The 144,179-nt window shown below is 42.4% G+C and overlaps 1 protein-coding gene across 4 annotated transcripts; it reads left to right on the plus strand.

The window, feature by feature from the left end:
• The first annotated feature begins 749 nt into the window (after nt 1-749).
• lrp4 (low density lipoprotein receptor-related protein 4) lies at nt 750-120,428 on the plus strand. Of its 4 annotated transcripts, none has more exons than XM_083916736.1 (39): nt 750-1,076; nt 53,911-54,057; nt 75,285-75,401; nt 83,111-83,224; nt 83,362-83,478; nt 84,138-84,266; nt 88,737-88,856; nt 89,074-89,199; nt 90,058-90,183; nt 90,556-90,690; nt 91,112-91,237; nt 91,708-91,938; nt 92,559-92,715; nt 93,252-93,469; nt 100,671-100,847; nt 103,176-103,301; nt 103,836-104,044; nt 104,282-104,363; nt 104,504-104,609; nt 104,696-104,897; nt 105,038-105,227; nt 106,002-106,133; nt 106,466-106,606; nt 106,703-106,789; nt 106,874-107,045; nt 107,144-107,306; nt 107,665-107,890; nt 108,614-108,917; nt 109,476-109,694; nt 109,945-110,079; nt 110,264-110,372; nt 110,673-110,865; nt 111,752-111,865; nt 112,844-112,955; nt 113,554-113,615; nt 114,613-114,700; nt 114,832-114,973; nt 115,231-115,292; nt 117,236-117,333. In XM_083916736.1, exons 1-38 carry the CDS (start codon nt 1,016-1,018, stop codon nt 115,270-115,272), a joined length of 5,457 nt encoding a protein of 1,818 aa, XP_083772862.1. In that variant the 5' UTR covers nt 750-1,015; the 3' UTR covers nt 115,273-115,292; nt 117,236-117,333. The 4 variants fall into 4 exon arrangements, with proteins under 4 accessions (XP_083772862.1, XP_083772863.1, XP_083772860.1 ...); XM_083916737.1 differs by having other exon boundaries at nt 110,721-110,865; XM_083916734.1 differs by lacking the exon at nt 115,231-115,292 and having other exon boundaries at nt 117,236-120,428.
• Nucleotides 120,429-144,179: the final 23,751 nt, after the last annotated feature.

Raw genomic sequence — 144,179 nt, forward strand, 5'->3', positions numbered from 1 at the left:
ATTGACTTTTTTTGGACTTGATTGCATTTTCACATAAGCCATAATATCCCTCCTCCAGTAAGTTTTTTTGTAAATCTGTGGTACTGAATAATGGCTGTGTCATGACATCATCTCATGACCACTACACCCCACTGTGGAAACCACTGCTCTGTCATTTGCCTCTATTGATTTAAGTGACAACAAAGAAGCTGTCCCCCCTCTTCTTCTTCTTCTTCTTCTTCTTCTTCTCTCATTTAACTCACATTGTGTCAGGAAGAAAATCTGAATGACAGGGTCCAAATACATTTTTCCGCGCTGTGTGGAGAGAAAGCACAAACAATTTACGCACGCCTCCAGATGCTGCCCGAGTGTATCCTTTGATTTCTGAGCACCGGCCTCTTTTAAAAAAGACATTGTAATTTAAGAAATGACACAACGAGAGCAGAGATTCTGGACGAGACCATTTGTTTCGGGATAGGGAAGTAGGGAGAGCGAGTATTTCACTACAACGTCAAAAAACAACACCCTGGGGGGGTTAAAATGTTTGTTTTGTAATTTACGGAACTTATAATGATACAAATGTGTAACTCTCGCTCATTTACGCACGAGTTATGTTTAAATGTACCGCGGCGGACGCAGCCGTCTCCCCCCCTGCGCTGCGTTTGGTTCAGCCCACAGCTCCTTTTGGTGTCTACAGCGTCAGGAACTAGAGCACAACATGTTGGAGACCAAAGCCTGGCTGTTCCCCCCTCACAGTTAACTTTTTAATCCCGGTTTTGTCGCGTTATCACACACAGGAGGAGGAGGAGGCGGAGCGGGTCCGGGAGAGAAAAGAAAAGGGGCTCAAAAAGTCAGTCATGTTGTGAGGTTTGCGTGAAAGACGGAGTGTTTATTTGTGCAACAGAAGCCCGTTGATATTTTAACTGAGGAGGAGGAGAAGAAGAAGAAGAAACAGAAGAACAAGAAGAAGAAGAAGAAGAGGGAAAAGGGGGAAAGGACGCCCGGTGAAGAGAGAGAGAGAAAAGCGGGGTACAAGATGCAGCTGGCCGCGGTGCTTTGGGGCTCCGTGATAACTTTGCTGCTCAGCCGGAGTCCAGGTAAGAAAATGTCCGTTTAAAAAACGCAGCAAAGTGGAGTTGGGAGTCTGCGTGCGAGCGTGTAGTGGAAGAGGTGAACGGAGCCGTGTCCGCACCGCTGGTGTTTGTAAATAGCGCGATGCATTTATCCCGTCCGTCTTAGCTCCGTGAAGTGTTCTGACATGGAAACTCAGCAGCAAAGTGCACTTCAGCTTGTTAAAATAGAAACTGTTGTGGAAATTGTGTCCGAGTCTGAGCGTTCATTCTGTTTTGTTTAAATCTTGTTTGACAACATGCTTGTGCAAGTGTTGAAGCGATGGCCCGAGCTCCGGCATCTGCGGCAGTTCCTCCTATTTCTATTGATTTAACTTGAGAAAAATGATGCTCCTAATTGTTTTAATTCCACTTTTGATACTTTGTAGTCTTGTACTCTTTATTGTTGCTTATCCTTCGTGTCAGATTGACGTGCTGCTGGGACTATATGGGTATAGGATGCTGTAAAATATGATTTATGTGTCTTTGGAAGGTTTTGTAACACCTTTGTTTTGCCTTACATGCACGTTAAGTTGTAGGCACTGTAGGCTACATTATGAATGTGTATGCAGATGCCTTATGTCCTGTCAGACCTCCGCCTTAAGGCAGATTGCCATCAGCCTGGGCTGGAATAAAACCCCAACTATTTACCAGTGAGAATGTTGGTTTTGGTGCTGGTTAGTTATAGATGACTGGGAGCTGGACTGGGATATAAAATGTAATATGTAATGGATGTTGTGCTCTTGCATGGGTTAGAAAGGTCTGTACAGTTACTTAAAAATGCCCTTTTTACTTGTCTCTACTACTGACAGTTTTATTTTTTAAAAGTCAATAGATCATTCGTCCATTAACTTGAAGTAAAACCGTGTCCTTGGGACATAGAGATGTTGGTGCGTGCAGCCTCTGTTTTTCCATCCAGTTTAAAAAAAAAAGGGAAACCAAGCACATTGCTCTCGACTGTGATTGCAGGTGAACTGGGTTGTTTATCTATGATAACCTACATCCTGCCCCCCTCGCCCCCAGCGGTACTTGTAATAGGTCTGAGTGATTTCCACCACCCCCTTCCTATGTTTTCTCTAACACCTTGTATTTACAACATGTTAGAACAGCCGCTGGAATGCAGAGACCCTACGTAAGCTATTTCTAAACACACACAGACACACACACACACACACACACACACACACACACACACACACACACACACACACACACACACACACACACACAGCAGGCTAAGTGTCGTACGTGCTGTGCCCTCTGACATGACATGTAAAGATTTACCCGACAGGATAGCACAAATTATATCTGTAATTGGCAGGTTGGACCTCAAAAGGAGGTTGATGTAATTGTGACAACTCCTAAATGTCACCAGAAGACTGTCTCCAAAATGTCAGCCAGATAAGATTTAATATCCAATTCAAAACAAAAGCCCCCTGTGAACGATCCACGTCCTATTTATAGTTGGGTCTTTCATCCTTTCAGATATAGTTATCAACGTTCTCCCCTGCCTGCTCTCATTATCTGGGGCGGGGGGCCGCGCTTGTTTGATAATGGACTTATTCTAAAGCAATTAGGTCTGCCAGGCCTGTATCATGTCTTAAACGCATCGTCTGTTGTGCATGAGTGTGAGCTGCTGCTGCTGCTGCTGTGGCAATTTCCATTGTGGCACACAACATATAGCCTAACTCGTACTCGTTTTGTAAGGCAAGTAATTGATAAATGGTGATTCATTCCAAATTTGACCATTGTCATGCCAGGAATTCCAAATATAACATTTTCCTTTCAGAGAACTATTTTTGTCAAAGTGGAAAGTCCTCTGAAATAGCATTTAAAGCCTGATGTGACACCGACAGTCAGACTCACATTAATGACATTATTTTAGGGCTAGTGGCTCTTAATGACAGGATCCCATACCACAGTAATCCAGTGGTTAGGAAACTCCAGGATACGTTATATCAACCGCAGATATTGGCAACGTGATCCATTGCTCTAACCCTGACATATCAGCTGTTTATTTTCTTGACACTTGTATTATAAGATGTACGTTATGGATTCATGGAAAGATGAATTAAGTGGTAAAGGCTATAATTTCTAAGCGGTGTTCCATGAATGGCAATATAAAGACCAGTCGCCAGTCCCAGCTGACAGTAGATGACCCAGGGCTACGATTTATTACTGTGTGTGTGTGTGCGCATGCGTGCGTGTGTGTGTGTGTGTGGTCAAGATGCCTTCTCAGCTAAGTCCAGTGGCCTTGCAGTAATAGGCTGAGTTGTTTTAATGGCGTGTTGGGGAGTGTGTTATACGATTTAATGATGTCGTCTGGGACCGGATGACCCCTCACCCACTCCTGTGAACCCCATTGAACCCTCCTCATTTACTAATCAACTATTGATTGGACTCACAGGTTGAGTCAGAACCTCTGGAGTGGTTCGACTGAAGGCATAACTGCACATTACATCATATTTGTGGTACTTACAGTAAAGCATCATTGACAGTGAGATCCATAACCCATAGTTGGAATAGGGGGTCAACCTGCATGATGATGCTACTCCTGAAGAATGGAGCAGGACTTAACTGAGAGACAGTGCTGCTGTATGAATCTGACAGCTGGGAAACTGTCCAAAAAACTCCTTCCTTGAGTGGGGTCTGTTTGTTGAAGTGTCGGAACCCATCAAGAAGAAATGAGAGGGGAGGGTGACAGCAAAATACAAGGAAAACAGGTGGGATGCAATTATTAACATCATTTTAAAAACCTCCATTACGAGTACTAAAGGTTTATTTTGAAATAGCTTGTTTTGTCTGACTAAAATCCAAAAGCATTCAATATAAAATGATACCTAGACCTAAATTAATTTCCAGCACTGTAATGTAGCAGAGGCGGGTCACCTTACCGGAAATAAACAGCCACGGAGAGAAGCCAAATACCATTCATCAACACAGCCTGCCCACACTGCAATGACAGAGCTTTTAATCAGCAAAATATCTCTTTTAATTAAAGTAAGGTGTTGAAAAAGTATTGTTGTGCTATTGGTTTTGGTACCAGAACTCAGGGATCGTGTCCTCACTAGTATAGCAACCTTTCAAGAGACCCTAGACATGGGGTGTGTAACCATTTGTTGCATCTCCGCCTTGCCAACTCGGATTTCATGATTATTGAAGATGTTGTTGATAAATCGTCCTTTCATTGTTTAACCGAACAAGTGGAACGAAGAAAATCACAGAAGTATGTATGTGTTTAGTAGGAGTTAGGGTTCACTCACACTGTCCATTCGTACTGTCCCCAAGCACGACTCACGGCTAAAGTCTAGTTTGTTTGACCAGTGTGAGTCCGCGGCCCGGGTTAGAGAGGTGGGCTTTTGCAAAGCCCGGGTGCACATGTACGAACATGTGCATGAGCACAAGCACAAGCATTGGTGGTGGTCCTGATGTCTTTTTATATGCGACTGTTCCCCACGGTGGATATTTAAAAAGATGCAGCCGAACGGTTCGCGGTGGTTTGATGGGGAGGTGGAGTGTTTACTGCAGATTATGTCAGAGGAAATGTTCAAAAACAGTCAGACAAAACTAAATCTCTGAGGGGTGATGACATAAGCAAGAAGCAATCAAGAAGTTATGTGAGTGCAAGCGGGCCTGGGCCATGGGGAAAGAGGGATGGGGGACAAACACCCTAAAGCACGGGGCACGGTACGAATGGACAGTGTGAGTGCACCCTCAGAGGAAGGGAGAGAGGCGAGGAGAAGGCAGGTTGACAGGGGAGACGGGGAGATTGGCCTTGTGTTTGCTGTGCGGCCTTGCTCAGCTCACTTTGTGCCCTTCCCTGCCGCATGTACACCCTCATCGGATTGAAGTCCCCCTCCTCATCCTACACATTCACACACACTTTAACAAGTGGCCTTTCCTCAGAACCTGCAGGCCGGGCTTTGCATTCCCAGTAAGCATTAGAATATTAATTTATCTTTAACTTTGTTTTGCAAAATGACTCTAACACCACATTTGATTTAGTGACCTCAGACTAATTCTGTTGGTATTAATGGTGTTGCAATGTTGATATTACTGAATAACTCAGCCTACAGACAGATTTATTGCCTGCCACGAGTTGTTTTTGGTACAGATTCCACTCTGCAGGCGACGATACTTTTCTCCAACATGGAAAAGGTTGTTTTTGAGGATGTGGCCGTGGCTCAGGGTCTATGAAACGGGACTCCTTTGTCTGTACTCCTGGCAGGCTTTGATTGTTTTGGCGTAGGCTGTATGCACATTCACCTTCCACTCTGGTGGCTTACTTGTCGAGGCTGAAACTATTCAGGGGCTTCAGGGGGAGGACAAGGGTGAAAGTTTCATTAATGGATCTGAGACTTGAGCTCCTGTCTTGGATGAGTGTATGTGATTTTTTTATCCTCAATGAATGTGTGCCCTCCTCTGGTCTGGCTGGTTATGTTGGTGTCGGCCAGGCTTTTGCTTTCACCAGGGGAAGGCAGACTGGGCCATCTGATACCCCCACTGTGCTTTGTGTGTCTCTGCTGAGGGGATGGAATTGCACCTCCAAGGTAGCAGTGGAGGTAACCTATGATTACTCGATTCGAAGCGCCCACCCCCCCAACATTCCCATGTGAATAAATGCCCCCTCTCCCCCCAACTCCTCTCCTCATGTTCCTTCACCTTCCTATAAATCACCTTGCTCTTTCCCTGCGAGGCCAGCCTCCTCTGCGAGAGACCCCCGGGCAGGCTCTCGTCTTTGGGGTCGTTTCTGATTTCAGAACTTGATGCCACAGCCCCGGGGCCCATTTCAATTATGTTCACAGCACTAATATATGTCACAGATGTCCGCTTAGAGAGCACACGAGCAAGCAAACAAACAAAGTCAACCACTGGCAGCCCTCAGTGCGGAGCGACGGTTGGCAGTGTAACAACATAAATGTTCCATTGTCGGAAAAATCTCTTTAATTTTCTGCTGCTTTCACACACTACAAGGATGATTAGAGATTGCCACCTATGTGCGTTTGTTTATTTAAATCGCCTCACGTTTTTGGTCTTTGACCTATAGAAAGCCTGAAGAATTAAGATGTATTTTAACATCTGGCGCAGGGACAACAAATGAAAATGAGCCTTTCAAACTCTGGAACCACACGGAAAAAGCACAGGGTCTGCCGGCAACTGTGGCCTCATGTTGTAGAGTGGGTCATAATGAATCGTAGGCTTGGTGGTTACCTTGTCTTGTCCACATGGCGAAGTGTCCTTGAGCAAGACACTAAACTCCAAATTGCTCCCAATGGCAGAGCAATTGGCCATCAGTGTGTAAGTGTGAACGAGGGACGATGTGCTACATGGACGTACTCCCTTCTCGTCTGGAGCTGATAACAGCAACACCATTTTCCTCATAATGTCTTACAAAATAGTTGGTTCCACTTTAGTGAACATTTCTTGCCTGAGTGCTTTGAACATAAAAAGCTCCCAAAGACTTATTCCCTTCACCTTTTGTTAATATAGTTTCTCTCTGAAACCTCAGGTAACACAAGGGGTATGCCCACAGGGTACACATTTCTACATCAAGTGTTCTGTTATACGGTTACTATCCACTGCCTTTTAAAATACATTTCTTACATGAAATTCAGGCCACGTCACCATAGAGGTTTCGTATCAAAAGGGATGTTCATCGTTTTTTAGGCCATATAGTACGATTCTGTGTTCCTCAGGGGTTGCAGATTATTGGAGACTGTAATAAACTCTGGTTCTCTGTCTCAGCGGGGGTTTGCTGTGGAGGACAGAAAGATAAGCAGGGCTGGAGACTCGCAGTCTGAGCACAACCAGGGGAGGGGGCAGGGGACGCAAAGACATTTTCAAGGACACACGTGTACAGATCCATAGTAACTTAATTCCTCTGAAGCTTCACTTCTCTTGCAGTGACAAGCACCTGCAGGGACGCTGATGACATTTTGGCAAATTTGTTGTGTGAAAGAGTGTGAAATGATCGTGGCTTCGGCATAATTTTGGGATGAAAGGTCTCTTTCTGTTCCCAGATGCGGTTTCAGCCATGCATTAAAAATAAGCCACTTATTGTGTATTGTGTCCCAACCAAAACATCACAGGATCCTCTTTGCTGACAAAAAGAAGACATTTGTCTGATGCCAGTGTCTGTATGGGTTCAGTCCACTGAGTGACGCCTGGGAATTTGCGCAGGGGCCATATTTTCACCGTGTCTAATGGCTGAAACTGCACAGTGGGCCGCACACACACATATATGGTTTGGGGATGACTTATATCTGTGGACAAACATCTGAACAATTGTTCAGTGCAGGACAGTTGTCATTCTTTTGGGCAGGGGGTATCTAATCAATTTTGGTAATGAATGACCAGTTGAAAGTTTTATTTTTTTGAATAGAATCATTAATCATTTATATCCCTCTGTTGATTTAATGATTTGTCCAAGAAGACAAAACAAAAACACAAAGAAGCACAAGGCATTTAACCTAAAAACTAAAGCAAGCACAATCCTTAAAACCAACAACAAATCACCACAATTTAGGGGAAAAAAAGCTATTGCCCACAACGTAACACAAGGGCAGCTGAAATAACAATGTCCTTTGAAGAATTCACTAGGAAGTTGTAACCCTGGTCCACAAAAAGCTTGAAATGTAGTACAAGTTCCATAACATGGCACTAGGGTCGGGAATCTCACGATTCAATTGGATTATGATTCAGAGGGCTGGGATGTGATTATAAAATGATATGCATCTTGATGCATCTTTTTTTTTCTATACAGAATTTAATTTTCAACACTGTGACTACTTGGTCATTTTTTACGCACTGTTTTAGTAATGATTCATAATTAATTAAATTCCAATATATTTATCAATAGAAACAAATGGAAGTGATGTGACATTTCAACTGGTTGGATACATTTGCCAGCATATATCTGTGCATTGCGAAGAACTTGCAGAAAAAGTAAAGTCTGCCTGTAGCAGCATACTTGTAGTACAAATAAATAATAGAGAATCTAAAACAGTTCAGCCATATTAGCACCCATATGGCTCTCATTAGATACACATTCAGACGCTAGCTGCCACCCATCTTTGGTAAAATGCACAGTTACGGTGACATAAGATTGTGTATCAAAGGATGTCCACACATCATATGTTAAAGCCATCCTACCTGCTTTCTATAGTGATCCCATGACTTTGGTTTTGGTCTCGTTGTAGAGTGTGGGGATCGGCGTGTCAATAAAATACCTTTGAGGCCAGACATTGTAGCACTGACGCAAATCCTTGGCAATAAAAGTTGCGATAGAGTTGTAGATAGAGTACTTCCTCTTTTCCAAGTGGGGTGGAAGGGCTTCCACACGCTAGTTTTTAATGCAGAGGGTGCAGGTGTGTCGGATTAACTGGTGACAGGGAGACAGATGTGTAAACTAACTAGGAAATAAACACTTTGCCTCTCTCTCATTCACGTATCTGTGTCTTTTGAAATTTTGACATAGAAACTGTTTGCTGGGACTTACTGTGCTGCCAGCAGAAACACATGGAAATATAAGCTGTTTTTATTATGAAACTATCATCTGTTTGGTGAGTGTGTGTGTCTACCACAGTCTGTACCGATGCCTTTCGAAGTAACAGTAAGCCATGTCGAGCTACGACACAATGTTGAGCTGCTAGTTTCTCCGTCACCAGTTAATTAAAAAAAAACGCCACATCGGTCGGATTTTTGTGGTGTGTCTCTGTTATGTGCTACACCAAAGACAGTATGGGTGCCTCACTTCCGAATTTCTGAGTTCTAATTGATGACTCTAAATTGCCTGTAGGTGTGAATGGTTGTCTGTCTTTGTTCGTCTCTATGTGCCCTGCGATAAACTGGCGTCCTGTCCAGGGTGGACCCCACCTCACGCCCGATGTTAGCTGGGATCGGCTCCAGCCCCCCGCTACCCCGACAGGGACAAACGGTTGAAGATGAATAAATTAAAATTAATTTTGCGTTATACAATACTTTATCAATACTTTAACATTTAGATAATCGATTTTTGACATTTGAATCGATTCGGAATCTTCCACGTCCGCATCCCGATGCATCTAAGAACTGATACCCCCCCCCCACCACCACCACTTCACAGCACCAGTATAAAATATGATCAATTCTCATCACAAATGAGGAAATACCATTATCAAATCCAAAGTTGGAAATATGGTAATATCCAACTGTATATTTTTCTTATCGTCAACAAATCGCATGAAATTATCAAAACCAACATACTGATTCTTTGCCTCTGTGCCATAAAGCTAATTTTTGTAAAAAACAAACAAACAAACAAGCAAATAAAAGCACATATCAACAACTGCCGCCCTGCCCTGGATGCCATGCTCCTCCATTACCATGAACACGACCACTGTAGTTTTTCTTGACTCCATTTCATGCATACTGTCGTCACCAGATAGATCCACTGGAGAACTGAATGTAATGCAATCTGCTGCTGAAAATAGTCCCTTCCCTGTTTGAATATTGTTCGTTAAAAACTAAAGCACCCAGCTGCCTATAGGATATAAATAAGAACCAAGACAGACAGGCTTCTTCTTCTGAAGAACTGGACCAAGCCCCATCCACTATAGTGCGTGCGTGTGTGTGTGCGTGTGTGTGTGTGTTTATCTTTATTTATTTATATATATTATACTATTTATCTCACACACACTCACACACACACACACACACACTTGCTTTCTTTCTTTCCATTAGTATTTGGCATGTCTTTCTCAATGAAAATGTACATTTTGAGTATTAAACACTTACTGCCTGGCTTTAAAACATTTGCAAATTGCCCCTTCCTCCTTCAGCTTCCATTTAAACAGTTATAATCATGGCAAAAAAAAGCATCCTAAAAAAACCTGTCAGACCACTCCTGCATCATAGATAACCAACTCCTCCTATGTTTATCCAGAAGTTTTGAACAATTTGCAAAGAAAATTGCAAAATATGTCTCATGTTGGAGCTTTTGTGTCACGAGGAGGTGACAGCATGGCAAGTGACATTTGTTCTGGGTCACTACTGGAATCCATTGTAACTGCTGTAATTCCAAGCTGACTACAGAAGTATTTGATGCTCAGAGCTACATAACCCTTTCAGTCCTCCTTTTTTTTCTTAGATATTAGTTTTTGTTTTTTGCAACACAGCTGCCTATTGTTCTTTTCCTATTTACCTTATTATATCTTTGCTCCTGTCATACTCAGCCCCTTAAACTCTTTACAGGATGCGTATGGTCACCATCTTTAACGGTCCTGCTCAACCTCTCTGTTCACCAGTGGTGGTCCTGCTGATGGGGGGCCTGCAGCTGACTCATAGCTCACCTCCAAAGGGTGCCTGAATAAAGGCTCTTCACCTCCCTCAATGTGCCTGTATGCAAAAAACAGCCTGTTCAGCCATATGTTCAGGAACACACACACACACACACACACACACACACACACACACACACACACACACACACACACCCACAGCTTCCATCTCAAGCTTCAGATAAGATGAGTGATATGATTTGACTGAGACCCCCCACACACCTAAGTCGGCACACTGCCCAAACACACTTGTGAGTGGTAAATCATGTAACAACGTTAACAAGTCCTGTCTTTGCTTTTACAGTGTGGGCAACCTGTTGGACTGAAGGTAGAGCTTAAAGGCCTCTTATACGTATATGTAGTGAAAAATAAGTTAATCCTCTAGTTACTCTTTTTCTAAATCTCATGTTTAGCTGCTATTCATGTATCATCTGATGTCGGTGTGTGTTGCACAGCTCTGAGGAGAAACAGCTGAATGGACTTGGGTGACTTTCTGATCACACTGCGTACAGTATGAACACATGGTGTATCAGTGTCGCCTTCGCCTCCCTGAGACTCTACAACTGCGGGGGGAGCACCTGTTGCGTATCTGATGTCCCCAGTAGCTGCTGCAACCAGTAGGAGGCATGCTGCAGCACCTATGGAAATAACAACACGTCCAAAGAAATCTCGGACATACCCACTTAAACCCGATGTGACGCGAACATCCAAAGACTACAGTTTTTGACAATTTTTTTGGCAAAGATAAAAGTGTAAGAGCGTGCTGAGAGCTTTTGGTTTTGTTTTTTTCCTTCTTTCTTTATTGATGAATATATTGATAATATATTTATTGTTGTTTATTCTATACAATACTAGAAAATAGTCAAAGTGCCAAAGGTGACGCGATGTGATAGCTTGTTATGTCCGATCAACATTCCTAAGGCAAAGGTAATAAAAAGATAAAACGGAATACATTTGCAAGCACTGTCGCCTCACAACCAGAGGGTTCCTGGTTTGAATCCCGGCTGGGGCCCCTCTGTGTGGAGTTTGCATGTTCTCCCTGTGTCTGCGTGGCTTCCTACCACAGGCTTCTTCCCACAGTCCAAAGACATGCACGTGTTAGGTTAATTGGTGACTCTAAATTGCCCGTAGGTGTGAGTGTGAATGGTTGTCTGTCTCTTTGTGTCTCTACATGCCCTGCGATAGACTGGCGTCCTGTCCAGGGTGTACCCCGCCTTACCCCCAATGTCAGCTGGGATCGGCTACAGTTAGGTTTAAGTTCCCAAATTTAAATGAGCATGAAACTGAACACAATTAAGATCTTTATGAAACGGTATCAAGATCCTATGCATAAAATTAGCCTAATGCTTGCATAAAATAACTTATTTCCAAAATAGTCCCAAATTCCAGATAACAGAGACTGCTGTGCCACTGGTACAGTATACTTTAATGGAAATTAGGCGATACCGCACCATAGGTTGCTAACAGTTAGCAGAAAACTGAGGTGTACAATCTTCACACTTTTACTCTCACGGTCATTATCTCCAAGTGTAGCTCATGTACACACTCACACTCGCACACACACAAACACAGAGGCAGCTGAGATTTCCTGGGGGCTCGTATGATCTCAGAGTGCCTTTGCCCTTCTAGAGTGACATCTCTCACTTTTGTCCCCTCGATACTGACGCGCGGTGATGTCACCTGAAAGTGGGAGAGCTGAAACCTGACTCTTGACACTCACAAACACACACACTCACACACAATGCTCTAGTGTGAGTGTGCGCCTGCCTCACAGCTAGTCGTTGATGTAGTTGAAGTACCTGTGTAATTCACACTTCATCGAGAGGAAAATGTTTGTCCCACATCTTCCGTATGCCTTCATGCTTATGTTTCTTCTTAACATACCCCCCCCCCCCCAACTCTTTCTTCCTCACCATTTTCTTTCAATGGACCCTTACCCTACAAGCCTTAACTCAGCCTGTGATGATGGCAATGGAGGTGGTAGTTGTGAAGGTGGTGAGGGTCTTTATTATACAAACAGTAAAGGGCTTTGGAGGCCCCCTTTGAGGCGTGGAGCTGGAATGGGGACGCGAATGAAAGCGCTGCACTCCCTAATGAACTCGAGTGGCCCATAGAAGCGAGGCCTTTTCACAGAAGCCAAGGAGGACAAAGTGTCAAAACAAGCCCAGCCCCTCTTCGTTCACAGGGGCTAAACGCCGCCTTTTGACTCTGTGGAGTGTGGGCATCTGAAGGGGAGGCCATGAGGAGAAAAGAGGGGGAGGCAGAATGCACTTGTTAAAACAATGGCCTCTTAAATCAAGCACCCCTCCTTGCCTCTCTTCTTCTCCTTAGCTACTCTGTTCCCGCCTCCCTAACCCCCTCCTTGTGTCGCCTCAACTTCCAATTAGACCTACTCTTGCACAAGCAGTTGAAAGCCCCATATATCGCAGGGGCCTCAAAGGAGAGTCTTTGGAGTTGCGTCTCTGTAGCAGTGTTGCTCTATGAAAGGCCTTAGTATTCAGAGGAGAGCCCTGTTTGGGCTCCTAAAAGCACTCAATCTGCCACTGGGGACTTGTGTACCATCATGTCCCCTCCATTCGCCACCTCTACACTCCGTCCTTCCCTCTTTCTGAACCACTCCACCCCCTCCATTCCTTGTCTCTCCTTTTCCGTCCAACCCTCAGCAAAAAAAACAACTCTTTATTCTGTTTGTGACCCCTCCGTTGCTCCTCCATGCTTGGCTGCTTGAGGGGCCCGGGCAGGAGCCATGCGCGGCCCGGGATCCCGAGCGCTTGCTGCCTCCCTCTCCTTAGTTGTTTAGCCATGGATGAAAAGTAGAGACAAATATGTCTGTGGTTCGAAGTCCATCCGTGCAATTACAGTGACTGATTAAAGAGTTGGCCTACGCAGGCAGCTGGCAGCTATGTATAATACTACAACTCCCACTCAGTGTTTCATAACAGCACCTTCAGAATAGAACTGAGCTCAGCAGCGCCTGATAAGGGCCCATGGCTGGCTGACTTCACTGTTTACGGTGCAGTGATCGAGAGTTGGTGCCATAAAAGGGGCCACGATTGTTTTATGGCCAGAGTTTGTAATAAGTAGAGCACACAGTGTTGTTAATATATTCCTTTGCATTAAATGGAAGTAAAAACTGCAAGGGGGAAAGAACAATTGGGGGATCGATGACCAGACTAGGGCTGCAGTAGTCAATCAAACTAGCGATTGCTTGATTTTTTCCCATTTTATAACATTTTATGGTTGGATTGTAATTTTATATGCTTAAATGAATAATCGATTCTTGAAAAAAAAAGAATCAGTATATTAATCAATAGCAAGGTAATCACCATTTGTTACCTTAGACTGGCCAGAATGTTGTAAGCGTCTTTGTTTCATCATGCCTGTCTTTTCTCTGAAACGTACATCTCTCCTCTCTCACCAAACAGCCACATCGGTCTCGCAGCACTTGAGCTCTTTGTAAAAACAAAAGCGTCATTGTTTGATGTTGTTTATCTGCGAGGTTGTAGTCAGATGTTTGAGTTGCTTTGGACTTCCCCGTCATCAACACAAATGATCTTAAATGCAGGGCTGTGATTACAGCAAAGAGGCAATTTGAAATGTAAACGTAAGCAGTGTTTGCAAGATTGAGACTCTTTTGAACTTACGATCTTCTCAAATACCTGCTGGACTTACTTCAAAAAGTTTGACACAGGTCAGGCTGATGTGCGTTGGGAAGACATAGCCTGTTATCGCCAGACTCATTTGCAAGTGTGTATTAGTCTGGAACCTCTTATTTCATTTTCCATTTCAAAGGGGCATTTCCAATGGTGCAGACCAAAATAGCCTCTGGACTCAATTAGAAAGACCTACAACCGATTAAACCAACGAAACATGTGCTGCAACCAATCACTGCTATGAAACCATGTAGGGCTGAGCAATACATAAGGCTGCTCGGTCACAAATCTTCTCAAATTACAGCTCAACAGTACACTAAAATGTCTTTGTGAAAACAGTTTAGGCAGGAAATAGGCAATGTAGTAACGGGATCTTGATTCTTGTTTAATCAGCACTGCCTAGTTTGACCATTTGATTTGAGTTTTGTGAGCCTGATGAGTTGGGCTGGAGGCAGTATGCCAGTTTCGTTCGCTAACTACATCCAAGCATGACGCTCCTGTCAGTCATTGTATTTTAAACCCGCCCCAAATAAGATGAACGGTTGTGATTGGCCGGTCAGATCTCAAGTTGCTAGAAAGCAAGTTTTAATGGGAGCCGGGCCAGACTTATGTGCCAGAGCAAATTAAACATGAGCTCGGCATATTGGTCTAGGTCCCAAGCTAGGAAAGAGAACCCTTGGTTGCAGAATTGGTTTATTAGATTTTGTGTTCAGCTTATTTAAGTGAGAGCATTTTTAAATGGTTAAAAAAAATGATCAAGAAGCAGATTTCCTGGAAGGATTTAAAGAGGAGGAATAATGAGTGGTACGTTGTTCCAGTCACTTTGCCTGAGGATTGTAGTAGCCACTCCCTGGGGACATAATCAGTTTTTATGCCTTGAGGCAAAACCAGAGGATGATAATGATTATAATAATAACAACAACAACAAGATGACTCTCCACCAGAACCAGGGGAACCATCTGTCTGGACTGAAGTGAACTCAAGCGGGCCGCAACACAATACTCAGCAGAGAGTCGACACTAATTGGGTCAGCATGATTTTCCACTTTTGTTGCTAGGTGGTTGATCTATGGGGCTTCTATTCTGAGAAGCGCCTATTTAAGTTATTGTATCGGCCATCAAGAGACAAATCCATCTAAGTTGGACAAAGTCCATCGTCACACGCCGTCCTCATTTTTATATAGCCCACATTTATTTTAGAGAGCTTGCTCCAAATCACAGTCGTGGTCCAAAATGGGTTCCCTCAAAGGCTTGCTCCACTTCTTTTGTTTGATTTTGTATATAAATGGCATTTAACTGGGAGGCCTTGGCCTTGAGTGTCCGCTTCCTATCGTTCCATCACAGATGGCAGGGACACCACAAGCTCATAGGCAAGGGGCTCTGTGGTTTTCCTAAAGCGTATCCGTACAGTATGGCTACGTTTTTGTCTGTAAATAAAGGAGAGAAGATCGAGTTTACGAGTAAAGGTTTGACCTGAGTAGAGGTCATATGGAACATGTCAGATACTTCACTTTAGCGGCAACAAAAACATGCCTGTCTTGTAAAAGAACTTTTGATTTATGCTGTTTTTCCCCACTTGCTCAGAATGGACAGAAATCATGAGCATCAGGCAGCTCAAAAGCTCTCGCAGAGCTTTGCTTTGATGGCAGATGCTGAGTGTGTTAATTGCACCTAATGTATGAGGTGATTGGGGATAAAGCAGGCAGGGATGTTTTTGTCTAAACCTATATGACACAGGGCACAGTTAAATCAGAGCCAGGCCCGTACGCTGGAGCAGCATGCTGTGGTTGGACTGGGATATTGAAAAGTTCTGGTCAGTGTCCAAACTGGCCTGTTAATTTTCACAGTTTCATTATCCTTGGTAATTTGATGGCTTCCGTTTCATTCATATACAGTATTAGTGAGAGCCGAACTGTCAGCAGCAGTAGAAATGAACAGCTGATTCTCCAGCTGCAGCCCCTTTTGTAAAGTGTTTTAAACATTTGGTGTAAATCTAATCATCCAAATTGATATGCAGAAACCACACAAAGGACTACATAAATGATATACAATTTCATTTATGCATCCAACCAGGAAATGAGATTATCTTTGGACAGGAAAACAATCATGTGAGACCTCTATTTTCAAACGTGAGTTAGAGTTGCCAGGAAATTGATTGATGCAGAGCAAGCAAGGCATCTGTCAATGTTGATGGACGGTGATAATATTTGAGTGATGTGTGTGACAATGTATGTTTTGGTGAGAGAAACTCAGATGTCAGGGGGCATACTAAAAAAGTATTTGCTGCTGCTAATTAAACCAGACAATGTCAAATATAGGCCCAGTTTGTATATATAATGATATAATATATTGAGATGTTTATTAGGGCAAAGCCTAATGTGACATGTTGCCATCTCAGGATTTGACCTCCTCTCATCGGCCTGAATGTTAGAAAGGTAATTGCCTGTTAAGATGGCCAGTGGTGTGTAAGGTTGAACCTACAGTTCTAAGCACTTGCTTTACACAGCAACCCTCATGTATGTACTATACTGCACATAGACAGCAGTTAGGCCACACTTACAAATACCTCCTGACAACGTCAGTCGGAGGCCTCTTAGACTACCTGTCTTCCTGCAGGCTACTTTAGATGCTCGATTGATTGCTGTAACCTTGACAGCCACTAGGGAGTTAGAGACACACTTTAGAGCAGTGTTCATAAAACACAGTCGCTTCTGAAATTGCTCATTTGATAGGGATGCTGTGTGGGCTCTTGCTCACTTAAGAGAGCAGTGCATGAGGCTCTGAAATCATATTTCAGGGTTTTTTACGCTTCCCCTTGCCTTCCCACTCAGCGGCAGCGATTCATTTTATGTCCATGTTTAAGGTCATGGTTAGGCTCAGAAGTGGCTGGCTTTTTGGATTTTATACCAGCTCAATGAATGTGTTGTTGGAGAGAACTGGTCTGCTCGCTATTAATCTGGTTGAAGCGGTACTGTACATCAAGTGGAGAGATGAGTCTTGAGGTCACGATTTGTGGCCATGAAATATCGGAGGTGTCTCCTTCCTTTACACAGACATTCATGGTAAATCCTTGACAGGTGCTGCAGCTTAGTGTTAGCCTCTTCAATGCTTCATGCATTTGGCTATGTTGTGTATGTTTTCATGTTTTGGGTGTATATATGTATGCGTATGTATGTGAGACAGGTGTCTGGGTGCAGTCAAGTTACCCAGCAGTTGGAGCAGAGGGCTGAAATAAAAAGGTTCAGCTGGCGCCTGGCGCCCATAGTCCTCTGCTCAGATATGTGCCGCTGGCAGTAAGCCACCAAAACACACACCAGCCAGGAACTGTTCAACTTACCCTGTTGATTGTAACAAATACACACATGTAGTTCCAAACAATTACACATACACATCTTCCTCTGCTGAGTTTCTTCCTCTCTGCTGCCACCGCTGAAGCTGGCACCCCAGGCTCTGCTGTCACCCTCGGGGGTTCAGGTAGACACCATCATCAGGCTGAGTGGTGCCAGCCCGTTTTATAATTGGATTTAGTGTTGGCACTCCTCTTCTGTTCCCCCCTCAGCCGGATAGCATTGATTTATGAGGGAGGTCTGGGAGACTGTATGTGACCGACGCCAACAAGCATAGCGCTGCACTGAAGGCTTTGTTCCTGCTGTTAGCTTCCCGTCTAACATTGAGCCGAGTGGTGCTGTGAATCTGGAAATAAACTTTCAATTACTACTAATTTAGATTTGTGTGTGTGATATCACTTTATTACTTCTCCTTATCTGATAAGCTGATTAAAAGTCAATAGCATTTGGACTGCTGGTACCATTTTTTGGCTAGGAGAACTGGAGTGGGAATTGTTGGACGATTCTGTTTTCGTACCTTGCGTGTTGGTCTCATCAGTACAGCTAAGTGCAACTGATAGGATCTTAATTCTTTCAAGCCTGCTTATCAAATCAGATTTGAGATTTGATTTATGTATGGTAAGCTTTCAACAACTTTAAAGATACAAAAGTTTAACTGAAACTCAAAGACTGACATACAAATTCTCAATGCATTGTAATGAAATACACATTTTCTATTCAGCTAAATTGCTAACTGAATGTTCCTTGCTTAAAAAAAGAGAGAGAACCTTCAATAATTGACATAATAATAATAGACGTTAAGCTCAAAAATGCCAGGTATTTTAACCAACTTGGAAACAGGCCCGAAGTGGAATCATCTTTTTCCGAACTCTAACCCTTGTCACCATCCCAGTGTCTAGTTGAAGACTGGATGTCACAGATGCTCTAACTTGCCCTGCAGTTACTGTAAATTCCCCCACCCCCACTCTCCTCCGATTCTTTCTCAAGTGTAGGGTGTCAGCACCCTGATCCCTCCTCCTCTTTCTGCCTCGGGGGTTTTGGGTGACGGCTATTCTTGGTGGAGGAGTGCGCTCATTCACTACCGCACACCCTCACCCCTTCCCCCCCAAAACCCTTTCCCCACATCAAATGACCTATTGCCTTTCACAGAAGGGCGCAGAGGTAACGTGCCTCCAGGACTCACAAACACTGATCGTGTGGCCGCTTAAGCAACATAGAAGCAGCCCTGGAATGCATACAAATACTCCCATTACCCTTGAACTGCCTCTGACCTCGGTTTTGGGTTCAGGAAAGGAGTGACGGTCAGGATAATGGGTGGATGTCATACCTGTCATCCACCTTCTGGAGCAGTTTCTCTGTAGAGTGACTGGAGTGTGAAATGTTCTTCATCTGGTCCGGAGTGGAATGGAGTCAATTCTTTTATATCAGTTTGCTTCACAGCTGTTAGTCCAACACAAAAACATCTGAAAGTGTATCCAAATGGGACCTGCTGCAATTAGGGAGGACATTTAGGGAATTAAGAGGCAAGATGTGGCCTTTGGGTCACACTTGATAGGCATGTTAAATATCCTGGACTGGTGTCAGTCTATGTACTGATGTGTACATAGACTGTATTTTTTAATTCACATAATTAGCTTTCACATACTATATGGCATATTAAAATGTAAGTCTCTAAAAAGTCCCTAGATATATTCCTATTAGCAGGTCAAATGACAGTATACCCATAAAGTGTACTGTTTCCATTGGCATTTACACTGATGATCCCTCAAAGATGTCAGCCCTGAAAGGAATACTGAGCCGCTGCCAGTTGTGAGTCACATGATTGGTGGAAAGCTTTGAGATAACACCGAGACAATGTCCAGGGAACATCAAGTGCTGACCGCGTGTTCCTCATCAGTCAGAAGGCTCAGAGCTGGCTGTTCTGCAACAGAGCCACTATTCTCTGCAGCAACAGACTGGCCAACTCAGTCACTCCTAGACACCGAGCTGACACAGCTCAAAGACAAACACATGATGCACTTCCGGACAATCCTAATTAACTCAGAACCACTAACACCATCACACAAAGGGCATGAACTCAGTTCAAGTTTTGAATTGTATACTTGTTCATCTTGAAATGAATGAAGAGACAATGTTGACTGGCAGATTCAAGTCTCTGCAAGATGAGTTTTTCCTGCTCCAGGCACGTTTTAAAGTACATAAAGAATTATGTTCTATGATATGTTTTTTAACATGGTTTTCCCACATAGAAAGTAAAATATCTCAGAGTTTCTGAGAAATTCTGATTCCGGCCTCGTACCACCCACCACTGTCGCTTGTGCTGGGGTTGAGACTCTGCGGTGATTACATTCTAGCTTCTGCCTTAAGTTGACTTGTGAAAGAGCAGCCACATCAAGATTGCTAGACATATCTGAAAGATTCAGCCTACAGAGAGAATAGGATACAGCGTATAGGCCTACATGTTTAAGCCGGGTTTAGACAGGAGGCAGCGGAGCCCTTTGGGCAGACGGTCGTCTCCTGGAGCCTTAGAGGACAACGATTAGTGATGTGTACTTAATGAATTGAATCTGCCTAGAAAGTTGTAAAACACACAAAATACTATGAATATGAGATGTTGTTGTAAGTTACCCTGTTGGCTCTTGGGTAGAGTTAAAGGAAACGTATGCGGTGCAATGTATTTGCACCTTCTGAAACACTACTGCCATCATACAACTTTATGTTCAGCTGCTTATTCTTTGGCAAAGTGTTTTAGTGCTTCATCTACTAGTTAAGTTTATGGTTTTCTCAATTAGCTGGAAGCACTTTTGAAAACACCCACAGAAGAGGCCTGAACATGTTACATTCAGAAATGCTTTTCATGTCTTCTCAGAGAGAACAATGGTACTAGTTATACGATGGAAGCATGACCTAAACTTTATAAAAAACTCATAATCCCACCCCGTATTCAAAAAGCATGTCATGTTGTGTTGCTATCTGGTCTATTTAAAGTGGTTGAACAGTATAGAATGAGGCCAAATAGATGGACATGGAAACGTGTTCCAACTGTAGAGAAGCTGCACTTTTCAGCCCCATCACACATGCCAACACTTTTTTTATTATTCTCAAAACTTAAGTGTTTTGAGTGCCCTAGTCTGCCCTTTTATGCTATTTATTTTTAGAAAGATGGGCTGAAAACCACACTACAGGAAGGTGGCTTGCATCAGCAAGAATAACAAAGATCAGTGATGAGAGTAAAAATTGTTGCCTGTTACTAAGGTTTAGTTGGCTTATTTCCACATTAAGAATATTGCATCATTGAATATGCTTCACATTCTGTATTGCTTTGCTTTTTTGTCAAGACAAATATTTTGCCTATAATATACTGCGCCTGTTAAAAGCAGCAGCTCAGGATCTCTGTGCCAGCGCTGAGTCATGGACGACTTAATGGTGTTGTGCCCTGTTTACTGTGTTTACAATGTCCTTGCAGATATTTCCATTCCCTTGGGAGAGAGAAGCACTTCTTATCTGTAAAGCCATGGCACTAGGAAGGGAGAGAGAGAGAGAGAGAGATGCAGGCAGTGGTAGGAGAGGGGGAGAACATCAAAAGCCAGAGATGCTAAATATACTCATCCCATTTTTGGCTCCTCATGTGCATCTATATCTCACTGTGCGGGCTTCGCGAGGAAGCTAAACCTTCAATATTTCGATTCACTCTGCTGAGAGGTCCTCGACAGCGACGTTAGATGCCTTTGGCATAGGAATAGGAATGATTTATAATTCAGTGTAGGATTCAACCCACCGATAGCAACACTATGACACAAGCTTAATACAAAACTTTGGCAGTAAAATCAACAATTCAAACCATTCCCAGCCTTTACCATAAGGCTATTATTACTGAAAAAGATACAATAATACTGAAGCTTTCTTCAACTTTCTCTGTTGTCTCCACTATGACTGACACAGAAATTTCTGCTATTCGAGCTGTCTAGCTCACCAATCAAAGATCTTACAGTTTCCACATGGTTTCGGCCCGGCATGCAGCTTTTGAGGAGGGACACTTCTTCATTTCTACGAGTCCACAGAGAGCTTTGAATGCTAAGTGTAATCGGCTCCGTTGCTACACCATCATCCTCTAACTCACAGATACAACTTTACGGCTGCATCTCAGCGATAACCAGACTGCTGGCTGCTGTGGAGAGACAATGAACATCAAACCCCAACAGGGATAAGTAAAATAAAAGGTGAAAGAAGGGGAGGAGTAATCTTGCCTCACCCATGACTCTAAACACTTATTCACTCACTCTGTCTCTTTCTTTTCTTTCCCTGACTCCTGCTCAGCCACTTCATTACTTCCTTATCCATCACACACACTCATCTATGTATCACACTGTTTACTTTGCCAAAGGCTTATCTGAGCTATTGCCAAACACCAGTGCTTTGTGTATAACCCTTGCAGGGACATTGGGGCAGCGCCATTGATAGAGTAGTATGAATGTTATCTGCCATGCTGGACTTTGGATTAAATGCGGCTCCGATTTTAGGTGCAGTTTGAAGAAGACTGGAGGTTTGCCAGGCTCTTTCTTCCTCAGTCATGTCTAGCTGTCTGCTCCTTGATGCAACCTTGACTGCACCTGAGATCACTGCACAAACTCACGTCAAGTTCCAGATCTGCTCCAAGCCATGACCAGCACGCCAAACTGCCATGTCCAGACAAGAGCTTCTGTCTCCAGTCTGGCCTCACGTCATGGCCTCTGTGGCTGGATGCTGAGCCTTGGAGCTGGGAAGACTGATAGCAGAGGTCTAGGGGTTGGAAAACACTTTGCTAATGATAGCTGAGGATCAAGACCTTGATATGCATCCAACATGCATTGTTCAAATTTGGACATTTGATAAAACAAAATTATCATATACATGTTTCACAGCAGCGCCTCATCCAATTTGGCTCTTGTTTTTACTTGTTGGAAAACTAAAGAGTGCCCTTGGCAGTTTGTTCCTTTGTTGTTTGTGAGAGAGGCCAGCTGTTTATAGACTTTCTCTGCCTCTGCCTGTAGTCCTGTCAGGCCTTTTTCCCTCAGCTGTGAAGGCCCAGTGTGCTGCTTGCTGTGGGGCTCTCAGATCTTTAGAGCTTAACCTCTCCAAAATGCTGGGCTGGACTTGGACACAGTTGTGGTCATTGTGCTGGTAGTTAATGATTCTGCCCCTCCATTTTCACCCTCAGTCTCCTTCAGTTCCGCTGCCTCCTTTATAGAGTTAGGAAATGGCTGCCCCGAATGGACATAACTTCCAGGTCAGTAGACTTGGGGTGAAGGGTCATGGTTGGGTCGAGGCTGCCATAAATTGGATGACTGGGCACCTTTCTGTGTTGATTGATGAATTTTTGAAACCTTTTCATGGTCAGCTCACACAAAAACACATGTGCAGATGTGCATGGCACGTGCGTGAAAATATATAAATGTGGGGTTGTTAACACGCAGACATGAGAGAACATGTGCACCCAGCTCTCCACTTTTTTTTACTGATCTCTTTCATGGTTGTCTCTCCTCTACTATCATCTGCTCTCTTCCACCTACTTTAGCTTTCCTCTTGCTCACTTTTTTCTTCACTCGCTCTCCTCATCGCTAAGCAACAATGACAGCCATGACAGATCTGCACTTTGGCTCACACGGTGTCACGTTTGACTTTAGCCAACCCCCTCCCACATAAACACACACAAATGCTATACAACCAAACTGTTGGTTTGCAGTTTATGATACTGAACCCCACCCCCCTTAAAAATGGCTCCCTGGTCAGAACCCCCTTGCTGAGGTGACAAGAGGGAAGCGTCCAGCTGGACAGAGCTGTTGTGTTCCTCTCCTGAGGGCTTTGATCCCTTGCCCTTCATCCTCCAAATCAGATGCTGCCCTGCCAGCCTGGAGAGGGGGCTGAATCACTCCTTGATTTAGCACTGTTCCCCTGCCCATGGGACGGAGGCCCGAGTGCTTGCGATGCATACTTGTGCGAGGTTCTGCGACAGCTGGGATAAGGTGGAGGCACTTTTTCTAGATTGGCCGCCCCCTGCATCCCAGTCTTAACTTCCCCCTAGCTTGCACTCGCTCTTGGCTCCCCTTAGCTCCACAGCGCAGACTCATTGTCCCTAAGCTCCTGCTTGTCCCTGGGGAGCAGAGGGAGAAGGCTGAGGCTCCCTTACTCTCCCCTCCCTTGGTACCCCCTGATCCTGGCCCCATTTTTTAAGGCTTTAAGACTGACCTGTCAGCCGCTCTCTCTTCCCCAGAGTCAATGCGACCCAGCCCCCTCAAAGACCCATCCACATTGGCCTTCTGTTTGAACAGCCCCACCAAAAGACCCCTTGTGCTGCCCTTTGTGTGCTCATAAATAAGATCAGAGTTAAAGTCCCTGTGCTCTTGTGTCCAGAGACGGGCCCTGTGGGCCAGGAGGACTAATGCCGCTAGGCAGGCCTATCGATCATGAAGCTCCTCCCAGAACGTTGACCAGTTCTGCAAATGCCCTGATGCCTAGCTTGCTACATGGAGCTTACACATGCACACAATTGTAGCAGGTTGCTCCAACACATGTTCACTAAAGTCAGGTGTTATGACAGTATATACTGAGAGACGACAGAAATCTCTGTGTCTTTTTTCTACACCATTTATACAAAGGTAGCTCTGAATGGTAATATTAGATTTGGACATTGTGATGATTTTTTTTTTTTTTCTAATAAGTGCAATTTTTCTGGTTTTTAATTTAATGGACTAGAAATCTAGAAGTCAACGTTCTCATTAGATTTTTGATCTATAAACAATTTATTTTCTAAAAAAAAAAAAAGCCATAATCTACAGAAGATTTACCATATCAAGGATACATATTGAAATATGAAATTGCTTTTACGCACATAGAGGATTTTAACCAGATAACCCACTAACATTATATATATGTAAAACAGGTTGCACAGACTGCAACAGTGAGATACTCTGGCCAGACCATCAAACCCATCCAATCTCAGTGTATCCCTGCAGCCTCTGCCCCGTCCAGGAAGCTGTCCTGGCAGTCTAAATCAGCCCAGATTTATAGCAGGGCTTGGCTGGAGCAGAGCTCTGCTTAAACAATCGTCTGTCTTGTAACTTAAGAGGCAAATAAAAAAGAGGTAGTCTCCTTTGCCTGGCGTCTGGATGAGACATCCCAGAGTTGGGGGCCACCACATGTAGGATGAGAAAAAACACAGCCAGTGCTGTAAAACTCTTGACGACAGACTGAGGAACAAGGAAGGAATAAGTGAGCAAGAGCCAGAGAAGGAGAACTTGAAGAATGTATAGAATAACAAATAGTGTGAGGTTAAAGGTCCAATGGATGCAAGCCAACCGAAAGAGTGGAAAGGCCAGTGTGCCGCAAAGAGAGGAAGGAAGCAGGTTATCAAGGCAAGTCATTTTGAGTAGATTAGGTGAGGAGAAGCTGAGCTTTAGCAACAAACCGGATTACACAATATCACTGGCAGCTCAGTAAACTGTGCTTAAAATTGCCTGAGCTCTAGAGAGGGAGAGAAGCTTATAGTTAGTTGAAGAACATGATAAGTCTCTGGATATTTCCCCGGGGGCTTGATGATAAAGTCAAGAAAGATTTATGATACAGTCTCGTTCGATGTGTTCTAGCTGTTTATTTCCCACTCTGTCCTCAACGTATGGACTCCTTAAAGGTCACACATTCTTTAGGTTTGTAGTGAGGGATCACACACGTGAAGTCAGACTTGCACATGTTGTACACAGAGAGAGACAATTGTCCGGTATGATGTCAGGAAATATCGAATGTCCTAGGGTGAGAGGCTGTTTGCCCCGGGTCCAAATCCCTCTGTCATGACGATTACATGCGTGTCCATGCGTCTGGAGCCATGGCCCACCTGTTCTCATTCCTTCACCATCAAAAGCAGACAGGGAGCCTGGCCGGGGGTAAATGGGGAGGTCACCCCTGTTTCGGGGTTTTACAGTCTTGCAGCCTTATGAACTTACACAGAAGCAAATGTGGGGTTCAGCAACGGCCCCAACAGATGGAAGAATGTTAGAACTTGTTACAAAGTCAACAAAACCAAGGCCAGATGTAATTAAATGACAGGTAATAGATTTTAGACACATAACAAAGAAATATGAAGTTCCTTCGCATTGTAGTTACAATATCAGATCTTGGATAAAAGTCAATCAGAAAATGAAATACAAATTTTGTAGATTATAGATTATAGATTAGATTATAAAGAGGATTCAGATGTGTTTAAAGCTTTAGGCAGTACAATACCAGTTGAAATGAGATAAAGTACTAGAAGGTATCATATATATATAATGGCTTTAAGGCAGGGAATTCCACAGCCAAGGAGCCCTGACAGAAAAGTTTGGATACTCTTGGATCTGAGCTAGATGTAAGAAAAAAAACAGGCATCACACTAGACACAGCTATGTAAGGCTCTATTTGTGAGGAATGGTATCTTAAAATATTTTATGATTCTCAACAATCAATGTAGTGAGGCGAGGGAGGTTGAAGCGGGAGATTGTTCATGGTTAAAGCCAGTATACAGGGAGTTGCTTTAATCAAGTGGAGAGGGGACAAAGGTTTGGGGATGTTTTCAAAGTAAGCCCAGAAAAGACTGATTGTTTAATCATATCTAAAGGCAAAATCGTTTATACTTGTTCTTTATGGCCACACTTGAGGGTGTGTGAACACACTGGTTGTACAGCAGTTGTTCACATGAAAAATAACAGATGGAGTCGTGTGAAAAATGAAAGAAAAACCTGAGAGAGACGTTAAAATGAAACATACTTTCTTAATTCTGCTCATCTGGCTAATCACTGCATAAAGTATGCAGGCTTGGCAGAAAGTTGTAAGAATTGTTTGTTACAGCTCCCAGAAAAAAGTGTTCACCCTGTGTTTTTAGATGCTGTTTAACAATCCGACAAATACTTTTAAGATACTGATGCCTCAAGGGGCTCACGGGTCAACTCTATTTGATCTACTACAAGTATTTGTGTCAGATACTGAACCTGATATCAATATCAAAATAGTTTGCCTGCAAGTGGAAAGTGGCTCTGCTTTCACCCTCTGTCTTTTTGCGCAACTCAGAGAGATATTTGGGTCTCGTAATCTTTATAGAGGGAAACTGCTTTTACCCTGACAGAGAGCCTTTAAGAGTGGAGGAGTCAGTCTTTTTCTGTATGTGTGTGTGGGGAGGAAGTCTTTTGGAAAATGCTCTTTTAACAAGTGTGAATAGAGTCATCTCTAGCTGCTTCTGTGTTTCATGTGAGACTCCACCATTTTTCCTCTTTGCCTCTAATCAATCACAGAGACCCTCTCCATGCCTGCCCTCACTGTTTTTTCTTCCTTCTCTCTTTTTTGTGGGATAAGGGTCCCTTTTTTTCTCCCTCTTATGAAGTGAGAGGAGGAAGGTGGTGGTGTTGGTGTTGATGGGGGGTGTTTGAGTCAGAGAAAGAAAGAAAGAGAGAGAGCGAAATACAGAGAGAAAAGAGTGCATAAAAACGAGAAAGAGTTGCTCCAGTGTTTCGCTAACATGTTTAACTGTGGTCCAGGCTGCCCGGGGGCTTTTGTGTTGGACCCACAGATCCCTACTGGGCATTGTGGTAGCAGCTCAGTGCCGCAGGAGATTGTGGGAAAATGCAGTGAACCAGTCACAGGGATCAACAAATTAAATGCAATGAGGAACTAAGTTTGGGTGATATGTTAACATGTTCCAGCCCAGCAACAGGCGACTGCTGATATATTTGCTGATATAAGTGTGTGTGCGGCCACACCATCACCGTCACCACATTAACTAGCAACGGTTGACGTATTAAGTGTGAGGTGGTGCTCGCAGCATAGACGCATGGACTGTATAACAAAGATGGACGTAGCTTCCAGGTCTTAAAAGCGATGCCAATGGGGGCGACTCCACTGACTGCACAAAGAAGTTCATTTACAGAAATCAATGGGTAATAAGGCTGTTTCTCACTTGATTTATTACCGCAGTAAATATTTCCCCAATGAGTTTATGGTGTCAGTCGCTGGTTTAAAAGTCTTCTTCTATACAGCCTCATAATCATTTGATAAATTATTGTCACATTTAGAGTAAACTATACGATAAAGCAGGGGATGCTTTAGGGCGTGGCTACCTAGTGACTAGCAGGTCTCTGTGCTAACATCAAGGTAAAGGGTTAGCGATACATATACACAGCACTGTATACATTTAACAAGCCGTGAACTGTTTTGGGGGGTTTGTTAGCGTTAAATTCTGAGGACATGGCCCCGCTCACAGTGTTTTCACTTCGTTCAAGTTAATTGTAACATTGTGGTCACCATAAAATGTGTATAATCAGTGTTTGGTTGCACCTTGCTAACAGAGCTAACGTTGGCTACTGGTGTAATTTAAGGGAAACCGGTGATTTAACCAGTTGAAAAAAAAAAAAAATGCTCAGCACTCTTCCCCAGCTCTGCCCTCTCATCCAAATATGGTCATGTCTGGTTTAAAAAAAAAGAATTAAGATGGCGACAACCAAAATACCAGTCTCCGGGCTTCAGAACGGTAGTTCACAAACCAATAGGTGACGTAACGGTAGCTAGGTCCACCTCTTATATACAGTCCATGGTTGACAAGCTACAGTGGAGCATTAAGCATTAGCCATTTTCTTTTGTGTAAAACATTGTGTAGGCTCAGGCTATGAGTGGATAAAGCATTATATAGCTGAGTCCAGCACAGGCCAGTGAGGGATGACACTGCAGCAAACGATTCAACTCTTTTTTTGGGGCATCCTTGCTGGAGATTTTGTGTCGCGAGCTCTTCCGTGCAAATAGCGTTCTCATGAAATAAACAAAGAAGCAAAATCTTTTGGACTCAAATGTCAGTCTAAATGCAGCAGGAGGCATCAGTCTTAACACAGGTGTATATGCAGGTGATGTGTTGTTGGGATGAGATGGATGTTGTTGGTTTAGTCCTAGCTCACTGGTCCGTGCTGGCCTCCTGTGAGCTTGGAATGCCATGACAGGAGGAGGAGGAGGAGGAAGAGGAAGGGAGTATTATGGGGGATGGGGGTTTGGCTAGTGATCTCTTTCTTCTTTCTTTTCTGTCTATATATCTCTCTCTCACACACACATGCACTCACACACCCTAAGAGTGGCCGTGCGGTTAACTCTAGCTCAAGTTCATTGTGGCTGAGTTCCGGGAGGCGGTGGTGTTGGAGGGCACTGGGGGTGCGAGGAGGAGCAGTAATTAAAGAGCTTTGAGAAAGGGGCCCCATGCGCTCTGTTAGATGCATTTCACCCCCCTCCCCCTCACCATAATCCCCACAGGAATAAACAAATTGGGCTTTTCAGCCTGCAAGCTGGGCCTGGGGGCTCCTGTAATGGGATAGACGTGTGTGTGTGTGTGTGTGTATGTGTGTGTGTGTGTGTGTGTGTGTCTGTGTGTGTGTGTGTCTGTGTGTCTGTGTGTCTGTGTGTGTGTGTGTGTGTGTTATGAGAGAGAACATGTGTTTCTTGGTCAGGTGTGTGTGTGTGTCCAACCACAAGTGCAGTAAGTGTCTAATTGCTCCCAGCTCAGTGGTGAAGTGTGCAGACGGACAAAGAGACTTTGCTTCATTTACTTAATCCACGGGTTTTGTATCCAAACCAGATTATACTGGGATACCTCTTAAACACCTGAGCACTGTGTGAGTGCGTGTTTGTATGACACATGAAACACTAATCCCCGGCCAGATTCTGCTCTTTTAAGGGTCTTATTTGTGGAGTCCTACAGTTCAGCTACTTTCCTTTATTTTCCAAAAAAGTTTTCCAGAACCTTTGGTCGTTTTACAACCATGTTATCCTAATCCTTCGATCAATCATGTCTCTGCCCTCTTTAACATCATTGTAGAGATTCACGGATTTCAACAATTCAACAGTGCTGACCCCTGTTTTGTATATAAACTCACCTGTTACCTGGAACAATCTTTCATGCCCACAGTTTTGATGTATGTTTTCCAACCTGAATCCTCGGCTGCTACTAATCCCAAATCTCATTGCGGCGACACCGTGCACCTCCAAACGTCCTAATCGGATCAGAAGCACAGGAGCATGATGTCAAGAAGGCAAATGAAATGAGAGAGAGTAAATCTAAATCCTCATCTTAAAGCTTAAATGTGCCGCGCATCACAAGGCCGTCTGTCTTTGGCTTAATGAGAACAACCAACACAACAGTTTTGTTCAGATAATGAGCCGTGTGTGTGATCGACTCTTTGTAATGCCATCAGGTCTAAGATGGCCACAGCGGATCAGCTCTGAAGTGAGTGTGTTTTGGTGGCTAGGGGGAGGTTACATTAATTCAACCCTTCTCCTCTTAATGAGCCTCAAGCACATCTCATTTCACTGGCTGCAGCCCTTAAAAAAAGAAAAAACATACCCCACCTCCCTTCTTCTCTTTAGCTCCTCCACCTTTATTTCCAGTCTTTCAGGCAACTTCAGAGGGTTCTGCCATGCAAAGCAGCCAATGATTTACTAAAAGGTCCTTTAATCATTGCAGGTTTTATTCCCCCGGCCTGTCTGGAGGTCAGTAATCGTCTTTTTTTCTACACAATAGGAGCTCTGTTTGTCGTCCGGCTGTTGACAGCAGAGGGAGGAGGAGGGCTGAGATGTTTCAGCTTGTCGTCCTGCAGGTCTGATGAGGATCAGCAGGTTGTTCATTAAACATCACTTCAAGTCTCAGCTGCTTTGTTGTCCTACAGAATGTAGAGACACAGATGTTGCTCTGTGTCAGAGGAAAGGGGGGAAAAAGAAAGGGTAAGAGATGCCAAAAAGAAAAGCCTCAACAAAAACAGCGTTGGAGCTGGCATCCTGCAGAAGCCTTCCCTCTCTGCCTCCAAGCTGCCTTGACTAAAATATCTCTGAAAAACCTTGTCAGAGAGGAAACAACATCGGCTTTGAAAGAAAGAAAACAGGTTTATTCATGTCCCCGTCCTCCTCTCTTCCCCTTCATCACCGTCCTCGTCCTCTGTTCAGCTCCCCCAGATGCTGTTACAGTGAAGGCAAGATGCCCGCTTACACACCACACATCTGATCTCCCAGCTCGTCGAGTCATGAAAAGCTTCCTTTTGCATCCTATACAGGCCTGCTTCCCCCCCACAATCCTCCACTTCATTCACCTCTTTTATTTTACAAAAAAGTAAAGAAAACTAGGCTGTGGGATAGAGAAGCCGGGTGGCTGATGGAACAGAAAACCAGAACAAGATGAGGAAGACGTTGGTTGTGCTCTGATCCGTCTTTAATCAAAGTCTAGAATATTCCATCAGTGGCATCGTGTTTCCCTGTTGCTGCCAATCTTCCTCCTACACACTCCTCCCCTCCAAAGCACCATGGTTTGTGAGTCTTTCTGCACTTATCATCTTGTTTTTATCTCTTCCTATTTATCTCTAAAGGAGGTTGCATCTGTTCTGTGTAAAGGTAAAGATCTTTACACGCTGCAGAACGAGGCAGAAACTCTACAGAACGATCTGAGACAGCCAGTGCGGAGTATGGGGGAGGGCGGTGAAGGAAAGCGTAGTTTGAAATGGAGAAAACTGAGAATAGTAAATGATGGCGTGTGTTGTTCCTTTATGCTTTCCTTGTTGTATTTTCAATTGATCTACTTTGGCCTGTGCGATCAAACACAGATATCTTGTGTTGGCGACATCTATAATTTACTTCTTTAGAGATGCTGCAACGATTGTTCTATAAAAGTTTTGCTGTGAGGTCAAATGGATATTTCTCTCTTTTGGTGAAAACCTGTCAAAAGTCACACTCACCATCTCGTCAGTGCAGGAGTATGGTCTGGCTACACCACCTTATTATTCTGGTATATGGGGAAAACGCTCAGTTTTGTTTGTATTTCTTTCAACCAATCACAATTGTCTTGGATGGCGCTAAGCCCTGGATGCAGCAATGGCGTCCTTGCTAAATAGACAGCGGGGATATTGGAGAGGGGGGTACGTGCCGGATGTACCCCCCTTCTAATATCTGTCTCTGCTGTTGGGGCTTTATCCCAGCGATGCATAACCGGTGAGCCAGATAAGTTCAAACCAAACTGAACCTGATTTCCCTTCAAATCCTGTAAATAAATGAGGGGGAAATACAGATAAAATGCTGTGTGTCTGACCACAAAGTCCATTTAGCTGTTGTTTTGGATTCAATCATATCACATGTTCTCCGTCAGCAGATGGAGCTTGCACAGATGTTAATTATTCAGTTTTTCTGAGTATTATAAGGGTTGTCTGTGTGATGATCTGATGCAGATCATGTGGCATAATGACAAGCTTCAAAACAACTACCAAATGAAAGTTACAGTTTCATTGTATACTCAACTGCTGTTTTCTAGATTAAGAATGAGCTTTGAACCTCAGTAAATGTTGGCTGTTTTCCACTTGTTTTTAGTTGCACCGGATGCATTAACTGACTGTGGTAACCCTGATCACAGTTTATTGCAACATAATCTGTGCAATCATCATTTTTCCATAAACCTTGCAGCCATATGCACTGCGTCATTCAACGATAACAGTTGATCATCGCAGTTTTATTTATCCAATGAATGTTATGCCATGTTCACCTGACTGGCGGCAACAAGGAAGCAGTGTGTGGTTGTGTGTGAGCCTGTGTGTGTTCTTGGTTGTCGGCCAGCAGCCTGCAGGTATCTGAGCCAGCAGGCAGGCCCAAGCAGGTCCAACACTAAGATCAGACATTAGGCAGCACCTCTTCTGACTTCTTAGTCTGGGCCATATCACTCTGCCCGTATGGTGTGTGTCTGTCCAAGTGGCCCAGACAGCTCCATTCTTTTAATCAAGGCTGACTGAAAAACAGACAGGAGTGATCTTGACGTCACGCTAGCCGGGACAAGAGCTGTCAGTCAGCTTCAGGAGAGGGCAGCCAAGAAAGGATGATGTATAAAGAGGAAGGGAGGGAGGAATTTGAGGTATAAATAAAGAAAGCCAGAGATTTAGGACGGCAAGATGGAGGTGCCGAGGGGACAGAGCGGAACAGATAATTGAGGCGTGTGTGTCAAGAGAGCAATTTACTCCTTCCTAACAGTAAAATATCACTGTCATTCCATTTGTCCGAAGGCAGACGGTCTCGCAGGCACCATTTGTTATCGCTGAACCCGAAACAAATCCATCTAAATGAAAGATGTGATGACAGTCATGTCATGCTCACAGTGTTGATGCATTGTCAACAAAAATATGCTGAAGAACGACCTTCATGTTAGATGAAAATGGGACAGAATTGGATTTTACAGCATGGAAAACTTTAGACTTTAGACTAGATCTGTACAAGAGTATCTTGTTTTGTATGAACTTTGCAAAACTTAACGACTGAACTACTCCTAAATATTGATATTGGCTCTATAGCCCAACTACCCAACCAAAGCCTCATCTAACAAAGTTGTTTGTATTTGAAGAAAGTAAAAGTTCATTCTAACAATGTGGTCTGGGATCCCAACATGGTTTCTTATATCTTGGGTCTTGTTTTTGTAGTTGAGGCCATCATTTCTGTTGGTTATATTAACATTGCTATGATCGGGGTACTGTAAGAAAACATGAGCAGCCAGATGATTAGACAGGTTTTAAACGGTTTAACTTGGTTATCCGAATGAATTTGGAGGTACAACAGAAAGTGAATGTGCTTGAGATGGCAGTAATGATCCCTCATTTCACAGGAGAATTGAATGCACAGCTTCGGTAGCTCAAAGTTGGAAGTCAATCGGAAAAACTGTGATATTAACATCCGGCAGCTTGGGAAATAAAGTGACAGTTCGTCTTTCTCTTCCAAGTTTGTTTAAAATCTGTTTAAATGCCTGACTGCTCATGTTTCCTACCCCATTTAACCTATTTTTAGTGATAGCAATTCTCAGCAATTGCCTTCGTGAGTACAGTGTTATTAACAACAGAGATGATTACCAAATCTAGGAAAAGAAGACTGGAGTTGTAATAAGGTGGAATTACCCTTGAAATGTCTTTTCTATCGACCCCTCTGCTTTCTGCTCTCTCCTCTTTGTCCTTCATTACACCAGTGCCGTTTTGGGTGATGACTTGATCTGCTGATGCTGCTGTCAAGCCGACGGGGGGAAGGGAGATTGATGTCTTCATATTCTGAAATGCCTTGGGCCAAATTAACGTTTATTGAGTTACATCCTGATATTCCTTTTTATGAGATTCTAAAACAGGATATAACTGGCATCACCCCATGCAGATATTAAAGAATAAACAATACCTTGGGTCTGAAAAACACAAGCACAATCTTGATTGTTCTGGCTTTTATTGTCGATCAAGGTGGAGATCTTAACTCGATGAGTGGGATTATGCTGTGGGTTCGATGATTGCAGCGTCTGCAAATGAAACTTCTGAGGGTTGTGCCTCCTCCTCCTTATGGCTGTTGATGATCCATTAACAGTTGTCATAACACTGTAACCAGCCAGAGGGGAAACATAACTTCATCTTCGGTCCTTCGTGATCTGAAGGCTGCGGCACATTAAGCACCTCAGACTGACGGAACAAATATTTGTACCGTCTGTTTAAACAGGAGGTTTATTAGGGCAGCGGAGTGGGCTGCTGTCATTTCTGCCTGCAAACGTGTGAAAAGCTTTCTGTCATGTTTAACTTCTCCCCCGGAGTCGACCAGAGCTGCGGTGCTGTAGAACTCTCTGGCAGCAAGAGTTAGGACTGAAGCTCAAGTGACTGCCTTGTTTCCGCGCTACCCCAAACCTCAAAACCTGTGTACATTTTTTAGTCTGTTTGTTTTGTTTGCTTTTTTGAATTAACAGAATTTCTGGTCTATATACACAGCAAATGTACTCTCAGCCAGTTTTATATTTTGACATCCATGGCACACAGATAATATAATATGTGCACCATAGCAACAAAACCAGTTAGAGATGGCCTATAATTAGCCTAAGTGAAGCTGTACCTCTCCATCCTACACACACAGCGGAAAATTGAAAAAGTATGTTCAGTGGGAGTTTAGCTTTGCCTCTTAAAATAGGTTAGAGAGCTGCAAATTTACTGAACAGTTTAAACAGGAGGAAGATACAAGCCTCTCATTGAACAAGGTTCAGGGTCGCACCTTTTGTCACCTTATTGTTAAACACCACGGATAGGATGATACAAATCTGTAGCTACTTTTCTCAGTTTAAGTACAAGGGATGTATTGTCTATGCTTCATTGAGGAGCTGAAAAATTGACCTGAATAATAATTACATCTTATACAGCAACAATATAACAGTTTTTGCCCATGTTATGCCCAAGAAGGAATAAATAAAGAATTCACTACTTATTTTCATCCCAACTTTCGAAAATAGAACAAGTTGAACTACAAGCTGACACCTCTAGTCTGAGAAGCTATTTTCCTCTGAATTCAGAACGAAGACTTGAGTAAATGATGACCCGAGGAGATGCTCTTACTCTCTTTGTCAGACTTCCATGAAGCTTTGCGTGACCCCGACATCTTTCCAGTTTACTCAAATGATCAATCAGCCGGACAAGGTTCTGACTCTGCAGACAACTCTCATTTCCTACAACACAACGGACCTCCGGAACTGCCCCTTTCTTTCCCTTTTCTGTTGTCTCCTTCCTCAAACAGACAATTGGTTTGTATTGATTTCCTGAGCATCATTCCCAGATGACTCATCCTCTCGCTCCGGGAGTCTGGCTCTGCGAGGAAACACTTTCTTCAGGTTTCCTACTCTACTTGACGTGATGCTTGTCAAGGTGGAAGGTGCTGTCTGGGCCTTGAGGCTCAGAATAGTCACTCATGATAGTAGGTGGGAAAGTGTATATAAAAGTGTATTGTTTCTTTAAGAGGAATAACAACGTCTCTAGTGGGGCTGAGGCTGGCAAGAGGTGTGCTGTGGCGCCCCTGAGGAGCATTTGGCCTTCCTTGACTGTTTTGTAAGTCTTTGACAGGTGAAATAGTGTGGGAACTGCGGGGAGTGTTGCTTTAAAATGCTTTTTGTTGCGCTTGTCGGGGATGTGGAGGTGCCTGGTGAATGCTCAATAGCTCTGTAGGAGCCACTGGTGAATGGTTGAGTGCTGGGGGGAAAATGGCTTCCCGCAAGAGCTGTGCAGATTGTTGCTGAGGCTCCTTCTCTGGGGAAACAGTCCATTTCCTTCCTCCAACTGCTGACTCCCACAGAAGAGTGCAAAAACTGTGTTCTTTTGTTATCGATTGATCAGACTGACATGTACTTTGCCTGTTTCTAAGCCTGAACCAGTTGGAGTGTCGCCATCTTCACTGATGAACCACATGTTCCACTGAAGCAGAGCTTGCGCTCTAACATCCTCCGCATGTGGAAGGAGACATGCTATGGGCTTTATTGTAATGGTACAAAGCTGTTTTGCTGTCCACACTCATTTCATTGTTTTCACTATTGTGCTCCATGTGTTGTGAAATCTGACATGGGGTACGGTACATCAAAGTCAGTTGTAATTTTGTCCCTGACAAATATGCTTTTAATCAGACCAACAATCGCTTTGTTCACCCGCTCTCCAACTTGGATCCAAACCCCTTGAGGCAGTAAAGGTCCAGCAGGGCTTTTTCAATGATTGAAAGATGGTAGGGGTGAGACGTGGTGATGGAGGATGAGTCACCCATGTTTTGATGATTGGGGTAATGGGAGGGTCAAATAAGGTCCTGAGAACCAAGAAAAACCTGGGGCGCTTCATGCTCCCCTTCGCATTGATTCAGAGTGTTACCAGAAAGGAAGACGAGAAGAGTTGAGGCAAAGAGAAATGGATGTGAAACCAAGAGAAGATGTTGACGTAAGAGAGGAGGGAGAAGCAAAGAGGAACGAATAAGAGTAAACAGTTGAAATTGAAGAAAATGTCTGCTGACGGACGGTATTGGATGGATGAAGGAATGCAGGTTTTGCGGGAATAGCTTGTGGTTGCTTTAAGAGATGGAGAAAGTAAGGCAGAGAGAGGGATTGTTCAGAGCCAGCGCCTGGCGAGGGCCATTGTTCATCCTTCCCTTTTGAGCTGAAGGAGACAGGAGAGTTTCACACGCCACTCGCAGGCATCCTGCTGGGCAGCCCCGGAAAGGGGCTATTGCAGCCGGTAAAGAAGGCCTAGCCATAGGGATGAATTACCCTGAATGGAGGGGTCTGTGTTTGCTGTTTTCTCCTCTTTTTCTAAAAGGAGCCAGAGAGGGAAAGAATTCAACCCCAACCACAGGTTGTCCGCTTCGCTTCTGGAAAGGCTCTGCCTTCCAAGTCACCAATTTAACATCCTTCCACCCCCACCGCGCTCAGAACTCCTCACTCCCACCTCCTCTGGAATGCTTCAGGGTTTTGTTGTCCTGCGGGGACCATGGTGTGTGTGTGTGTGTTGTGTGTGTGTGTGTGTCTTATGAGGTTTCATAACTTCACGATGTGCATGTATTCTTATGGGGAAAGAGATGCATAATTGAATTACTTTCAAAGAAATGAATTCACAAACTTTCTTGCTTAACATCAATAAAATATATTGAAAGCACAACACAATCTTTTTTTAACGTCTCTTTTATGTTCCACTATTGATTTTACATATTGAATTTTTTCATATGTAAATAGACATTTCTAAGACAATCATCACAGTATCAAAGCTTTAAAGTAGTTGGTGTTCCATCTATTAAAGATGCTCTAAAAAGAAGATTGTGACAGTGACGTTAGCCAACTTGTTCAGAAGGAACTCTTTTTCTGATTCCTCCTGTGGGTGTCAGCTGATTGACACTGACAGAGATGCCATTCAGCACAAATATAGAAATACGCTGTAGTTGTTTTCACACTATACAAAACAGAAGTATTTTCTTTTATCTCAATGAGAATAAGAAGCCTTGATAAATTCAATTATGCTGAGATTAGACACTGTCACTTACTGCTGTTGTATCAACGTTTAAAAGTCTGTTATCATGACAACCTTAGTGTATATGATGTTATATTATTATACTGTTATATATGCAAAACAAAACTACACACTTTTATAGATTTTAATTTTCATGCACACCTTTTACTTGTTTTGTTTGTGTTTTCATCTCTAAAAATGTTTTAAGTGAGGTTTGCTGATAAAAATGTACTCTCCAAAAAAACCTGTCATCACTGGGAACAAAACACAGCTGCTGTCTTTGAGAATAGGTTTTTTTTTACATATGTTTACGTCAACCAAACATAAAAAAGATCATATATGTATATATATATATATATTTATGTATGTATGTACTGTATATTCATATATTGTTTCTTGACCAGCTTGGCTGATATTTAAAAGGCTCAAAACCTTTGACAGCGTGTGCACATTTGTACAGGCATGAGTGTGTTTTTACTTACGTGTGTGTGTGTGTGTGTGTGTGTGTGTGTGTGTGTGTGTGTGCACGTGGGTGTGCGCTTGCTTAAGCCTCCCTCGTAGTTAGCAGCTCATTTTAATGGCTGACTGTTGGACTGATGTAGAAAACAGAGAGGTCAATATACAGTAACTGGCAACCTCTCACTCGGAGATCTGAATTTTACAAGCCCAGTTTTTGCCCCAAAATCCCAAATGTTAACATCATAGAGCGTCTGGTGCCAACATGGAGGAGGTTAGAGCTGCAGAGCAGAGCCCTTCATGCTGTGTCAGTTTATAACTGCATATTACTGAGCTGGACCTCAGTGCCTGCTCTCCTCATCCAGTCAAAGCCCATAAAGTGAGTTACAGCTCGCCCGCATGGAATAATCTCCTCTTATTACACTTAGCCCTTCTCTGTGAGTTCACATTCACAGACACGTACCAAATGAAGCTGCTAATACTGATCTGACGTCCAGTGCTGCTCTGAGCATGTTCAGCAAGACTGTACTTTGGACAAGGTGAATTTTTTTCACCCCATAAGGTTGTCAGTTTGGACATAAATGTACAGTATAATCTATTCTGCTGACGACTTCAATCATTTATGTTAGATTCGTAGTTGTAAATGCAACAATATGCTGGCTCAGTACCGAATTTTTCGGATTAAAAGTCGCTCCGGAGTATAAGTCTCACCAGCCGAAAATGCAGAATAAAGAAGGAAAAAAACAGATGTAAGTCGCACTAGAGTATAAGTTGCATTTTTGGGCGAAATGTATTTGATAAAATCCAACACCAAGAGAAGACATCTCATCTTGAAAGGCAATTTAAAATAAAAATAGAAAAGAGAACACCAGGCTGAATAAGTGTACGTTAGATGACGCATAAACAACGAACTGAGAACGTGCCTGGTATGTTAACGTAATAGTAATTTAAATAACTATAACATATAGAACATGCTATACGTTTACCAAACAATCTGTCACTGCTAATCACTAAATCCACTGAACTCTTCTTCCTCGGTGTCACTTCTGAACAAGTCCGCCAACTCCAAGTAGCAGGTAGCATCTTTTTTTCACAGTGCACTTCTGCCATGACCCGCCCCCGCCAAATTTTGATTGGTTGACGTGTGTGTGTGACGATTGCTGATATATGCCTAGTCTCTTACGTGGCTGACATAAATAATAGCCCGGGCTATTATTTGATATTTTACGGTAATGTGTTAATAATGTCACACATAAGTCGCTCCAGAGTCTAAGTCGCACCCCCGGCCAAACTATAAAAAAAACTGCGACTTATAATCGGAAAAATACGGTATTGGTGCAGAGACTGCCCTTTTGAAACTAATTTGGGTGTTGATATCTCCTCTTTAGGATCATCATTCTTACCAGAATCATGCAGCGTGCATGGAAGTGTTGTAAAACCAGCTCCTCAGGACATTCAAGACTGTGTTCATGCTGTTACAGAGGAAGAGTTAATGGCTGTTTTTGTCAAAAGTTATTCAGCCATCTATCCTGGTTTGCTGTACTTTCTCTTGTAGGCTGTCACATTCTGACTTTGATTTGTGCGTCAGATGGATTTCAGTCTGTCAGCGTGCAGCCCCAGAGCAGGTGATCGATAAATCCCAGGGAGAGATAGTGATCTCCGGGGGTGGTTCTGTTACAGGGAGTGTCCAGGCTGGAGTTTTGGCCCAGACATGTGGCTCGTGTAGCACTTACAGACTGACTCCACTGCACCGAACCTGATCCAGACACAAGTTACACATAAAAAATTGTCCCACACACAGAGATTTCAGACTCCAGTAGAAAGCCCATTCACTTTCTGTTTCAGTTATTCTGCGATTTTATTCTACCTGGTCTCTGGGTCAAGCGCAGCCTTTTTTAAAAGTCTGCTATTTTAGTTTGAGCTGAGTGTGTTCCTCTGCTTTTATAAACCAGAAACATGGTTTTGATTTGCCTCCACAGAACAATAGATGTTTAGATGTTTACAGTGAAGACGGGTCACTTAGTTTGGGTTTTATTGGACATTTTTGAGGTTTGCATCCCATGGCGTGGCTGTGGATGTAGGGTTCTGTTATTTTTCCCCTTTTTGAACATCAGTAATGACCACTCATGCTGGCACTGATCTCCAGATTGTTTCAATTTGAATTCACCATGTCCCAATTTTATGTGGTTTCGTTCCCTTAAAGACAACTGCGTAATACATGTGCTTTTAGTTTTGTAGATGACTGGTTAAGTACTAGCATTGTTTACTTACTTACTTTTTTCATCGAGCAAATAGTTGAGGAGCTCGATGCAAGTCAAACTATTGTTTTTAATTTGTAAAAAGTGTGGGACTGACTTATAACAAGGACCTGTACATTGATCGATCAGTGTAAAACCACACATTTACTGAGAAAAGGTATGGATTGAAAGTAGAATTCTTGTCATTTTCAGAATTGATACAGCACAATCCAATTGAAAATTAGACCCCAGCTTGAAAATCAACTCTTCCCAGGATGGAGCACTGAGCTCTGGGATCAGCTGAAGCTCTGACCCGTATATCCCCGATAGAGGCCCCTGTTGGCGGATTTTGGGGGTTAAAGTGAGGATGGTAGTGTGTGGGTGTCTCTGTATGTGGGGGGGGGGTCAACTGGCCAAAGAGACAATCTGTGGATTAGAGCGAGCTTGGACACCAAGTGCTCACTCAGCACATTACCCAGCGAGGCTAGTGTTCACAGCCAGAGGCAGAGCTCAGAGCTCCTCTGTGTTTATACTGTCAGGCCCAAAACACACACACACACACACACACACACACACACACAGACACACACACACACACACACACGCACACACTCGGACAATTCTATTCATACTGAAGCCAATACATCTTTGCAGTGAAATGCTTAAAGTCTCACATTTTACTGTAAATGATGCAGAAGTAACAACGCTGAACCTTTCATTCATATTTTTTTTTATTTGAAATAGAAAATAAAGTTGTCAAATGTTAAATAGAACCATATCTACATAAAATACAGCCAAAAAATGTCAATGTCACTCTATGAATTTAACCAGGCGTTGTTGGCTCTCTGTACTCTATGGTTTTCGATAATCTGTGCTATGGAAACATTTCATTTAGTACTCAAAAAGCAATGAGGTTTGCTACCAGGCCTTCGTTAAAGCTGTCGTTCTCTCCCAACAGCGTCCCTTTCATCTTAGTGGTGTGGCGTTCACGCTGCTGCTTCAGCAGAAGCTGAACAACAAGACCGGACTTTCACGCTCTCTGTCTCACTTAACCCTCCTCACTCCCCTTCCTCTCGTCGCAGGAGTCCTCCCACGCAAGGTTACGACTGTCAGACTTGCAGCTCTTCATCTGGCCATATGCAACTTCCATCAAGTACAATGGCTTCGTCATCAGCGTGTCCCTTCAACATGCGTGTCATCTTTGTGGAAAAGTAGTCGCCGTCGCAGTTTCCCATTAGGTCATTAAATCCTAAAAAACCCTTGGCCAACCCAAAGTAAATGGAAGTAATCGTGATCGAGCTTTTACGTCTCTTCTCTTTGATCATAATCCCTCATTCACATACTGTATACCACACACATACACACACACACACACACACACACACACACTGAGTCCCAAAGCCACATAAGTGCAGTGTGCAGAGGCCAGAGTCATCACAAAGGGCTGACAGTAGTGGAAAATGATTCGTAGTGCGACGTGCTCTTGCCCCTCTCCCTCCTTACCCCCTTCATGGCCCTGTGACGAGACACACTACACCACATAACACACATCGTGGGATACGGCCATGCAAACACTGAAGTCATCTGTTATAAAAGTTTCTTCTTTTTCTTCTTTTCTGGGTGAGACACCCCCCGGCAGAAACATCATTTTTTCATGCCCTGGTTAATTCTGAGAGGCTTTTCCTTCCTTAATATGTCTTCCTTCAGACTGGTGGGAAGAAAACATCCCAAATACACAATAGGTTCTTTATTTTACTACACTTTGCCTGTTTGTGTGTCTGTAGAGTTCTTTTAAATCTACCAAAAGTTAGCATTTGATAATGCTTCATTTGCACATTCAAACATAACATTTCTGAAAACATGTTTTATAAAAAATAATTGTCTTAATGAGAGATTCATGCGGATATCTGAGTCTCCATTTTCTGCCTTACTGACCTGTAGTGTCTTTCAAAATGTACGAATTTGAATATCCATATCTTTAAAGACTTAAAATTAAGTTTTTCTCCCTCTGAACCATAAATCTCCACTGCAGACAGGTTTTTTCATATATCATTCACAGTCTGATTTATCAACATTTTATTTCTTTTAAAAAATGGCAGTAATTGATTTTTTTCATGGCTGTTTCCAGTATTTTCGGATTTATGGAGAAATTAAAATATATATCCAAAATCCCCTCTGTAAACAACAATTTTGAACCTGGCTTTATCCAATGTTGACATTTCTGTTTATATACAAATTGGCACATATTTCATGAGATAATAATGCATTATTTGCATATTTAAACATCAACTTTGAGAAAACAAGTAAAAGAAATTGACTCTGGCTGTAGCATTTACGGAGTGTCTATCACAACAAACAGGCAACCTGAGATTACAACACACACAGAGTGAGTGACTTCATTCTCTGCCCACCATACATTACTCCACCATATCTTTACATAGAAAATAGTTGTTTGCTGCTATATTAATGTTCGAAACATCAAGTATAGTACCTTTAATATTGCACATGGTTCCGTACAAATAAATCTGACTAAGCACAGTGTACAACGCGGTAAACGCATTGTCCTAAAATACCTGTAAATTAGGTGTTGTTGAGTGCTGGTAGGAACCGTGTTGCCTTCACGTACTGTTTGTCATAAAATGGATAAAAACATGGAGGATTAAAGATAAACAAATGTAAACATTTCTGGAGGCTGCAGCTTTGCAAGTTCTTCAGTGTTGTTGGAGGTGTTTCGCTCCGCCGAGTGCATCCTAAGGCTTTACTTTTTGAGATCTTGACACTTTGCCCAGAGAAAATGAGATATGGGGGATTATGTTGGATTATCTCAAAATGCCAGCAGATTTTGTCAGTTGTTTTAATTAGAGTAACATGAAAATACACTTAAACTTTTTTTTTTCTCTCTTTTTATAACTCATGTGTAGCCCACACCTCCCCCCCCCCCCCCCCCCCCGTACTCCCTCACCCCACTGTGCCAGCCCACATGCCCATCCAGCAGCCATCCACTCATCCCTGGCCAAGTCAGTGTTATCTTTGAACTGACTTCAGAGAGACACTCGGTCGGCCATGGATGATGGCTGCGTGTGTGTGTATGTGTGTGTGTGTACTGTATACAGCACCATGGCAGCAACGTCCTTTCATTTTTTCCCCCGTTTGATCTCCGAGGCCTTTTATTTTAACCCTCAGCAGCAGGACGATGATATATCACTAAGCGTGTAATTATGTTGTTTTCACTCATTTCAAGGGAATAAAGGACAGTATCCTCCCACATGCTTCTGGGTCGCACTTAGTTAATAGCCAGTGACGTATGTGTGTGTGTGTGTGTGTGTTTGTTTGTGTGTGTGTGTGTGTGTGTGTGTGTGTTTTTTTGCTTGAATGAAATACTGCACACGATGAACATGAGGGCCTCTGATAATGTCTCCAGTCAGATTGAAGGAGCGTTAACATGGTTCGGTCTTAAAGGCATGCCAACAACAAACACACACACACACACACACATGCACTCTCCTGCTGAGTCACGTCACAAGTAAGTGATTGAGCGCTGCTGTGTGATAAGACTAGAGTTTTAATGAAAGTCTGAGATGAGCAGGCGTGAAAAGAACCCTGCTGCTGACCAACTGCTGCACATTTCAAAAACTCCTGTGTGTCTTTTGTGTGTGAGTGAGCAAAGCAGAGGGATGAGCTTGTGATGACGGGCCTGTCCAGGAAGATTTTCCAGCAATGCTTTGAAGATCTGGCATCAATCTGAACTTGTTTGCCTTGTACTTTGTTTACATACTGGACCGCGTAAACAGGGCTATTTTAAGCGATTTAAGAATTTCCCTCCGGGTTGAAAAGTGGTACACGTGTGCATCTGCTCGTGCATGTTGTTCCTCGACGCTTTTTTTTTCCCAGCAGAGATCGTCATGTGCTGCTGTGGTTACCAGCTCGCCGCATCAGGGCGGCCTGACCTACGGTGGGCAAATTAGTAGGTGGAGATGAGCCGACGAAGAGGGGGAACGGCAGGGAGGATGAGCTGTTTGGCATGATGAAGCCAAGTCTGCGTAACCCGGAGCCATCATAACCACAGGGAATTCAGCGAATGTGTTCTTTCTGTGTTGGAGCAGCTTTAGAGCTTCCATATGTTGTAATGGAGAGAACTATGGAGATCAAAATGAGCCTGGTAAATGGTGCTTACGGCCATCAAAGCGCCGCCGATCGATATTTTATGTAACATTGAATGTGTACAGTGAAAGGTAATTAACCCATCAAGAATTATCACCATCGTTTAATCAAGCTTTTTAGCCTTTTTCAGCTCATTGTTTTAATTTATGGAACATTTACTGTATTGTTGAGTCTCACTGCAACCTTGTTTCCAGCAGCAACGGCAGCAGGCTGAGAAAGCCTCTGTGCACCATCTGCTCAGGACCAGGCAGACAGCTAGGGACTAGTCGGTGGAGAAACTGGAGCATCTAGTAGCTTTAAAGCCACTCATAGCTTAAATGAAAGTGAATATTAGATTTGAATGTGGATCGAAACACGACTCCAGACTCCAAATGAATATTGTTGCTCTGTGTGTGCTTGAATGTTTGCCTTAAGACAACAGACTGCCAGCGTTCGTCAGGGCAGGAACAAACAATTCAGTTTCCACTTTATTACAGCTTCCCACACCTCATAACGCACAGGGCTCCTTCTTTTCATAAAAGTCTAGTAGATAAGAAAAAGTGTGCTCTCAGATATTGGATTTTACCACTGATGCAGATGAACAATTATTCAAATGAATGATATGCAGCTGATATGAAGCCTCCCACACTGCGGTGTCAACCCACTTTGAAGGTGATAGACTAGCTTAAAGATGGAAATGACACAATCTCCTGTGTGAGGTGAGGATACATTCAAACTACACAGCTTTCTTCTTCCTGATAACCTAAAGATTGTGTTGAGATTTTGTTAATTTTACTATACTCTGTTCCTTAATTTATTTGGACATTGTCTATACAAACGTCCAGATGTCAAATACGGTCTTGGACATTGTCTTGTCACCACTCAGCATTATCTTAATATCAGGAAAGCCTGAACACAGCTGCAGTCCTCTCTGTTCAGTGTGAATGTTGAATAATATGTTATACAGGTCGACAGTCGTCCTGTATACGTGATCAGTCAGGCGTCTCCCTCTGTCAGAAGCCTCACGTGGCGATGGATGAACACTGTTGCCTGACAGCGAGGTGGGACGCCAGTTGTGTCCATTCTCATTGTGCAGCACCGCGCGACGCCGCACAGCGCAGCTGAATGCAGCTGGTTTGGGACGGAACAGGCTGAACAGTTGCTGACACACTGAGACGCAGCTGTCTCTCTGAGGCGACGTCTTTACAGCTCAGCACCAGCAGTGGATGAGTGGCAGAAAGACAGAGGACGGACAAAAGGCTCAACTATTTCCCTCCGTGCTGCCGTCTTACCCTTTGCATTGTCAGATGGCTCATTTTTTCCCCCCAATTTCCCGCTTATCACTTTTTATAGCGGTACACTCACACACTGGAAGAAAGACACAGCTCCGACCCTCCAGGTAGTCTCCAGGGAGGTCCACGCCTAATTAACCATCAGCCTTTTGACAGCGTTCAAACCCGTGTGGCCACCCGCTCTCAGGGCTGAGTTACCATTGTGTCTTTTGGCCCCACTGCTCTCTGCTCAACTCCTCACTCTCGTCATTTAGCTGTTTAATAACAGCAAATTGTGAAACGGTGAAATAGAGTTTGAATGCCACCTGGTTAGATCTAAGGCTCTGTCGACGTGGTGGCTTCCGGCTCGGGTTGGTCGGTGAACACAGGCTTTTGGCGGCTCACTGCTGCTGTAGGGGGGTCAGGTTTAGACGTGGTGAGAGGGTGGGTTTGCGGGATCATCTCTGTTTACCTTTGGGGGACCACCTGTCTTGTTCCACACCAGGTCTGTCTGGACGGTTTCAGGCTGTAGTAACCAGCAGTAGAGGATCTTTGGTGGTCTGTTTTCTTTTTCTCTACTTGAGGTTGTGCTCACACACTGGCCTCCGGCAGCAGAAGGTGAAGTGAGAATTTAGTTGTCTCTCCGTCTCAGTGTTTGCTTGAAGAGCGTGTTCATAACGTCAGCCTGCATTACCTGTAACTGGATCGAAACATGAACGCTCCTCCTGTCTCACTCAGTGTGAACTCTGTTAATCAGCAGGCTTGTTTGTGGGTTTGATGTGCTGACATATACGGATTTCTGAACAAAAATAAAGTTTCAAACCATCAAATCTAAACAAGGACGTGTATCTTCACTTTTCTGTAGCAAGTGAGATGAATTTCTGTCCCTCAGTAAGTTTTATTTGACTTTTTCTTTTTCATATTCCTTTTTTTTCTCTCAATACAACACGTTTGACTTTCAGAGTGCTGCCTTCCTGTCAGGTTGTCTGAGGTGTTACCTTCTTATGTATATTTGTATCCTCATTCATTCTTATAATCCTGGCAGCGGAACAGGACCTAAAAGCAGAGACACAGGTGAAAAAGGCATTGTCAACCTCCATTGTCTTCAGTATTCACTCGAATGGCAACAAGTGCCTCCAGCTCTCCACCTTATCAGTTCACTCTGTCAAACTCCGTGGGAAACCAGAGTGTGGCTTAAAAATATCCACTTTTAGATTTGACAACATTTACCAACATTTATCGCTCGTCAACACTAGCTGGGTAATAATTGAATATGGTCATTTATCGTCTTTCAATTAAATCGATGTCAGGAAAAAATCATATTGAGACGTCGTGATACACAATTATTATCCACAGTAACGATAACAAGCACATTAACTCTCAGATGAAAGTTCTCAGAGTACGTTATCTGAAATACCTAAAATAATATCATTTGATCACTGCCTTTTTATAGATATAGATATGATGTTAATAAACAATATAAAAATGTCGATTGTGTATATTTTCAATTCCAATTTCTATCACAATGTCAAAAAATCATCAGCTAAACTGCATTATGACCAGATTTACATACTTTTCATGACACTTTACATTCTGATCTTTGCACGTTATGTACATTTTGCACTTTTTTGCATGAAGATGGGAATATTTTGGCCATATTTCGCAGCCCCAACACTAACTTGTGCTAAGCTTCTGCCCCTGTAGTTTCCCGTGGCACCTTAACAATACATTCTCTTCTCTGGAAGCCTTCTATTGTGAAAGTCAGCTCAATGAAGTATGATAACATCAGAGAAGCTGTACAAGTTTTACTGTTTTACTGTCAACAGCACTTTGCCCCTGTGCTGATGAGCTTTTTCTCAACTCAGCTCTTCAGGGAGTTGAGAGAAATCCTGCTTGAGTTCATTTAACGGCTCTGGTGTTTCTACTGCAGCCCGAATCTGTTCCACTTAAACATCCTTTAATAGACTGAATGACGTATTGTTACTAAACTTGCACTTACAGCTCAAAGTGACCCACTGTCTCTACAAAACAGCCCAGCATGTGATCCGCTATCTGTGAGATGCATCAGAGGCTTGTTATGCTGGCGCTCGTGAAAGCACTGGACTGCCATGCCTGGCTGCTGGTGTATGTGTGTGTATGTGTGCATGTGTGGGTGTGTATGTTTGTCTTTGTATGAAGCCTTACACAACAACCTAGTGAGTTGATTCCCTCTTTACTTTTTCATTAGGTTTTGTGTTGTCAGTGTAAGTCCCGGAACTTCTAGTTGTGACACATATTCATATGCATGTGTTTCATGAACTAATAATCTGTAGTGATCTTTCAAACGTCATTATCGGTCTCATCAGTTAACAACAGGATCTTTTTGTTTCCTTGTTCAATTCAATTCAATTTTATTTATAGTGCCAAATCATAACAAAAGTTATCTCAGGACACTTTACAGAGTAGGTAAAGACCACACTCTATGACTTATTTATGATAAACATAGACCCAACAATTCTCCCGTAGAGTACAGTGGCAACGAAAACCTTCCCTATAACAGACAGGAACTTCAGACAGACCCAGCTCTGTGGAGGGCGGACATCTGTCTTGACCCGTTGGGGAGGGAGAGAAGGAGAGAGAAAGAGAGAAAAGACAGAGACAGAGACACTTCCAGTGACTTTAATAATATCTACAGTAATGTGAATATGACTTATATGTTATGGCAGTTAATACAGCAGAACAGTAGAAACAAGCACAGCTAAGGTGGTAGATTACAAGAGTAGAATGACTCCAGTAATGGTCCAGGAATTTTTTTCCAACTACACTATTTCTTCTACTGCATACTTCCATACCAAAGAATGACCAGAACACACGAGTACCTAAGGTTGTGGGTGGACTACCAAGAACCCTATAGGGGTAAAAAGGGATTATTCGTTGTTTGAAGGGTTGCAAAGCTATGAACTAATGTTTACATTGTCTATTGGGACGTGTTGGCTCATAACTCTCCCAGAACACACTGAAAGAGTCAGTGAGTCAATTTTCATCTTCCGTGACACTTTCTTTCTTTAATTTGTAGCGCGGCCAACACTGGTATGCTATTTTTAAAATTCTTAAACATTGCTAACGATATATTGAAAGTCTCATTTTTGGAAAAACAATCTGGATATGGCCTATTTGTTTTATTTTTTAGAAATGGATAAGAACTGCATGCTAAGTGGGGCATTTTATAGTGTAAGAATCATCTTGGCAGTGTCTTTGGTGGACAAACTACTTAACGGTGACAATGTTTCATGTTACGTAAAGCTTAAGTTGGTTTAGTTCTGTTATGAAATGTTGTGCAAAACACCTGCAACAAGCTGCAATATGGTTAAAATCTCCTGTCACAACGTCATTTTTCATGTTGCATTGGCAAAATATTCTGTGAAATTGTACATTTTCTGGGAAAATAGTTTAAGAAAGCATTTTGTAGACAGAATAACAGCGTACTGATTTGAAACATTAACTACAATGGTCTACTACAAACTGAAATATGACAGGAATGGATACACTAAAATCCCTTCTTGTTGACGTATCTCAGCTGTCAAACATGGAGTCGAGTCTATTCGAAGTTCTTGCCTGTTAAAACTAAGGTTTTCTTTCCCACTGTGCACAAGAATGCTGGATAAATGTATAGATATTGCAACTTGCAGTTGCTCATTGAGGAATTGTTGGGTCTCTATAAATGATAAATAGGTCATAAAGTGTGGTCTAGACCTACTCTCTATGTAAAATGTCTTGAGATAACTTTGGTTATGATTTGACACTTTAAATAAAATAGTGGTTAGCACTGTTGCCTCACAGCGAGAAGGTTCCAGGTTCGCATCCAGGCTGGGGACTTTCTGTGTGGAGTTTGCATGTTCTCCCCGTGTCTGCGTGGGTTTTCTCCGGGTTCTCCGGTTTCCTCCCACAGTCCAAAGACATTAATCGACCCCAGTCCCCCCGCGACCCCGACAGGGACAAGCGGTTGAAGATGAATGAATGAATTGAATTGAATATATTGTCATATCACCTTTTCCTATTCTCCGTCCTGTTACGTACACGTGCATGCGCAGTACAGTATATTTGATGGTTTATTTGGTTCTGGTCAGAGCAGGTGGCCTGTGCTTTTTAAAGCATGTTTGACAAATGCACGGCCTGTGATGTGGCTTCATGTTGACACAACTTCTGCTCCAGCTCAAAGACTCTAAATTAGCTCAGTGCAAACCCGCACACACACATCTGAATAAAACACACACGTGCTTAAAGTTACAAATCCAGCACAGCTCACAACGCTGCAGTTTAATGTGTGTTTTACCACGCTGTATCAAGATTTAGTCTTAGTTAGGGATTTTCAAGCCTTCGTCTGTACTTGTCTGTCTCTCTTGAGGTGAACAGTTTGTCTCTGGGGGTCTAAGGACCAGCGGGACTATAGGCAACTCAAGAAAATTTGAAAGACAGCTTCACAGACAGGAAGACTTGGATGACACCATCCCCGTTTCCCTCCAGTTGGTGGAGAGTTCTTGAAATGAGGGGAGGGCAGAGGAAAAACGTGGGGAAGAGGAGAAAAGACGGGAGGCAGCTGAAGGGGAAGTGTGAAGAGGGGATGATGGAAAGACAAGAATGAGGAGAAGGAGAGGGAAATGAAAAGAAAGAGGCCATTAATTTAGTGCAGTGGGAGGGATCTGAAGGTTACTGAGCTCTCTCTGCCAGGCCCTCCTGGGTTGACTGATGCCTTTGTGAAGGGGCCAGGAACCACACACACACACACACACACACACACACACACACACACACACACACACACACACACACACACACACACACACACACATATGCATCCATACACACACACGCACACGTTCCAAGAAACTCTGGGTTTGTTGCGGCAGGCCAGTTTCAGCAAAATAGACACACACACACACACACACATAGAGACACAGATGGTCATTAATGGGCTTCAAAGTGAGTGCAAAATGGGAAACCTTTATTTATTTCCTCTCCTGGATGTGATTTGCTGTGATGCGTCTGTAAATGTGGTGACACTGTGTTTTTCTCTGCTGTGGTGAGGAATCAGAGCACAGTGTACAGAACGTATGGGACCTGTTTGTGTGTGTTTGACTATGTATTTTGGGATACAGTATTTGTCTGGGTACATACTGTATAAACACTGTCAGTGACAGAGGCCATATTAAAGGGCCAGTAAGCAGGTGTTTGGCTGAAGAAAATAAGTGTTATGTATCTCTTGTTGACGTTGTGTCGTTTTATTTGTTATTAATCAAAAATAGCATGCTGAAGTCGGCCGGTGGCTGAGTGGTTAGAGCAGTCGCCCCATGTAAAGAGGCTGAAGGTCCTCGAGGCAGAGGCCGCGGGTTCCACTCCGACCTGCGGCCCTTTGCTGCATGTCCCTTCCCTCTCTCTCACCCCATTTCCTGTCTGTCCTATGTATTAAAGGCTTGAAAAACTGCCAAAAATATAATCTTGGAAAAAAAGAAATCATAATATGCAAAAGAGAGATATTGTAGATGTTTCATAGATTCTTAATGTCGCCTTTAGTCTTCATTTTCCACCTCTGTTTTGTGGATGACTACAAAAGGACAGGAGGAGCAGAAAGACATACAGTACCAGTCAAAAGTTTGGACATGCTTTCTCATATATTTTTTTTCCAGACTTACCTCTAATCTTTGCTCGTTTCCTTATGATTTACTGGATTTACTTCTCAAGCCCTTAAAAGAGAAAAATGCAGTTGTTTTTGGCTAACTGCTCACAGAGCCCGTGGACAAATTTAACTTCTGACAAAGGGCCACAAATAGACTATGCTTTGTTTGCACAAGTCCCATGAGTGACCACACGACAGTAGTAATAAATAATATGTGGTGAAAATAATCCTATAGCTTGCTATGGAATATTATATCATTCAAAAAGTTGTATTTGAAAACAGAGTTTGTATCTGTAACCGTGCATTCGTTTAAATAATGTTTAAGCATCAGGCATCCTCTCCTCCTCTTCCACTTTCTTCGCTATATAAACAACAGCAAGGTTTCGGAGTGAAGTGAAAATCCCATTGGTATTCTGCATCAGGATTTTGATTATTATCCATAAAATCATAACCGTCAAATGCAGACACAAGCTACTAGATTGTGAAACGATGATTTATGTACCTGAAGTCATGTAGAAGCACTGCACCACCCACATTCCTTATTAGCGTAATAGTGATGTGTCTGATTTGTGGAGCTTGCTGTTACCGTGGAAATGTTGACCACCCCTGCGAACGGCTTGTGAGCTGCCACCCCTTAACTCGCAGAATGTATGCACTTTTTTGCGCCTTTGCCTTTTCTTCTGTTTTCCAAACTAGTTTTTGTACCTAATTAATTGTTTAATGGTCACGATCCGTCTCATAGCTGGTTGGATTGGTTCTGGGTTTAAAACTATTTATATAAGGATTTTCACTGGAGTAAATGTAGGGGGAAAATCACTTCTTGACCAAGAGCCGTTTGAAGTCAGCGGTCACTGTTGAGCTCTATTTTGCAAAGGCAGCATCTTTGCATCCAGGGCTTAGTGCCGCCCAAGACAAAATGCAGATAGCCCAGAGCATGTTTTCGCCCTGTGCCAGAACCTGTGACAGAGTGCTGTGAAGGTCTGGGAGACCATATCCCAGCAGTTTACGTACAACCAACCTAAACTGAAAAATCCTTCATAAGGTTACACCTTAGGTTGACTAATCATCAAACGTCTATCATATAAGTTATTTTTTTGAGGATGAAAAATAACCTTCAGGGCAAAATCCACCAAATAAATCACTTGGTGTTGCTTGTTAAAATACGCTCGTCCTATTTATCACATAGCATCTCAGCTGGAGACATCACAGTACACGTTCACACATGCAAATTTACACCGATTCATAAAACCTCCTCACCCTGACGAGCGAAAAACTACCTGAGGCTACGCAGCTGCTCATGGCCATAATCCTGTCTCTCTGCGACACGTACAGCACACGCGTTTATGCTCCGACAGAAGATATCGGCTTAATGAAAGCCATTTATATTTAGATCAGGCATGTTTATTGCTCTCAGAAGGCTTGTGAAGGCTCATTATTTCAACCTGGTGACATAGTGTGTGGTTGTATGGAGCGTATTAGGCTGTAGTTTACAGTACACAGCTCGTTGGAGCGGTGACAGAGAAGCTGCATGGCACAAGGCAGACCAGAAAATGCAGCTAAATGCTAAAACAAAGAAAGCAGCACTGAGTAGAGGAGCCAGATATTCAGACTGAACTTCCATTTTGTTACCACTTCCATAGCTTGGAATTATGTTATCTTATTAGCCATTATACATTTGGCAGATGGGGTTAACAGTTTTCTGCTGTTAGAACTGACTGACTGACTTCCGACTTGGATTGGGCTCCGATTTACCTCACAGGAATGAGTACTCGAGACTTTATTCCCTGAAGAGGACTTCAAAGCAAAAACCATTTGAGTTAGTAGTTTTAACCCAGTAAAATCCTGGAATTATAATAAGGACGGCATCGGGGCAGCGTGGTATACCCACACAGCTTGGATATTTCTGCTTCACATCACACAGAATTGTCAACTGGTTGCGCTTTGTTTTCATCTCAAGTCAACCCGGTGGAGTGGGCAGATTCAAAGGTCTGGACCGAGGCAATGCATATTTAAGTAAGGTCTGTGCAATGAGGACATGGTCTCAGCTGTGTAGAAGCATTAATACACAGTGTTGAAAAGGGAAGGTTCAGCATTGACAGACCTAAAAGACTTGCAGTGGACCTGCAACTGGGAATTTAGGACCTGCTTTGACATCATTTGAGACCTGACTTGGTCTCGGCAGACTTGAGATTTGACTTGAACTTGCCAAAACATTTGAAAACTAATTAATCGATTTAATGCTCGTTGACAAATTAGTCAGATGAAGTTCTCAACGTTGTTCCCATGTACAAAGGCCCTGTTGTTTCTCCAGCCAGGGAACAACCACCCATGCAACACCGCCTCATGATTCCCCTGACAAACATTGCAATGATATGATTCAGAGAACTGGAACCAAGTTAATTTTAATCCGCACAGAGTCTCAGACAGGAGGATGTTACTGCCGCAGCATAAATCAGATGGAGAATCACATTGAAGTGCTCTAAATAGATTTTTTTTTGCACACATGGCTGGGGTTTTATCTTAGTCACAAATACAGAGGGGTAAGTAAGGATTATGGGCGAATATACCATAGCATTTTTGGGGGTAAAAGTCAGTTTTAATATTTAGCTGGTTTTCCGGTTTTGGCCCAGGAACACGGAACCACCGTCCTACCTGTTAAAGTAAACGTCTTCCTTGTCTGACTCCTCTGCAGCCAGATTACACGGTCTCTGCTGATTGTTGTGTTGTTAAGCTTAAGAGGCAGGTTGTGGTTTTTGAACTGTGATGTTCCCACCTGCACATTTAATACTTTCACCCTCAGTTAGTCATGAACAAATGATGGCAAAATGAGCCAGCTATGTATAACTTGCAGAATCTGTCCGTGCTCATATGAATCATATTATTACGTTGACCCGAACATGTCTGATTAACCCTCTTTTCCTCTGTGTGTGCGCAGGAGTCCGGGGCAGCGCCGAGTGTTCGTGTGGGAGGAACCACTTCACATGTGCGGTCAGCGCATTCGGGGAGTGTACCTGCATCCCGGCCCAGTGGCAGTGCGATGGAGATAATGACTGCGGGGACCACAGCGACGAGGATGGATGCAGTGAGTTCTCAATCCTAGACTTTTTCATGCAATGCTCCACTTTCGTTCCCTTTTTTCTTTGTTCTATATCACTGTGCTGTAGCTTACTCTAAGATTTATTAACGGAATTGGTCCAGTTTAAAACAAACTGAATCATACAAGCCTGTTTCACTGGCTTTGAAATCGCTCGATACATGTGTCCGCTCGTATTTTACTTGTTCTGTGTGATCATGTTGATTGCGCAGCTTGTGACGTGATGAAGTTGGACAGAGATTTCTGCATTTCTAAAAGATTTTAATATAAACTTTCGTCCCTGGTTCTAAAACATTTCACATAATTGATTAGAGCAACCAATGTGTGATCTGGCAGCTTTTTATTAAAGGTTGCAAAAAGTTACTTTTTTAAACTAACTTTCCTTTCCTAATGTAGACATAGTTTGCTTAAATAGAAGTAGCCAAACTTCTTAAATACGAAATGATGTATAAAGACAAGCACATGTGCAACATTCTTGCCTAAATTAAATAGTCTTAAGATAGTTTAAAGAGTCTGATCTATAAATAAGGAGTTATATGTTACAATTCTAAACAGACATTTGGCATTAACATCCAGTACATGAACATTTTTGGTAATCAGTCAGGGCCATTTCCGGCTGAAAGGATGAAAAAGGTATGCTCAGGATTATATTAATGTTAAAATGGGAGTTTATGGATGAGAGTGTTTTGAATAGGCTGTTGTGTTGCGGAGACGCTGTGAACACAACCCCACATCTCACGCGGTAGCACACGCAGGTTGGACGTCACTACAACTTAAGAGGCTGAAACGCAGATACTGTAGATTTGAGTTCAAATATTCAAATGTAAATTAGTCACTGCTGGCTGGTAACCATGGTAGTTTTTATTATTATATTATTCTATGATCAATGAGTCATCATTTCTAAGCGTGAAGTGAAAGGATAAGAAATGATTTCATAGATAAGTTATCGCCCTATACTACAAGTCTTTCAAATCGGACTTCCACAGAGAGGAACATATAAGTGTCCAGTGCGATCCCTGTCTGTCATACAAACTGAATCATCACTGAAAATGTCCTGGAAAGTCCTGGAAAATGATCTCTAGAAATGAGTATTTGGTCGGTACAATAACAGCCTTAGATGTTTGTTATTGCCTTATCCTTTTGATATGGGTCTTTATGACTCAATATTCTATTTGCACTTGTACTTTCTGTAATTTAAAAAGTTTAACTTGGATTTGCGGGTTGAACTGGCCTGATACCTTTGGTTGTAAAGAATAAACCAGCAGTTCTTGGCTGAACATCTCCCCTTGAGCAAAGCCTTAAACTTGCAGAATTTAACCAAGACTCTGGTTATGTTTGGCAGCTCCTTACTGCAAATTTGTCTAAGTGCATGACTTGTGAATTTTGCTAGAAAGGTACAAGTGTGCTCAGGCAGAGTTTTCCTGCAGAAGTAGTCCAGAATAGTAAGAAAAAATATAATTGGGCCCATATGGATCCCATCATCACCCAGTGAAACAGTGAATGGGTCACTGGTCCAGGCGGGGTAGTATTTCTGATGCAGAGGCAGAGTGAGGCGTTCTGCGTGGTGTATGCCCCGTGCAGAAAAATGCTTGAGTGACTTCTGGCACCAGACAGTGTTTGGCTGGAGGGAAGTCTTGGCAGCGGAGCCAGACAGGAGTATTTTTTTCTGCGGAGCATGTCAGTTTGTCAAGTGGAGGAGATCTTCACCGCTCCTCTTTCACACTTCTCTGTATCGATGTGAAATGTCTATGTGAGGGTCTTCTTTTTATTTTTCCTGCTCCCTCGCAGAGTAGAGAAGCAGATGCTGCCCTTTTGTCTGACACATCCTAAACCTCTCTGAGAGGTGTGTGGTTGTGTTTGTGTGTGTGTCGATGTTGTGTCTCCATCAGTCTTCCGCTGTCACATTAAGCTAGTTAGGGGTTGGGCAAGGGGATGCTAAGTGGTATTGATCTCTGGCCAGTTGAATGTTCAGCGAGCCTGATCGCCACGTATCGATCTGTGTTACGTTACTTATTTAAGGAGACACATGGAAGCAGCTGACAGATATCAGAGCATCTAGCTGGACCTTTCTAATCCATTAGTACTGTCTGATCGATCTTCTGCTCCAGCACTCCGCTGCCAGACGCTCGTCCACTTGGAATCACTCCAGTCAATCTCGTAATCACAGAGAGATTCATGTGGTTAATATTACAGCTATAACCCCTCAGTATTTATTCCCACTGCCTTTTTTTTTTACTGTTTTCATGTGAAATGATTAGGGATGGGCACCGACAAGCGGTTCCAGTTGGGATCCGCTGACAAATTGGAATCAAAGGCGAAATCGTATGTCTCCCAGAATATCATGTTTTTTTTTTCTGACAGTCAAAATGATGTCAGACTCATGCGTCTATGATGCTGGCTTGCGATATGAAGGATTAATGGTGGAGAGGCAGAAACGGTCCAGAGTCCACACAGACAGGCCCTTTTTTCTTGAAAAACCGAAAACCTCAATGACCTCATCTTCTCTGTGTTCAGACTCCGAGATAATAAAACGGTTGCATTGATGATGTAAACTCCCCTACATACTATATTGATCAGAAATCAGACACTTTTGCCGTTCGTGATGAGGGATTGTCAGCAGAAGTGGATGTGTTTCAGGAGGACACAAACCAATAAGGTCGGGAACTGGGTTGGATCGGGCCAGAGTAGGTTCAGCAGATAAAGGTGTCAGATTTGAACTGAAAGATTGATTTCCTCACAAACTATGTTTACTATCATGTGTTTGCTTCTTTAAATGAAATGAAATTCTGTGTGTTTTCATGGTGTGTTTGTGTGGCACCGTCACTAGAGGCCCACGTGACTCTGCTTCTATTACACTGATTGAATTTAGCCAGTCGGATCGTAAAAACCGCTGACTGCCATTTTATGGTTTTTAACGGCGTCCTCAAAGCACGGAGAATAATTTAATTTACGGTGGCACAATTTAAATGCTCGATAGAGAGAGAGAGAGCCAACTGAGCAGGAACGTCAGACATGTGTGAGAGAATGCACAATCACAATACACACACACACACACACAGATAAACACAGAACAGTATCGCTTTTCAACAGAATTGTAGCAGTGTAGATTGTGGCATTCAGACTTTGTTTGAACTTTATTGCATTAAGCATTTACACCAATTTAAGCATTTTCAGAGACAGCACAATTGTCCTGAGGAATCTGAGCATGTGTGTGTGTTTGTGTTTGTGTGTCTGTGAACTGGGAATAGGAGCGGAGGCCGACTGTGGCTATGAAGCTATCCGTGTAAACTTCTGATCTAATTACGATGTGGGAATCATGTGGAAATTGTGTAGTGCCGATGTGGCTGCACTGTGTCTAGTGCTAAGGGCTTGTATTGTGTGCGAGTGTTCCCCCATATAAAGTTTCATAGCTGCACAGAGACCAAAGGGAGTGGAGAAGAGCTGATGACTGAGAAGAATATGCATGATTTGGGTGTGTGTGTGTGTGTGTGTGTGTGTGTGTGTGTGTGTAGGATACAATATGTGGTGCTGTCAACGTTTCAAGAACTCTATCTAACTCCAAAGGAGTTGTTGGTGTGTGAAGGTGAGAAGGAAATGGTCTTTACAGCTGTCCGCTCTCCTCCTCACCCCGCATGGAACATCTGTCCGTTTCTAGTGGACCACACTGGGTAGAAGGGGCGAGGCGTGAGTGGTGTGGGGGTCTTTGCTGGGTGATCATAAATCTAACCATTTAAAAACAAATATTTAGTTAAAGAACCATACAATATGTTTTTCTAGGGTTTACTGCATCCCCCTATCTACAAATATTGTATTCAATACACTTTTGCGGGTCATTTTTAAATTATAGTACAGTTTAAACTATTATTCTTACTGTTCTAGGCAGATTTTCGTTGGCGTTCTTTTGTGCAAATGGTAGGGATGGGCACAAGAAATGTTCTCCCACATTGAGTAATCATATGAATTTTTGGTACGGCAGTAGTACGGATATTTTTGGAACGCATCTTTCTGCCAGCTAGCAAGCGTTCGACTATGGCGTCGTGTCAACACTCTCTGTCCACGCTGAATCCCTGAAATACACACTGAATGTGTGGAACACGTTATAAAATATGCTTCTGAAAAACAGCTACATTTTTCGTCCACCAGCCATCTCCCAAATTTTTTGACAAGCCGTCACTTCACATACCGTCGCCCAAAAGAATCTGCTCTGAAACACACACACACACACACACACACACACACACACACACACACACACACACACACACACACACACGTTAAGACCCATTTGGCCCTGTTTGTCTCCGACAACACATTTTATATACTGTAGGTTTTGGTAGTGACATGAGGTGTTGTAAAATAACTCAACGATCAAAGATTCAGTTCCCTCATAACGGCGGATAATCAAGGAATCAATTACTCACACCCATCCCTAGAAAGGCCCTTCTTCCTCACCCTCGGATGTTTGTATTCTCTTGGTTTCGCGCCAGCCGCATGATAGATTCGTCACCAACACACCCACTCACTCCAAACAATGACCAGCTTTCTTCACACATTGGCTCATTCAGAGATTACACAGACTGTGTACCAGAGAGCTGGCAGGGCAAAGACTTAATTTAATGTTCGATCCAAATGATTTGGATATTTGCGTTCTCACATACAGCTCATCCGTGTAACGTCTAAATAAGTTCTGGGTTGCAGTGCATTTGTGCTTAGCTCTTAAATACTAAAGAAACCTTGTCAAATGTTTTGGGATGGCCCTCGGGGTCAGATATCGACACGCGGCCTGACCAGTTATCAAGATAATCAGAGAAACTCAAATTACAACACACACAGATCATTATGTTATTTTCTGAATATCGAAGACCTCCCTTTAAGAAAGAAGCAACAGCATCTTGACACAAGATGATGTAGATAACTTAGATTGCTTTGCATATTTGAATTCTTTGACTGAAGATGATACAGGTATGTACAAACCACTAGTTAAAGAGCAGGAAGACCACGTTACAGGGTCACGAATCTCAATGGCAGGACACTAATTAGCGCTGATGAAATGTAATTAAGGCGAAACTCTCAGAAGTTTCATCAAATTAATAACACAGTGTTTTTTCATCGATCCAGCGGCCTGAGCCCGGGGGGTTGTGCACAGCTCCAGGTGGCACATGGACAGAACATCACGCTTTATATGTTTGATTGCAGGCCAAACGTATGAGCTGTGAGAGACTCTGGCACGAAGCACTGCTTCATTAGGGGATTATATGTTTATGGTCTTGGCAGTCAGCTCCACATCCATAAACCTTCATAAGGGGAGAAAAGGTTACATGCTGTCTGCCATGCTGCCTTTGTGGATCTGGTTCCTATGGAAATGGCAATGAGTGTTCATTGTGTCGAAGGCTGCGCAGTCAGAGGAGGACAACTGAAGTGGATAGCGAGTGAAAAGGGAGAAGGACAGAACAAGTAATGAAAAGGAAGACGCTTCAATTTGTGGTCAGCGCTTTCAGCTAAACCTCTCACTGCTCTCTTCACAATCCACTCTTTAGCTCGCTGAAGCTCCTCTGTTGGTGTGTTGGAAAGAAAGCTTCAATTTGTTTGATAGTTCCGTCAAAGCAAAACGCAAACGTGTCGTTTTGTTACTTTTTTCAAGATGACTTATTGATCATTGTTGGCTTTAGTTGACAGCTGACGGTTGGCCTTGTGGTTTATTTCGATGTCCTGAATAGGAGTGGGCGATGAGGCTTTGTAAAACTTAGGTCAATGTGTAAAAACAACACACTTGTTAACACCAAATTGCTGCGGTCCCACTATGTTTTTAAAACCAAAATGTACAGTAATTCATCTTGTTATGACCAAACCCTTCTGACGTCCTCTCAAACTGATTTATAGCATTAGAACTGGTGTTTCATTTGTCCTTGATATGCTGTTGTTGGATATTTGCCTTTAATTCAGATCTAAGTAGTACATTAAGTATGTTTGTAGTTTTGGCTGCTTTTCCTTTTTTTGTATGTGGAATCGATCCATCCACACAGATAATCCTTTGAACCTTGAACCTTCTGAACTCTTCACATCACCCAGAAAGTTGACAAGGTCGGCACTCTAAGTGAGTCTGACTTATGTTTTTGCCTTCTCTCATATCTCTTATCTGCTTCTCAGTTTGCCTCTCTCCTCCCAGTTCAAGGCAAGGAAATTTGTCAGCTCACTTATGTTCATACCAACAGTTACCACAGCAGATAAGACTTGATAACCTTGGACGACTCATACATCTTCTGTTATTTCACCATGTATCTCCTCCCACCTCCTCCTCCTCCTCCTCCACCTCCTCCCCTGCTGTTTTAGATCATTTTTCAAGTTATTTCTCTGTGTATTTCACTTCTATTCAAGAAAGCAGGAAACAAACACACACGCACACACACACACGCACACACACACACACACACACACACGCACGCATTGGGCACACTGTTGATGTCCTGCTGTGTTGAAAGCAGCCGAGGTTGTGAAAGAATAAATGCTTTGGGCCGGAATGAGGAGACAGGGCTGCAGAGAGAGTGTGTGTGTGCGTGTGTCTGTGTGTGTGTGTGTCGTCAGGGTGGATGTGGGATGAAATGGAGGAGGAACATCTCTGTTTTGCGTGATTGAAAGCGCCGCATGAGGTTTGGCTTCCTCTGCTGTCGGCTCACATAAACCTGTGAGGTTTGGGAAATGGGTGTGTACTATAAAGCCTGATACACACACTAACAGGTTCACACACACACACACACACACACACACATTTATTGGAACCCTCGACTGGATGCATTTCAGTATATTTGTAAGGTATAACAGGGCCTCATGGTTCTACTGTATTTACCATATTTCTGAGAAGAATCTATTTGAACGACCTGCTGACGTGGTATTCACAGTTTCGTCATTGTAAACGATCTGAGAGCTCATGAGTTATCACCGATGATGATGTTTTTAAAAGGTCAACGTCTGTGGAAGTGACTTTTTACCAAACTATATTTTATTGGTGTTCCATAACATTATTTTGAAATGCAATTAACATAATTCAAATTGCCAGGGTCCAGGCCTTAGAATGGGCACCCCCGCAGAGTTCACAGATTTATCTGGATGAAAACACATATGGACCAGCGAGCGTTGCAGGGAGACAATTAGCACCATAGGCGGGACCAACACTGTTGGCAAGCTGTGTGTTTACACAGACAGCACTCATTAGCCAATCGCAACCAAGTTTGTTAAATGTGCTTTTGCCATATGCTCCGTCGTGCTTCATAGTGTGCACGGTCCCTGCTGTTGCAGCTGTAAACGGTGTTTACGGTATGTTTTAAAATGTCACAACCTCGGATCAATTAGGTTCCATTACATTTTGGAAAGTCTAGAAGAGACACACAATTGTGTTACTTTACCTCTATTGAAGTTAGCATACTGCTTAGCTGTAAGTTATCCAGCTCAGAGCAGAAGTGTCTTGTGATAGGTTAGGGGAAACTGAATGCCCCCCCCCCCCCACACACACACACACGCACACACACACAAAGAAATCAGTTAGAGTGCAGGCAATGCCAGACTGAAGATGGAAATAGAGTGTTACTAGTTGACAGTACTGTCTGATATTTCTGAAAAGGGGACTAGGCTAAGTCTGTTTTTGTTGCCGAGCAACAGTGTTCTCATAATATATAAATTTTTTAAAGTTTCTGTATGGCATTTTTCAAGCCCTTATCATATAGGACGGACAGGAAATGGGGTGAGAGGGGGGAAGGGACATGCAGCATAGGGCCGCAGGTCGGTGTCGAAACTGTGACCGGTGCCTCGAGGACCTTCAGCCTCTTTTCATGGGGCTCTAACCACTCAGCCACCGGCGGCCCCTTTCTCACAATTTTAAAACGATTGGATAGTCTGTGTGTCAAGATGAATTCAGAATTGGGTTGATTGTAGCCTAAAATCTGTTTCTTATGTGCACTTCCAATTCCAATAACAAAATAACTTGCTCATGAATTCAATCAGAAACAGGGCCCTTTTTTGACAGTGTTAACTCCAGTGAACCATTGTACCTAGTGTACAGAATTAAGAATTAAATAGTTGAGGTTGTCTGTTACAAAGTCTTTTAAGAGTAAATTGGGCGTTTTACAGGCTAAATGTATGTTTCTGGCTTAATAGAATAAATAAATAAGTCTAATCATGACCCTTAAACCTAGCTCAAACTTGAAACTAGTCCCCTGAACAAAACAAGTGAGGAAGGACAGCACTGCCTTGCTCCAAGAAAATCTTAAACTCAAACTGGTTCTCACAAGGACACACACACACACACACACACACACACACACACACACACACACACACACACACACACACACACACACACACACACACACACACACACACACACACACACACACACACACACACACACACACACACACGCACAAATCCAAAAATAAGAAATCCCCCCTCCGTCCTTTAATCTACCGCTTTCTGCAGTGTAAGCCAATCAGAGAGAAGCTGTGACTGCAGGGGCCCTGCTGATCCAAAAGCAGGAGCGGAGAAGATTAGGACCCCATCCCCTCCTTTTCTATGTGTCAATTTCTCTCTCCGTCCCTTCATCTTTTCCTCCCTCCATACCTCCCTCTGTCTTTGCATCCTTCTTCTCTCTGCCCTCTGTCGCCAGGAAAGCTGCAAACAGAACCGCTTTTCTTTTTACCCGAGGCTTTCTCATTTATTTCTCACTATGCGGTTGAGTTTGTTCCTGCACTGGGTTTATCTGTCTTTCTGTCTCTTACTTCTTTTTTTTCTTCTTTCTGTCTCAGGATATAACCGTAGTGTATTCGTCACATTAGCATAAGCCTTCCTCTCTTTCTTCATCCCCTCTTCCCAGCACTCGCTCTCTCCTCTCCTCCACCTCCTGCCTAAATATTTACTCCCTGCTCAGTAAATGAGAGGAGCACACTTGTTCACACAGAAACGAGGACATAATTAGGGGCCGATTGAGGGCAGAAAAAGAGTCAGAAATAAGAAGAGAGACAAAGATCTTGTTGATCTGGGGCCTGGTCTTACCGTCTTTGTAAATCTCTGTGTGGAGTGGCTCCTAAATGTGTTTCGTGTGCAAGTTTACAAAACAATGTGATGGATTTAAGTTCAAAAGTGCCATTTGGACCATTATTATTATTATGTTTTATATGTATGATGTAGGGCGGGTGGTGTGGTGGTCAGCACTGCCTCAAAACAAGAGGGTTTCTGGTTCGAAACCCGGCTAGTACCCTGCTGTTTAGTGTTTGCATGTTCTCCCTGTGTCTGCATGGGCTTCTCCGGGTTCTCCGGTTTCCTCCCACAGTCCAAAGAAATGCAAGCGTTCTCTAAAATTGCCTGTAGGTGTGAAAGGTTGTCTGTCTCTGTTCGTATCTATGTGCCCTGCAATAGACTGCAATAGATTGGCCTCCTCTCCAGGGTGTACCCCGCCTCACGCCCGATGTCAGCTGGGATGGGCTCCAGCCCCCCGTGACCCCGACAGGGACAAGCGGTTGAAGATGAATGAATGAATGAATGAATGTATGATGTAAAATCAATAATTTTGAAATTGTATGGTTTTATCCATAATGAAAACAAATTCCTGTAAAAACAACCAAGGAGAGAGAACATCGGTGAACTTCATGTGGGAAGTGATTTTCATTGTTTTTCTGGAAACTCCGACAGCTTTGGCCCTTTGTCCTATTATCTTCTAATTTTCTTTGTCTTCTAAAGCAATATTAATTTCCTTAAAATAGGATATTTGTGACAACATGTGGATGGAACTTGCCTTATATCAGATACAACCGCCAACTCGTCACAGTCGTTGACTCCTTTGGTGGAGATCAAAGGTCTGGACCCAGGCAAGGATGGGACATTTACAGTTGAAAATTATCAGTCCTCTCTGTTGTGATGGAGGCGCTGCACTGTGCTTTATTCTTTGCGGCAGAACTCTGCAGACGTTATTAAAGCAGCAGTCATTTGCTTCTGTTTTGACCGTTGCAAGGGAAATTTGCTCAATGCTATGTTCACAAAACAAAGTATTCTTCCTGGAATGTGTTAAATCTTAGGGGTGAAACCGGTTACTGCGTTCACGATGAACTATGGTAGAACTCTGGATGGTTGGTATTATAGTTTCAAGTTAATCAATGTTTTAACTTTAATGTTATCATTAAAACTGTATTTGAATGCGGCGGTTTGAAAAACTTGATTCCCGTTCAATTTTCTGTTCGGGCCTGGCCAACAGGTTTTCAGCGTCTGAAACAGTTTTATTATCCCTGAGTCTGAGTGTAGATGAAAAGAGAGAATATTTATTTTGGCATTTGTGTTAATCCGCTCGCAGGGCTGGGAAGCACTGGCGCTCGTAGTTGTAGTGTAGAGAGATGTTTAAGCATATTGCTGTTGTTTCCATCCTTCACTTGAAATGATCATTTTGCAGACATTACAAACTTTGGACCATGACTCCTTCTGGTTTCGAGTTTTCCAGCAGCGTACGTGTTGGCATTGATAAAAGGAATTGATTAGCTGTGTGCGCAGTGGTCACTATAATTGGGATATGAAATAATACCATTTCATCTCTAGTGCATTTCCGGGGGAACTCTATGTTGTTTTGGATGGTGAACACCGCCTAAACCTGCAGTCTTACCTCCTAATCTGACCCAGTGGAAACTTCAGGCAGTGGTTTCAGTTGTGATGATCACTTTTGAAGTCTCAGAATCAAGGATGGACTTATTTGTTGATCAATAAAGATCTTAAACATTCAACAGACTTGATGTTAATATTTTATTTTAGCCACTGTATCATTTTCATTTCCATCATGTGACTTCTCCAAGGATCAGAGAGGTAGGGAAAAAAAAGCTACAGCTGCTGCAGTTCTGCTGCTTTTTGGGGCCGGAGAGACAAAAAATGTGGATTAAAGTGAGATTTACACAAAGAAAGTGGCAGCTAAAAAAATATATATTTTCCCTGCAAGAATCAATCACCCACTAACTTTTGTGGGGGTGAGTGTGCCAAGCACTTTGCTTGTCTTCATCGCTGTAATTTATAATGTTGTAACTACACTACTTCATTATGTTTTTTGACAGCCAGACAAAATAAACAGTTTGCAGACATCACCTCGGGCTCAGAGAACCCGTGGTATGCACTTGTCTTGTTTTTGTTATTTGTTTTTTTCCATGTTTTAGGCTAAATAGTTAATGGACTAATTGAAAATATTGATTGATGGTTTTATTGGTAGCGATGCTAGACATGACAGCACCTTCTTAAAAGGGTGAAAACAATTTGGCGCTTACCACCAGGAAAAATTGTTGGTGAAAGATTAAATCGTCAGGGTGACAAAGTAGTTGCGCAGGTGTAATTTGTGTTAATTTTTTTCCCCCGTCAACTTGCTTGTTTGGCGTTCAAACGTAGTTAACCTGGATTTTCAGCTTCACATTGAGTCACATCGCTCAAAATGAGAACCCAGGTGAACTGTTGATGTTGCTGATGTCTGAAGTAGATAAATTAATTCATGAGGTCACATAACCAGACACTCAACCGCAGCCGTCTTTACTTCAGCTTTGTGCACCAGTCTGCACATGAGTGCATGTTTATAACCTGCGTGAACTCTTCTCAAACTGCCGTAGTTTTTAAAATCAAAGCTGCACGGACAGTCTTTTTTTTGTCTGGCTGGTGGCTCAGTGCTGGTCACTTTGATCCAGAGTGAGATATCTGGACAACTGTTGGACAGCTTATTGGAAAATTTCATATGAATATCGAAGATCTGTTTTTAAACCTCTCTCATTGTCTATTATCCTCTTATCCTGTTTTATATGCACACAATCATTTGTCCTTGGTCAGTAAATGGTGGAGTTGGCCCAGTATAATCTATGTAAAGAGATACCTGCTGTGTGGGTGTCCAAAGGACAGGCGAGGTAACATTGGAGAAATTATAGTGTAATTCAGCCAGTAACAGATAATCATAATAGTGTCGTAATGCCATTTTTACACCACATCAGAGTATTTCCCGTCATTCAGCCTTTAAAGAAGAAAATCTGTTGGTTAAATGGATGACAGCACCGAGTGTTTTTCTCACTGGTGTCAAGCACTCAGCAGAGATTTGTCATGGCAACAAGCAAATGTTTCTGTATTTATCTGCTTTGATGGACATTAAAATGTCTTGTGAGGATGAGTGCAGTTCATTCAGTACAAGTACTGTACTTAAGTACGGATATGATGCATTTGTACATAAGTCCCTCTACATATCAGACGAGAACATTATCCACTTTGACCAGTTACTACTTTAATTTCTACAAAACACACCATAATACAGTTAAATATGGACTGTCTTTGTTCACAGGTGTTGAGTTTTATACACCAGGCTATGATAAACAGTTTGTAATGAGGTGATAAAGATTGACGTCCGACTCAGAAAGCTAGTCAATATAATTCTGGATTCCTGTGATGGGTTTATGAATGCAGAGTGGTGCTGCAGCTGCGGTGAGGTAGGAGGTCTGTTTACTGTCGAGGTGGAGGAGGGAGGAGGAGGCCCTTCACACAGGCCACCGCCGGACACGTTGCCAAATAAATCTCTGCTGGCAGCGCCACACCGTTCTACGGACAGAAATATGCACTGGCTACCGACCAGAGCTGCCGAGGAATCAGATAAGCCGTCTCTGTTGGGACTGACTATGGGAGTCAAATAAAGAGCGAGCAGAGCAGGAGAGACTGAGCCGGATGAGAGGAACAGAGGGGATTAGTTTGAGTTGGAGAATGGTGTCATTGCAAGACAAGGAAAATACTTTTCAATTCTGAAGACAATATAAGCCCCTACAAACTCCGAATATCCTGCACAGACTCATTTTACCATGTTACGATGGGGAACTGCATCAGTGATACACATTGTCTGAACTGGACCTCATAATCTCCAATGGTTAGCCGTCCACTTCGATGCTTCCCATTATATCCAGCTCTTCCATGATGTGTTGTTTTTGCCACCTGTTTGAAATCCTAAAAACAGCAGGGAAAGAAATTAAGGAGACAACCAAAAATCGAGGAAACCCGAGGCAAACGAATAGAGAAAAGTGGGAACCCAAGAAGGAAGGCGGACAAATGTTTTGGAGCTTCAGAGAAGAATCTCTTCAAAGGCAAGAACATGAATAATTTGGGTGCGTTGTCAGAGGTATAAAATAAGGGAAGAAATAAGAGACAGTTAGCAGATTATTCTGCCTGTTTGCTCAGCTTGGGCTAGCTCTGCATTTCAACACTGAGACATTTGTTAATTAAGGCAAAGTAATAAACTGTATTGTAACCACCTAGATTGCTTTGAGTATGGTTGTTGGCAAGCCTCCTAAAATCTGTCTGGATAAAACATCATCAGCTGATGAAATCCCTTGGTCTCGGATACTTGCATGCATGCCAAACACTCAACAACAACAGTTGCAGAAGAAAATGTTAGAGGCCCATGTCGTCAATTTTCGACCCTATTTATATATTTAACTTATTGATTTAAAACATAAATGTCACATTTAATGTATTGCACCAGATTATAGCTTGAAGCTGATTAACAGCCATGGTCCCTTGGAAGGTCAAAACAAAGAAACAATGACAACACGGGTTGTACAAAACAGAACACACAAAACACGCAATGCAAAACCAAACATAATGGCACGTCACAAATGTAGGCATGTCAATTATAGTCATAAAGCACCAATGATAGAAATTATTAAAGGTTGAATATGTAGAATATTTATTAAAAATCTATATTTTAAATAAATAATACACCCATGGTGCGTTTTGAGGGGTACAGAATGAATGTATTGCTTTTCCCTTAAAAATATAAATTAATATTTAAAACAAATTCAGACAGGTTTGACAATGACTTTCTGTCACATTCTGTTTACATTGTACCAGCCAATGGCAGCCGGCATTGTGGATTGCCAGGGTTGTCTGTTTGCGCAGCTACTGGGTGAAAGGAAGCTGCTTCGGAGCCTCAGCGGAGGGGGCGTTAATTTTTTCCCATCAGCTGATTAACCGGAGACGGGCAAAACACGGGTGAGAGTCAATATAGGCCAAGCATTCACTCCATGGATTGAGATAAAGGAGTTCAATAGCATTAAAATGCACGCCGAAATGGCTACGTTTCTCCTTGAGCAGTAAGCTAACTTTCATGTTTACTCTGCTGTAACGGTTAACGGTAACTGTCAGTCCAACTTCCCTGCAATACTTGTTTTTATGGTGCAATTTGCAGGGGGGGATGGGTTCAAACAGACTCAGGTCTCCTGTAAGCTACTGGGGATATAAAATAAGGGAAGAAATGAGACGAACATGGCAACCCGACTGATGGAGTTATTTTTTTGTTGTTCAATCTTGAAACACTAGATGGCGGTGTTCTGCTCATTCTCCATATTCAACCTTAAATATTATAAAGGCATTGAGTACAGAGCTGAGCAGCTTTTAACAACCTTTTTAAGTTTCTTTGAAATTGCTGCAGCTCTTCACATCATCACATTCACAGGTAGCGACCTCTTCTGATTCGTGGCTTTTACACAAACACATTGCCCGAATGCAGTGCGGCGTACACCTGTCCAACTGCTCTTTAACGCAAATTTCTTATCAGTCAATCAGATGTTCACAACCACATGCATTTAGGCACGTAGACATGGTCCAGACGATCTGCTGCATTTCAAACCGAGCATCAGAACAGGGAAGAAAGGTGATTGAACGTGGCGTGGTTGTTGGTGCCAGGCGGGCTGCTCTGAGTATTTCAGAAACTGCTGATCTACTGGGATTTTCACGCACACCCATCTCTAGGGTTTACAGAGAATGGTCCCAAAAAGAGAAAATATCCAGTGAGCGGCAGTTCTGTGGGCGCAAGTGCGTCTGGTTGAAGCTGATAGAAAGGCAACAGTAACTCAAATATCCACTGGTTCCAACAGAGGAATGCAGGAGAGCATCTGTGAACACACACCACCACCTACTTTCTAGCAGATAGGAACAAACAGAGGACCACACTGACACTTTATTAAGCACCAGTTGTACCTAATAAAGTAGCCGGTGAGTGAGATGTGTATTCTTCCCGTTGTGAAATACCAGTGTAATCCCTTCGGTCTGTAGCTCATAAATAGTCTGTGTATCCCTCATCCTACTCCCTTACAGTTTTATCTGAAAAACAAGGAGAAAATGGCATCTGAATTTGAGAAAAACACTATTCTGTCGGTACAGCAGCACACCAGCAAGGGGCTTGCTCCAGGATAGGGGAGTAAATAATATATATAAATAATAAATAATAAAAAATGTTGTCTCTGTCAGAGACAAACACATCATGCCTATTTGTAGTAAAGATATTTCTAGTGTTTTTGCACCTATCTTGCTGCTTTTCCCTTTCATTAAAATGTTTTAGTGTTTATTTGAGAGGCATGTTCTTTATTTGGCATTACAGTTCACCCTCAACTAATGAAAATGGACACCAGTGTAAATAAATGTTTCCTGAGGAACTGACAGTAATCTGGAGGTGAACCGACCTTTTTTTGGACTGAGAGAGAAAACCTTCATTAAAGCTTCTCGGATGAAATATTGTCGTTTGACTTGCAGACTCCTCTATTGCTCTCTGGAGTCCACATCTGTTTTTCCGTCAGACAGAGTGTCCTCTTTGTCTCTTTTTCATCTGTCCATCCTCCCATCCGTTGGGCCGGAGTGATAAGCGGTGTTTAGGCAGATATATTGGTCCCATTAGGGCCACTTGATTCAGCTGCTCTACAGCGAAGGGGAAGCCATTAAATCTGCTGCTCAAGGCCACTTAAAGACACAGGCATACATCTTCCTAAAGACATGAAACACACACACGCACACACACACAAGCACACACCAGCAAGTCAGACATGCACATTCTTACTTCTAGAGACAGCAAATAAGCATTCAAAATCAATAAGGATAATTGTTTTTAGTTGTTATTAAAAAAGCAAAAGCAAAATCCACATATACCAATATATACATTTAAACACACACACACACACACACACACACACACACACACACACACACACACACACACACACACACACACACACATACACACACATTCACAATGGGAAAGAAATCTCTAGTTTAACATGCTATTTCTTACTTAGTAAAAGGGATTCTGGCAGGTCTTCGAGAGCTCATTTTTCATCTCTTCTTATTCTTTACGGGTTTTTGATGAAAGAAGACCTTGTTTATTGAGGACTACGCGGTTAGAACAGAAAACACATTAACTCTCGAGCATGTGGGAACAACAAATGTTAAAAATCCATTTAAGCCCACCCGTTCCTGTCAAAAAAAAAGAAAGAAAAGCCAGGTGTTTTCGATTAAAACCAAATACAACGATCCTTAAAGGGCTCGTCCACCTAGATTACAAAAGTTTTCCCACTTACTTCAAGGGATAAGTTGCCATGCAGATAGATTTGCACACAGTTACAATGAAGGTGCGTGGACTGAAGTCTGTGGCGCTCACAGCACTAAAGTTGTATTATCTCAGCAACGTCTCTTTCCAGAAACAGCGTCCATGTAACTCTGGATGATTCACACGCACAAAAGATATTTCATCAGAACATTATATTTGGGTCCAGGCAGAAATCTCACAGCAGGAGAGAGGAGTCTGTACGTCTAACTATAAAATTACAACCAACGAGCTTTAATAAAGGTTTTCTCTTTCAGTCCAAAGCACGTCGGTTCACCTTCAGGTTACCTTCGTCTGTACTGGAAACATTTTTGTTCCGTGATCTGAACATCTGTGTCCTTTTTTCTTTCTTTTGGCTCTGTGTTTGACACCAGGAGGCGGATACATACAAACAGAAACACAGTGAATGTGTGTGTGTGTGTAATATATATATATATATATATATATATATATATATATATATATATATATATATATATATATATATATATATATATATATACATTTTTTCATAATTGGGGCGAATCAACTCGTTAAGAATGGACGCACAAATTGAACTCACTGCCCACTAAAGACTGAATGAGCAGTGTTATGGTCAGTACAGACAGGCCTTTACTGTGGGTGGGTGTGTGTGTGTGTGTCTGTGTGTGTGTGTGTGTGTTTGGGAATGACCTGTGGAATGCAAGTGGGATTTCTGTAGCCCGGATGAGAAAAGCCCACTGGGGAAAGTCAGGGTGTGTGTGTGTTTGTGTCTGTCTGTCTGTGACACCTGGAAGCATCATTCTGGCTTGTGAATGAATTTGTTATATAAGTAGTTTAAGCAAATTTCCAAAAGGCTGGGGAAATAACATGTATGTGTATTAACTACTACTGTTATGTGTATATGCTTAAGAGGATGTGACAATATAAAAAAAATAATAGCACCACAGGTGCAGGAAATGGACCAGAATGCAATGCGTCTGTTGTCAGTAGCTTGTGAAATGTAACACCATCTTTGATGCCTGGCATAATTCTGTCAGTCTTTCTTCTTAACTGGGAAAATATCTACATCATCAATGTTGTCGTCAACTTAAGCATATGTGCTCACACCTCTTTTTCTATGAGGTGGAAAACAAACTGAGAAATGAAGTAATGATCAGGCGGAGGGAAAGTAGGTCTACAGAAAAGTAGAATACGTCATATAATGATTCCTGGGATGCAACAAACAACACAAAGTGGACAAAGTTAAGGTAAAGGAGGCTCTTGTGAGGGTGGTAATTAGTGTGTGCGTGCGTGCGTGCGTGCGTGCGTGCATGTGTGTGTGTGTCGGCCTCAGAGGAGTGCAGTGGTAGCAAGAAAAGCAGCGCTGAGAAGAGCAGAATCTGTGTGATAAGGGAGATCAAAGCGCCCAGAGGCCTCATCAACCTTCCCAGCATGCTCCCTGCTGATTCACCTGATACCAGTATACAGGCCCCACTTACTGCATGTCCTTGTGTGTGTGTGTGTGTGTGTGTGTGTGTGTGTGTGTGTGTATGTGTCCATGTGTTTGTATGTGTGTGTGAGAGAGAGTATTTATTTGCATACAATTTGCTCCTCTCCGAAATTTGTGTGCCTAAACAATTCTGCACCGCAGACAAGCGTGTTTATTTAGCCTCTGAAGTGACTGTTTGCTTATGTCTGCATGTGTGTGTTTGTACGTGTCGGTGTATGCGTGTCAACAATGTGTTCTCCTCTTCTGATAAGCTGAATTATTTATTGAAATGTTGAGAAGCTGCATTTTTCCCCCTGTTGTTTGTTGAGGCCATAAATCTGCTGACGCCCGGTCGCAGATGCATCCAAAATACATCAAACCGCTTCAGTTTGACAGAGAGAGGGTTGTAGACAGTGTGCAGGCGTCAGGACTCTGCTGACACACTCTTTGATAGTTTCACCAACGGGCCGCTGCAAAGGGAAATTCCTGTATTGAAACAGGTGACTCGGCTGGGAACCGGAGGGTCGCCGGTTCGAGTCCATGTGTGGACCATGAATGGAGCATGGACTGGTGGCTGGAGAGGTGCCAGTCCATCTCCTGGGCACTGCCGAGGTGCTGTTGAGCAAGGCAACTGCTCGGGGCGCCGGTCCACTGGCAGCCCCCTCGCTCTAACATCTCTCATCTTCATTAATTGCATGTATATAGGTCCTGTTTGTGCATGTGTGTGTATTTCCGGCCTCTTTGTGTTTAACATGAATAATAATAGAGTGACAAAATCGGATTTCCCGTTGCGGGATTAATAAAGTAATTCTTCTTCTTCTTCTTCTTCTTCTACTTCTTCTACTTCTACTTCTACTTCTACTTCTACTTCTTCTTCTTCTCCTTTAAGCATTACGGACACTTTCTTTAAAGGGGACTATGCATAGTGTTGGAGCCATTTAGAGTTTTTTTTATTACAATACTTTTAAAGTAACTTTGTTTTAAGTTATGGTTGAAAATTATGAATTATAAAATGAACAAAATATGTACATTTTTCGTTAGATATGTATTCATGTGTATTTGTAGGGATTTTCTTACCTTTGTTTCGCCTGGGAAAGAGGCGTGTCAATCCATGTCACGCTCTGTCCTGGTTAATGCCCTTATAAGGGAGGCGTAGTCATTTTGCCTGGATAAGGAAGGACACGGGGCAAACGGTTTCCTGACCGCATTTACTGCATTTATTTTAGCAAATTATTCATATCATTCAGTCATTTTTGTTAACATTACACCGTTAACATTTTGGTTTGTGGTTTGTTTTCTTTTTCTTTCTGGAAAGTCGACCGGATATTGTTGTTGTTAAAATACATTTCATCAAGACAACACTCTCTGTGCGCGCTTTAAAGGAAAATGTGTGTTGGACAACCTGTGCCTATGGAATAATCCTAAGCCAAAGGATTCGCTGTTTCAGTTAGCATTATCAGGCTTCTGGAGTGTTTTGCAGCAGACTCTCTAGCCTGCGATATTTCGAGCACCTTTGAATGCACCACATAGGAATGTTATTACAATGTGACAAAAAGACCCACAATGGAAAGGTGGTCACTTTCCACCTGTAATGGAGAATAACCTTTCTGAAGCAGATTTCATGTCTCTAAAAATTGATTTTTCCATCACACTGAATTGAACTGAAACCAACAGCTGCCTTTAAGGAAAGGGATAAAGAAACTGATGGTCTGATAACTGTTAATGCAGAAATGCATAGACAGAAAGAGAGTTCGTTAGTAGGTGAAGCGAATAGGAGGTACGAGAGTTCTTTTTGCTTCTCTCCTTCTCTCTGTGTTTCTTTTTGAATAATGTAATATCCATGCAGGGGTATGTGGGTCAGTGGGGCTTTACTTCCCTGGAGACCAGAGCCACACCCCAACACACACGCATGCATGCACGCACACACACACACGCACACTCACACGCGCGCTTACTTAATTCACTCACTGAGCCCTGACTCGTCCGCCTGTCTGCCTCGCTGGTTACCTCGCCGTGTGACGTCATACATTTTTCATAAAGTCCGCATTGCTCGGTCAATATTTCATATCTGGTATTGACAGGCGGGTGAGAGTCCACAGTGAGTAGTCTCTGCTCCCTCTCCTCCCTTCCCCTCCCTTTCTCTCCTCCTCCCTCCATCCCTCTCTAGCCTGTAATTAAATTAGCTCTGTCTGCGGATGACAAAGGGCCAGTCATTCGGGCTCTGCTTAGATAGCGAGTAGCTGCACTTAGAGCGGATATGAAGTTAAAGAGGAATGCGCTGAGCTGAGCTTTGCTGATCTCTGTAAGGAGGTTGAGAGAGAGAGCAGGGCATGAGGGTCCAGATCAGACTCAGGCTCCGGATGAGCCGAGGCCAGACGGGGAATAAACCCTCCTGCGTTTAAACTGTGTCACTTGCATTTAGTGCAGCCTGCTGCCGTAGAGGAGTGATGACTGTGACATTGGTAAAAGTGTCATTACTGTGTTGGACTAACATCCCATCTCATTGCGTTTACTTATTTTTAATGTACTTTATTTGTAGGCTGCAACAAACGATTATTTTGACTTTCGAAGAATCTGTGTCTTTTCTTTTCAAATTCATCGATTTGAAGTTTGGTCAATATGATATCAAAAAATAGTGAAAAATGTCCATCGCAACTTTTCAGCGTCTCAAATAGCTTATATGCAACTATTCAGCGTATGATCACAGACAACAATGAAAACAGGAAAATACTCACATTTTTGGCAAATGGGCTTTTTGGGTATCATTTTCTGCTTTATGAGTCAAATAACAACAAAACGATCCATTTCATACCAGGATGAGCACGCTGTGGTGTCATGCGGATTTAAGAATGTTTTAAATGCCTGGGTGACCATATGTATAATATGTGTGATATGTATAATATCATATAAAACATAACAATAACAAACTTTTTCAATAGGACTGAGGTATGTAACTTCTACTTCTATGTGGCTCATTTCTAGAAAGAAAACTCACTTCACGACACTAAACTTCAGAAACTCTGATCAAATCCAGCTGTTATCAAGCAAAGTTATCTTACATAATGTCTCTAACATATCATTCACTAAAAATGCAATTAAATGTCACTCAGGACTGTTATCATAGACAATTACAAAACCATGTGTCACACAATACAAATGTAAATCCTGCAGGGAAATACAATTCAAAAAGAAGGAAGGAAAAATGACTAAAGTAACTGAAATAATGACAAACAAAGCACCAAGAAGTCATATTGTAGTATACCTCTGCAAACTCTCCTCTCCTTTCAGCCTCACAGTGTTTGTTTGTTTGTTTGTTTGTTCCTGCTGAAAGACTTGTTGTCTGGCCTTGTTTGTTTGCAGTGCTTCCCACCTGCTCGCCGCTGGACTTCCACTGCGACAACGGCAAATGTATCCGTCGCTCCTGGGTGTGTGACGGAGACAACGACTGTGAGGACGACTCCGACGAACAGGACTGTCGTAAGTTCACTTCCTCTCTCTTGTCAACGCGAGCATACAAACAAACAGTGGCAGTCACATTGATATGTGCCATCTCTCACACACACACACATACATACTCTCGACATGCTCGACAGGCTCAGGGGGATGAGTTATTAAAGTGGACAGATGTTTGAGGCAGCCATGTGCAGTGAGCTGTTTGTTGTGAGTGTGAAAAAGTTGCTTGTCACTCACAACTATACACACACACACACACACACACACACACACACACACACACACACACACACACACACACACACACACAAACACTATTAGGGAGGGCTCAGCACTCCCACGGCTGCCACACAAGACTCTCTGACCTTTGCCCTCAGTTTGTCCTGTTCTTCTATTGATGTGTGTGTGTGTGTGTGTGTGTGTGTGTGTGTGTGTGTGTGTGTGTGTGTGTGTGTGTGTGTGTGTGTGTGTGTGTGTGTGTGTGTGTGTGTGTGTGTGTGTGTGTGTGTGTGTGTGTGTGTGTGTGTGTGTGTGTGTGTGTGTGTGTGTGTGTGTGTGTGTGTGTGTGTGTGTGTGTGTGTGTGTGTGTGTGTGTGTGTGTGTGTGTGTGTGTGTGTGTGTGTGTGTGTGTGTGTGTGTGTGTGTGTGTGTGTGTGTGTGTGTGTGTGTGTGTAACCCAAAATACCCTTCAGCTGCTTGCCAGCCGGAATGTTGTCTGCAGTATGAGAAGTACATAGTGTCTTATTTCTGCTGCCGTATTATGCATCTATGGATGCTGCCTGGTGGGTAGGTGTATATGCGTTTTTGTGTGCTCCTGTATTTCTAACATTTCGAGGGCCACTTTTTCCTGATGTTCAAGGACTAAATGCTGTAATCATGTAATGAGAATGAGAAGAACTGAGATGGTTATTCTGACTTCCAAGATGGTTAGGCCACGTTAAGACCGACTTGAAGCCTGTGTGAAAAAACGCATCACTGTCATTCATTTGAACTAGAGCAGTGCCAAACTGATTGCTTGGCTCCTGGTTGCAGCGTTCTCAAGAACCACACATCCGGTCCACGTCGCACTCGGCACTGCACTCAATTGAGTGAACGTTTCTTGAGATATGCGTAGAAGTCAAAAATACTGTACACAGACAGAGATTCATTGCTTGATCATTTGATGATACTGCTACAGCTCCACCTATTGGCAAGATGCCATCAGATTTGCCATGTCCACTCACACATCACATCTACACATGTCTACCGAATGTGGTTGTAAAGGTACAAAGTGTCCAGGAAACATGAGTTTTTTCGTAATATAAGCTCTGCCTACTGCATTTGAACAAACCTTGAGGGACAGTTTTACTAAGACCGTAAAGAACATCACAAATCTGAAAAATAGAGAGATTATATGTACCAAATTTCTTGATGATTGATTAAAATGTGTCGGAGTGGGGCGCCTGCTTAAACCATTGAGCCCCCAGGCGCCCCACTCCTACACATTTTAATCAATCATCAAGAAAGTTGGTATAGATAATCTCTCTCTCGCCTGGTGGCTCACTGGTTTAAGCAAGAGCCCGATATACAGAGAGAAAAAGTCCTCACACCAGCAGCCCAGGTTCGACTCCAACCTCTCTCTCTCTCTCTCTCTCTCTCTCTCTCTCTCTCTCTCTCTCTCTCTCTCTCTCTCTCTCTCTCTCTCACATTTCCATTTCCTGTCAAAATTCCAACTACAAAAAAGGTTGGAAAATCGATCCAGACGCCAACGGGTGTGGCTTATATGGATTCTTCTAGACACATAAATCCAGGAAAAAGGTAATTTGTTTCTGAGACCCTAACGTACAAACGTTACAGGCAAAAACGTAAAGTTCATTGTACCACCACCTGGCCATATTGCACCAAAGTTGACAAAAAGTAAACATGTCAATTGGGTACAAAGCACGGTCATATGTGAATTACACTCTGACACATTGGGGGTGTCAATTGATTAAGCAATTGTCGTAACCAAAGATCAAATAGTTGCCACTCTGATTGTAGCCATCAGAAATGTACAATATCTCCAACTTGAAATCACAACTAAGAGGCTTAATTTAAAGTTGACGTGTGAAAAACTTTCTGCAGTGTATGAGTTTGAATAACATTGGCATATACTAGGCAGGGAGGGTCTAAAGAAAATATGCGGTTATATTATAGGAAAAGTAGGATCCACTATGTAGCAAAAAATTAGAAGTATTGAATGTAGGCATCTTATGTCTTATCAAATGTGTTATTTATTCTTTGAGTCCCCCCAGCTTAACAGAAATTCAATGGTAAATGGGTGGAGTATTTCTTTCAGACTAGAATAAGGTAGGGGATGTGAGCTTCGGGAATGCATTGTGACAATGAGAGGGTCCTCACAAGTGTACAAGTGCAAATGTGTGTTGTTCCATTAGTCTCGGTGGAGTAGTTAGTGGTCAGAGTCTGAGAATACATCGTCCACTTTTAGTCTCTGTATTCAACCAGAATGACTCAGAAGGCTCCATGTGTGCCATCTGATCTGTGTGGATGTACACTGCACACCACGTCATTTTGGTGATTCAGTTTAATCACACTTAACACTCAGGGACAGGAATAGTCGCAGGCAATGATGTGTTCCTGATGGAGACAACACATGGCAGAAAGAGTCAGGCAGTGTCATTTTAGTGACTCATTTCTATCAAAAGATCAATACAGACCCCCCCCCCCCTTCCCTCCCATTGCAGTAACTTAGCGGTTGACAAAACGCCAACATGTTGTTTAACTCATTGCACCACTTTAAATTTCATTCAAACTGGCTTGTTTTGTTTTGTGTTGTTACATAAAGGTTTGCCCTTTATCCAGACCATGAAAGCTTGACGGTGAAAGGATTTGTTTGACAATTTGGGAAATGTGCTTGTTCGCTTCCTTGCTGAGACTTACATGAGAAGATGGATGTCTAGCTTAGCTTAGCATACTCTAATATAGAACAGGGGTGACTTCCTGGAGCATGGACATCACTGTGAGGTTTCTAGGGAAATTAAATCTATCCTTTATTCCATTAAGTCAAGGTATTATGGCAGATGACTATACAGTTACATCTGGCGGAAAACAGCTCCGTGCTTTGATGAATCTCAAGTCAACAATACCAAAAACGTAACACATAAGCACAAAACCCAAGAAGTTGCCTGAGGACAACGGTGGAGGAAGCTGTTAAGCTCAAGAAGGAAGCGTGTTGTGTTTGGTTAGCTCAGGAGAGTCCTAAACCAGCAGGTTGAGATCTGCAGGCCAGGTGGACTACAGTACCTGGGCTCATAGGTCAAAAACTCATGAAACCATGGCTGTTTGCATTCTGAAGGTGTATTCAGACAGAAAGTGAAGCAGATCTTCTCCTCACCTTATTTGCTGTACCATTTGTTCAGTCTGTGTTTATTTGCCCCAAACAGTCGATGTACCGATTGTACAGACTGGGTACAGATGTCAGCTATCATCTGGGTAGCAATGACCGTGTGTGTGGTGAGCTGCATACATGTGTGTGGCAGCTTGGTCTTAGTGTGCCAACCTGAATGCAATTAGCATTCTGAGACGCATTTGGTCATTCATTTGTGAGATACCTAGTCATTAACTTAAGTGTTTAACAACTAGACATTTTGACCTGTTTGGGAGCACTAGATGACATTTCACTAAATATTGTTCAAAATATTGGACCGATAGACTGATTGATGTTGCCATCCATCATGCCTGAAAATTATGGCTGGTATACTCAATTTAATTTCCCATTTGATAAGATTTTTTCATATACTGCCATACCAGTGCATGGCTGAAACAATAGCTGTTATTTGTCAATAGGCAGCAAATGTATGATATTTTTTGTCGCAAGCTGTGAGTGTATTGCGAAGAGACTCCTATTGCATACTTATAGTTATAACTTTTAACCCAACAATTAAAAACCCACAAAAGACATGGTACACGACAATTTGTAACATTAATAATTGTACATTTACAAAATTATATTATAGAACAGCATGTTTTCTTAATAGTGTTCGTGTCCAGCTGCAGAGCGCTGTGACCTATGGGAGGAAAAGTACCGCTAGTTTTTTTTTAAATATAAAACACAACAGTTTTTTCTCTTTGTGGTGGTTACCAGTGTAGCATAAGGCATTTGTGGATTGCTAGCTAGGTGTCATAAAATGTAAAAACTTAATGCTTCATCCACACATTCAGCGCCTACAGCGTAGAAAGCACATTGCTATCTCCAGATGAGCAACAACATTATTCGGCTTATTTTCTGTAACCAGTGTAGCATGAAAGCATGGTTTATCCAAACAACTGAACTATGAGAGATGCTATCATATCCTTGATTCCCTAGAAAATGGCAATATAAAGCTTTAATAATTCCCGGTCATGCTAACCTGACTATCGCCAGAGGAATACCGTTACGCCTTGACTCCGCCTAGCCTCCGCCTAGCTCCACGCAACCATCTGGGATCGCTCCATAGGAAAGTGGTTTCAGGTGGTCGAGCCAACCAGGACCGCCAGGCGGGGGTTTTATAGATGTGACATAGCGGAGAAGCGACTGTTGTGATTCAGACAACAATGGTGGCTCGCATCGCGGAAGCAGGCGTCAACATCGATGTTGTCCGATCTAACGAATATTTCTTCTCTAAAAGAACACCAGAGAACGACTCTGAAGGATTTTGTTGGTGGAAACAATTTTTGCCCTTCTCCTGACCGGGTTTGGCTTTTCCCTGCGTCGCTCTCATCAGCGTCGCGGGTTGGTTTCGATGTGAGTGGTTGTAGCACGTCAATAAAGAAGACGGAAAAGGGGTTTATCCAATCATATGCAAGCCTCCTGGAGCGATCCTAAATGTATTAGTGAAGCAAGGCGGAACGAAATCCATCTGGAGTCAGGTTACGGCCATGCAATAATAACAAAACAATGACATACCGTGAAACTTTCAGAATCAAGAAAATACTGTGCTAAATTCATGGTAATACCACCCCGCACTATAGCTTCATGTTTTAACAACACTTTAACACTCTATTGTTAAATACAGCCTGCTCTTAACTGTGATTGTTTCCCATAGTAACTCTTGTATTGTGCCTCCTGTAGTTTGTGTGTACAGCAGGTAAAGGTTCCCTTCTGAATGATTTTTCTTATCCATCCGTCATCTAGCGATTTCTCCTGTTCCTCTGTTGACCCACATACTGTATCAGCAGCCAGACACTGAATCATCTCCTGTTGGGGGGGTCTGTCTGCTGCGGGTCAGCTATGAATTTTTCATCTTCATGCCCAGTAAATTTCCCTCCCTCCCCTGTTCCCCGAACTACTAATTATTTCATGCTTCTTACTTTCTCTTTATTTTTTTTTCACTGGTCCGTCTTTCACCTCCCAATATATTGTGTTCCTCCCCGCTATGCAGTGGTTTTATTTCATTATTTAGAGACAGGGAGACAATCCTCCACGCTCGGCTGGAACTGAAGTAGTTGTCAGAATTTTCAGACAAACATCTAGACTGAGGTGCGTGTGTGAACATGAGATATTCTGAATTCTTGAAGTTTAAAAGACATTTCACAGAAAAAAAACAACATCATTTCACCACACAAACACACACACACACACACACACACACACACACTCACACACACATATACAGAGAGGCTGGTAATGACTCCCAGCACCCTTTGCCCTTTGACGTTTGGCTGCTGTGTGAATGATGAGCGTCTTCAGGGCTTGTTGACCTCTAACCTCCCTCTGTTTACCTCGCTGATGGGATGGGAGAGAGGGAGAAAATCAATTATTGCCTCACAAGTTGAATAATAATTAAATGAGTGTATTTGTCGATAGTGCGTCCAAAATTAAAAACTGCCATTTAAATGGGCTGATGGGCTTTTGTGTTTTCATGTCATTTCCTTTTTTTCTGGTTAAGGCAAGGTTGATGTGGGTGAGGTAAGCTGAGGTGTAGCTGTCAAAAGTAGAACTATAAATTAGGGCTTGGTGGTACGTCCAAGAATATTTTAAGGTCCTGGCGGTGTTTTTTTGTATGACCGGGCCTTATTATTAAGCTGACTCTCGCCAGATGAATTTCGTTCCACCTTGCTTCCCTCATCCATCTGGGTATGCTCAACTGGGAAGGGATTTCAGGAGGCTGGGCCTTATCAAAAATCCTTGCATATGATTGGATAAACCACTCGTCCGACATTTTTATTGACATGCTACTTCAACCACTTACATCGAAACCAACCTGTGGCACTGATGAGAGTGAAGCGAGGAAGAGCCAAACAGAACAGCTGACGTCGTTTCCACCAACAAAAGCCTTCAGAGTCGTTCTCTGGTGTTCTTTTAAAGAAGAAATATTTGCTAGATGGGACAACACGAATGAAATAGCAGCATCGTTGTTGACATCTGCTTCCTCGATGCAAGCTGCCAATGTCTTTTCTCTTCTACTTCACATCTATAAAACCCCGCCCGCCGGTCCTGATTGGCTCTACCATTTTCTGCGGACCCTGAAATCACTTTCCTATGGGGCGATTCCAGATGGTTGAGTGGAGCTAGGCGGAGTCAAGACAGAAGCAAGGCGGAATAAAAGTCATCTGGCGAGAGTCAGGTTACCTTATTATAGGTTTATTGACTTAAAAAACCCTCAAAATCTAGTCTGTAGTCCAGAAGAAACAGCTACATTTGGGATGTTACCTTAAATACATATATGAAATATGAACTATAATGTAGCCTATACAGAGTCATCCATTTTGAAAGCATCTCCCTCGCTAAGTAATTATCTACTATCCACAGAGGTCTACAATACAGACACAAATGCACACAAACACAAGGCTCTAGGGCCTCACGTCATGTCATGTCTCAGAAGTGGAGTGTGTCTCCAGCAGCCTGGGCTCATGCTGTGATGCAATACACCTGAGAAAAGATGAAAAATTTCACTGAGGTATAGAAAAGTTTCATCTTCTTCGCCTGCCCGTCTATTGTGTGGGTATCCTTCAATTTCTGTCTCTCCTTATCTCTCTGTGTTTGTCTCAGCTGTCTGACACTCACACATGGCTCCGATAAATTATAGATTACCTCCAGCCAGGGGCCATCCATCATTGGTTCTCCTTGACAAACGTGTTTACTCAGCCCCCGGTGAGCATGGCTGGGTTTTGCCATTGATTGCGGTGGAAACAGTAGACGCCGTTGTTTTGAAAATTCATTCAGTCTTTTTTCAAAGGAGGTGTGATCAAACAGGCAAGGTGGAAGAGTTATTCGGATTAATGAAAGGGTTTGAAACTGAAACACTGTCAATGTCACAGGGCTGAAAGTTCCCTGGAGGGAATGACCTCTGTCTAACTGCAGCCTCTCAGCTGTTAGTGTGAATGGCATCAAATGTGTCTTTCAGGCACGGGACGATATGAACATATCGTTCGTCAGTTGATCAGCTTTCTAATGTGCTGAGATCGAACGGCAGAATAGTATAGTCCTGTATAGTCCAGTTCAGGATAGTCTGTGGGTCTTTGAGATCTAGTCCTGCAGTCTTGGGAGAGTTCAGCCTGTTTACGGAGAGAAAAATCTCAGTTACTTCTCCCGAGCTCTGAGCCTCACATGAAAGGCAGCAGTTTCCCTGGTGTCAGTACAACAGTAAATATAATGTCTGCAGTGCTCACGGACGGCTGCCCTTTATCACATTCTTGTACAGTTTCTGCCCTTTGCTTTTATTGTATCCTCATTACTCGTCCTCTGAAACCTCTTTTTCTTTTTCTATCTGCAGCTCCCAGAGAATGCGAGGAGGATGAGTTTCACTGCCAAAACGGCTACTGTATCCGCAGCCTCTGGCACTGCGACGGCGATAACGATTGCGGGGACAACAGTGATGAACAGTGTGGTGGGTACACACATCTACACTCACAAATGAACACCATCATGCAGACACATTCATTGACACTGTCTTAATAAATATATAATTTCTAATAATATATATATAAATATAACCTGTGTGTTTTCATTTTTTTCCCCTACCAGATATGCGTAAATGCTCGGACAAGGAGTTCCGCTGCACAGATGGTAGTTGTATAGCTGAGCACTGGTATTGTGACGGAGATACGGACTGTAAGGACGGATCAGATGAGGAAAACTGCCGTAAGTTACTCTTTCGTGTGTGTGTTTTAAGAAAGACGCTTTAAGAAACAGGACTACCCATCAGTCATTGTGTTTACATACAACTGTCGTTGGCTTGTCCCTTGAATGAGAAGCCCGGCTTTAAAAAAGAAAGAAAATAATCACAGTGAACATGCTGATTTTTTATTGATTTTTACGAGGGTTTCATAAGAGTGAATGTAACACAGAGCTTCTCTCTGTGGCAGCAGTGGCAGGATGAAAAGAAAAGCCATTATTCATAGCAGCAGTTCATCCAAATAATCCAAAGTAAGACTACAATTTTAAAACTGAAGTAAAGGAATAGTATGTCACACCTGAATAGTATGTTATTTGTAAAATTCAAGCATCACAGGTGATTCTGTTCCCATGCAACATCGATCTAAAACTCCTCAGGCTGCAGCGCCATGATTCAAGAAGGGAACAAATCTGCCTGTACACTCAGACCTTCCAGTAAGCGGTTTACTGCAGACCATGTAAACATGTTCACTGTCCTAATAGAGAGCCGGGGCTCTGTTTCACTTCATGTATAGTTTCTGACAGACTCAGCAGAGAAAAGTTAAAGCTTCAAAGAGCCTCAGACAGCCAGCTGCTGCACCATCTTTTCCAGCATCTGTTTAACATGTCTGCGTCTGTCTGTGCAGCCTCTGATGTGATGGCAGCCACCTGCAGCGTCGAGGAGTTCCAGTGTGCGTACGGCCGCTGTATTCTGGACATCTACCACTGTGACGGAGACGACGACTGCGGAGACTGGTCGGACGAGTCGGACTGCTGTAAGCTCAAACACTTCGAACATTAGAGACCCGACAGTGACTTAAAGTGTTTGTTAACTCTGCATCTTAATGGAAAAGGACACTAATCCACGCGCTGATATATCAGTCTAACTTTGCAAAGATTTGGCAATTCTATCATTTCACAAAACATCCTCGATTTAGAGATCTAAGATGTGAACTTGATAGTCCAAGTCCTTAAGTCCAAGACGGAAAAAGAAGTAGCAGTGGATTGACACATCTCGCCTGTGCTGCTGGTGTGAAGCTCACAGTGAGATGCTGTTATCTCCTCGCACACACACACACACGCACGCACGCACGCACGCACACACGCAGCGCTCCTGGCTCTCACTAAACAGCGTCTTGAGCAGGACAGGAAGATAAAGCTACTCTGGGATATCAGTCCTCTGTTATGCCGTTAGATGAGAGTTCAGTTTCTTTTCTCCCCCAGGCATACGTCTTTCCTCTCTCCATCCCTCTTTCTTCTTCTGTTCATTCTCTCGCTCTACAGTATATATTCCCTAACGGCACTAGTTAAACAGGAGTTTAAAAGTGCATTGTAGCCCGATCAGAACATGAAGTTTAAGTTAAGGCATTCATATTTTTTAGTAAATCCACCAACTGAATCAGTTCCAAAGAGGACACACTGACTGAATACACTGATGCTTATCCGTCTTTAGAGGGGGACCCACATGGACATGGCGTCTTGAGCAGACAATAAATTATCTCTCTCTATCTCTCTCTCTCTCTCTCTCTCACCCCCCCCCCCCTCTCTCTCTCTCTCTCTCTCTCTCTCTCTTCCCCCCCCCCTCTCTCTCTCTCTCTCTCTCTCTCTCTCTCTCTCTAACCGGTTGATAATTTTTTTTAGTTCAATGATTAATTGTTTCTGTGATATGTCAGCAAATTATGAAAAATGCCCATCCAATGTTCTGTGAGCCTAAATACATCCGATCTGTCTCTTTTTGATGCAGAGGGATTAATATATATAAAGGGTTCGAGGGTTTAACATGTTTTATAACCAACTTTTCCCTCTTAGACATAAATATTAGCTATCATCCAACATGACATTCGACGTCAGGTTGAGCTCAGGAGCAGCTGCTTTCTACAGGCCACCACTCCACAGTATCTGTCAGAACAGGAAAATATTCTGTCGGATCTTTTCTGTCACTGTATCTCACAGACACGCACACGCACGCACAGTGTGAAGCAACGGTCCTGATTAACACAGACTATCATGTTTCACTCTCTTCACTCCAGAGACGCTGCCTGCTGCTGACAAATCTCTCAGTATCTCCCTCCTCATTCTCTCATCTCTGGTTTCTCACGTTTGTTTCAGTCACTCATTGTCTATAACCGCCCACTACATCTCTCTCTCTCTCAATCACACACACACACACACACACACACTCGTACACAGTGGTTTCCCCCTTTGATGTGTTTATCTGCAGTGCGATAAGCACAGCTTCAAGGTTTCCTAACATCTTTGGGTCATGTTAGTCGATTGAGCTGCTCTCTGTTTCTTCCCCGTCTCCTCCCACGTCCAGGTTTTTTAATTGCCGCCTCACTTCTGAAGTGTTTAACATTTCTTTTTGGAAAGTTGAGCTGGCATCAAAGCTTTAATTTATGTATTTTTTTAAAGAGACAGGGGATGGGTTTTCATATTGCAATGAAAATACTGCAGCTCCAAATTAATCAGGAATTGCGCAACACACACACGCACACACACACACACACACACACACGCACACACACGCACACACACACACACACACACTCCCGAACCGTGAGGGTCTTTGGGTTTATTCTAAAACCTGTATCATTTAAGACTTTTCAAACACATTGATTCCCTAAATCCTGTTAGTTGCACTGACTGGATTCTTTGTGCAGCATGTTCTCTTTTGGATTAAAAACCAACAAGGTTAATAGATCAATCTACATCCTGTCTGATGTTCTGAAACCAGCTGGACCTCATGTCCCCCTAACTGTTCATTTCCTGCTGTCCTGCACTCTTAAACCGCCCGTCTTTTTTTTGTACTTCGAACCAGCATTCGTTCAGAATGACAGCGCTTAGTTTTTTAGTGAAGTTAGTCGTTAATTACATTTCATGAAGGATTAAAAAGTCCAAAGAGGTTTTGGGGCTTTCTGAAACACACAGATAGTTAGTGGACACACACACACACACACACACACACACACACACACACACACACACAGAGGAGGCATTCCTCAGAGGCATAAGACGGCCCATCCTCAGACAGCATTCCTTGGCATCGACTCTCTAGACACATGAAGGGCGCTTTGTTAGAGGAGAAGTCTTCCCCCACCACCCTCTCTCTCTATCCCTCACTCTGTATCTCTCTCTCCCCCTCCCTCTTCCTCTCCCTCTTTCTCTGCCTTATGTGAATGCATACATCCACTCACACTTGCATGCCTCGTTACTGCTTGCGAACACTGATACTGCTTTCGGCTGCATAGCTGGGCAGATGAAAGAGCATTTTGTGTTTGTGTGTGAGAGAGAGAATGTGTAAGAGAGAGACAGAGTGCGGATGAATCATTTGAGTGTGTGTGGGTGCCGGTGTGTTTATCGGTGTCCCACGCTGATTCTAGTGACCTATAAGTCTCTCTCTCTTAGTATCTGTATCTGTCTCTCTCTCTCTCTCTCTCTCTCTCTTTCTGTGGGAGAGCCACCTGCTGTTTTGATCATCTCTCTCTTCTCTCGCCCAGCTGATAAGCCTGCACAGGGATGCTTGAAGCTCTGCAACATCTCTCTTTTTTGCCTTTCTTTCTTGCATTCCCTCGTTTGTCATTTCGTTGCTCCCTTATCTCACGCCCACTGTCGCTTTGATGACTGCCGACTCGTGCTGTCAGAAGGAAACATGTCAAAGAATTACACACACGCACAGACACACACACACAAACACACACTCGGGATTTAAGATGCTTATGTTTGACTCAGCTTTAATCTTCTTGTCCACCTCCAGCCTCATCTGCTGCCAGTTATAGGTTCCCTTTGATCTGATCACATGTTGAGATGTGGTGGGATAGGGTACTTTTTATGGACAGCATTCAGGGAGGACATAAAACTGTGCTTACTTATTATATTTATATGTGCATGTGACAATGCTTTCAATCTTGTATTAGATGACTACACAGGTCCGTAGTTTTCGGCATTTATGTTAAACTGCCTTGTGAAAAACCTACCTGAATCACTTGTGCGTAAAGTCTTTTCCAAAAAAAGACAGAGTAGGAGACCCAGTCTGAATAGACCTGAGGATTGTTGGACCTTATAAAAACTGTGGTTGATCGGAACAGACCCAAATATTGAAAGAAGATATTGATAGACATGTACACTGGAGATCAAACTTAGAGAACAAAGTATTAATACTTTATTTTTTCTGGAATATTGTTATTTTTTGTTCAGAATTCGATAGAATATCCGCTGTCTATCCCACTGCTGTACTAGCATGTTTTTTTAAGTAACCAAGGCACTTCCACAAAAAACTTTATTTTGGGAAAAAAGCTGTGAGCAAAATCAGACAGTAACCACTGAAGAGAAGATTTAAACAATGTTTTCTTAGGGCCATAGGATTCAAAGATCAACAGGAAGTGTAGAGGCCACAGCTTTGAATGACTTCAGCACATCTGAATCAACACGACATCACTAGTTTCTCACACTGCTCTGGTTTGATCTGCGTCCATTCTTCTTCAGTCTTTTCCACAGTTCAGTAACTGTAGAGGCATCTCTTTGTTGCCGGGGATTTTCCAGAGATTCTTTATGGGGTTAAGCTCTGTACTCTGGGCTGGCCATTTCATTGTTTCAATGTTCTTAGCTTCAATGAACTGCGTAACCCGCTTTGCAGTGTGATGCGACATGAAGTCACAGGACATGAGGAGGCTGATTGGAAGACAATTGCAGTGGAGGTATTGCTGGTTGCTGAAGAAGGTTCACATAAACATTTGCAAACCTACTATGTAGCTGTACAAGAGGCCCAACTCCTGCCGCAGAAAACATCCCCCAGACCATGACATGACATTGCTAAAGTTCAGTTTATTTTGGATCTGATGGGAAACATGTTCGGTGCCGAACTGAGAACAAGTGAACCCAAAGTGTCTAAAGAAGTCAGTTAACAGTTCAATTTGGAGTAGGAAGTGACAGGGACCAGACCTAAACCTCATAGAGAATCTCTGAATATCCTTGCGTCAAAGTAATGTCAAAGAAACCCACTGCAGTTACTGAACTGTGGAAGAGACTGAAAGAAGAATGGACCAAGATCAAACCAGAGCAGTGTGAGAAACTAGTGATGTCCTGCTCAGCAATTGACAGAAACTGAACGAACTACTGGTCTTTATTTAGTCATCTGTTTTATTTCTATTCATTCTTTATTTTCCTCTGCGTTCATTTCTAGAATTGGTTGACAATGTCATTATATGTGTGTGTATTTGTGTGTGTGTGTTGTGTGTGTGCGTGCGTAGCTTCCCACCAACCCTGCAGATCAGTTGAATTCATGTGCAGCAGCGGGATGTGCATCAACGCTGGCTGGAGGTGTGACGGTGAATTTGACTGTGACGACCAATCAGACGAGAAGAACTGCAGTGAGTAGCTGCCGTCATCACAATTACCTGACGAATATGTGCTCCGTATAGGATTGTGTATCTAAAAATGAATTCTTTACTTTTTTATTCTTCCTTATTCATGAGATTGTTTATGTAAAACTCTGCATGTTATCTGACTTTATGCTAGTAAAGGAAAAACAAGGCAACCTGATCTAAGAATGAATGAATAATTGTGTTTGCGTGTGTCGCCTGGCAGCCACGTCCATGTGCACGGCCGACCAGTTCCGCTGTGGTACTGGGCGCTGCGTCCGGTTGTCTTGGAGATGTGATGGCGAGCCTGACTGCTCCGACCGCAGTGATGAAGAGGGCTGTGAGAAAACTGGTAAGACTCTGGTTGTTATCTGGTTTTCAGGAGCCAAAAATAACACTAGCTTCAGTCGTAGTCATGACAACAGCTCAGAAGAGCCCTTCTCTTCTCACAAACTCACGTTTTCCCTTTTTTTATTGTTGCTTTCAAACAATAGACAGGATGTTCCTTTACTGGAAATACTAACCTGTAGACAAACACAAACTGTCCTTTATGGTGAGATAGAAATGGACAGGCAATAGAGAGAAGAGAACGATGGGAAGGTTTTTTGCATGCTATCAACCTCGTACCTGGGCCATGATGATAAAGCAGTTCCACATCAATTTGCATGAACCTCCTCAACCATGAAACTTCCCAGCTTCAAAGTGAATACATTTGCATCCTCCACACGCAACAATCTCAAGTATTTTTCTCTTCATTTTTTTCAATATTTCTTTCTGTTTTCACCCATTGCAGCACTTCATTTATATGTAAGAAACTATTCAAACCCATGATGTAATTTTTGGCTGCACACTTGCACCAAATCAAAATGACATTTGCATAATGCGTACATCTCAATCTCGTAGTTAAGCCTGACATGTTAGGACTGTTCTCTGAATACACTGGGATTTCTTGAGACTTTCAAGAAGGATGTTAATGAACAGTTGCATGTAATGATTGAGTCAGGAGGTGAGCCTAATGTAGAAGGAGTGGATAGTGGGGAAAAAACTGTGTATGAGCATGAACATGTATCAGTAACGGCAATTTGATGAGTGGGCGATAAGGAGTTTTTGCAGTAATCATGCTCTCTGTGTGTGGGACATGGTAAGAGGAGGAGAGTGTGCAGCTAATTTTCTGTTGTCTCATGGGATGTGTTATCTCATCTCTCCACAGAGAGTCCTCCATGTGCTCCTGATCAGTTCCAGTGTGGGAACGGACGCTGCATCGGTCAGAGGAAGGTGTGCAATGAGGTCAACGACTGCGGAGACGGGACTGACGAACTCCCACACCATGACTGCCGTGAGTTGACTCAGTTAATCTGCATCTGTACTGCAGCACATTAAGTATTTATGTTCAGCCTTTTGTTCCGGGAAGCATGCGCAGGATCTGTAATAACACTTTAAATGGACAATTTCTAAGTCACGAAGGCTGACATGAGCATTAAACTTCCTGAATTGAGATTAATTGACAATCTTGTGGGAGATTAATGCAAATATTAATCAAGGGGAGATTTAGGCCTAATGGAGGAACGGTCAGGCTGTCACCAAAATCATAAAACTTGAAGGCCTGAATATTTCAAAGATCAACACAGAATGAGTCATACTTTTACAGTGTCTGGTTTTAATCATACTGAATCGGCATGCTTTGTTTATGTTCCTTTGCGGCATGCAGGTCCGCGCTCCAGCGAGGGCAACTGTAACCAGAATAACGGAGGCTGCTCCCAAAAGTGTCAGATGGTCAGAGGACTGGTCCAGTGCACCTGTCACACTGGATACCGACTGATGGACGACGGCAAAGCTTGCCAGGGTACCACTTTGTGTGTGTCTGTGTGTGTCTGTATGTGTCCTGGGATCACTCCCTTTAGTCAGTTTGTTTTTTATATCTGCAAGTTCCATGAAACTTCATGGAAACGTTGAGGTTTGGGCAATAAAAAGACTGATTAGAACTTGGTGTGGACCTGAATCTGGGTTTCCTGCCACAAGTTTTTATTGCCAGAATTTAAAATTCATCGAGAGACGATCTTTGTTTCCAAATTCTACGGGCGTGTTTGCAAGGTCAAGAGATTAAGTAGGGTGTGGATTTGTTCTTAAACTGTGAATGCATTTTTTTTTTTTTTTTACCTTCCAGCCACCTCTGCACATTTTGATTTGTCTCTTAAATTCATTGTTAAGTTTGACAGCATTTCTCTGTCCCTCCCTTCTTGTCTTCCGCCTGTGGTCCGTTCCAGATGTGGACGAGTGTGCTGAAGAAGGCTACTGCAGCCAGGGCTGTACCAACACAGAGGGAGGGTTCCAGTGCTGGTGCGTTCAGGGCTACGAGCTCCGACCTGACAAGCGCAGCTGCAAAGCTCTGGGTAAAAACCACTGTACTCTAATTCAACCTTGACATGTGACCACAGAGAAGTCGCTGGGGTTTGACCTCCAATAAAAACACGGTCGCATAGCATTTATACTTGCTTCAGCAATAACTGTATCCGTCTTTACTCAGAATGAGGTTGGCTCATTTCGGAGGGTCTGGACTAGATTTAGATATCCAGAGAAGGTAGAGTGCAGGCCTGGTACAGCAGCCCATCAATCTGCTGCAGACCAGAGTTAAACCCAGTTCAGGACTGCCTGTCAGGAAGCTGCCAGGACCCCAACCTTCACCTCTAGTGAGATTAATGCGTGTTTTTATTACAAGTGACCATCGGTCCTAACTCAGATTTCTTTTGTGTCATTCCTCTTTTGATACTTTCCAACTTTCAATTCATGTTTGGCTTCCGAATGTTTTCCTTTCCATATTAATTCACATTGTCTCCATCCCTGTATTTTTCCGTCCTTTTAGGTCCAGAGCCAGTGCTGCTGTTCGCCAACCGTATCGACATCCGTCAGGTTTTGCCGCATCGCTCTGAGTACACCCTGCTGCTCAACAACCTGGAGAACGCCATCGCCCTGGACTTCCATCACAGCCGCGAGCTGGTCTTCTGGTCGGACGTGACACTGGACCGCATCATGAAGGCCAATCTCAATGGCTCCAACGTGGAAGAGGTTGTCTCCACCGGTTTGGAGAGCCCAGGTACGTATGGCGGCCGATAGAATACAAGTTCAGATGTAGGACAACATCCATTTGTCATTTTTCCAATTGCTGCTTTCTGTCTGCTCTCCTCACTTCATCCATCACCTGGTTCATATATTGGTTCATGCATGAGTTCAGTGTGACAGTACAGTATGACATCAGTACTGTTTGTTTTTTTCATTTCTCTGTCTCTTAGTTTCAGCTTCGGTTCTTCGGTTTTTCTTTCTTTCTTTCTTTCCTTCTCTCAGCCTTAGTGTCTGTCTATTGCCTTTGGTCTGTTTCACCCCCTTTCTGATTTTTTGCTCTTGCTACTTTTTAGTTTACGTTATATCTCTGTTTGTTTTTTTTTCACTTACGCTTCCTGCCTTTCTCTCTGTCCATCAGTTCAATTCAGTGAACCTTAATCACAGTGATAACTGTATCTGACATGTTACAACAGTGTTGTGTCTTGGTCAAATTGTCTCAGCATGAAGCCTTGAAGCAAAGGGAAACACGTAGCTTGGCTCTCAAAGTGTAAAAAACTACAGCTCACTTGCACTTAAAAACAACAGTTTTAAACATTAGTTAAATATAGAATTGGTTCATATTCAGATAGATTCAAAATGTTTTGTCTCCTTTAGGTGGACTGGCCATAGACTGGATCCATGATAAGTTGTACTGGACAGACTCAGGAACGTCCCGTATTGAGGTGGCCAACCTGGACGGGACACAGCGCAAGGTGCTGCTGTGGCAGAACATGGAGAAGCCACGAGCCATCGCACTGCACCCCATAGAGGGGTACGAGTCCAAAGGCACACACACAAACTGTATTAATCACTACAGATGGTTTCAAATGTGCACACACTATCATATATATATATATATCCCCTCTGGATGTGTCCCAGTTGTAGTGGCGCAGCATAGCTGGGATTAATGTTTGGCAGCAAAGCATTGCCCACAGGCGAGCATCTGTGTGGAACAAGTATTTCACGAAAGGGGCACTAGCTAAGTGAGTTTTCATCCCCAGCTTCATATGCTGTGGTGCAAGGAAAGAGTTTTAGATGAAGCCCCAGAGAAAGTTTAAGCTAGAAAACTCATTCACCTTATTAGGTAGCTCATTTGCATGGGATAATTGAAAAATATATGAAAAAAAGTAGCTCTTCTCTCTGAGGCCGGTCAGAACAGATGAGTCACGATGAGAAGGACATGAATGTCAAGGACGGAGGAGACTTTTGATTATATCAGACATCTGCTGTGTCTTGAATCCTGACATCAAGCTGTTCAACACTTTGAAACAAGTAAACTAACCATGACTACCCCACATTCCTCCACAGTAAGATTTACTGGACAGACTGGGGCAACACACCTCGCATCGAGTACGCCAATATGGACGGCTCCAACCGGCGGGTCATTGCAGACACACACCTATTCTGGCCCAACGGCCTCACCATCGACTATGCCGGCCGCCGCATGTACTGGGTGGACGCCAAGCACCACGTCATTGAGAGGGCAGATCTGGATGGACGCAACCGAAAGGCCGTCATCAGCCAAGGTAAGCTCCTACTTGTACTTGGTTTAAGCTCGACTGGTCACAAACATTTTAATTATACAGCTAAACGCTACACTGTTTCTGAAAACACTTTATGCGAGAAATAGGCAATAAAGTAATAGACTTTTGATTAATATTTGATCAGCACCGCGCCCAGTTTGATAGTTTGATAAGGGTTCAGAGACGTCACTGACACTGCGTCACAGATTCCTCGGCTGTTAGTGGGTGCTGTCGGTTGGGCATGTTGGAGTCAGATGCCATTAGGAGCAGACAGGAACAGATGGTGGAGGTAGAGATACATTAAAGAGAGCTTCACAGTCTAACACATTTTGCTGTCAGGATAAAGTGACAATTTCAGCAAACAGGGGGAAAAAAAAACATATTTTCATAGAGAGTTACAGACTTTAGCTTTTTATTGTGGACTGGAACTTTAACTTTTATATTTCTGGTGCCTTTGGTTTTTTTTTATTTAATGCCTCCGCACCGTAACAGCCGTGGCCGCCAAAAGGTCAACTTCACTGTGACATCATAATGTTTCTGTCCATTATTCAAAACCATAACTCAGGGACAGAAGGGGAGACATTTGGTCAGATACTCAATTGCTGAAAATAATCTTGAAACTGTGCTGATTGTTTAGATCTTCTTTGCTGGCAGGTTGAAGATGTGTGTGAAGCATCTGCGTTTCACCGAAAAATACACTTAATAAAATTCCTTCAAAGTCTTCGCTTCATATGCTATGTAAGTCTGGACAGTTTGGAGGTAAACGGCATCTTTGCGGGTTGGCGAAGGCATACAATCGCAAGGCGGTAATTGTAGTTATTGAAAGCCTTGAGTGAGCTGGAGAGAAACAGGAGGTCTGGCAGGAGTTCAGACTATCATTAATAACCACACACACATGCACACAGGGGATAGATATAGGATGCAGCCTTCTGAAGGTACTTTATTATACCATGTGGAGTTAATCAATGCCGTATTTCGCATGTGCCTACAGACACACACACACACACACACACACACACACACACACACACACACACACACACACACACACACACACACACACACACACACACACACACACACATAGAAGCCATAAATGACAACATAAAGCTGTGCGTGCTTCTGTTTATGTAGTTGGGTCCTACAGTGAAGCCTAGACTCTGTGTGCGCACTAAAAGTGGGGATCTGGTATTTACAGATTTCAGGAGGAGTACTGATCCATCACAAACGCTCTGGCCTGTTTCTGAGGCCTTGTGTTGCAGTAAGATGTGTTTCTCAGATTTTGGCAGATCCGTTTACCTGATGAAGTGGGAAAAGAAGTGTAGAAGCACATCAGTGATGATCAAGGCGGTTTAAGAGTGTGAAAAGAGAGAGGGAACAAGAAAATGTTTGAGGAGGGTGTCTGTGCCATCGGCTCTGTGAGCTCCCCTTAATGATGTGTGCTCTCGGGATAAAAGGCTGTAATTGGCCCTGTCCTTCCTCCACAGCCTCTGTTTGCTTAGACAACAAACCGGACAAATGAGTGTGTGTGTGTGTGTGTGTGTGTGTGTGTGTGTGTGTGTGTGTGTGTGTGTGTGTGTGTGTGTGTGTGTGTGTGTGTGTGTGTGTGTGTGTGTGTGTGTGTGTGTGTGTGTGTGTGTGTGTGTGTGTGTGTGTGTGTGTGTGTGTGTGTGTGTGTGTGTGTGTGTGTGTGTGTGTGTGTGTGTGTGTGTGTGTGTGTCCTCCTGACAGCACGAGTCGGCAGTCATCAAAGCAACAGTGCGCATGAGATAAGGGATAAGGGAGCAACAAAATCACAAACAAGGGAATGCAAGAAAGAAAGGCAAAAAAGAGATATGTTGTAGAGCTTAGCTAGCCAGTGACTAGGCTGTGTGTGTGTGTGTGTGTAGGAATGTTAACGAGCGTCTATCTCCCTGCACCTATATTGTTTTCTCTTTGTGTGTGTGTTTGCTGGATGTGTGCCAGCTCCTCTGTCATTGGAGCTGGACAGCTGCCTGGTGTCACGGATAACACCGCTATCCATTCTACACACCTGTGCAGGTGGGGGACAGGAAGGGAAGGGGCTGTCTGTGTGTGTGTGTGTGTGTGCGCGCTCCTGTGTGTGTTTGCGTGCATGGACGTGATCATAGAGTACATCTGCCTGAGGACAAATGCTGTACACTGCAGTGATGCCACATTCACAATGATTCATCCATTCGGTCCTTTAAAAAGTAAAAGACCAACAAAACAATTCAACCTAGTGACAGCAGCTCAGTTCACAGGTCTTGGAATAATGGCTTAAGTGTAATAGGCAGGTGGGTCATAGATATATACAGGGTTCATCCTCTGGAGAGCAGCAATGTCCTTGTAGAACTCATGTAAATTGGGTAACTAGACTGAGATATCACGTGTGTGGAGCTAATATTATGCCACCGCCGTTTTTATGCACTGGCCTAGCGACACAGGCAGTACATGCAGATGGATGGTACTTGTGACTTGCGCTAGACAACTGCCGGTTGATTTACATTGCGGAGATAGGTGAACTTGTTTATGTCTGTTGTTATTTTCAGCCACAACTGTAACGTTTAAAGACACGTACTTTAAACCCGGTGGCCTATCTGACGTTTCTGCTGTGCTTTTTTTATGTACGTTGTTGCTTTGCTAGCATCATTGATAAACCAGCTCTAGCATTGTGAACAACGACAATATCACTGCCAGTCAGACTTACTGCTATTTTTGGTTTGTGTCATTTTCTTAAGTATGTGGTCTCACAGGTTAAGTAAGTCTCCAACCTTACTTTAGTGAAAGTGATGTTATTACTGAGATATAGAAGCATCAAACATACGTTTTAGATGTATGAGATGAGAGTGTATCCACTGCTGTTGAATTGTATGTACCATGCACGTGGGTTTTCTACACAGATGTTTTTGTAAACAAACATCGTGATTGGATCTATTGACATGCATGTGATGATGAAGTATGAATTTCAAGTAGACATGCTAAGTTTGGATAGTGTAAGCTTTCATATTGTTTAACTTTACAAGCATCACTACAGTCAGACATAAAATGTCAGTAGCTCAAAGAGGAATGTGAAACCTCAAAGATAACCACAAAATGCTCACTATATTGCAGTCCACCACACTATAAGCTGAGCTGCATTCTGTCCAGCTGGAGGCAATGTTGTGTGCCAATGACCTGTAGATGGAGAGTGTGACAGATTCAGTGGAGGCGTGAAAGGACTGGGAGGTGCCACATGTAGGTTAAAGGGGACATTACTGTGAAGGCTGGTGGGACGTTTGATGCCCTGTCGGCCTGCAGCTGCTCCTCCAGCTGTCCCGGAAAAAAAGGTGCGGGAGGGGAGGGGATGGGGTGCAGAGACAAACAAGGAAGAAGGTGACCGTATCGAAAACAGGCGCCTCGTAGATGCGAATGACTCAGAGGAGGGAAGAGGGTGCACTGTTGTCTCCCTTATGTTAAGATAAGATCAGAAAACACACACATTCAGCCAGTGGCACCTCACACACACACCTGGACCCGTCTGAGGAGGAGGGAAAATGCACAGACGTGGTCTCTTTCGACTGACTTGACTGATTCTTGATTAAAACAATTTTTTGGAATAATTTGAAATGACTTTGTACTTCGTAACATATTCTTTGACCAAGCAGTTCCTGATCTGAATAATAATTTTCTAATATAATTGTGTCAATCAAATTCAAGAAAAGTTTTTATATCGCTTGTATTTGGGAAACATTTAGCGTTTGAGAACTTGAGCTCGTTTTGCTAAATAATGAATGGATTTTTTTTTAAAGTATGTATTTCTCAAAGAAAGTTATTGAATCATTATTGTTTTGGTACCGAAACACATATATTCTTTCAGCAGTTGAACATTTTCAAACAGTACCAAGCTGTACTCAGAACACAAAGCTTCAGTGCCAGAAGTAAGCACATGTACTATGGAAAAAAGATGCCCCTGCACATGTATCTCCAGTTTTAGTATTAAATGATTAAGCCAAGCTTTCAGTCCCTATGCCATCTTCATCCCACCGCTTACTTTGTCTGTGATTTGCCATGCAAGTACACATGGGAAATGCAATTCACATTCATAATCTGTAGGCTCAAGGAGCCTGTAAATACAACACTTTGCAAAATAATGTTGGTGAATGAATACAGAAATAATTAATTTCATCAAAATAAAATGTAAAGACAGTTCCTCCGACTCTATATTGCTTAGATGAAGAAAAAAATAAACGTGCAGGCTGTAAGGAGCCACGTTTATGTATCCAATAAAGTCCTCGTGTCAGTTATGCATGATCAGTAAACTGACAACAGAGATAATCACAAACAGCCAGCGCCCATGGTGCTTCCTACATCTTCCAAAGTCCAAGTTAATGTCCTCCGAAAGTCTTTCTCCGGTTATACAAGTACAAACGTGTGAAAGGCTTATGTTTGGAAACTCCATAAAGAAGAATAAAATAAAATAGAAACACACAGTAAGTGGTAGATGTAATGCACATATAGAATATAATAAGGGAAAAACTGTAAATGTAGAAAGACATAAAATATAATAAGTATAAGAAGCAATAAAAAGGAAAAAATCCTTACATTCAAGGCAGGATATAAGAATATTGCCTATGTTGGATTGCACCGTGAGTGTGTGTGTGTGTGTGTGTTCGTTATTTTGAGGACTGTACCATAGCTATTAGTTATTAGAGAATTGTTACCAAAATATGTACTGAGCAGGACGAAACTACAGTAGTTGATGCTTTCTGCTGGACAAACAATGCAACACTGTATCCCAGTGGCCATTGCTCTAAGACTGCAAGGGAAGCTCAGATTCCCCTAAAATGTCACCAAAAGAAAAGAAATAAAGAAAGAATGGTGAAATATGTACTGCTGTGTGTACATTTCATTGACTAAATACGTGCTAGAAAGCCTTCATCTTTTGTTCAGAATCAGCTACTTCCTTCTCATTCATCCACAGCGCTTTACAGAGTTGGACGCTCAGCTTGTACTGACTTCAATGGGGAAGTGTAGAGCGGGTTGTTCCACTGCAGCCAAACTAGACGCTCATTGGATAAATGCTGGGCTTTGTCCTGCCCATCGGACACTCTGGGGGTCTATGGGACAGTGGGCTGGCCCGGACGCTCGGCTTCTGCATGATGATTGGATGAGCTGTCTGAGGCAGAATGCTTTTTTGATTGCCAGCTAAATGAGCGAATCAGCAATCTGGAAGAATAAACAGCCACCGGAGCATTTTCCAAGTTGATCCGGAGATTTTACCGATCCCCAGAGACTTTGTCTTTGACAAAAACGACTCATGTTGTGTTTGGCGACTCTGTTCTGTCACTTTGCGGTTTCTTTACCTAACGAGCAGCGGCAGCTGCGGAGCTTCTCCCCCGTCACGATCACTCACATTCACGGTCACACTTCACAGTAGCCTGGCGCAGCAGTTCCAGCTGGGCCAAGGCTGTTTAAGCAACCTAGCTCTGCTGCCATTGAGAGGACACTGGTACCTGGAAAAGATGCCTAGTTGGTACGACAAGGTCACAGATCATTTTCTTGAAAAGGAACAAAGGGTCGAATTTACATCTAAATAAACAAACACATTCATGATGTAGGCCGGAAAAACAAGTTGATATTTTCTGGATGCAAACTAGGCTAAAATATTTCCTCTGTTCATCCGCACGAATAAAGGTGCGGACCAAAGGGACATTAGACAAATAGTTTGTTACTTATGAAACATAAATAGATGAAAATGATGCAACTTCTGTATCAGTGAGCTTACACCCAACCACACACAGTTACTCTGATCCTCGGGCTCATTATTATTCCTTACTTTTAGCCAGTTTTAGCCATTTACCACTTGACATTTATGTCGTGCTGTAAAACACTGTCATTAAACGAGAAGCGCTGTTTTTAAAAGCCCTGCGCTGCCAGCACGCTCGCCACACCACCTCCACCACCACCACCACCACCACCACCACGGCTCTGTGTAGCAGCAGAAATCACTTTTTCCATCCATTTAGCCCTCATCCAACTGGTTGTGCAGCTACTTCGCCGGAGGAGGATTAAGCTGGAGAGAGAAAGAGTACTTTAAGTGTGGTGGAGTCACCCTCAGCAGATGTTCCCAATGGAGAAAAATCTGTGAGGAGTTCCCTGTCACACATGTTAGTATTTAGGCCATGGTTCCTCTGATATGGGCAACAATTTGTACAAAGACAAAAGTAGTCACACTCAAACCTTCGATGCAACGTTTTAAAGGTCCTGAAACTTCATTTCGCAATCCCGCTTCACTTACTACAAGTGATGGGGTTAGTAAGAACAACACATGGTTGTTTGACATGAACGGTTCTTTTGTTTTATTTTTCTCTGTGTTCTTCTTACTGTTCGAAAGTGGGTGGGTTAAAGTGTCAGACTGTTCTAACATCCTGAACGTAAGATTTGAAAAGTGTTTTAAAACGAGACAAGACCAATAAAAAAGAAGAAAATCCCATTTCCATCAAAGCATTTCTGTATTTCAGATAAAAAAAAGGGGATTAGAACACGCACCCACTCTATACACACCTTGTAAATGTAGAGGAAAATCTGGGATATATTACTTTCCTTTAGATAAAAGTCTCCCATTAAAATGATTAGAATCTACAAAGTAAATCAAATGTCCTTGCAGACTAAGATAAGAAATGGCCTATATCTGTCTGGTGACTGTCTCTCGTACCAGTCTGACCTGGTTTCAGCGCTGTCCTTGATCTTGCTTCCAGATTCTGGACAGAAAAAGTCACATTACTTACGGAAACCGATGAAGTGTCTCTGCTTTTGGTCGCTCCAGCCACAACTAAACCAGCTACAGACCAATGAGAGGCGGAGTAATTGAAAGCAGCTCTAAATGGGGACATTATGACATCAGCCAAGCCCGCAGCGCTGAATGGGAGGATGTTTGGAGAGCGCCGGTGGAACAAGCCAAATGCAGCATTTGTTTCCATTTTTCCGGTGCATTTGGATCTAAACGTCCACATGAACTTCATTATTCTGTGTTCATTATAAAGGTGTCAAACTTGACGCCTGTGGTCGTTTACGTCCTTTTAAAAAAAAAACAGCTCATTGTTTTACGACAGATGTCACCGGCCTGTTTCTTGTTTTATTGCACACTTGATCGAGCATCCGTCAGCCTTTCTGAAAGCTCTGTCCCTCTCTCTCTCTCTCTCTTTCTCTTTCTCTTTCTCTGTAGGCCTGCCCCACCCGTTCGCCATCACAGTGTTTGAAGACAGCCTATACTGGACTGACTGGCACACCAAGAGCATCAACAGTGCTAATAAATTCACCGGCAAGAACCAGGAGATTATTCGCAACAAGCTGCACTTCCCGATGGACATCCACACCCTGCACCCCCAGAGGCAGCCTGCAGGTCAGTGCGACAGCAATTCTAAGTCTGTAAAATATCCTTGAGGTATAAGGTGGAATTGTAATGTTGTCAAATCCTGATTCACCACCGAACACACACTTTTCTGTCATTGTCGTCAAATGACAGCAAGGTCACAAAACAGTGACTTGAAAAAGGTCAGTTAATAGCATCACAATGGACAATTCATAGTCCATATTGATGTTTCATTTGATCAAAACCACAAAACGATCAGTAAATTGCGTAAAAGTCTTTCAAGAATCAGCTCATTGGCAGTAGTTATACTTCTGTTTTTTCATGGAATTTAAAGGAATAGGCTCTGATATTTTGAAGTTGGGTCATATGAGGGACTTATCCATAGTCAGTGTGTTACCTACAGTAGATGGCAGTCAGCACAGCCCCAGTTTGGAGAAGACAAGACAGTACAGACAGTACAAGTACATCATTTCAGCTGGAGTCATAAGCAAAAGAAAAGGGATGTTCTCTATTCATGAGGCTTGGCTCCTTGTATGGCCGTTTGTTCACCCCACCTCCCTTCATAACTGACTGTAATTAAGTATATTTTAAGAGAACAATGGACTTTTTTTTGCACCCTTAAGCAGTAGAACATGTTGTCATGCGACATGCGGGAGAACCAAATGCTGAAACTCAACATGAGAGGGAGAAAGATGATCTGGCTGAAGACAGACACAGAAAAAAAGGGAACCTACTCATAAGGGTATCATTGTGCACAGAAGTGAAGACATTTCCCACACGGTGTCGTCCGCAGAGATGATAGAATGGTTTGTTGTACTACTGTTAGACCCTGCAGTGAACCGGCCGGGTTGAGGTGTTTTATCGGCACGATAGCAAATACTTGTGTTCTTTTGTCAGCAAAACGTGTTGAACTTGAGTCCTGGCCAAGAGAAAGTTTTGGTTATCATGCTGATAAAATATTGTAACAGCCGGACACTTGCATGAACTGCGAGCTGCGTTTGTTGGCAGAGGGAAGTCGCACACTGTTCCTTTTGTTTTGGCGCGAGTCATGTGAGTTCATGTGTGAATGGAGTAGATTTGAACTTTCTGTCAATTGAACGAAGCAACAACGCCTCAGAAGTCGAGTGAAACCCAGACACATGCTGTGACATTTAGAAGAACATGGGATGATATGTAGTTAATTATATTTTTGATATACAGAATGGTATAATACATCAATATGCACTGCATTGCTTCATAGTCAAAGGAATACTCACACTAAGAGTTAGTTAAGCAGATGGATATTATAATTATAATAAAAGTGGCTTGCAGATTCTTGCTTACATCTTAATGTCTAAAAAAACACGGCTCCAACCCCCCGCGACGCCGATAGGGACAAGCGGTTAAAGATGAATGAATGTATTTCACAAAAAGAGCGTGTTGAGTGTTGAAGAACACTCAGTTTATATATCAGATAAGAAGCTGCAGGTGGTTTCCAGTTTCAAATACCTTGGTTTCATTGGACTTAAAAGGGGGAAATCCTTTCCATAGCACTGTAGAAATCAAACAACAGTACATAAAACAGCAAACAGTAACAACAGACAATGACAGACAACGTTACACACTGGCCTATTGTTTAGGCAGCTTAAGGTCATCTTCAGCTCGATGCTTCCTTTTACAGTTTTACAGTAGATTTATTGGACAATGTCTGAAACCTGAAGCTTCTTTCCATGCTATGATTTTCTTACATCTAAAATACTGGTTAACCACTTGGTTTCTTACATGTTACATCATACATTAATTGTGCTTTATTAATATACCAAATTCTTAATGGCTTAACACCTCCCTCATTTACCACAGTCACATTTCAGAAAAATATTGGGGATAGATTTACCAGATAAAGAATAAGAGGGAGCATTGCTGTTGAATAACCGTATTCCTGAATGTTGAACTATTCTGTAATAACCCGTAAAGAAACTAGGCCTCTTAGATCAGCTGACGGCAACATTTATTTTTTTAAATTCTGCGTTTTATTTTTGTAGTTTTGCCGATTGTTATCAGTTATTATAAAATGTTGCACACAATATGAATTGGAGACATTGGCTTTGTATGAAATTGGTATCTCTGTTTTGAAAAGAATCTATGCTGCTTTAATTAATTAAAGCATTTTTGCTGGTACACACAGTAAAGAGGCAGACAGGAAAGTGAGAGGATGATGACATGCAACCAAGGTCCCTGGTCGGTTACTAAACTATAATGAATGATAATATTATGAATATACTGTATATGTATATGTGTATATATATACAGTGTATTTGTAATAGACAAAAAGTTCATCAGCATCATTTACTGAGCTGTGTGTGTCTTTCTGTCCTGTAGGTGGCTGGAACCGCTGTGGCGCCAACAACGGAGGCTGCAGCCACCTATGTCTCCCTGGCAACAAGACGCACACCTGTGCCTGTCCCACCGGCTTCAAGAAGGTGGACCACAACAACTGTGCCAGCGGTAAGTCCCTCAACATCTGAACTTCTGTAGTATGCATTATAATTGAGTGGATGTTGATGTATTTATTTATGAAAGAATAAATGCTAACGATGACAATTTTAGCAATTTACCTCTTATTGGATGCATTGATTGTACAGTTTATTCAAGTGCCATTGTTCAGATAAGCATGTAGCATGCATCCAATCTTCCTGATCAGTCAGTATTTTCATAGGAAACAAATGCATGCAGAGGATAACAAGACATCCACTAAAGTGCAGACCTAAAATTTACATTGTTTTACATTTATAAAGTATTTTTTTACTAATTAAATTCTTTGAAATAGGTTTATGTGACATTTACACACCCTGTAGTTTACTGTAGTACAGCTTGTTTTTTATGATTGTAGATAATTATGTTAGAGGATTGGTTATGATTTATGATATGTCTGTTTAGTTGGGCTGCTAGATGTCTGTGTAAGTGCTGTTTTGCTGTGTTCACTGTTGACCCCACTGTTAAACCTAGAAGACTGACAGAAGACCTTTGGTCTTTAATCAGGTCTTGACAAGTTCCTGCTTTTTGCCCGAAGGACGGACATCCGACGAATCAGCTTTGACACAGAGGACATGTCCGATGATGTCATCCCTCTGGCTGATGTGCGCAATGCCGTGGCACTGGATTGGGATGCCAAAGACGGCTATATCTACTGGACGGACGTCACCACCGACTCCATCAACAGAGCGCTGTGGAATGGCACCAAGCAGGAGGTTAGTGACATCCACAGCGTGACTGAACTCACCCGCTGAAGTCCCTTCATTTCTCATCTGTCCTAGACTGAAGAGAGGGGAGCAGCAGGATTTAACTTTATGTACTACTGCCATCTACTGGGGCTGATTTGAAAGTGCAACAGCAATTCATGCTCTCTAGGACATGATGCAGGTGAAGAGTTGAGTGGAGAACTAGAACTGGAGGGATTCAGATCTTTGCTGTCCGTGTTTTCCCAGGTGGTGGTGGACACCAGTCTGGAGAGCCCAGCAGGTTTGGCGATTGACTGGGTGACCAACAAGCTCTACTGGACTGATGCTGGTACACGGCCTCATTTCACATATCATTTCATGTCACATAAAATCATATTGTTCACATGAAATCATATAGTGGCAGTCACCTGCATGACAATGTGTGCTTTTGGATTTCAACCACTCATGCCATTTCTTGGGTTTTCTCAGGTACGGATCGTATCGAGGTTTCTAATGCAGATGGGAGCATGCGGACTGTCCTGATATGGGAGAACCTGGACCGGCCCAGAGACATTGTCGTTGACCCGATCGGAGGGTGAGATTGTTAAAAAGTAACACATGAACCTGAACTTTGCATAATGCTCTCAGTCTTTCTAACTCATTCTTATCCTTTCTCCGTAGTTTCATGTACTGGACAGACTGGGGTGCCAATCCAAAGATTGAGCGTGCAGGAATGGACGCCTCCAGTCGCATCGTCATCATCTCATCCAATCTGACGTGGCCTAACGGGCTCGCCATTGACTATGAAACTAAACGCCTCTACTGGGCCGACGCTGGCATGAAGACTATTGAGTTTGGTAACTTCGATGGTTCCGATCGACAGGTAAAGGGAGTTTTTGTAATGTTCTGCCTTTTTCATTTACATTTTTTTTAATCAAGCTTTTCTGTTCATTTGGAATCAACTCTTGATGTTAAGAAATGTTCACAGATCTCACAGGACCTCTGCTATGGTTTTACATTCAGGTTTTGATTGGCAGCCAGCTTCCTCACCCCTTTGGTCTGACTGTACACGAGGACAAGCTGTACTGGACAGACTGGCAGTCCAAGAGCATCCAGAGCGCCGACAAGCTCACTGGCTTAGGACGACACACACTGGCCGAAAACTTGGAGAATCTCATGGACATTCACATGTTCCACCGAAACCGCGAGACAGGTCAGTCTGCGTCCTCTAAATATGTTTAATAGATAATTACTGTTATTTACCCAAGCTTGACAAATGGGCCTCCAGGCGTCTGAGCTATTGGGTAGCCTGTCCTGTTAGCATCAGTTTAAGCAGAAGAAGAAGGAGCTTCAATGGCTTTTGCACTTTGCACTGGCTTAAGAAGCCAAGTTAGCCAAGTGCAAAGCAGTATAGTGTCAAAACCCATAAGCTTATGATTATGCATGGTGCAAAAATAATCTGGCATGACAATAATAATAATAATAATGTCACCAATAGAGGCCTGGATTTTAGCTATTGGTCATAAAAATCACGACTTAATGTTTGACATAGATTGTCCATTTCAAAAGCAGTACAGAGATTTAAAATTAACAAACGAGAGATGTGTCACTATATGTAACGTGTCTTGTTGGTTTTGTGTAGTCTCTGTTGACAAAGGAAACCAAATCTCCTCCTGTCACTTTCTACTTTTCTGATTTTTGCTGCCTATTCTCAGAGCTCAGATCCTGTTTCTCTGCTGACACTGAGAGGATTATAGGTAAACTGAACCCAGATCACTGGCTGTCAGGTTAGAGAGCCTCGGGGGCTCATACCAAACTGAAACCTCACTGATGCGTGGGGCTTTCCCATGTTCCCTTAAGGGAAGTTGCGTGTTTCTCTTTTGTTTTCCCCAGTTTCTCCCATTCCCTTTCCATTCCCTGCCTAAAAGCTAACCTAGAAAGTAGGACGGTTGGTGAGCTGAGTTGCTTTGTGTGTCTTCATCTGTAGTGCGCAACCCGTGTGAGATGAATAATGGAGGCTGCAGCCACCTCTGTCTCCTGGCTCCTGCTCCCAAAGCCTCCAGCTGTGCCTGTCCCACTGGTATCAACCTGCAGACGGACGGGAAGACCTGCACGCCTGGTATGAAACTTTGTCTAATGTGTCAAAAATAATCCGGTTCTTGTTTCTGTTCATCCATGTTTACATGTACCTTCTTCTTGTAGATAATGCTAATGATTTTCATGGTGCAGGTCAAAATATAAAGATATAGAAGAGCTCTGGTGAATACCACCTCTACTGTAACTCTTTGACATCCAAGGCAACATTATACTTGATGGATCATCACCAAAAGACATGAGTGCCAAAACACCAAACATTTTAATCTCAAATGTAAATGAGAAAAGGCGCAGTTTTATAAGCCTGCAAATATCAGGAGAGAAAAAGATTTGTGATGTGTGTTGATTTGTGTGCAGGGATGAGCAGCTTCCTGGTCTTTGCACGGAGGACTGACATCAGGATGGTTTCTTTGGATATCCCTTACTTTGCTGATGTGGTTCTGGCCGTCAATAGCTCCATGAAAAACACCATCGCCATCGGGGTCGACCCCAAAGAAGGTTTGTGCATCTTCACAAAGTTTTAAAATGCCTCTTTCCAATAGACAAGTTATGTAGAAATGGTGACGTTACATGTGTATGTGGCTGCTCCTCCAGGAAAAGTCTACTGGTCGGACAGCACACTGAAGAAAATCAGCAGGTCCAACATCGACGGAAAAGCACAAGAAGACATCATAGCTACAGGTGAGGAGGATGGCGTGCATGTACGATGCTGTTGAACTCCACCCAGTCAGGTTGTCATGACTCCATCTTTATCTCTCTTTGTAGGGTTGGTGACGACTGATGGTTTAGCGGTGGATGCTGTTGGCAGGAAGATCTACTGGACGGACACGGGGACCAACCGCATTGAGGTTGCCAACCTGGACGGCTCCATGAGGAAAGTCCTCGTCTGGCAAAACCTGGACAGCCCTCGAGCGATCGCCCTTTATAACGAGATGGGGTGAGGCTGCTAGAGCGTGACTTCTGAACTTTTGTTCTCGGTCCTACTTTCTGTCTTTAACTCTGACCTTTAAGCTATGTCCCTCTTCTCTTCTCCAGTTATATGTACTGGACAGACTGGGGAGAGCATGCTAAGCTGGAGCGCTCAGCGATGGATGGTTCAGACCGCGTGGTCCTCATCAGCAACAACCTGGGCTGGCCCAACGGCCTGGCCATCGACATGGCCGGCTCACAGTTACTGTGGGCTGACGCTCACACCGAGGTGCAGCAGTGACTCCTAATGACACCATTTTCACTTTACTTCTAAACTTAAATAGGACGAAAGCCTCTCTGTGTTTTTAAGGACTTGTGATGTTGATGAAACAGAACTTTAACTTCATTCTGCTGTTACATTCACAGCAAGATTTGTCGAAAGTGTTGAAAAAAGAGGAAGTGTTGAAAATGATAATAATAATAATAATAATAATAATAATAATAATCTGTATCTATATAGCACTTTTTAAACAAGGGCTTTACAAGATTAGTAAAATACTTTTAATCCAAATCCCCAAAAAAACTTTTGTTTTCATAAAGATGATTTTTGGTGGTTATAATCATCTCGTCTCTCTGTTCCTCTCCAGCGCATTGAGGCGGCTGACCTAAATGGGCAGAATCGCCACACCCTCGTGTCCCCAGTCCAGCACCCGTACGGTTTAACCCTGCTAGGGTCCCACATCTACTGGACCGACTGGCAGAGCCGCAGCATCCAGCGAGCCGACAAGAACACCGGGACCAACACCATCACGGTGCGGCCCAACCTGCCGGGCCTGATGGACATCCAGGCCGTGGACAGGGAGAGGCCACTGGGTGAGTCTGAGGACTATGGAGACACTTTATAGATGCTTTATAAATTAAAGCATATTAGAGCAAAAAAAACAAACAAGCACTTTGTTATCTTTAGACTGACAGCAGTCAGTACACATAACTGTGTGACTGGTATTGAAATTGAAACAGCGCTGCTGTCTCATAAAAAGTGTTTCTATCTTCTATTCCATATCTTATGTACTGCTTTGCATAATATATAAATATATATATTTTTGAGGGGGGATGTTTTTGGGCAGTTTTCAAGCCTTTCATTAGATAGGACAGACAGGAAATGGGATGAGAGAGAGAGGCAGACATGCAGCTGAAGGTCCTCGAGGCGGCGGCCGCAGGTCCAACTCCGACCTGCGGCCGCTGCCTCGAGGACCTTCAGCTACTTTACATGGGGTGCATGCTCTATCCATTATGCCACCGGCCATCCCTCTGGATTATTTTGTAGATTTTTGCAGTTTCAAACAGCTTCCTACATTTTTCAGATTTGCTCAGTTGTTCCTTCATTATGGCCACTCTTTTTCCTTTTCTGGATTTCTTTCCATCCACCTCTATTTTTGCTGTCCTTACATGATGATCCCAAATACAGCTGTTGATTGTAGTATGTGTAGCTCACCAGGTGATTGACAAGTGATTATATATGTCCTAGAAACAGTAAGACACCAAAAATGCGCCTGTGTCTCTTTGCATCAATCCCTCTGTTTCTGACCTCTCCAGGTTTTAATAGGTGTGGCAGGAGGAACGGGGGTTGCAGCCACCTGTGCCTGCCTCGTCCCAATGATACCTCCTGCGCCTGTCCCACCGGCATCCTGCTAAAGGGAGATGGCAGGTCATGTGACGACTCCCCAGAGTCGTACCTGATCTTCTCCAACCGCGTGAGTGTGCGCAGAATCTCCCTCGACACCAATGACCACACCGACGTGCACGTACCGGTGCCTGAGCTGCACAACGTCATCTCGCTGGACTACGACAGCGTGGACGGAAAACTTTACTACACCGACGTCACCCTGGATGTTATAAGGTGTGAAAGCAAAAGTATTTTTCTCCCCCTAAGACAGTGAAAACACACTTATTCACATTCAATACTTTTAACATATAAAATGGATCTTACAGTCATGTGTAGAATAACAAAATCAGTAAGGTGGGATCATCAGGATTATTTTATCTGGAGTGTCTATTTACGCCCGGGTGAAGATGGCCTTGGATGCATGATCTGGTTATTTATACCTGACCCCCCTCACTCACCGCCTCAAAGAGCGACAAAGTGTGATATCATGGTAGTTAACGGTGGGTGAGTGGGTTTAGCATTGGACTTTCACCCAGGAGACCATGGTCCGATCCAGCTTGGGATAACTTAAAATTTTGTTGACTTATTATTTTCACAGTTTGGTTAGATGCAGGCAACAAAGCTACATGATTAGGTTTAGTTAAAAAAATGGGTGACTATAGCATTGTTGGCTACCAACACCAGGGTACAAATAGCATTCATTGATATTTTTACCAGGGCGAAAAACGCCTTTGCCTATTTTATCTGCTCTAAACAACAAACCTGATGTCATGACTCTACTTTGTCCTGTAGGCGTGCAAACCTAGACGGCACTGGCATGGAGACCGTGATCAGCCAGGGCCTGAAGACCACAGATGGGCTGGCTGTAGACTGGGTGGCCAGGAACATGTACTGGACTGACACCGGGCGTAACACCATCGAGGTGGCCCGCCTGGACGGAACGAGCCGCAAAGTCCTGGTCAACAACAGCTTGGATGAACCCCGAGCCATTGCAGTGTTCCCAAGCAAAGGGTAAGAGAGGGGGGTGAGCTGGGATACACTCGCAAATTAAAATTTGGGTTTTGACTCAAAAGTTTACCATTTAAAAAAAAAAATTTGCAGCTTTAAAAAAATGTCTTAGCCAGATAATGAACTATGCTGACATTGAGATATAGCAGTAAGGCAAACGAAGCAATTTGTGAAACAAGGTTGCAGATATTTTCAACTTCATACAACTTTATACAATAGAAAGTCTCCTCACCAGTTCACCTCAACTCTGCAGGTTCCTGTTCTGGACTGACTGGGGTCACATCGCAAAGATCGAGCGATCTCACCTGGACGGCTCGGACCGAAAGGTTCTGATCAACACCGACCTGGGCTGGCCCAACGGTCTCACGCTAGACTACGACACGCGAAGGTCAGAGCGAGAGAGAAGCATGTCTGTAGAAGGAGCTCCCTGTCTGGCTGTTTTGCTCACATGGGCCTCGTAAATTAGATTAGATTTTATGAAAGTTTCATGATCTAATTGTCCCTGTGGGGAAATCAGATCATGGCAGTATCCGAACGTAAATCTACATCTGAGTGTGTGATGTTGTCTGCAGGATCTTCTGGGTGGACGCCCACTTGGACAGGATCGAGAGTTCGGACCTGAATGGGAAACTGAGGCAGGTCCTCGTCAGCCCGGTGTCCCACCCATTCGCCCTCACGCAGGTACCACCTACCCCCTCCTCACCCTCAGCTGTCGATCACTGGGCTGACCCTTCCTTTTGGCTGCCTCCTCTTCCACTCACCTGCTCTCTTTCACTCATCGGCTCACCGTGTGACACTCACTGGTCGTCCCTCCGTCCTCCAACTCATGCTGAACCCATTTGACTTAACCATTTCTTCTACTTCTCTTCCACTCTGACCCTCATTTTTCTTCCTCCCCTTTCCCTTCCCTTTCTTCCTCCCATACCCCTTCTCCTTGTCTGTGTTTTTCCTCTCCTCTCTTCTTCTCCCTCGTTTCCCCAGTTGAAGCCGGTGTCCTCCCCTCTAACTCCTTTCTCCCGACTCTCGCAGCAAGACCGCTGGATCTACTGGACGGACTGGCAGACTAAGTCCATCCAGCGGGTGGACAAGCACACCGGCCGTAACAAGGAAACAGTGCTGGCCAACGTGGAGGGCCTCATGGACATTATAGTGGTATCACCTCACAGACAGACAGGTAATGACACTTTCAGCCGACATGGGAGACACCAAAGACCTCACTATGTATATCTATGAGGACACTGATGCACAAAGTGTTCTGCTGGTAAAGTGTTGCAGCAGCAAAGTCGGATTTGGAAGTGTGAACTTCAAATATAGCAGACAATAAATGCAGGTACAGAAAGGGTTGCAAGTCTAGTCAGTTTGGGAAGCTAGAGTTGCCATAGAAACGGACCATAAACTGGGCACAGAAGAAGAAATTAACCTGATGCCAAGACACAAACCCAGGTTTAAAATGTATTTAACTCAATATTAAACACAAGAATTTACACTAATTTGATCTACAATAGTCGATCTTTAGGCAATCGGTGCTGTGTGGTTAGCTGTTTTTTGTCAGCCTCTGTATCATAACATGATATTTAGTACAGCCTCAAAAATGAATGAATATATCGTACAGTTACAACAAAATCAAAACAATAATTAACCCAATCAACTTTGAGATTTGTTTTGGTTGCTTTACCTCCCTGTGAAAATGAATTAGAAGTCACATGGATTTAAAATTAACAGTTAACCGTCGCTCTAATGCTACTTAGCCAAACATGATGGATTTGTTTGAGCGTATTTTATATAATTTGATGAATGGAGACAGTATTTTACTTGAGCCAAGCTCTGGTAATTAGTTTGATTTGTATTTCAGTTTGTAACAAACTACATCGCTGTTTTCTTTAAGAGGGCTGGGACCTTCATGTTCCAGTGTCACAATACTGTTGCAGGCAGAATTCAAATGTCATCGTTCTCAACTGATGAAATGAACCAGACTTAAGGAGGACACACTCCCTGATTTCAAATAAACCACTCAGACTGTGTGGTGCCAGTTGTGAATGCCCCCTGTCCTTTTTCGTTAGGTACCAATCTCTGCGGGGTAAACAATGGCGGCTGCACTCACCTCTGCTTCGCCAAGACCAACAGTTTTGTGTGCGCCTGTCCTGATGAACCAGATGGGCGACCCTGCTCAACCAGTGAGTGACCAATGTGACGGTGCAGTGTGTTTGCATGTTTTGGCCTAAATCCCATATGCTTGGCCATACAGACATTTTCATAGTAGGATTATCCTCTACACAGTTTCCCAAGATTAAAATACTGAACATCCAACATCATATAGCGTATTTTTGTATTAATACATGGCTCCGGAGTATAAGTCTCACCAGCCGAAAATGCAGAATAAAGAAGGAAAAAAACATATATAAGTTGAACTAGAGTATAAGTCGCATTTTTTGGGGAAATGTATTTGATAAAATCCAACACCAAGAATAGACATTTCATCTTGAAAGGCAATTTAAAATAAAACTAGAATAGAGAACAACAGGCTGAATAAGTGTACGTTATATGACGCATAAACAACGAGCTGAGAACGTGCCTGATATGTTAACGTAACATATTACGGTAAGAGTCATTCAAATAACTATTACATATAGAACATGCTATACGTTTACCAAACACTCTGTCACTGCTAATCACTAAATCCAATGAACTCTTCTTCCTCTGTGTCACTTCTGAACAACTCTGCCAAATCCAAAGGTAGACAATGCGCCGCTTAGCTCAAGCATTAGCAGGTAGCATCTTTTTTTTCACAATGCACTTCTGCCATGACCCGCCCCCGCCGAATTTTGATTGGTTGACGTGTGTGTGTGTGACGATTGCTGATTTATAGTCTCTTATGTGACTGACATAAATAATAGCCCGGGCTATTATTTGATATTTTACGGTAATGTGTTAATAATTTCACACATAAGTCGCCCCAGAGTATAGTGAACTATATAGTAGACTATAGTAAGTCGTACCCCCGGCCGAACTATGAAAAAAACTGCGACTTATAATCCGAAAAATACGGTACTGGCAAAGAAATAAGACTCCTATCAAAAAAAAAAAACATTACCAAAACCACCAGAATTCGTGTGTTTCAAGACACTCAGGTTCTAATGTGCATGCGTTAACAGTTTCAGGTTACATCCCCACCTCTCCTGCCAGAGGAACCACCAGCACTCCAGTCCCCAACAAGATCCCCAAAGCTCCAACTGACACTCCACATGGAGGACCCTCACCGGTCAAGTATGTCTTTACGTCGTCTGTCCATTTGAATGATTTCTTTAAAAGGAGAGATGCATTTTGAATGTAATCAAAAACGTAACCCTGTTATATTCTATTCTATTAATACAAAAAACCATACACCACTATCACTTTATCGCGACATTTTTTCTCCAAATGCTCTTTTATAGTTTCTATATATTTGTTGTACTGCTGCAGCAACCACAGCTCCCTGCTGATCAGTAATAGAGGTGTATCTTATCTTATCTTATCCCACTGAGAAAACCAGTTGACTGTGTTGACTGAAAGCATGCTGGCATCAATGCTTTAAAATTCTACGCACGATTCTTGTTTTCAAAATACTTAGTGCTCTCAACCCTTTTATAGTGGTTGGATCATTTTATCATCCCATAGTGCAGTATATATATAATATAATAATTCATGTTCAACAGAATACACGTTTGGATTTTCAACCAACAGTAAGACTACAGTAGCTTACAGACTCTTCCCAAAGGCCCTACAGAGCGCTTTTCTCCGAGGCAAACTATATCATGTTTTGACTTCACAAGGTTGTTACAGCTAATATTAAATCGATTTCTCTGTTTCTCCTTTATTTTTACAGCTGCACTGACAAGAACCTCAATGTAGAAGGCTGTTTGAGCAACGTGGTGACGGCTCCTCACGGTCAGTACACCCCGTCATCAGTTTGCACACCGCTCGTAGACTTAAAGGAACAGCCTGACATTTGGGAAATTCACCATCTTACCCACAGTAAAAAGCGATGTATTCATCTTATCCAGAGATCCAGGATGTGTTTTGCCTAGCTTAGCTAGACTGGAAGCAGGAGGAAACTGCTAGCCTAGCTCTATTGGGGTCGCCGCTGTAGGTTATTAGCTTGTTGACAACTTTGGTTGCTTCCGGTTTAGCTTTGCTAATGTAACATTTAAGTCACGTGAGAGTGACATGAATTACCAGTTTCCAACTTGTAAATATCAAGCACCAGACAATAACGAATGAGAAGTTAGTTTTAGATATACTCGACATGGCACAAATGATACAGGAGTTAGGTAACGTAAAGCCGCACATAGCGTGTAACATATCTAACCTGACTGTATCTAGCTGTATTGCTAGCAAGCTCAACATATGATGTACACAGTTTCCGGTGTCGCTGCTTTCTCCAAAATGGAGCCCAAAAGGGTCCAACGGAGGAGACGGGCCCAAATCTGGAGCTCCGCAGCTAGAAAAAGCAAACAAATACGGACGCTTAAGTCCGCCAAAGTCTATCATCAAAGTTATTAAATCCAAATTAACACTTATAGAAACTTTATTAATATAGCACTTCTCAAAAACCAGGCTACACAGGCAACACACTGAAACAACATAAAAACTCAACAAGGTAGAAGAAGCCCAATGACACCTGCAGCCATCATTGTGAGTTTCTGATGATGTGAACACTGACGGATTGTAAATATGGGAACCTCTCTCAACCTCACCTTCTGTCCCACGGACATGAGTGCAACATAAGCTGGGCTAAACACTTTCAGAACTACAGTATCTCTTTACTGAGATGAAACTGAAATAGGGGACATTTTTCAAATAGTCTGTGATATTCTTTTAGGCAAAGACACTGGATTGTTTACGTAAACACACCAGTCTTTAACATCTGTGCCATCTGTTGCAGGGGAAGGACTTCATATCAGCTATGTGATCGGTGGAGTTTTGACCATCCTGGCTATTCTGATCCTCATTGCTGCTTTGATTATTTACAGGTGAGTCCCCCGCTTGACACATTTCCCTAGTCTTAAACACAGGGTACGATAAGTTACATTGGATACAATGCATGGCAGATAGTTTCATTTAGTACGCCATTACCCGTTTTCTCCTCGTTTTTGATCGACAGACATAAAAAGTCGAAGTTTGCCGACCCAGGAGTGAGCAACCTGACCTACAGTAACCCCTCGTATCGGACTTCCACACAAGAGGTCAAGATTGAGGCGTCACAGAAGCCTCCAATATACAACCAGCTTCGATATAAGAAAGAGGTAACTGACATTCTGGACCCTGAAGTGAAAACGACAGATGCTTTTTGTTTAATATAAGAATGGATTTCAGGTGAATCCATGATAATTCCATAGAATGATCACAAACTATGGAGGTGTACGGTGGGTAACCACGGAGACAAATGACTTTAATGTTTGTCTCATTGATTGTGTTGAAATATTGTAACATGTGAGAGAAGCAGGTTACAGACACCAGCGCTCATCCCACCCAACCACCCTCCCCTCTCTCCTCAATGCAGCTCTCTCATCCCTACAACTCCCTCTCCCCCTTTATCTTTTGACCCACTTGTCCCGCGGAGAGGTAGTTACACAGCATGAAGGAGTGGTGTCCTCTGTTGCCTCTTTGTTTTCCTTCACTTTTTCTGTCTTTCACCGCATGCAAGCTGCTATCCAACATTAACACTGTCTCTCTGGTGCAGTTTCAGAGCTCTGTGATCAGCAGCATGACAGTGTTTATGCCACTTATGTCTGTGTCTGTCATTATACTAGAGCTGCTTGATTATGGCAAGAATTATAGTCGCAATTATTTAACATTTTTACTCATTGACTTTTCAAACATGCATTTATTGAACTATTTTAAGTCTTTTAGCAGTTGATTTTCTTAAACTTTAAATATAATTCCTCTGAAAAACAAGTAAAAACTGAATGTAGAAATTAGATTAATAATTAATAACTCGAAACTCAAAAAATGTAAACAAATAAAATGTGAAAAATGTATATATTTGAACAAAAATTCAAGAAATAATAAATAAAAATAAATTAGATCAAAATAAAAAAGGATCAACTATGTCATAATGTTAGTGCATTGCCATAAATAAATGAAAACTCCTAAACACATCTTTTAACATTTTGGCACAGTAAATTCAATATATTTCAGTCAGTAAGTCGGTGAAAATGGACGAAAGCGCACCACTGTAAAGGTAAGGGCTGCCCTGGATTTATAACACGAGACAAAGTGAGAGTCATTGTGAAACAGAATGCATCACAATAATCGTTTCACCTCAATTATCTTGTTTTCTCAATCGTTGAAAGACAAAATCCTAATTGATAGTCGATTGCAATAAAATCCGCCCTACATTACATCAGTCACAAATAAATGATGACGCCTTGGAATAACTCTAAACATTGCAGGAGCACAGTGCAATTGGTAGTCTACGTGACAGAATTGTGATCTACTGTAATTAATAGCTGTTCTTGAACTCAACGCCACATGTCTCACTGCAGGATGTAAGATGATGTTGTTGACTGCAAGATTTGCTGTTTGTCAAAAAAGAGGGAGGAATCAAAGGATGTCCGCTTCTTGTTTTCATCAGTATTCATCATTAAAAGCTATGTACATGAGGTTCAATCAATGCAGAATTCTCTGTCTATTGCAACCCATTGCACCAGCTGTCAAAAAAAAAGCCTCCTTTAAAATACTCGAAACTTTATGGCTGTGCGACTCGTGGGCTGTTTGTAAAAAGCAGCAGTTTCAAGCAAACTTAGGTCATTTTGCCTCTGTTTCAACAGGTGTTCCACACCTACTGTGTGTACTTTTTCATGCTGGAGCCGAAGAGACACTGTTCAAATGATTCCTGCTACTACTACAAATTGAATCATTTGTCAAGAGGTGTTATACACAGCACCGCAGCACAAGCACAGCTCTATTTGAAAAATAACGTCTCCCTGTTTGTGGGCCGTAAAGCAATACAGTAGATATCACTCCAGATTACACGGGCTGACAGCCTGGTGTTTTGTTTATGGCAATTATGTGTCTGCAGCACCTTAATCTGAAAATGAAAAACTACATCAGAAGAACACGTAGCATTACTAAAAGAGGAGCCAACTGACTGTGCATGGGGTGTGTTTGAAGTTGACATCTTGTTCTTGAGTGGTGTGCAGTTGGCTGCTGATTAATCCTTGAAGGGAAATCCACCTTTAACAGGTTGAACTTTTTAAGTTTTGGTGAGGTTTGTGTTAAAGTTTGTAATGTCAATAACCTGTAGTTATCCTTTATAAAGGAGGGAATGGTTAGGGTTTAGCAAGGAAGAATGAAAGAAAAGAATGGGCATGTAACAAAGAAATAAAGGAGATAAAGGAGAGTCAGGCTATCTTACAGGTGAGTACACTGAAAACAACATTAAATCACAAATTGATTCCTAGATACACAGTAAACTGCAGAATACCTTTAGGTGGATTTTCCCTTTAAACTCCTCATATAGAGGCTACCACTCTCTGACTTACTATTTGTTTCTCGTTGTCCAGGGGGGAGTGGACGGAGGCTACACCAAGGAGAAGATCCGCATTGTGGAGGGTGTGTGTCTCCTGTCCAATGAGGAGCTTTACTGGGATGACCTAAAACAAATCAAGCCGTCCCGGGGGGGCCTGCACACCTGCATGCGTACAGACACCGTGTCCCTGCAGGCCAGCAGTGCTTCGCTAGATGATGGCGAAACGGAGCAGCTCCTCCAGGAGGAAGCGTCTGAATGCTCCTCCATAACCACTCTGACCCCTTCGGCCATCACCCCACATCGTCACAACCAGCACAGCCTGCCTGACACCGGCTGGGCCTCCACACGCAAGCCCTCCACAGAGAGCGAAGTGTGAGGAATGCTCCCTGACCTAGCCGCTTTATCTCAACATCCGTTACCTAACACACACATACACACATCTGTATTTATAGCTGGTGCAAACACACACAGAGAAATAGGTAGAAAAACAGTAACAGTTGCAGATGTAGATTAACGCTACAAACGGACCTGGTTAGACACACAAGCTCCATACACACAACTCATGTCTCTGAAACTGGGGCTCCGTCCTACTTGTGCGCACACACGCACACACACACACACACACAAATGCAGTACAGACATCCGACAGTACCCGCAGTGATACTGCCTTTGAGCAAAATGATAAACTAATGAGCATGCTGGAATAAGAAAGCAAAGGACTCTGGGGAGAAAGGGAACAGAGAGACACAAGCGTTATCTGGAGCCTTTTTAAAGGATGCAGACTCTCAATGCGACAAACGCTTCTCTGTGTACAACTTCACCTTTTGTTTTTTGTGAACTTTTTTTTTCGGACGAAGATAGAACGATGTACTCCCTGGACGACGTAACCGCGACGCTCTCTCTAATGCCACTCATGTCTTTCTCTATTTATGAACGTTTTTTGTACTCGCCGAGTGGGTTTGCTGACTTTCAGACAATGGGCGAGAGTGTCGTGTTCGAACTTTGTGCCGCAGGACCCGGGTATTCAAGAATTGTATTTATGACAGTGCCAAAGGGTGGGGCTTCACAGAGTCTCCATGCTTCTTTCAGCATTTACACCTTAATAGAAATGTATCTTATTTACGGGCTGTTTGTTTCGTTAGGATTTACTGACTTTCCTTCACCGCTGGGAGACCTCCAGGATTACACCACCTGCTTCTGATTCCCTATTTTACAGCCTCCAACAGGTCAAGCAAGGACTTACTGTAGCTGGTACTCTTAGTTTGTTGCAGAAGTCCGTTCAATCTTTTGCAAAAGTAACCTGTTTTCCTGTTTTTTTGTTTTGTAAAAGTTGTAATTCAACCATTGCTGATCCTCGGGCAGAGCAGAGGAAGCCACCATGAAGTAACAGCCTAAGTGCCAAACATTTTGTTTTTCTCCCTCCTTCAGCTGTTTAATTATTTATCCTCAGATGTTCACGACGTTCTTTTTTTTACTTTGGTTCGGTCACCCAGATCACAGAAAAGCATATTTTCTCGGACCTGTACCACTAGGGATATTCAGCCATGCAGATAGTTGTGGTTTTATTTACCTAGGTGTTAGACACCTGCGGACTTCTTCTGCCTCAAAACACTCAAATCGAATCTTTCAGTCAGTGTTTCTTTCATTGGTCTTTCGGAAAAAGAGTGAAAATGTTGCTTGAGTAATACCCTCCAGATAAATGATTATGTACGACAGCACTTACTATTACAATTTGAAGCTCTTTGATTTTAACAAGTTCGACAAAAATACAATTTTTAATGCAAAAAAAAAAAACAACAGCTCCCTTGATTTGATTTTTCAGCACAGGTGTATGTATGATATCCTCATCCTTATCCGTGATATCTACCCACATTCTCTAGTAATGTCATCTCTACAACTTCTTAGCTTTAACCTCAGCCGCCTAAAAAGTATTTATACGCCATTCAGCCCTCCCTTTTCATTCTCATACCGACCAAATTGTTTTTAAAAGGCTGCAACAAACATATATATTAGATAAACAGTGATATTATGTCATGTTTTTTAGAAAAAAATCTATTTTAACTAATTAAATAAACAAGATAATGTTGATAAAGGTCATGTCGTAGGGTTAGATTTACAGTATAGATGTTTGCGTCACTACATGTGTCAATGTGATCCTGGGAATTATTTTCTTACTTATGGAACGTAATCACAAAAGTTCCAGTTCCTCTTCTTAGGCTCTGTTGTATCGGGGGTTGGGGCAAGTTTCCGAGGTTAAAATATATCAAAAACTAAAGTATCTGCATGGCCAAACACTACTAGAGGTAAATGAGACTATTTGTTCTTTTTGTAATTTGAGTTTCGATCCATGAACTCGAAATCTGTAACGCAAAGGTGTACTTGTAGTATCTGCCACAGTACAGTATAACAAATGGGTAACTTAGGAACACTGTGCATGTCTGACCCCATCAGACAGTGAGGGTTATAGTTTAGAAATGTATCACTGACAACTTACTGAAAAAAATGAATTTAATACAAGTAAAGATATTATGCATTGCTTTAACTTTAGAGTACCATTCTGTCTGTTGTTGAAACACGGTACAAGGAAATACTATATTGCTATATTGTCAAATATATTGGTTACACTCTATATAACCAGTATTTTGAAGTATCTGCTACAAGCTCAGCAACTTGCTGATTTGCTGCTAGACGAAGCACTGAGGCCAATGAAAGAGGGTCTTGGCAGCTACATAACTACGGTCTCTGACAGTTGGTCGACTGCAGGCACACAGAGCATCACAGCGACCCAGTAACCAATCATCCCGGCTCACAGTCCCTCCAACTCTGCTGCAGGAATGCTGTACAGATTTTATCATGCGGATATAAGCAAACATTTCTGTTGAAGATATTGTGTTTATTAAGTTGTATAGTCTTTTGTACAAAGGGATTTCATGACTGTTTTTTAGACTTGTGTTAATTTTACTCACTGGAGAAGATTTTTTTTTTTTTTTTTTGCTGGATTATTTTAACCACTGTGTTTCCAAGCCTTGTAAATGATAGGGAAGATGCCAGTTATTTAATAGTGCTCTTTTATCTTCTGATATACTGGTTGCGTATAGCTGTTGTAAAGTTAACAAAAAGAGGTATTTATGATTTCTGTTTGGTTGTCACTTGATGTGTAAATATGAAAAGACTGTATATGTATTTCCATGGCAGTACTAACAAGCTGTGTTGTGTGATATAGTGAATGATCCCTTTGCTATCTTTTAATATAAAATTGCATTTGCATTTCAGTGAAACCTTTGGCTCATCTCACTCATCTATACACGGATTGCTTTTAGACAAAATGTCATTCTCATCAGACACAATCATCATATAGCAATAAAGGAACAGCAAATGCCTGCTTCTGTAGATAATTACAGACGTAATGGGAACAAAGATGAAATCAGAAAATCAGGGAGAAGGCATGGAGCCAAGTCATTCAAGTTAGAGCAACAGTGCACAGTAACAGAGGAGGGATATATCTCCCAGGACAAATAGTCTTAGTAAAGAATGTAGCACAGTCATTAGTAGAACCACATTAAAATGACAAAGTCAAGTAAATAACTATTAATAACAAGTACATTTTAAGTGTAATATGTTAGAGGTTCAGGCTGAGTGTTGGGGTTGGTGTCAGGAGGCAAAACACAAATATACCATTCAAAGCTAAAAGAGGATGACAGTTTATTGCAGACAACATACAAATGTACAAATAGCATTTTGCGTAATCTAATCATACTCAAAAATATGTCTGTTGACTGAAAACAAGCTTTGACAAGCACCATAAAACATTAGCAACTTGGATTTAGTTGCAATGTTATGTTCAGACTTTGTTATATAAGATACAAAAAAAAGTCATGACCGAAAGAACGAGGTCGCGGGTACAAGCGGCCGAAATGGGTTTTCTCAGGAGGGGGGCTGGAGTCTCCCTTAGAGAGAGGGGGAGAAGTTCAGCATCCGTGAGGAACTGGGAGTAGAGCCGCTGCTCCTTTGCGTTGAAAGGAGCCAGTTGAAGTGGTTCAGGATCATCTGGTAAGGATGCCCCCTGGGCGCCTCCCTAGGGAGGTGTTCCAGGCACGTCCAGCTGGGAGGAGGCCTCGGGGAAGACCCAGGACCAGGTGTAGAGATTAGATCTCCACACTGGCCTGGGAACGCCTCAGGATCCCCCAGTTAGAGCTGGTTAATGTGGCCCGGGAAAGGGAAGTTTGGGGTCCCCTGCTAAAGCTGCTGCCCCAGCGACCTGACCCCGGATAAGTGGTTGAAGATGAGATGAGATACAAGAATAAAAATATTATTTCATTAAATACGGCAACACAACAAATCTTTATAGGATTACAATTGCTTTAATGGCATCAGGGTGAATGTGGTCCATTGACGCATCAGTATCACTATGTGAAAGCAGCCATGTTGGGACAACAACTGTCAAAGTATAGAGTACTAGAAGTCCGATAAACTGCCACATCGGGTTAAAATGTATTCTTGGGGTGAGCCACTGGGTTGTGCTCAGATTTGTGCACAATTATAGTGGGAAAAATCAATATTTCTATAAGTACTTTCTATTATGCAAAACCCAGTGACAATGAGAAATAAAATCTAAAATAAAAAAAATTAAAAATCCACTTATTTCATGGCATTTTTTATTATTATTTGGTGTTTCTAGTGTAAACCAACATACTGAGCTAGTGTGAGGTGTGAATATAAAGGGCGTTGCTCTTTTCGAGTGAGTGTTCCCACGTGACACCTATACAACTTGTCATTGGTGGTTAAACAGGTAAGCTGTTTAAACTGTCCAATAAGCGTCCAGCATCGTTTCGGCGTTTGAGCCAATCAGCGATGAGCTTTACAAAACGCACTAGCTTAAAATGAGACGAGAACGAGAAGTCCCGATGAACTCTCTCTGTCTGTGCTGGAAGATTCTCTACGACGGTAAGCACAATGTTTATTAAAAATAATAACCTGTATAAGTCCTGGTTTTGGTGTTTTTGTATTTAGGTGTTTTGGTTACCGTTTCAGGAAGAACAGTGTCGTTTTGAGAAATTAAAGCGAACGCTACCATAGCTAACCAGCTAACGGCTAATGCTAAGCTAATGTTACGCTAACTCGGCTAACGTTAACTTTGTTTTAGCCAGCGTCACTTTGTTTGCATTGCATCATAGTCAACTTTTCCAGTTTCTTTCAATAGGCCAGTTTAAAGTGTTTGTTTTTACATGGTTTGTCGTTGTACGCAGGCATTGCTGCTGATTGTCTCGAGGTCCTCGCAATGCAGCCAGATGAGACTGGATGGAGCTAACGTGGAGCTAACGTTACCTCTCCGTCCGAAATGGGAACACAAGGTAAACAAAGGCCCATTAGGCACAATAGTGTATCCAGCACATCCGAATAGCGTTGCATGTTGAAAGTCGTAGGGGTGGTGGGTGTGAGAGTGATGAGTTGCACTAATCAGTTGGGGTATTTGTTGCAGTGGCATCAATACCCCAATCCGACCCTACCTGAGGACACACAGTGTGCACAGGGGCCATCTGACTCAACCCGTCCACCCATTTGAGTGCGTGTGTTCTGTACCCATGTTTGTGCTCACCATAGAATGAGATGAGTAGCGTGACCTGCATGGTTTGTCGTTGTACACAGGTATTGCTGCCACTGTCTTAAGGGCCTCACTTTGCAGCAAGATGAGTCAGGATGGAGCTACCTGTCCATCAGAAATGGGAAGACATGGTAAGCACAAACCCAGCAGACACAATAGTGTCTCTTACACATCCAAAAAGCATTGCATGTTGAAAGTCGTAGGGGTGGTGGGTGTGAGAGTGATGAGTTGCACTAATCAGTTGGGGTATTTGTTGCAGTGGCATCAATACCCCAATCCGACCTACCTGAGGACACACAGTGTGCACAGGGGCCATCTGACTCAACCCATCCACCTATTAAAGTGTATGTTTTGTATATATCAGGGCTCAACAGTAGCGGTTGCCATTGATAACCATTTTGAGAATTTGCGAATGGTTGCCATCAGTTGCAACTGCTTTGTAACATAAAACCACGGACAGCCAATGGCGAAAAATGCACCCCAATAAATACATTTCAATATTTGTAAGATATTGAAATATTTATTTTAGAAAATGAAGTTGTTTGACTGTGGAAACAACTTGGAGAAAAGATGTTAGGCTACCATAATGAAGCTTTTATTCTTTTGATCACATTAATTAAGCTGACAACTCCAAATTATCTTTATTGCTCAAAATATAAAGTGTCTAAAAATGCTTGGTAACTACCTTAAAAAGTCATGTTGAGCCCTGATATATGTGCACACCATTACCTGAGCTGAGTCTAAGTAGCCTCACCTGCATGGTTTGTCGTTGTCCACAGGTATTGCTGCTAAGTTTCTTGAGATCCTCACATTGCAGCAAGATAAGACTTGATGGAGCTACCTGTCCATCAGAAATGGGGAATAGCAGGTAAACACAAACCCAGCAGACACAAAAGTGTGTCCCCAAAACAACCGAAAGTCAGTGTTGCATGTTGAAAGTCGTAGGGGTGGTGGGTGTGAGAGTGATGAGTTGCACTAATCAGTTGGGGTATTTGTTGCAGTGGCATCAATACCCCAATCCGACCCTACCTGAGGACACACAGTGTGCACAGGGGCCATCTGACTCAACCCTTCCACCTATTTAGAGAGTTTATTGCATGGCATGAATTTATTTAAGTAACAATACAGTAAATTGTTTGATTTGCCAAGCATTTTAAGATTCATACAAGTTTTCTCTCTGTACAGTTTGAAAGTTTGCAATAAGCTGTAATGTGTATTAAGTCTGATTTTTCTTGTGTGCCATTGCTCATTAAAGCAATGACCTATTAATAACAATACTATTTTAAACAGTTGGACTGCAGAATATGTATTAATACCAGTTTTCCCTGTGTTATTTTTTTAGTCTACCACCTGGAAGTAGAAGGATGCTGTGCTTTGGAGTTTCTCAAGCATCTCTCGCCCTCCTCCACTCCCTCGTATGGTGGCTCTTCTTGACATTGTAAGTAGTGGCAGATGGCTTTATTCATCCAGAGTGTTTATCAGAAACCTTTTAGGAAGTAAGGGACTTAACTAGTGCTTTCACCGTACTTTTCCTTACTCTTACTTTTTTTAGAAACTTAATCCGTTAGGCTATGAGAACTTTCACGCGCCATTAAGTACTATGGCTTTCAATGTGTGTAAGAGACATGGCAGCATATCATCACCTGGTTTTTTTCTGACTCACTGGCAGAGCTTATCACCAAAAATATCCAACAGTCATTTGCAAAGAACAATGATGACTTTGTGGTGTCTGTTTTCAATTATAAAAATGTAGTGGAAACAAACGGCACTGTGGTGACATAAATTAAAAAGGTATTTCATTTTGAGTACTCCTGAATTCATAAGGACAATGCACATTAATCGACAACACTGTTAATGTTTGGGTTTTTTTTTCCAAATGGGGAGCAAATGTTTTTTTCTCTTTCAATAGACCTCGGAGTCTTTTTGCGTCTTGTTCGACTTTTTGAATATTTTCATCCGACCAAATCTGCAGTAAACACTCCACCTCCACATCACACCAACGTGAACCTTTCGCCCCCATTGTTTTCAATGGTCCGTCTTTTTTTTTCTTCTATGTCCAAACAGGCGCACATAAAATGTCAGAGACGCCGTAGGCCTCGCGCTCATGCTCATACACGTGCGCATGCTTGTTCATGTGCAGATGTGCCTTACAAAACCCCACCTCTCCCAAACGGTCTGTGGCTGGCAAGCTGGCCGCAGCTAGGTGCGGTGCGGTTGCACTCACACTGGTCAAAAGAACTAGACATTACCCGTAAAACCTGTTTGGGCACGGTACGGAAGGACAGTAAAACACCTAAAAGTTTTAACGATTGATGTAGAGGTGGACAGCAGGTAATTTATCAATGCATGTAATGTTGCTTTTGCTGGGTGTGTTATCTGGCCAAATCATGTGAGAATGAATGAGAATTTTACTTGAGAACAATCATGTTTCAGTGTGCTTGATGGCAGCTGCTCGGTCACCTCTTGGCAATAGTGGTATACAGTGTGAAGTTGTTTTCACTGAGGCGGCAGCACAGGCTCTTCTGTATTTCCAGCACATTAACTTGCTTCTTGTTACTGTGTTAATAATTTGGTACATTTCTATTTATCATTTAATGGCTCTGCTGGTCACTAATGAGCCAGTTAAAGCTGAGAGCCAGTTGCAGTCAGTGGCCCACTTGGTAGTTGGACTCTTGAGGTGTTTTGGATAACAAACTGCCCACGATAGCAATTTTCCTCCCACATTTTTTTTCTGTCCTGATTACTTCCTCAACTTAAATATCAGCTCTACTTTAAACATTTTCCTTGTCCTCTTTTTGTCCCCTCCCCCCTCCTCCTCCTCCATTGTCCCTGCAGGCAGACTCGTGTAGAAAACCCTGCTAGCCCCACAGCAGCAGACCTGGTACATATCGCCTGTCCTTGATCCCTGACCTGCAGCAGTACAACCGGAATTGACCCAATACCAAAAGATGCATTTCCAGCCTTGTACTTTATTATTTTATAAGGTCCTTAACTTTAATTTTAACTAGCAGCAGGGCTTGCTGTTGTCTCTGAATAATTGAGTTGGGATTTTGTGAAGACTCACTAAGGGTTGTACTGAACAGATGGATATGGTGTTGCACCAGAAAAGCATGTCAGACGTTTTCAGGGCTGCAGCTGCATGTCATGTACGAACATTGGTGACCCCTGTACCTTGTGAAGACCTCATGCAGCAGTGCAACTGTAGTGTGGGTGAGCAACACACGTGGAAGAACAGTTTTGTTACATTGACCTTTAACTACATTTAGGCTTTAGTGTCACCCATTCCACACCTACCATACACACACATGTTTATAATATTCCTTGTCCTAGCATCCAACGGTTGAGTAATCCCTTTGAGTCTGAGCAGACGTGTACATCACAGTAATGCTTTTACTGAGGCTATTTTGCAGAGGTGACTGGAATTGGTTGGCAGTGCCTGTGGATTCCTCCTGAAGCAATTGCATTTTTTGTGGTAGCCTTGCATCATCAGAGGCCACAGCGCATCATTAATATCTGCATGTCCTCTGTAGTTCTGTCAGCCAGCAGTCGGTCTTAGGCTTGCTTTATGTCTGCATTTGGTTAAAGTTGGGGCTAGGAAACATGACATAAATCATATCATGAGTCATATACCTCTTTTAGTATTAATAAAAGCAATAATATCTTAATACCTGTGATCAAAATCCTATAAAAGATATACTACTCAAAAAGTTCCTGAGACAACCTTCAGTGTGACCCATGACAGGATCCTGCTGCTCACCCAAAACTTGAGATATAGTCAGCTGCAACCTTTTTAACACTGGCAATCACTACCCAGTGCACATTATCTGCCCAAATTGTCCTGTAGTTTCGGGGGTTTACAGACATAATCATAATGATTCCAACTGGATCAAAGTAACTCAGATTTTTAAAATGTTGTGTAAGAAAAAAACCCAGTGATGGTTTATTTAGCGGGAACAGGCAATAGCCAATGAGAGTGAGCTGACAGGAAGTATCACTCACGCAATTTTATTTATTTTTTCATTTTTTAAATGCACTGCAACCAGCTGATGACAGTCACAGCCATGTTCAATTTACTGTTTCTTTGATTTAAATTTTTTTTAACATCCTAGATTTTCAGTCCTTTTGTAAAGTGCTTAGAAATGCATCTAATTACCTTGTAAGCTGCTGTATAAAGTTTGATTGGTCATTTCACCGAATAAAAAGTTTTCAAATCAAGCAAAGTCTTTTCTTGTTTTTTAAATAATGAATGCAACAAGATAAAGTTGCTGATTTTGAGGCCTTTATGCCTATTTAGTCTCAACAATGCTAAATCAGACTTCAGCTGCACTACTGTAATGTCATAGTTACAGGGAAACTATGAATATGGTTAGCTGCTTTGTGATAGTGTTGCTTTGAGGGGATGGGAACTTGTTAGAGCAGGATATTAAGGATAAACGCTTATTTTGTTGTACACGTTCCCTTGTGAAAAGTTGGTGAAAATGACTTTTTGAAGATCGGCACACAGTTTAATTTGCAATGGCTAAACGTGTTTATCTTGGAAAGTGTTGCGTAACATCCTTAGGAGTTTATCCCAGATTTCTGCAGCACAACAGCTAAAATAAATCAGCAGAGCCGTTTTAGGCAAAGGGAACAGACAAAAGCAAACTTGAATGCCTCATGAGACTTACCATTCAGTTTTTTTTCTGGCAGAACTGCTGCCTCCACGACTTGAGAGCTCTCAAATCAGGGAAATGAGCTGCTGTAGTGTTTGAAATGATAATCTGCTGCCTGTCGATGGCTGCCTCTGCATCTCTGCTGTACAGTATGATTTTTTTTTTTACCACTAGGTGGCACTTGAACATCAATGTTCCGCCAAACTGTGGACAGATGCATGTGGCCTGATGTTCTATCAGAGACAGGTGTTTAATAAGGCAACACATTTTGCTCATTTGTTTCCGTTACAGAAACACATGAGCACCTAAAGACTCTACACAAACACAGAAAGCTCCCACAGAGAAATCGTGTTGGGTGAAGCTGTAACTGCACTGAGAAGCACAAAGTTCATGCAAAATTCTTTTGATTCTTGAAATAAATCCCACCAAATATTTTCATTTAAATATTCATATTTTTCACACTTTATCATGTTTGCTAAGATTGAGTAAGTACTCAGTGTTTCAAAATAAGTTTGTTTTTTTCTTGAATATCCATTGGTACTCAGGAAATCTAGGATTGTGGATGGATACAAAGGTCTTTATTAAGTTTGTTTAGATCTAGATGTGTAAGGCTCATACACTCAGGTGTGTTACCTACTTTCAATCCGCCCTAGTTAGACTTCAGTATAACAATATCAATGGTACAAAATACATGTCAGTGCCACACACGCATAGCTGTTAAGGTAACGTACAACTCCATCGTCCTAGTTCATTGTGCAGCCTCTGATGATGGGTTTAACATCGATCTCATTCAATTCAATTTCATTTATAGTGCCAAATCATAACAACAGTTATATCAGGACACTTTACAGAGTAGGTAGAGTACATTGACTAAATTAATTTAAAAATAAATAAATAAAAAGCAGGTTTAGTACATTCACTAAATTAATTTAAAAATAAATAAAAAGCAAATTTAAGACATTGACTTAATTTAAAAATAAATAAAAAAGTAGATTTAGTACATTGACTAAATTAATTTAAAAATAAATAAATAAAAAGCAGATTTAGTACATTGACTTAATTTAAAAATAAATAAATAAAAAGCAGATTTAGTACATTTACTAAATTAATTTAAAAATAAATAAATAAAAAGCAAATTTAAGACATTGACTTAATTTAAAAATAAATAAAAAGTAGATTTAGTACATTGACTAAATTAATTCAAAAATAAATAAAAAGCAGATTTAGTACATTGACGTGTCCTCAGCTAATTCAGGGTTTAGTTTATATGTCCTGTGTTTGCTTCTTTCCTTTGTTCATAACTTAGACCTATGCAGAATAGAGGGTGTACCAAAGAGCAAGCCCTGATTTTAAAGTCTGCATATTTTTATACCTGTGTCTCACACAGTTGTGTCTGGAGACATTTCCTTTGACCGCACATGTCTGAGGGCTACATGAGAGCCTACTTGTTGTTCTGTGAGAATATTTTCTCTCCAAAATATGGGATGAAAGAGTGTTTTTTTGTTATCTGGTGGGAAAAAAATCAAATGCCGGCAGTATACTGTTATAAACCATGTGTTTTTTTAAAATCTTTTTAACTGCAGGCAGCGCTGATGTATGAAATATTGTTTAACTTATCGTCATTCTTCAAAGAATTTGTGGTCAAGCGAAAGTCTGCGGTGACTTCATGTGATGTAGAACAAGAGACAATTCAATTATTCATCTTGTTAATTGTGAGCCGACACCAGATTTTTTTTCAAATCAGTGCCTCAAAGGTTGGGTAGTTGTTCACGGCTGAGCGTCGTCATTACATTTGGAGATCGCAGAGCACCATGGGAGTTATATTTATCACAGTTTTCCGAGCATATATCTATACAGTCGTTTTTCACCCTGACCCGTCAATATCGCCTGAGCTGTCACGCTGTGTCACAGAGCTGAACAATGCCCTTCTTCTGGGCACTTTTCTTGTCAGACTGAACCCGACTGTATTAGACTGTAGCCCAACACCACTGCTATAGCAACCATAGAGCGTGCAGGCAGAGGTTATGTCAGTCTCGATGAAATGTTTTATTCAAAGATGTTTTCAGTCTCCTGTACTCTGAGTGAAATCTGGGTTGTGATGCGCTTTAGGGTCAGCCCTTTTCTCCTCCTGGTTGTCTGAGGATAGCAGTCCTCCTCTCTTTCTGCCCTTTGCTCTTTATGTTTCCTTTTTGCTTTCTGCTGTAGTTGAGATAGCAGTTTCTCTCACTTCGGTGTGTTTGATTCTCGGGGAGCGACTTAGGAATATTTTCATCATCTTGTTTTCAAATCTAGGGTTCACGGAAAGACATTGTGATTTACAAAGTTCTGGATTCCTTTTAAAATTGTGCAGTACAGCATTGGAGAAGTTTGGTATTACAAAAAAGGCTGAAACTACAGATTCTTTTCCTTGTCAATCGTTTTTTTTTATTAATTCATAGTTGATCAAAGTGCAGCCTTTTGTACAGCCCCCAAACGTGACATGAAATGTATGCATATTATATTAAATGTATATATATAGAATACAATAAAAGTTATGAGAATTTAATCTGAGAGTGCAATAAACCTAATTAAAATTGATTTAATTGGTGCATTTCACCTGTACCGTTCCAGTTAAAAAGCTGTAAAACCATTAGACTTAGTTGGTTAGCTACTGTTAGCAATACCAGCTGATAACAATACATTATCTTGAATTGTGTGTGTCGTCGTGGGTCGTCCTCCATTCGAGAGATTGGCGGTTCGATCCCCACCTTCCCGGTGCACATGTCGCAGTGTCCTTGGGCAAGACCCTGAACTCCGAATTGCTCCCCGTGCTGTGCATGGGTGTGTAAATGTGGTCTGAAAGGTTACATTAGATTAGATGGTCTGTAGATGTCCACTGCCATCAGTGTGAATGTCTGTGTGAATGGGTGAATGTGTCCAACACTGTGAAAGCGCCTTGAGTAGTCAGAAGACTAGTCCATTTACCATTTACCATTACAAATGAGACAGAAGTGTGAATAAACAGTGTATTCCTACAGCTTCAACTGCTGTTAACCTCAATGTTGGGTTAAAAAAATACACTAACTAGTACTATTAGCCAGTTTATGCTAGAAAGCTTCCCAATTAAAAACAAGAGCACTTTAAAAAACACATCATGGATCAATTGTCGTGACTGACTCCAGAGCAGACTACATCATAGGTCATTTTAATGTACCAGAGAATGAGTCTAGTGCATAAACGACATTTTTTTAAGACTTGATATACAAGTTTTACACATTTTTTACTCCACGGGAGTAACATTCAGTCACATTTATTCCATGAAAATGATCTGAATTAATTGCAAACGTTTTTTCGCTCACAGAACCTCACAGCTTAGTAGGCGAAACGGCTCTGTGGGTGTTCACGTTTCAGATTTGTTGTTTCTTTGGCTTCATGCTTGCTCATCTCACTGCATATGTGCATTTAATGTCACTGCGACTGGACATTTAACTAGTAGAAAACATAAATAGTTGCTTTCACACATTCCCTTGAGGGATTTAAAATAGGGCTTTTCCACACCGTCTCATTTCACACCGTCCCCACAGAAAACTCTGACTCAGGGCTGTGATTGACAGCAGCGCAGGGAGTGATCATAGAGCACTGATCGACTCGACTTTTTGACTGTAGGCAGCTCTTGTTTTGCTTTTAACTGAATTCACCAGGGAGTCGAGGAACATCCAGTTGCCCACAGATGTTTCCTGAGAATCAGGCGGTAAAATATGTCCAACACCTGAAAGAGGAGCTGAGATGAGGCCATCTCTTAAAAGAGATAAATATGTCTGCGTAGCCTGAGGAGTCGTTCTGGCGTGCAGGTCCACAGGGAACTACACCTTTCACGGTGCTCTGAACAAACTCGTACAGGTTGCTGTGCGGATGTGAGCTGGCGCTCAAAGGGAGGTTTCAAATCGTCGGGCAAAACATCTATTCTGCTAACCAGGTTACGTTGAGTTGTTCAGCTCCGGAAAATGGTCGATCAGGAAAGTAGCTCCGGGCCCCAGTGAGCTGTGTACATCAATATGTAAACATACTAGGCACAGGTCCCACAAATGCATGTTATTGGTGAGATAGAGATGGTGTCAGTGATTCATAGTACCGTCATAATCCCTGTAAATGAAACAATAATTAAAAGATAATTAGTCCCAGGGCAGGAACTTTGTTTGTGTCGTCCTCTACCTTAAAGGGTCTTAGCAATCTGTGATGAACATGTGGTGTCAGGAGCTGCATTCCGTATTTACTGGGTGGTATCGCTGAAACACTTTCAGCTCGCACTGGTGAGTTTGCTTAAATTTCCCCTTCCAGATTGAGTTTGCATCAACTCACATCTTTGCATTAACTTTATATGCAATCACGCCTCTAAATTGGCTTTGCACATCTCACCAAACCACATCTCTAGCCCACATGCACCCAGTCGCACTTCCCTCATCCTCTCCTCGCAGTATTCATCCATGCTTGACTTCAGTGTTGTACACTATGTTAATGTTCCAATTTTCAATCTGTTTTCGTGTCAACCATTTTTTAATTGGGTGTAAAATTTGAAGAATTATCAGATATAAATGATCTTGGCCATTGGAATTAATAAGAAAAAAAATCATTGAGTCGTTCAGTATTGAGTAGGACATTGTTATATAAACTTGCTGTCTCTCTGCATCCCCAGCCCCTACTGGCTTCCAGCGTTCCTGGGCAAATGGTAACAAGTACCTGCAACTCTCACCAACTGGTTAAATCTAGTTTGTTTCATCTAAGGGGTTATGTGCTGGACTATTTCTTGGCTGCAAACAGTAACTTCCTTGAGTCTCCATTGGTTGCCTGGCAACTGCTGAGAGCCAAGAAACTGTATGGGCATACCTGTTTTCCCCCAAAAATGTATTTTTTCAAGTATTCTTTTTTTTTTTCTTCTGTATGATTAAAATGGCTCTTAATGCTATAAACCCCATGAGCGCTTTGTTTTTGCAGTTCTGCTTTTACCTTTTTGACTTTTTTAATCAAAGAACCAAGTTATTTCTAACACAGTTGCTCATATTTTGCACCGGAGAGAAAGTAGATGTGACTAAATCTCCCAGAAATCTAGACACCCGGAAATATCCCCTCTTACTTCACAGCTCTATGGTCACAGTCTTGTAGTTTCTCACTTTTTAATCATTAATGTAGATGATGATTCAGGTCCATTAAAGTCACCAGAGTCACATCGTATGGCCTTTTGGGAAAGGAAAAGGATCTTTACATGCAGAACCGTCTTTGCTCTTTATTACCCCATTTTGTCCTGAAAGTTCTGTTCACACCTTCAAAGTTCCTGTGATATGGCTGACTGCAGTGCTATGAGATATGTGGAGACTGCATCTGTAAAGCAGTCTGTCTCTGAGTTGTGACTAGCTGTGCTTAGATCATCCTTGTTTTTCTTTTGGATGTTTAACCTTCTTAAGCCCACTCCTTGTCTGCTGTGTGAAATTTCGTCTCATCTCATCTTCAGCCGCTTATCCGGGGTCGGGTCGCGGGGGCAGCAGCTTTAGCAGGGGATCCCAAACTTCCCTTTCCCGGGCCACATTAACCAGCTCCAACTGGGGGATCCCGAGGCATTCCCAGGCCAGTGTGGAGATCTAATCTCTACACCTGGTCCTGGGTCTTCCCCGAGGCCTGCTCCCAGCTGGACGTGCCTTGAACACCTCCCTAGGGAGGCGCCCAGGGTTCATCCTTACCAGATGATCCTGAACCACCTCAACTGGCTCCTTTCAACACTAAGGAGCAGCGGCCCTACTCCGTGTTCCTCACGGACGGCTGAACTTCTCCCCCTCTCTCTAAAGGAGACTCCAGCCCCCCTCCTGAGAAAACCCATTTCGGCCGCTTGTGCCCGCGCCCTCGTTCTTTCGGTCATGACCCAGCTTTCATGACCACAGGTGAGGGTAGGAACGAAGATTGACCGTGAATTTTAAATACATTGTACAGTTAAATATAGCCTATTGAAGCTATTTAATAATATATTTTTATAGTTTTTTTTACATTAACACTAGGTATGTATCTCATACTTCTTATTAGCTGTCACAGACAGATTTTCCCAACAAAGGTTGAGTATGTCAAAAGTTACTGTACCATTTATGTTCTTTGACATTTTCCCGATTTCTCCCTGTTGGATTTATTTGATAACATGTTCAGAATTCAATTTTGCAGTCAACTCTTATTTTGAAGCCACTGCAGCCTTGTCTACCACTGTGGCTTTAGATAAGGTGCAATTTCAAGCTCTTCATTGTCACCGAGAGCGTCTCTCCCCATATCTACTCGCTAGTTTCACTTTGTATCCGATAAAATATCTCCATGGTTATGCAAATACCCGGGAGGCTCCCACAAGAGTGCATACCCACCAACATTTGTCTATATACATGTAAATGTCCCAAAATATAGACAAGAACACATTGAATTGCTGATGAACTCCACCGTTCCTCTCTGTTTCACTCCTGTGCCACAAACATTTTTGTGTGCCTCACTTGTATTTGTTCAGGAACAATGACAGGCACAAAACAGATCCAGGTACATAACATACACGGGTGTATTTAATTGAAAACGTTGGGGTTTTTTTGCTGCGGAAAAGTGTGGCTGATACGGATGAATCATTTCCGTCCTTTTTTTTTTAATTACTCATGCTGGCAGTTTCTCGTCTACCTTAATTGCAAAGCAAAGTGGGTTCTCGTGTTGAGACACTTTTGCAGACTGACAGCTGTTTACCTGGATATGAGTCATCATAAGGGTTAAGTAGAAAGTGGTTAAAACTGGAAACAGTTTATAACAATTAGGAACAGCTAATGCCTTGGGCTGAAGTTTTGTTTGTCACATGAAAGCAACATGCAGCACATTCTTTCATGCTTCGTGCCAACGTAGGTGTTTAAAAAACCCACAAGGGAGCGCACAAATGATTAGCATGAATTTGTGTATTTCACCTCAGGAAAATGCAGCTAAAATAGGCTGTTGTTCAATAGATTGTGTTCTGCCGCGCTTCTGGTTTAAAGACACGCTGTTCATTTCACAAAGCTCATGTCTTTGGGCGAATCAAAGCAATGAGTGTGCATTCTGATATTGTAGAGAAGGCTTTCAGAAACATTGCAACACCTCTCTGCTCTGAAATCGTGTCACGCCGGTTGCATTTTTATGGTGAGATCTGTGAAAGAATGTTTTCCCCTCCCTGAGATTTTCATATTCATGTGTAGCTCATGAATACATCATGACTTCTCCCTTTCTTGTGCACCAGTGGAGGCAGAGAGACAGGTGATAGAGCAGTCGGAAGGTGTGAAGCTACATGTGTGCTGTCGGAATAGTTGAGCATTTTCCAAGCAGACATCTACCAGAACCTCCTGAAAGTGTGTGGGGCAGATAAAAAAAGATGATTATTCTCTTGGCGGGGCTCATAACCCCCCTTTTTCGCTCTTTCACAGTCAGTCACACTTAACCAAGCCTGAACGGGGAGGTGAACTTCTTTTAACAAGCCATCAGAAAGTGAGCAGGCACTTGTCAGATTAAATATGCAACGTGCGTGTGTGTGTGTGTCTGTGTGTGTGTCTGTGCGCATCATCTTACCCGTTTGACCTAAAATTCTGAGGTTTCTTGTAAGTAGGATCTCTGTGCATCAGCCGACTTGTAGCTCCAAACCAGTGCCTCATTGCACCAGATGATCACTTACAGGAGTTTAGAGGACCTGGAAAATGTAGGAAGTGGGTTGCTGAGATGGCCTGTGAGATTAGAGCGGGTCCAGAAATTACAGAGCTGGTGGATAGTTCACAGTGCCAGGGTAAAAAGGAGAGTTCCCAGAAAATGCATGGGCAGTAGGAAGGTTGAGGAAGGCTGTTGATTGAGAATAAGTGCATTTCCAGCACATACACCAAGCCAGAAAGGTAGGAATCTCAGTAATAACTGATGGAAGATAACACCATTGATCAGCAACATAATATGATTGCATTGTTTATTTAGCAAGAGCCAATAAAATATAAGCGATTTGACCTTTAATCATTTCAACAGGTGATGAAATTGCATAGTATAGAGCATGGGTGTCAAAGTGATCCAGTAAAGGCCGTGTGGCTGCAGGTTTTCATTCCAACTAATCAAAAACACACCTGGTCCAACAAATCAACTGTGTGAAGACAGTTCAGGTGATTGAGTAAGTCGAGTCAGGTGTGTTCTTGCGTGGTTAGAATGAAAACCTGCAGCCACACGGCCCTTTACTGGATCACTTTGACACCCATGGTAAAGAGGGAATACAACAGTGTTTCTGAAAAGATTTTTCAACGTATGAATTAACAGGAAACTACATTGGTTGAACTGTCTCATCCAAATGTTAGAATGTAATAGGCTTTTTTTTCACCGTTTGGGATAATGGAAAGGATTATTGTAAGCCTGACTGAGGCCACACGAGATGAGATTGTTATGCAGTCTGTTTGGTGGCAGGCTTGTGCTTCTCTGGCATATGTATCACAAACGTTGACGGGAGCAGAAGAAGAAAGCAGCTAAATCACTCAACGTTGTCACCGGAGACCTGGATGCTGAATAGATGCGAGCTTCAGTCGGATCCGGGCTGACATTAACCTTCCCTGATGTCCCCTCGCCTCCTCAGAGGTCCGTCCGTGATGGATGACCTCTCCCTCGCACACACATTACACACAGCTGTCACAGCTCTGCCCATTAAGAGCATATCCTTATAAACAGATTAGGAGGCTGGTAATGGAAACTCGGGGAACTTGGTCCCATAATCTCCTGCTTGATACCTTTTGCTCTGATCAATCTTTGTTTGGGTGCCTTGGAGGTAGTTGTGAAATGTCATCGGTTGGAGTTCGAGAGGTGAGGATCGTGTATGTGTGTGGTTCGGGCTACTCAATGTCAGATGTCACATTCATTTATCTAGCTTGTTGTTTGCAGATTCATATTGTGCACTGGCTTGGGGTGTCGAGAGGAGTCATTAGTTATTATCTGTGAAGGGTGTTGCATCTATGATTTAATCGGTGCTGCAGCAGAGATTGTGCTGGTGCATTATACCATCATTATGGCTTCAAGCGGGACCCAAATTTCCTCTGCTCCCCTCAACTCGCCCTCCTCTCCTGCTTCTCGTCTTCCTTTCACTGTGGCGCCTGAATCTAGTTGGAGAGTAGACCGTATGGTTTGATCGCAGCTTATTATAGGCCTCGGCTGCACTGTGTGAACAGGGCAGAGCGAGATGGGGAGATAAAGAGACAGAGGAAGAAAGGGGAAATTGGGAGAAAGCAAGCAGATTTGCACAACGTGATATTACAGAAAATTGTGTGATATCACACTGTTACATTTATAGAAAATAACACAATTTCGACCAATTAGTCTGACAACCTGTGAGCCCTGGTACACGGAAGCATCTGTATTTGATATGTTCCTGAATTTACAGTTTTTATGTACTTAATACACTGCACCACAGTCCTGTTGTGATGCTTATCTGACATGATCTATGGTTTATGTCTTTATTAGACTCACTGCTCTGCTCTCTGTGCGCAACCAACCTAAATTGGTGAGGCAGAAATGGCAGCAGTGGGGGACCAAAGCTAGGTCATCATGCAGGTGCCATCTGGGTACGCCATTAGTGACTACTGATTACTTTTATTGAAGAATAGCCACAAGTGGTAATTATGATTTAATGGCACATTAGATTTCTCAATATTCACTCGAGACACTTTAATAATGTAATCAGTGGGCAACCTCAATACTACCAATGTTCTACTGTTTATTACAATAAAAAAAAAATCAAGATATCATTGCATCCTGTCCAATGAACACAGCTCAGCCAGTGCACATGTTATCATATCAACTATTGGTTTCTGGTAATATGTAAAAAGTCATACAGTAGTTTCCCATTCCTCAGTTGAGTCGATTAAACATGGTGGCTTGTAAGGGAAGACTTAAATTGAAATTCCGGCGTAAAATCATCCCAGGGTCTTTTTCTGCAAATACACTCATCAAATAAACCATCGCAATCACATTTTTTCGTTTAACAACTATCAACGGAGATATCCCGGTGAGTTGGCTAATGTGGCTAACACTGATTAGCTCGGGGCAGCACAGCGAAGGCATTAAAACAGCTTTTAAACCGCTAATACTGCTCATGAACGCACCATACCTTTGCAGTAGCATGATAAGAGTGCTTACACTTTAACCGAATCACCAGTGGGCTCCTTCCTTTTGGATTGCATTTGGTAATTGACTTGAATAGACTTTACTATGAGAGGAGCTGGTACCGGGGCCAGTCGGTAAGTCTTTCAAAACAATCTTTTAATAAACTCCGGGTTCACTTACTACATTGTTGGTGCTTCGGTTAATGTGTCTTATCATGCTACTGCAGAGGTTTGGTGTTCGTTTGAGCAGTATTAGGGGTTAAAAAAGCTGTTTTAATGCGTTCACCGTGCTGCCCGGAGCTAACCAGTGTCGCATTCGACTGTTAGCGACTGTCCAGGATATCTCTGTTAATTTTTTTTACACAAAAAAAATGTCTCAATGGCTTATTTGATGAGCGTATTTGACCCTGGGATGATTTTACGCTGGAATTTCACTTTAAGGGGAAGAGTTGGGATAAAGAACAGTTTAGGAGAGAAATGTAACATTGTTATATTGCCTCTAAATCCCCATTTTAGAATTTTAGAATTAGGCCTTAGGTATGATTCATAACAAACAATAATCACAGCCAAATCGGTAGTCCATGAGAGATTATTTTTTTCTTTTGTCCATTATTGTAGGGGAGGGGGGGGATTTTTAACTAGATTGGATAGTAGTGAACCTATTGCAGTAAAGTCATGCATTAGGGTAATTAAAATAGATTTTCCTTGATTAGACATATCAAGAAGCCACTGACATGGCTCTAGTGTTTGTTTATTTATTTACAGTATTTAGATGAAATTGCTTAGCAAAAATATACATTCAAATACAATGTGTACTTTATACTGTTTATTCCAGACAAATCATCGACTGGTTAGAGGGAACACAACTTTCTGTTGTGGACATTCTCACTACTGATGGAACGTATGATGCTAAGTTTTAATTTCCTGGGGAATTAATATTCCTTGGATTTGAAAGCACTAAACAGATATTAAACAAAGGATTTCATTTTAGATTAATCTCTCGGTTCAATTGCTTTCTTTCATTTGGAGTTTGCAGATGGAGACAGTGAGTGATTAGAAAGTAGTAAAGTCAAATTGTCAGTGTCTTTGTTTTTTTTGTCTTTTTTCTTGTTATCTTGTTTAAACACACTAGCTCTCTCTCTCTCTTTCTCTCACTCTCTCTCTCTCTCTCTCTCTCTCTCTCTCTCTCTCCCTCCCTCTCTCTTTCTCTTCCTCTTCTTTAAGCCCTCACATCCAGATGAATCATCACTTCATAGTGAGGATTATCTCAGTCACCGGTCTTGCTAATATCATAGGACACCTCTCATTGTAAAGAAGTGCACGCTTCATGTATTCTTTAACAAAAGGAGTGATGTGAGGAAAAAAGTCAAATCAAGTTGAAGTATTTTACTTTGACATAAAATATATATTTTATATAAATATTTAGTGTTGAAGATCTCTTTTTCTCATATAAGCAGAACTCTTCCAAGACTGCAGAATAAAAGATGAAAAGAGTGCAGTGTTTTGGGGATCTTTCTATGAAAACGTCCATTGTGAGACTCTAAACGGGTCATGCCAGCTCTGGGTTAGGACAATGTTATTTCTGCTGACCACGTAGTGGGCTAATAACTTACAGAACCGCCCAGTATAAAGTCTACTCTCCTTTTGTTCAAATTGCAGGTGAGAGGCTGGCGTTCCTGCCCTTCACCCTCAGTTGAGAATACAGAGCAGGTTGTTGTGAGTCAGTAACTTTTTAGTGTCCGGAGTAAGACAGAAAGAAGGAGAGCCGCAGCCTTCCCCTGGCCATGCAGCTGCAACATTAAAGTGAATGATGACTTAAAGCAGTATATTTGATGCCATCTGTGCATTGCTGAGCTTGCCGGTGAGATGTGCTCAAACGCAGCTGCCCTGACTGTCAATGAGAATCCTTTCTGGGCTCTGCCGGGCCTTCAAAGAAGATTTCTAGTGTACTGAGACAGATAAGGACAGAGATATTTACTTTTTACTCTCATGCAATGTAGAATTATATAGTCTTCCTTCCGATTCAATAATTTGTTACCACATAAACAGTTGGTAGGAATTTGTTATACCGTGCCCATAAACAATAATATGCAACCATGACACATGGCCCAGGACCAAGGTTTTTTTTTTTACCATTCAGAGGAAAGGCTTACTATAGTTTTGCCATTTACAAAATTAAGTGCACTATACAGCTGAATTATGTGGACACCTGGACACTGCGCCTATATTTAGAGAGCAGAGCGGCCAATAGCTGATATGCTGTATAATGTCATGTGGCATCAGATAAAATACAGCAATTTAGTAAGATATGGGACACAACATCGCTGAGCTTAACTGAACATTTATTTAACACTGTTATCTGCATTGTCTGTTTACTTGGAGACTATTAATGTCAGCATAGTTTTAAAAAAAGAAAAAACGTTTTGTAAAAAGCACAGTTACACTTGCTTACCCTCCCACAACCATTCCAAATCTTTAAAATAGTTTACTTATCAAGAATAAGCGTAGGGGCTTGGGACGCCTGTACAATAGTTTTTCAGCACCACGAGGGTTTAGCTGTTTGAAGGCTTGATACAGTGACGCTGACCCTCAGCATCACATCGACTGACATCTGCCCGTAGAATGGGGAAACTGACAGGAGGGGGAGTGCTGACATCGTTCTACAGCAGCCACACTGACAAAGCAGCTTGCAGATGTCTTTGTACAATAGACGTGGATGTCTGAAGGACATATTGTACGCTGGTGGCACTGTTTTATACTTTCAAGAGGCAATTCACATAGTAACCATCACCATAATTACAACTTAAACTCTATAATCATCATCAGTACAAACATTGACCACATGAAGGACCAGCACTTTTAACTGAAACTTTGGAGTTTAACTATGTGTGGTGTAATGAATATTTTTTCGACATCGCTCTACAGCAGTCACACTGACAAGGCCGCTTGCAGATGCGACTTTTTGTTAATCTGCCTCGTGAGCGCATGCATCGGTTGATGCCGATTATCTCAAAATGTACGGCGATCAAAAGGTGAGCTTGTAGCTCTGCTTTCCTGCAACAAGTCAAAGTCAGCCAACCTTGTTGCTTACACAGATCTACATATCCTTTATAGTATTACCATTAATAACAAAATAGTTATAATAATAATAATAATAGTTATAAGAAATCACTCTTTGCTCCCACAATCCAACTTCAAAGTGACACGTCAATGCAGTTTGACTCCACTGGATTCCACAAGTTAGTATTTTATTCGGGAAGATTATGTAAAATGAAAAAAAACCTTTTCAATAAAGAATTGTCAAAAAGACAAACACCTGAACAGTAAAACACATTTAAATGTTTTAAATGATGAGAGGGATTAGCAGGCAGGGCAGATTCTCACAGATTTCACATTTCCCACACACATTTTAGCATCATGAATAAATGAACCCCTTTTTCACAAAGTGAGTGAACCTGCCAAGAAAATGAATTCTGGATTCAACTTTGCTGCTCTGTGCAAAGAGACAGAGGGATGCATTTTCTGTGCTTTATGTCTCCAGTTCAATTTTGCCCAATCCAGCTTCACAGTGAAATAAATTATGTGCGAGAATGTGAACTGAAAGTGAACCCTCTGTATTTCATAACCTGCAAAAGTAGACAGACAGGAAGTGATAATTGAGGTCACATTTGGCCAATTACTGAGTTTAAATTACCTGTACTTTGCCTTTTTAGAGGTGTCATGTGAAAAGAATTATATTCAAAGTAGACAATATATAATTTCTAATTTTGCAGTTGGTGGGTTTGAAAGGGGTACAGAAAAACTGCTTTGTATTTCCCTTGGTTTAATACTTTGCAATCAGACTTTACTTTATTGGACTGTGTAGTAAGAATGTGTATGAGTAGGCGGATGAATTACTATTGTGGAATACATGGGGAACTTGGATAATTCTGAAATTGTTGTTGTCCTGACAGATAAAAAAATCAGTATAAATTGAGTTCAAATGTGCCTTCCAGCAACTCCAACACTCATTGTTTATATTGAAATTTGTACAATAGACGTGGATGTCCGAAGGACATATTGTACGCTGGCTGCACTGTTTTATAGTTTCAAGAGGCAATTCACATAGTAACCATCGCCATAATTACAACTTTAACTCTATAATCATCATCAGTACAAACATTGACCACATGAAGGACCAGCACTTTAACTGTACAGAGAAATGAAACGTGGGAGTTTAGCAATGTGCGTAATGCATGTTTTTCTTCTTTTATCCCCGTTATATTTAAAAATAAATACATTTAGAAGAGGCTCTATGGTAAAGTAGCAAATTTTCTTCAGTGCAAGCCCACTGTGTTAGAATAATCAAATGGTGTCTTCATTCATTGTAATACAATAATTCCACTGGTGACAATTTGTCTAATAATGTTTGGGTGCAAAACTGTAAATATCAAAAGCAAACACTCTTAGTAGACAGGTGTCTCAGTGAATTCAATTCAATTTTATTTAAAGTGCCAAATCATAACAAAAGTTATCTCAGGACACTTTACAGAGTAGGTAAAGACCACACTCTATGAGTTATTTATGATTTACAGAGACCCAACAATTCCTCTGTAGAGTACGGTGGCAATGAAAACCTTCACTATAACAGACACGAACGTCAGACAGACCCAGCTCTGTGGAGGACGCACATCTGTCTGCACCGGTTGGGGAAGAAGAAGAGAAAGATAGAAAAGACGCACAGATAGACAGAGAGAGACAAGGACAGACACAAAGACAGAGAGACAGACACACTTCCAGAGATGCAAGCAACCAAAGCGTAACAGTAACTATAATAATATCTATAGTAATGTGAATATGACTTATATGTTTTGGCAGTTAATACAGCAGAATAGTAGAAACAAGCACAGCTAACGTGCTAGATTATGAAAATGATACTAATTATGGTGGCAAATATGATCAATGATGAGTAGCGGCAATAGCAGCTACGATACAGCGAGACATACCACTGATGGTGTTTTTATAGCTACAAATGTTATAATTTATAAATTTATGATAGTTTATATGAGTAACAGTGATAATAGCAGCAGGAGGCGTCATGTAGGACCACGGCAGCAGGCACCACCACGATCAGCAGAGACCTGGGAGACGTCAAAGCACAAACAACTCCGGGGAAGAAGTTGAATTAGTAACATGCAGTGATGAGACATGAATGATACAGACAGAGAGGAGAGAAGCTCAGGCCTATAGCAGCGTCATTTAAGCAGAACAAAATCATTTAAAAAATAACAACATTGTTAAGGGCTCGTAAGCCCTAGCTGTAAGCTTTATCAAAAAGGAAAGTTTTAAGTCTACTCTTAAATATGGGGACAGTGTCTGTTAATGGACTTTCATCATTGTCAGCACTGGCCTTAATAAAAGAACAGGTCATAAACAACTTGATGGGTGTTACTCATTGGTACCCTCCATCGCGTCTGATGAATCCTTGCTATATTTGCCTCAAAGTAGTTCACTAAATGCTATCCCCAAAGCAATTTCAGTCAAAAGCAAGTGGACTTGGTTATGTGTCTGTTATTTGAAGCCATTTGTTTGAATGTATGGGTGGCTGTGATTAATTACAGGTCAAAAGCATTATCATCTACAGACTATCCCCCACATTGTAGCGCCATAATGAGAGCTCTGGCAAACGTCCAGCCACAGGACTGCGAAACCTGACATTCCCACACTCATTCTTGGCCTCCGTGTCTTTCTATCCCTTTGTTTCTCCGCCTCCACCCTCATGTCACTCTCACTGGCTGTCCAGTTTCTGTCAGATGATTTGTTCTTGTCGACCTGTCTGCCTCAGTCTGTTCAGGAACACAGCAGAGTGACGGAAGTGAGGCGATTGTCGCTTTCAGTCACTTTCAGTCACTTTCAGTCACACTGTCTGGGAGCCCTGCTGAAACTTTATTTCATGGGAAAACGCTATATATGCAGTTTGACTTACAGTAATTATGTTTCACATGTGATCAGTAGAAAATATGTAAAGCTGGCATAATGTCATTGCCAATTTTGGTTAGTTTTTTACTTAAATTGAAACTTTATTTTCAACTTTAACAGATCCATCTTTCTTGCAAATTGTTAAACAAATCTGCATTGTATGCACCTTATTGACTTTGAGTTTTATTTGATGAGCTGTGCACATCTAAACTTTTATTTTGAATTTAGTCAGATTACACCTTCAGACGTGCTATTTAACTACATCGTACACAAGTCAATTACATACATTCTGAAAGCACAATATATGTTATTGGTAACAAAACCTCATGAAAATGCTGTGCCTGTCCCTGTTTATGCTCCAATAATACAGCCAGGTTCAGAGTGACACATGGAGGGAGTTTGTTTTTGCCAGGAGTGTACAATTGGCCTCTGGTGCACATTTACAATGTATTTCAGGCTTTGCTCTGGCAGGATCCGCTTTTGTTTGTTACCAAACGCATGCTGGAGTAAAGAACGGGCCTATGAGCTAGCATGCTAGCAGCTCTGTGAGGCTACAACACTTGTAAAACACACTAGTAAAACAAACAGACAGAGAAAACAACTAATCGTTAGATGGATTACATTCGAAGTAAAAGTAAT

The sequence above is a fragment of the Echiichthys vipera genome (genome assembly GCF_963691815.1).
Source record: "Echiichthys vipera genome assembly, chromosome: 1".
Lineage (NCBI taxonomy): Eukaryota > Metazoa > Chordata > Actinopteri > Perciformes > Trachinidae > Echiichthys > Echiichthys vipera.

What these genes read in the sequence shown, in the direction of transcription:
- lrp4 (XM_083916734.1), top strand. Translation starts at nt 1,016, where the DNA reads ATGCAGCTGGCCGCGGTGCTTTGGGGCTCCGTGATAACTTTGCTGCTC. An exon ending in GGAATGGCACCAAGCAGGAG is followed by an intron (nt 104,045 to 104,281) that starts GTTAGTGACATC and finishes GTGTTTTCCCAG; the next exon opens with GTGGTGGTGGACACCAGTCT. An exon ending in GCCCTTTATAACGAGATGGG is followed by an intron (nt 107,046 to 107,143) that starts GTGAGGCTGCTA and finishes TCTCTTCTCCAG; the next exon opens with TTATATGTACTGGACAGACT.